This window comes from Perna viridis, chromosome 13 (genome assembly GCF_037379345.1).
Source record: "Perna viridis isolate PV_CMFRI_1.1 ecotype Kerala chromosome 13, ASM3737934v1, whole genome shotgun sequence".
Taxonomy (NCBI): Eukaryota; Metazoa; Mollusca; class Bivalvia; order Mytilida; family Mytilidae; genus Perna; species Perna viridis.
The window spans coordinates 35,781,387-35,925,565 of record NC_142457.1 but is presented as its reverse complement, the minus strand read 5'-3'; the positions used below and the strand labels follow the sequence as shown (position 1 = coordinate 35,925,565).

The 144,179-nt window shown below is 33.2% G+C and overlaps 4 protein-coding genes, 1 long non-coding RNA gene and 1 pseudogene across 6 annotated transcripts in view; 1 reads left to right on the top strand and 5 right to left on the bottom strand.

Moving 5' to 3' along the window:
- Window positions 1-36,728: 36,728 nt before the first annotated feature.
- On the bottom strand, window positions 36,729-67,911 carry LOC148600637 (uncharacterized). Of its 2 annotated transcripts, none has more exons than XM_088557896.1 (18): window positions 67,900-67,911; window positions 66,607-66,722; window positions 66,282-66,387; window positions 65,764-65,813; window positions 64,730-64,958; window positions 59,676-61,331; window positions 58,702-58,755; window positions 57,716-57,796; window positions 56,627-56,695; window positions 55,749-55,796; window positions 55,346-55,435; window positions 54,470-54,517; window positions 51,252-51,341; window positions 43,535-43,570; window positions 42,347-42,454; window positions 40,691-40,824; window positions 37,562-37,685; window positions 36,729-36,912 (listed from the first exon to the last, which is right to left on the bottom strand). In XM_088557896.1, the coding sequence occupies exons 3-17, from the start codon at window positions 66,385-66,387 to the stop codon at window positions 37,668-37,670; spliced, it is 2,817 nt and encodes a 938-aa protein (XP_088414022.1). In that variant the 5' UTR covers window positions 66,607-66,722; window positions 67,900-67,911; the 3' UTR covers window positions 36,729-36,912; window positions 37,562-37,667. The 2 variants fall into 2 exon arrangements, with proteins under 2 accessions (XP_088414022.1, XP_088414024.1); XM_088557898.1 differs by having other exon boundaries at window positions 40,772-40,824.
- LOC148600638 (uncharacterized) lies at window positions 46,063-48,825 on the bottom strand (annotated as a pseudogene).
- Window positions 67,805-105,842, bottom strand: LOC148600636 (uncharacterized). The gene is made up of 16 exons (XM_088557899.1): window positions 105,798-105,842; window positions 96,743-96,785; window positions 94,277-94,367; window positions 85,409-85,571; window positions 80,503-83,843; window positions 80,059-80,102; window positions 79,032-79,086; window positions 77,571-77,623; window positions 76,975-77,058; window positions 76,221-76,304; window positions 75,496-75,564; window positions 74,211-74,294; window positions 70,846-70,963; window positions 70,439-70,557; window positions 68,872-68,940; window positions 67,805-67,988 (listed from the first exon to the last, which is right to left on the bottom strand). The coding sequence occupies exons 5-16, from the start codon at window positions 80,561-80,563 to the stop codon at window positions 67,896-67,898; spliced, it is 933 nt and encodes a 310-aa protein (XP_088414025.1). The 5' UTR covers window positions 80,564-83,843; window positions 85,409-85,571; window positions 94,277-94,367; window positions 96,743-96,785; window positions 105,798-105,842; the 3' UTR covers window positions 67,805-67,895.
- A 15,738-nt stretch (window positions 105,843-121,580) lies between these two features.
- On the bottom strand, window positions 121,581-127,814 carry LOC148600635 (uncharacterized). Its single transcript, XM_088558250.1, has 5 exons — window positions 127,212-127,814; window positions 125,137-125,254; window positions 124,457-124,568; window positions 123,472-123,611; window positions 121,581-121,866 (listed from the first exon to the last, which is right to left on the bottom strand). Exons 1-5 carry the CDS (start codon window positions 127,417-127,419, stop codon window positions 121,581-121,583), a joined length of 864 nt encoding a protein of 287 aa, XP_088414376.1. The 5' UTR covers window positions 127,420-127,814.
- Window positions 127,815-132,396: 4,582 nt separating this feature from the next.
- LOC148600633 (uncharacterized) overlaps window positions 132,397-144,179 on the top strand; it is an 18,311-nt gene continuing 6,528 nt past the window's right edge. Inside the window, exons 1-2 of the long non-coding RNA XR_015918129.1 lie at window positions 132,397-132,945; window positions 133,989-134,156. This is a non-coding gene — a long non-coding RNA (uncharacterized LOC148600633). The remainder of the gene's footprint in view (window positions 132,946-133,988; window positions 134,157-144,179) is intronic.
- LOC148600634 (uncharacterized) lies at window positions 138,550-142,137 on the bottom strand. Its single transcript, XM_088558038.1, has 2 exons — window positions 141,894-142,137; window positions 138,550-138,997 (listed from the first exon to the last, which is right to left on the bottom strand). The coding sequence occupies exons 1-2, from the start codon at window positions 142,102-142,104 to the stop codon at window positions 138,720-138,722; spliced, it is 489 nt and encodes a 162-aa protein (XP_088414164.1). The 5' UTR covers window positions 142,105-142,137; the 3' UTR covers window positions 138,550-138,719.

Below are 144,179 nucleotides of genomic sequence, written 5' to 3'. Positions count from 1 at the left end.
CTTCGATAATTTGTGGACATTTTGCGCTGACAGTCACATGGCATTTACTGAAGACTCATATGCTGGGTTCTTTGTTATAGGTTTCCCAGATAAGCAGAACTTCGACCGTTGTGCTGAATTTAGTCGAAACAATAATGTGCGAGCAGCATTTTATGTGTTGACCTTGGAGATTTTTTAATTGGTAAGTTGTTATTGTTTTTCCAGTCAAGAAACAAGAGGATTTCTGTTTTTAGCCGTTCGGTATTTCCGTTTTTGGGTCACATATCAAAATACCGAGTACCTGCTATTTTACTGCAACAATTCGTGACTGTCATTTAATCAAAACTACAAACCATGCTTTACTCTCAAACAACTTGCATACATTTTCTTTATCTGTTCGTCAGACAGTCAAAAATATTTTCATTGGATCAATGGGACTGCTTATTTCAACTTTGGCCTAGTAACGTACTATTTTTATTTTATGTGCTTAGTTGTGTTTGTCTATTTTCCATGTCTGGTCTTTTCCCTGGATTAATTTTTTTTATTTCCAGTAGAATTTTGGTTCGCTTGATTGCTCTTTTAATGTGTTATGAGCCCGGAAACAGCGTTTTAGGCTGACATGAAATTTGTATATGCTAAAAATACTCATTTTCCCTGCCTAGCTCATGTGTACATACAAAATATTCATTGTAAATATGCATCAATGAAATAAAACATATGCTACCTACATTTCTTAAGATTTACAGGTTATTCATAATTCAGAATTTCCTACCACTGAAACTACATGGGTCCTATCCCAAAAAGATTCTACTTTATATACAATTTGCATTCAAAACCGGTCAAAATTATGCATTTGTAAGACCAAGCTCAAGCTAGCGAACAACAAGCCAGCGAACAATAAGCTAGATCATGCTAGCGAACAATAAGAAAGCGCGGGTAACTTCAATACCTAAAAACCATAAAACATAACACACCCACAACGGACTGTGCCATTCACATATATTGCTTGGATAATTTCGTAATAAAATTTTTGACTATATTATTTTTATACACATACTTCAAATGCATTTCAAACTGCTTTATTGAAATTGAGATTAAAAACTTTTAAAATAAAATTTTGAATGCCATTTCTATACTTAACATTGACTGAATCTAAAGGCGACAGAGTGTCGAATCTACTAATTACTATTTTTTAAATGTTTTATATTCCATGTAATAAGAGAATGAACAGTTTAATTCATTCGTTATTTAGCTCTTCCTAGATAGGCATTAGAAAGTAGTTTTCATACTGATATAATTTATTTTGGACACTGGGTTAGTGTCCTCATCTGTAGATCTGAGAAACTTTAATTTCATAACACAAATCAGTTTTTAAACACACGATATAAGCGTTCGTTTGAACGCATCATAAGAGTGTTCGTTTAAACGCACCAAAATAGCGTGCGTTTAAACGCACCAAAATAGCGTTCGTTTAAACGCACTATAGAAGTGCATGTCCGCTTATCGTGCGTTTGGAGAGCGTTTGGGTATTGTGCGTGTGGGAAACCTTAACGTCTCAATGAGTTTACTAAAATAAATTCCACCCCCTTTTGTCAAAACACACACACACACACACACACACACACACACACACACACACAAAATAGAAACAGTAAACAAATAGAAAAAAAATAAACGAAATAAAAACAAATAATTAATCGTCACTGTGAAATTTCACTCCTCAAAAACATTTCTATAAATAATAAATAACCAATATACATAAAAATATCGAGGGGAACGACTGTTATGCACGTCGTGTAGGAGACCCCTCTTCAAGGTGTCATAAAAAATTCATACGGCAAAGCTTTTAAAGGTCATTCAGGGTTAGTTAGACACCATACCGTTTAGTTCACAACTCAATTTCCAGGGTGTGCATATGAACCGTCCTCCCAAACGTGGAATTCAAATTTGGCAAAAAGCGTCAGATAGGGGACCCCTCTTCAAGGTGTCATAAAACATTTCCTACGGCAAAGCTTTTACAGGCCATTCTGGGTTCGTTAGTCACTATACCGGTTAGCTCACCACTCAATTTCAAGGATGTGCATATGAACCGTTCGCCCAAACATGGAATTCAAATTTGGCAAAAAAAAAAAAAACTTCATGTAGGGGACACCTCTTCAAGGTGTTCCCTACATGACGTTTTTTTTTTTTTTGCCAAATTTGAATTCCATGTTTGGAATTTTTTTATTGTTCACGCCCGAGCAATTTAGGGCTGAATTTTCGATATATTGGTTAGTTAACCATCAAATTTCTGGGGTGTTCAATATGGATCGTTCCCGCACAATCAGGATCCCCCAACACATTATTTTGTTCTTTCTTGTTACGAATTACTTTTTATAGAAATCTTTTTTCGTGGAGGAGTGAAATTAAACAATGGTTGGTCATTATTTGTTGTTATTTCATTTGTTTTTTGTTTTTGTATGTTTTTGTAAAAAAGGGATGTAATTTCTTTTTTTATCTTTATAGATCGGATTAAAAAAAAAATTAACATAATTCTGTCGGTATGTAACTGAATTGAGTTGTATAATTAAAGTTGACAGATTTATCAATGTCATATCCAGACATTTACATATCGGGCCCTAAACCAGGGTCCAAAATTAGTTAATTAATAATATTATTATGCAAACTAATATCTTATGTCTATGAAGGCATTCAGAATTTTATTTATTTTAATTACAAAAAGTTTTCAATCTCAGTTTCAATAAAGCAGTTTAAAATGCATTAAAAGTACGTGTATAAATACAATAGTGTCAAAAATTTTGTTACGAAATTATCCAATGATACATAATAATATGAAATAAAATGGCAAAGTCCGTTGTGGGTTTGTTATGTTCTATGGTGTTTAGACATTGAAGTTTTCCCGCACTTTCTTATTGTTTGCAGCCTTATTGTTCGATCGCTAGCTTGATCGGGCTTATTGGTCTCTGTTTTATTCTTCGCTCGCTTGAGCTTGGTATTTGTAAGGGGTGAAATAGGCATCACGAAAACTTGTGAAAAGATCTGTTCTTAGTGAAATGGAATATTATGTGTAAAATTAATGAAAATGCTCAATTCTCAGACTGATTTCTTCAATTTTAGGTACAGAAATAATTGGAAAACGCCTGTAACCAATGCTGGCAATAGCAGAACGGTACTATTTTTCGTAGGAAACAATAGCGAAATTAAAAATAAAAATGTTTGAAAACAATGACGGAGCTATATAAACCGACCTACCTTCATTTTGTAATTGCAAATCCATTGAATTTTTAAGCACATGATGGCTGGGATCCGTCTTCAGTTTTATCTGTTAGTAACACACGTTGCTTCTTTTTTATTAAAGTAAAATAACGTTTAAGCTACTAGTCTTTGTCAGAGTGGTTAAAGGCCGTGAGCTCTTTAATTTTGAAACGAATGTCATTTTTTAAGTTGGTCAATGAGTGCCAAGGCTACATCAGTTTTCAAAGACCCCGCTGTAGCAAAAACATCTTCTATTATACATGACAAATATGTTGTCGTACCAGCAGACAAAGCCCAAAGCAACATTGTTTTTGTCTGCAAAACGTTTTACATCCAATGTTTATTATCAGAAGTAGACATAGTGGTAAACCATAAATCTGTGCTATCCTCTTTTGGTTTCTCTACCAAGGACGATGATTGTGATTTACCGTCTATGTACTGGATTCCTAAACTCCACAAGAATCCACACAAACAACGTTTCATAGCTGGATCAATGTACCACCAAACCTCTTTCAAAACATTTAACTTCTATACTCACAACTGTCAAAGAGAGTCCTACCGCAACACTAGTTACTCCCGTAGTGGTATTAATTCAATGTGGATCCTGAAAAAATCGGAAGATCTTTTGGAGACAATCAGTTCAAGACTATTATCTGAATATGACATGATAGCATTAAAACCTATGATTTTTCAACTCTGTATACTTCTATTCCCCATACTCAGTTAAAATTCCGACATTATACATCATTGTTTTTCCAAAAAAGATGGTACACCTAGATACAAATATATAGTTCTTGGTAGAGATTCCTCATACTTCGTAAGAAATAATTCCAAATCGTCTTCCAAATATACAGAGGAACTTACTTACTGCCCTTTACGCCACTGGCATGTAGGGCAGTGTACTAGTGATTATTATCACAGGGATTGGATATGCGCCTAGTGCAGGGGGAGTCGAAGACTCTACTACTGCCGCTGACTAGCCTACTTGTAGGTGAAAAAGAAAGCCGAGTGCATACAGAGGAAGATGTTTACCAAATGATGGAATTTTTAATCGACAATATATTTGTCCAGTGTGGTGGACGTGTTTTTCAACAAACGGTCGACATTCTAATGGGAACTAATTGTGCTCCTTTACGTGCTGACCTATTTCTTCACTCTTATAAGGCTGACTTTATAGCTGATCTGATCCGAAAGAAAGAATACCGTTTGGGTAGATCATTTAACCTCAGTTTCCTCTGTATAGATGACGTATTATCTTTAAACAATCCTAATTTCGGGGACTTGGTACATCGCATCTACCCTTAAGAACTTGAGATAAAGGACACTACAGACACTGTGAACTCAGCCTCATATCTTGACCTACACGTAGAAATCGATGGTGAGGGAAAACTATTGACCAAACTTTACGACAAACATGATGACTTTTCATTCAGACTTGTCAAGTTTCCTTTCATCTGTGGCAACATCCCCTCAGCACCTGCGTATGGAGTGTTCATATCACAACTCATACGTTATGCCAGAGCTTGCCGAAACTACGCAGACTTTTTTGTATCGCGCTAGAAATCTAACAAATAGGCTTCTGGAGAATGGTTATGTTGCTACAAGATTGAAGTCGTAACTACAAAAGTTTTATGGTCGTCATCATGAACGCGTGGATCGTTATGGTGTATCCATCTGCACCATGAAAACTGATTCATTCAACGGGTCATAGTTTTCCTTTCCTCCTTTGTCTACCGCGGACTCGGCTTTTTATGAGCAACTCGTTGGGTGTTTCTAGAAAAGCATATGTCGCTTACCCTACCGGTGCGCATGGTCCATGCTCCCAGTTTTAGTAAAGTCCGATTCGCTCATTTACTTTTGTTACTTTGTATGTATGATTTTAGTTACTTTGTGTTCTTTTTGTGTATGTTTGTTTTCCATGTCCGGTCTTTATCCCTGGATAACATTCTTTTTTGATCACTGCTATAACCTTGGTTCCCCTAATAACTCTTCCATGTCTGGTCTTTGTACCTGTATTACATTCGATCTTTTTTAAACAGTTAATAAGTGTTCAATGTTTTATTAAAGCCATCATTTATACATATATATAAACATTTCAAATAGAAGAGAGCTAGTACCTACATCTAGATGTTACGTAAATTTATACTGAACTTATCTAAGACTAGAACTGGTCTTTTTACAACTAACTGTTAACTACACTCTACTACACTTTTCTAATAGAAACTCAATTTCTCAGTTTATATATATATAATTATATATAATATATAATTAACTTATTAACTGTAATGCGTATCGTATAGATATCACATGTCTTTGATTAACTACTAATAAATAAAATGTGAATTCCACCTGATTGATTCATACAAGCTTCTTCAGCTAGATTTAATAATATTTCACCAAACATTTGAACAGTTTCATCAGGTTTTTGTTTAACTTCCGAAAGTTGTTGAAAAGCGTAATGACTATCAGTAATTTCTGCAAATATTGTAGCTAATTCAGCTTTTAATGCAGGCGATGTGATATCTTCATTATTAATAAAAAAATCTTTTTAGGAAGGAGCTAACACAACCTGTACTGTTTTGAAATGCAACCAATTTAACATTTTCAAGTGGTAGGTTACACACAATTGCATGTTTCTCTTTATTTTTTATCCAGTCTTTAAATTTTGTTGGATCACCATCATACGATCGAAGGAATCAACTGAGCGACACTTTGGGCACCTTTTGAATTAGTCAACCCAGAAACATCATTTGCTAAATCATGAAATACAGTCCCAATGTTTTGGTAAGTCATTTGTAGCAAATAAAAGTCTACTAAAGCCATTAACCTAAGTACTTCCTAGATAAGCTGTTTCATGTTCCTCCGGTGATCACTTCGATTACGGTTCGAAATTTACATAATAAAAAATTTTAAAATCCTCAACACGGCACCATAAAAACTATGGTGTTGCATAACCCATAGTTTTTTAAACAGTTAATAAGTGTTCAATGTTTTATTACATCCACCATTTATACATATATACAAACATAACAAATAAAAGAGAGAGGTAGCAGCTACATCTAGATGTTAGGTTAACTTAACGGATCGTATAATTTTCAAAAGTCTTTGAATAACTACTAATAAATAAAAAGAGGTAGGAAAGATAGATAATGAATTGTTTATGCATCTATGCACTTATTATCCATTAATTCATGTTAGGTCCACAACAAAGGCTAATTAAGAATGGTCATCTGGTTTCTGGAAAATGTGCATCAAAACAAACACACAATGATTATATCGTCAACAGTTTCGTAAGGACTGTTACACTATTTAACTGAAGTGTAGGAATTTCTATAGAATTGTACCATAGTGGATCTAAATGATGTTGGGTTTATGACCCGAAACATACAGAAAGTAAAGGTGAAAAGGACAAAAAAAAATAATTTTCTGTTTCCAAACCATAGCATGAATGAAAATATTTTTGCATATGTTCCTATAGTAGTAGGGGTCAAAAAGGACCTGAAACAAGCATGTGAGAAAATTACTTGCATAATATAGTATCAGTGAATCCCTTATGAGTTGTACATGTAATACCGGTACAGGGATTTATAACACTAAGCTCTGGCTTGGATTAGTTTTTATGTTATGACGGTAATCAAGAAGGAATAGTAGAGCCACAAACAACCAAACGTTTTATTTTCAAAAGGAAAGTTTTGGTTATAGCTCTTATCTTTAATAAATTCGGAACTAATAATGGGCCAAACATTTATGTTTTATAATCTTAACGTACTGAATTTCCAAAGTTCTTAATTTCTTAAATGCAAAAATTATAAAGTTAAACTTTTCACAATCCAAAGTCAGAGCGTTTTTGCCTTATGGCTTTGCCATTTGATACAGAATTCAAGAAGTTAATCTCTAATTTTATTGCAGCTTTGTATTAATTTTATTTCATTGGCGTGATAAATGACAAATGAATTGTCTCTTTTAAAGTACGAAACAATTAGTTGGGAGGTATCCAATGATACCCCTGCCTTTACAGTACAGTTACTGTCTGTCTTCAATTCACAAAACAGTTAACAATGATACGTCTAGATTTTTTTAATTTTTTTTCTTCTTTAGGAAACATTGCTGAAATTGTGTCTTCCCCGTTTAATAAATAAACAAAAAAAGAAAAACATCTGATCATTTTTAACTGATAAAAATTCATATATCTAATTAAACTACGCAGTAAATAAAAGATTTTAAATAATCTGACAAGATAGCTCTTACTCTTACTCGTATTTATTTGTTTTCATTTTCAAGAACATTGTATTTGCGAATTTTTGTTCCAGCAAACAAGTCCTCGGAGACCATCAGCTGTCCAAATTGCAGATTATAAAACGATGCGCGATCGCTTTAAACGTTTTATTTACGTTTTATATGTGTTGTGTCCAATAGATGAACATAACCCGACAATTCGGTTGCTTCTGAATCACGGGGTTACATTCTGTATATTTTTCAATAAACAAAAAAAAAAAGATATAACAAACAAACATTTTATTTTCTATGGCATGCCGAATTTATATTCAAATAACAGTCTTTGTAATAATAATGCCAATTCTGTAATATGTGATGGCTACGCATTTTTTTGTTTTTGTTTTTTTTTTTGTTATTAAGTTGTTTAATGGGTCCATTTAATGAAATGTATAATCGTTCATTCCAATCTGTCTGTTCTTAGGAGATAATTCTCATCAAAAACTTGATAGTTTCTATTGTATTTTAGCCTCCCTTAATTTTGAATTATAAAGACCATTCTTTATAACTGTTATCTCCTAAGAACAAGGGTTATATAAAAATCCATGTTATTAATAATTGTTACTTACTATAACATTTCAAACAAAATATCAAAAATAAAAATATGTAGTCTTTCCAACCATGAATCACATTTTGCACGATTCTTATTTTGAGTACTACTTAATATTCCAATTTGTAGGTATATTATATAATTTAGTAGGCCTTAGATCTATTTTAGAATATATTAGATATCTTATAAAGTTTATGACATATCTTGTATTATAATTTTTTTTATCAAAATCCAAAATAAGAGTTGCATGCGCAATGGGAACATGTAATAAAGATTCCGTAAAGTTTCTTTTAAATTCAATACAGTGGTGCGGAAAGAAAAACGAATAAGAAACCCTCAAGCGTTCCGGAAAGGAAGGGCGGAGAGCCCTCTCACTATAGTGGGGGGTATTTTTAATTTGCTGTGTGTTCAATATCCAGTCGTTCCAGTACTCATTTGCAATGCGTTCAGAGCTTTAAGTACTTCTCTGTCTAAAAATCAAGCAAAACGTGTATAGGGTGTGGCACATTAAGAAAAAAATAACGACCAGAAATAAAGATAAGTGTTTGTCAAATTTGCCTTCTAAAGATATTGATTCAGTAATAGAGATACAATGAAATGCCGAGTTCCTATGACACGACCTGCCCTAAGAGCCAGATTGTAAATTCTACTACTTTTAAGTTTCCGATCGGCATTATAATATTGTTTTCCAATGAAAAAGCTAAAAAGTTTTTCTCCATTAGCATGGACCAGGTGCACCGGTAGGGTTAGCGTCCTCTGCTTTTCTAGAAACACCCGCTGAGTTGCTCATAAAAAGTCAAGTCCGGGGTAGACAAACGAGGAAAGGAAAACCGTGACCCGTTGAATAAATCAAAAATATGCAAGTTTTGTGTCAAAATCGCCCCGATTGTCAATATTTGAGCCCCGGTGAGCGACTTTAAACTCAAGGAACTGAGTTTCGATTGGCTGTCGATTTTTGCCCTATTCCAGTACTACAACCTTTATATAGTAGCTGATTGATACACTTCGGGTTCAGGGGAGCAAAAGTCGTTGCAAATATAAATATGCAAGTTCTTGTCTCAAATTGCTCCGACCACCAACAATTGAGCCCCGGTGAGCGAGTTCAATCTCTAAGAATCGAGTATCGTTGGTTGTCGATTGTTGCCTTAATCTAATTCTACAACTCTTAAACAGTGGCTGTTTGATACAATTTGGGTTAAGGGGGTGGGGAGTGGTTGCAAATAAAAATATGCAAGTTTTGTGTCAAAATCGCCCCGTTTGCCAACACTAGAGCCCCGGTGAGCGACTTCATTCCATTCTCTTGGAATCGAGTATCGATTGGCTGTTGATTGTTGCCCTATTTCAGTATCGCCCCAACTGCAAACAGTAAAGCCCCGGTGAGTGACTTAATAAGCTTCAATCTCCAGGAATCGAGCTTCGATTGGCTGTCGGTTGTTGCCCGGCTTTTCCAGTTCTAACACCCGTATATAGTGACTGTTTGAAACACTTCGGGTTAAGGGAGGCAAAGTCGTTGCAAATAAGAATATGCAAGTTTTGTGTCAAAATTGCCCCGACCACCAACATCTGAGCACCGGTGAGCGAGTTCAGTCTTTAACAATCGAGTATCGCACTTGTTGCTTAAGGTTAGATAGCACCAAGTCAGAAATTAGCTTGCCAGACAACCTTTAGAACTGCTGGAGTACTAAAAGTAGATCTTTCAGCACTTGATTTTTATTACATTCAAACTTCGAAAATTATTAAATTTTATGTGGACGTACTGGATTGGTAAATTATCATCTAAAATCAGATTTGCATAGGGCATCTATTCCTCCTTCTGACTAAATTCCACCAGATAAAGAGGCTTTTTGCCCTGAAGAAGTTATTGGATACCTGAAGAATGATAAACCGTTACACCAAAGTAATCATCTGATTTTCACTCGTCGCAACTTCGGCCGAGTCCGTACCCTCCTCATACCTCGTCTGTATTACGTCAGCTGCCATTGGAACTACTTTCGGAAATCTTCTATGTAGATGTATTTAATGTTCATTTTAAGATGGATGCGCCCATAATATGGATTTGAAACACAGGCACTTGGGGACAATTTGTGGTTTCTCGGTATTTTTCCTCGAAACCCGCGTATTTTATAGTGTTCCCTCATATTTGGCCATTATATGCATATCTGACCTGTTTTTAGCTTGTTTTACCATCTCTGACATTTCCTTCTATCTCTAATATAAATGAAAATTTTAATTATCTATGTATCAGGAAAAAGAGGATAGCTACTACACCCCCTCTGCTCTTAAAGTTTCTTGTAGAGAATCGGTAGCTGACAAACTTGTAAATTCTATAGAAAAGATGAGAAAATTAGACATAAATGGTAATCTAGTTGCACCTGTGAAATCAGGAGATTCACTTTTGATAAAGTATCGAGTATCAGTTAAAAAAGTCGAGTTTCGAGTTGAAAAGGTCGAGTATCGAGTCAAAAATGTCGAGTATCGAGTCAAAAAAGTCGAGTATCGAGTTAAAAAAGTCAAGTATCTATAGAAATCTATAGAAAAAGATGAGAAAAATAGGCATAAATGGTAATCTAGTTGCACCTGTGAAATCAAGAGATTCACTTTTGATAAAGTATCGAGTATCAGTTAAAAAAGTCGAGTATCGAGTTGAAAAGGTCGAGTATCGAGTTAATAAAGTCGAGTATCGAGTTGAAAATGTCGAGTATCGAGTCAAAAAAAGTCGAGTATCGAGTTAAAAAATGTCGAGTATCGAGTAAAAAAAGTCGAGTATCGAGTAAAAAAAGTCGAGTATCGAGTTAAAAAAACACAATTACAGAAATGATATAATTATGGTAAACAAACACGAAACATCAAGATAAAAAGTAATATGAAAAGACACTCCCTTGTATTTTTTTTATATTTAAACATCTGAGAAATGTCCCGTGCCAAGAGGGTATGTACGTCTGGTTCTAGTTTCAGTTTTCCTTCCGGAATTTTAGATGTAGAACGTATTGAAATCCGAAGGCCGGTCTGCATTTTATTGTTCACTTCCGGGAAATGAAAACGCTGTATCACTATGCAAAAATTTCTATTTCTATGCTTTTTTTAACATTTTTATTCAGTAGAACTAGATATTTGTCATTTTCTATCAGTATTTTTTTCACAAAAATATATTTTGCTTTTAACGTTGAACTCAAAGCTGCGTTAATGACGAATCTCTATGCATTTGAATGGGAGATGAGGACCCATTCTCATGAAATCATGTGACGAAACTTACATACCCTAGAGCATAACAGTAAAAATAGCCTTGTATAAAGTAGACATGTACGCACATAAAACGTGACGGTGTTCAACTTTGTTGTCGGAGGAAGACGAAAAATGGTTCCAAACGACATCGTATCAACAGTAAAGTGTTTCCTAAATCAAGTCAGTTCTGTCCAAACAGAAAAAAATATTCAGAAAATCCAAGACGAAATTAGAAAATTTGCGGAGTTACAAATTGTTTTACAATGTATATGGGTAATAAATACTTTGATCGTGGTATTTTTCACAAATAGGAAAAATCTAGTCATGCAAGAAAAAGCACGGTGTAATAGGAAGTAAAGTATAGCACCATAATGATATAATCGATCTCCTTTATATGTTTGAGTCTCATGAATTCGTCTATGTTTTCGAATATTTAAGGTTACTTTGCCTTGGGTTCAATTTTCCTAGAAAACAAAAAATTCAAATTATTTGATAACTCCTAAAATATACACTTGACCATAAGTTAAGGACCACTCAATTTTTCTCAAAGAAATTGCTTGAATTTTTTTATAAGATAAAATTGTCAATATCTATCCTTTCTGTGAAAATATTGTACAAAGTATCATTTCATCAGAAAATGCAGCATTCAGGATTCTGAAAAAAAGTCTAGAATTTAAAAATTGGTGACCGTGTGAAAAATTATTCGAAAAAGCCGGGGGTTGTGATTTTTTAAAATTCTGGAAAGATTATAAAAAATGTAATTAAAATTGGCAAGTCTTTAAGTCTAAAGCTCTTATCACGTGTTTGGTGCCAAAACTTATTGCACAGATACATTTGATGGCAGACTTTTTTGATAGTTTTCCTTCTTTATTTTTCCACAAAGTCTTATTGTAAAGCTAATAAGAAATATCCAAATGAATAAAAGCTCCTTAAAAGTCGTATTCACGCTTGACTGTTCAAACCTAGAATATCTTTTATCAAGGCTTATTGCTGATTGGAGAAACATTGAAAAGAAAAACATAGTCGCTTAAGAGTCATACAAGTATTGTTTAAACTCCTGTTTTAAAATGACATATATATATATATATATATATATTCTATTTCATCAAAACAGTTGGGTCTCTGTAACCCTGAATGAAAAATAAAACAAAAATCACGTTATAACACTAAGACCACATTTAATCCCTCACTTAACTGACCTGAAGTTGATCTGAAAAATATGAATAGATTATGAAGAAATATACCAAAGATCTTTATCCAATTGATATTCAAGTTAGATGAAGTTGTTTTTAACAGATTTATTTTGACCGCTTGGAGGAAAAAGGAAAAGGGAGTGTCTTGCGTTTAGGACTCGGCCGTACAGACCCTGAAAAGAAAAGAAAAGAAAAGAAAAGAAAAAGAGAGATATACCTAAAAACAACGCTTTAAACATTTTAAGTTTATTACCATGGACGTTTTTACTGTTTATGTAACGTTTTGAAAATTACTTTTGTCACGTGAATTACCTGTAAGTTGGTATTAATATATATGCAGTTTTTAAACCCGATACCCGACTTTTTTAACTCGATACTCGACATTTTTTACTCGATACTCGACTTTCTTGACTCGATACTCGACTTATTCAACTCGATACTCGACTCTTTTAACTCGATACCGACATTTTTAACTCGATGCTCGACTTTTATGACTCGATACTTGACTGTTTCAACTCGATACTCGACTTTTTTGACTCGATACTTTACTTTTTACAAGAAGTAACCCTCTGAAATCAGAGGAAATGTCTAAGATTAAATTGTTTTTTAATGACATGTTGTTCGTTCTTGACAATAGAAATACATGTCGTATTGAAAAGTTTGAAGATGTATTGGCTAGTCCACATGCTTTGGATAATGCAGAGTCGTTAAGTGATCATGGGTACTGTTCTGTTAGAGCGGAAAATACATGTAGTACATCACAAAAGACTATGGCTTTAGATTACTCATATACAGCAACAAAGATTGATATTGAGGATTTATCATTAACAAATCAACAGTCTGTGGAAAACTTGCTATCAGTATCTGATAAAAGGGAAATTTCAATCTCTATTGAAAAATAACTCACCCAATTGAGCAAAGTTGGACATAGTATTGTCTTTGATAATAAACAAGAAACATTATTTGAGAGAAATTGGTTTAAAGAGTTAGTAGAAGAAATGAAGACAAGATGCCCAGAATTACTTGAGATACTATTATGTGCCGTAGGTAAGTGTTAGTTACAATAACGTGACTAGGTAAGTGTGACTTCAATAATATTAAAGCAAACTTTTTTCCAACTAGACCATCCCTACCAGTGTACCTATTCAATACCACAATTTTTTCCAAATAAATACCTTTATACTAGTGTGTGTGAGCAACTGATTCCTGATTTAAATAATCTTAAATTGCTTTACATGTACGTGTAGGTGACGAAGTTGATGTGGACTCAAAGCTGTCAACAGTAGGGACCATTTATGGGATGATATTGAACTGCAGGAACAAAAAAGCATCTGCTGTTTAAAGAATTTATACAGCTCTAGCTATAAGATTCCATGCAGACAATAAGGTAATTTTATGAGTGTCCTACTTAAAAGGTAAATTATTACATCAAAAGATTGAACTATGTGTGTTTATATATAATATGAAATAAGCACTTGCTTGGAGGACTCAGTTTTTATGAGTGAAGGGTTCAACTCCCTTCAGGTGCAATTTTTGTCTCACCCACGACAAAATACTGAAGGCGAGACTCATGTTTTGCTTTTCCAGTGGTTGCGGCGTCCACACACTTAACATAAAGTTTCCTGATAAGTTCATTTAAACATGAACCCCATATCCCAAGTCAATGATATTTGGTGTTTAGATTCATTGCCATCATTGCATCACAAATTTATGCCAATTTCACATATATACCCCCGCAGTGATGGTCAATGTTAAAGCTAGATGTTAAGTTTTCTGATAAGTTTATTTCAACATGAACCCCTTATGCTAGGTCAGTGAACTTTGGTGTACAGGTTATACAAAGGATGAAAGCAACACAAAATATTATATTTAGCAAATAAACCATTATATTGACAATATCGAACAGGCCAGGCTGATCTGTGATAACAGTATATATTAAATATTATTCATTCATTATATGTTATATGCTTTATTTGAACATGTTGAAAACTCTTGTTTACACTTGTATATCAGAACTTTGAAAACTTAGATGAATCTTTAAAATTTTTCGAGTTGTAGACGCAAGAAAACTTGTCTATTATGGAGAACTTAAAAAGAATAGGTCTTGATACTGTTATTTGATATCAATGTGTTTTTGTTATACATATTTAGCTATGATTCTGATTGAGGCTCATGGTGATATTATAGTACTTGTGTGTAATCTCTTATTGCCTACTCCATTACTTCGATCATTGTACTGTACTTAATTTTTATGCTCTTTATGGGCCCTGTAATTTGGAAAAAATATTCTATTTTATTTTTTAGTATATAAAACCAATAATCCTCAAATGGCTTTTGATTCAAAGTTTTATGTATATACATGTGTGTAGTATAACATTTTTATCCAATTACTTTTTATCACTTAATTTTATCATTACTTGCCATTTAAACTGTACCTTTTGAAGCGACTGCAGAGAACTCACATCACACTTTCAGATGAATCTAAGCGTAACATCTTGGACCAGTTTGCTGAGCATTCCTCTAATAACATTGTCAAAATGATTTCTGCTGGAAAACATGGCAAATTTAATGGTGATAATCTTGATATCTATGTTACAACAAATGACATAAGAATGAACAACAAAAATAGGGATTACCATTTTTTTGCATCAGACTGGACAGCTGATCGTGCAGATTTGTCAGGACTGGGCGACAAGAAACCCCTCATTGAAGATGAACTGATATCTATGAAACTATATACCCTAAATGATGAAGAAACAAAGTTTATAAGACAGCAATCAAGTTCTTGTTGGGCAGAATTACAGCTCAGTACATGGATGGTTTTAACTGGATGGATTCTGTTATTCCAAAACACTTCCCACATCCATTGGAAGAAACCATGAAAGCAAAATCTGAAATATTTTGGTTAAAGATCATGTTAAAAAATGAAGCCTGCTATTCTGATTGTGTTCAGATCATAGATGAGTATGAGAGAGAATTATTGCAATGGTGCACAAAAGCTGGAAGAAGTATGCACTCCAGATAAGAATCATGCGAATTGTAAATTTTTGATAATTTGTTTGAAACGTTGTACAACAAATGTAACCACAGAATGTGGCTTTTCATATAATCCTTGTTCTTAGGAGATAAAGATTACATAGAATGTAGAATTCACAATTAAGGGAGATAACTCTGTATATGACACTGAAATACAATGGAAACTATTTGATTTTTGACACAAATTCCCTACGAACACATTCACACATCTGAATGAACAATTATACATTTTATCATATGGGCTAACAAAACAACTTAATAACAAGATTAAAAATGTGTAGTCATTTCTTAATTAGATTAACAAGGTGTGAAAATTTTACAAGCCAGATAATGGTGATTAGAGAAAGTTACTAGTAATCCAATTAAGGCATTTTGTGTCAATAAATTAAAATGTTTACCCTGAAAATAGTTCGTCCTGTCAAGATTTGGGATTTATCTCTAACTTAAATTCAAGTATCTATACATCAAAATGTAGCAAAATATATAAGCTTTAAGAATATGATAAATATTTTCGACAGACATTAAATGAAATTCAGATATTATATGTTTTGTATTAGATGTATAATCATTGATTCTAATATGTCTGTTCTTGGGAGATAAATTAAATCGAAACTCAATAGTTTCTATTATATTTCAGATCCCCTTAATTTTGAATGCTGGAGTACATTTTGTATAATTGTTATCCCCTAAGAACAAGGAATATATGAAAAACCACATGTTAATTTCTGCTACATATAACATTTTAAACATGAATATCAACAATAAAAATATTCACTTTCCAATCATGAATCACATTTTGCATGATTCTTATTTTGAGTACTACTTAATATTCTAATTTTTAGATATCTTGTACAATTTAGTAGATTTAAGATATATTTTAAAATATATAAGATTTTGAGATATTTTGTGTTAAAAACGTAAGTACGATATCTCATAAAATTTGTTTCAAAATCAAAAATAAGATGTGCATGCGCAATGGGAACATGTAACAAAGATTCTGCGAAAGTTTCATTAAATTCCATTTTATGGCGTAGGAGGATTTACGAATAAGAAATGCCCCTTCCATTTTCCCTATTTATGACGAAGTCGATCCATCTTTTGCTATGTGAAACGCCCAAATTGATTTGTCTGACAAAATTCTAAATCTAAAATAAGAGGTACGCAATGAGAACATGTAATAAAGATACGTAATCGTCTCACTAAATTCGATCCAGTGGTGTGGGAAGAATAACGAATAACGGAATGAAGGACTGACGGTCCTTTCACTAAAGTGTGGGGGTATATTTAATCTTAACAAAATTTGCTGTGCATTCAATATCCAGTCGTTCCATTACTAATTTTGTAATGCGTTCAGATATTTTTAAAAGTAATTCTCTGTCTAAGAATTATGCAAAACTTGTATAAGGTGTTGCACATAAAAAACAGTAATAATAATAAAAGTGTTTGTAAAGTTTGCCGTCTTAAAATATTGATTGGTCAAGTTTATTGGAAATACACGATGAAAAAATGACAGGAAAAATTTCCCGCATTTTTTCTTTATGTAAGCAGTCAAAATATCTACTCAAGAGATAGCTCAAGATTTATTAAATTAGCTATTCGGTTGTTTCCTAGATGTACATAATATATTTTAGGACTTAAAGTGCACCGTATCTTAATTGAAAGCATTCTTACATAATTAATTGTCATAATAATCCAGACGGAAATACAATTTGTTGGCTGTACGGTTTTAATTCGTTCAATTTGTTATATTTAAACGCATTTTTGCACATATGTCATACCTGTGGAACACCTTAATGTGAAGTTCCATTTAAACTATGTATGTTGCTTCTAACTACTTGTACCAATATGAGTCATTTCAGCAAAAAAGGTCTTTGAATAACACAGAATGAAATAGAAAGAAAAGAAATCCTGTAGTTGAAGTTTTTCACTTTAAAAATTGTCAATATTTTGCATATACATTATGTATATCATTGATTTCCATAACATATAATTAGCATTAATGTAAGATAATTTATGACATGTAATTGGGAGGACTCATAGCCAAGTAACATGGATACTTGCTAAAGCTATTTTTATTGAAAACGTAGCTTTATACACCGATCCATGTATAGATACATGTATCATTTGATGACTTGTACTGTGCTCCTTTCCTTTTCAGGTTTGGCTTGATATACATGTATGGTGAGATGCGTTTTCAGTCAACAAAATTTTGACTCTATGCTTGAAGAGAGTTGTTAGACATGCTAGATATATGGAGAAGAGTGTGACCAGATTTAATAAGGGGGGGGGGGTTGTAATCCCGCAAAGGTGCTTGAAACCGCCGCATTTTTACGCATGACCCAAGTCAGGAATTTCATGCCTCTCTATACATGTATTATTTCGTTTTCACTTTCAGTTTACTTTATGTTGCTGGAGTATATATACTAGCATGTGTGTACCTGTGTATAATGTTGTTTTGTGACCAGCTGCAGCCTGCCCTATGGTGTGAGGGTTTCCTTATCGTTCATTGAAGACCGATGGCTGGCCTTAAGCTGTCCACTTTTCATCCCAGTTGGGTTGTTGTCTCTTTGACGTATTTACCGTTTCCATTTTGCCTAAGTCTAAAGTACACTCTTAAAATGACAGAAATCCCAAGTCCAAAAATGGGGGAGGGTGATACCCTCGAGAAGTAAACCATGAATTAATGAAGTGAACTAATAGAAAGGCTTATGAACATTCTTTATTAAGTTGTCCGATATGAACGAATTGTGGTTGAGGACAACGCATGCAACTTCAAGTTATTAATAATTGATAGCATTACCGGAGTGGTTTCATGATATTATGTTTACCTTCAATACAGAAGGTAATGATTTGCTTAATTTGCTTGTAGTCAAGAGTTCAGCACTCATTACATGGTATTTATGGAGACTGAGTGATGATTGGTTGGTCCGGAGTAGAAGTAATGTGTCCTTAGGCTAGTGGTGTGGCATATCTTAATGCAGGCTGTTGCTTCTGCACACAAGAAAAATAAAGAACCAGACTGTCAGACTAGTACAAAGGATGATTTATACGTTTATACTTAAACTGATATATCTGCCATAGGACGTTAAACCAAAATCAATCAATATAACAATCCAGTAAAAGCTGATATCATCCAAAGACACCATTGCCAAGCGAGAGAAATTATCATGAACAGATAAATGAAATATGTCAAGTATTGCAGCTTGACCGTGAATTGAACAAGTACTGGATTGTGAACACAAAAATATTGTTACTGTTTTGACAATTTCAGTAAAACAGTGACTTTTACAACAAGAGGTCCTCAGGAGCCTGAGTCGCTCATCTAGTAAATTGTTGCCCTTGAAGGGCAATAACGGTAACAAGGAGTCATCATACAACTTTGATGATCTTATCAAACGAATCATTTCATCAATTAATTTAGTTTTATCTATCATGGTTTTCAATATACTGACAATAAATGTTAAAAAAGTATTTCAAGGGCAATAACTCTACCAAAGAGTCGTCCGACACCTTATCATAACTTCATCAATTGAATTTGTTTTCTATTATTGTTTTCTAGGTAAAGGGCTCAAAACTAAAAAAAAGTGTCATTTTTCACCTTTCGATGACAATAACTGTAACAAAGAAATGTCCAACAAATTTAAACCGTGAAGAAATTGGTAGGCCTTATCACAGGGATTATATTATCAATTGAACGTTTTTCTCCCTATCTTTTATAGTTTTAAAGAAATTGGCCGAAAAAAAAACTCTCATGTTTTCACCCATCAAGAGCAAGTCTCTTTTAAGAAGACATCAGACGATTTGACTTGATAGACTTTTGCAGGTCTTATCATTAAGATCATTTCATCAATTGAAAGTTTTTTTCTTTCTTTTCTATCATAGTGCCCTTTCAAGGGCAACAACTCTAACAAAGAGTTGTCTGACAACTTTGACCAAATTGAGACTTTTATAGGTTTAATCTTTTATTGTACAATGTATTACAATTATAGCTGACTGCCAGTATTGATAGGTACTAGAAAATTATATCAAACAAAACCATGAATAATCCAGAAACCAGATTCCTGTTAACCTTTGATAATCTATCACCTGCCTGAATAACAAAACCAAAAGGTGTTTTGTCTCGGTTTTATGCATAAAAGAAGTAAGTTCCGTTGGTATAAATATTTTATTGAAGTGTTTGATATAAATCATGTACAAGAAATCATGTTTACACTTGCTCTCTATAAGGATGTTTCAGGTAAAAACAAAAAGATGAAACAATCAAGTATTTATATCACAGTTGCACAAGTAAAAAAATGTGTATGACGACTAGTTGTACATTACGTAAATGTATCTTGCATGTCAAATATTGAGATAAAATTATGAACTAATATACATAATAAAAAATACTTTCAAATCATTCTTATTCAATTCAATTCAACAATTCATAATGGTAATTTAATTTAACTAATTTAGGATTGAAATAACAGATCAGCACAAAACATCAAATATACACAGAATTCATTCCCTCCACCTGTACATGTGTAAAATAAATATTTACAAATTTGTAATTTACTGAATCTGACCAAAATCTGAAGTCATCCAACAACTTTGACCCAAGCAGACTTAAGTAGGCCTTATTGTAAGGGACATTTCAATAATTAAAAGTTTCTTTCTAACTTTCATAGTTTTTTTTTAGATATTTGCAGAAAACTACAAAATACGTCAATTTTGCCTTTCAAGGTATAAACTCAAAGCATGGCTTAACAGATTTCATGAATTATTTTAAGTGTTCAACATGATGAGATCTACCTCATTCTGTGGTCAAATTTTTGTGTTAGTCTGCTACGCCATATTGGAGTTATTTCCCTTTTTGAAATTTTTTTGGTTATTTTATCGATATTTCTTTAAAACATTTCCTTATTGGACTATTGTGCTACTGGACACAATTGATTTAATGAAAATTGATTTGATTGTTTCTTGGGTATAAAAATTAGGAACTTTTATCCAAGAAAAATCATGGACACTTTTACAATAAAGAGCTGCGCTTTGAGCGCATGATACGCCCTTTGCCCTTTTAATTCGTCCTTATGCTTTGAATAAATTTATATGATAAACTCCTATCCACTCACCCCAAAAAAAGTAAATTAAAAATCCCCCTTTTTTAAGTATAAAAATTCATAACTAACTTCATTTGTTTGGTGGTCAACACGACTGTGTCAGAAGTAAAATAGGTAGTCCACAACAGTCATGATGGTTCTGTTCTTAGATCTTATAAGTCAAAATTTATATTACCCATAGGACTTCCATGAAAATATTTAAGGAGTCCTCTCCAAAATTAGGGTGTCAAAAAACTACTCGACTACTGTTAATGTCGATCCACGATTACATGGAAATGAAGAATCTGAAATTTATAAAAATCGGAAGTGAGTTTATGTCAATATGTATACACAATTCACCAAAGTTTCATAAAAGTAGGCGAATGTGTTTTTTAGTTATTGTCTGAAAACTTGAAAATCCCCCTTTTTTAAATATAAGAATTCATTACAGAAAAAAGAAAAATCTGAAATTATTAAAAATCGAAAGGGAGCTTGTACGTGAATAGATATGAAAAATTCAGCAAAGTTTCATATAAGTCAGTGAAAGTGTTTTTTAAGTTATTGTCCGTAGCGTTGACGATGGACAGACAGACAACGCTATACCATAATATGTCTTGTCTTAGCTGGGCGTATAAAAATGAAATGTTGCTTACCGAGACAGGTGAGCGATTCAGGTTCTTTAGAGCTTCTAGTTTTAATCTTTTAGATACATGTGTATTTAAAGATAGTACATTGTACATGCCTTGATTATTCCTTCTTAAAAAACCTTTTTTTCCTAATTCTATGGAACTTTTTTATCTTACTTTTTTACCAACTTACTTTCACCAACATTTTTTACAATCTAAGAATGCTATAGATACAAAACAAAATCTTAACACTTCCACACATGCTTTTTTCGTGGAAACCAGATAAAAAATACTTAAGCCTTTTTTTAGCCTTAAGCAAGATGGCAATATTTACCAACACTGAACTCACTTTTTAGTCTAAAGCCACCACCTAGGAGTCTTGTATTATTTTTATTACCTTACACAGTTGTTTACTTTGCTTCATCCAGCCTTCTAAGCACAAATGAGCAAGGTTAATAGCTGGTACATTTTCAAATGACATGTTCCCAAATAAAGTATATGTGTCCGTTTTCATCCTGGCTATAGATATCACCACTTGATATTGGAACAACTTTTATGATGCTTTTAAAATATATATAGAACGTCTCTGATAGTAAGTCCAGTCAGTGGCCACCTGCATTAAATACAATGCATATGGTTTATGTGCCTTTGTTTTCTTTCTTTTGGTGTTTCATTATTTTGACTCATATTGTGACTTTCTGTGTATATTAAGTAGTCAATCCCTTTGAAATTGCTAATTGATGGATAAACTATCTAAGATATATCACTATTAACATCACTGTCTTTTTGCATGTACCGGTAGTAGGCCATTTTTGCAACATTTTTGTCATGACCACTGTATTCACAACTGATGGTTATATTTTCAATTTCAGAAAATGAAGGCTGGCGATAGCTCATACTTGTTAGTGGCAACCTGCATTGCATCACACTGATGAAGTGTTGATTTACAGGATGGTCCTACTTTGAACAACTTACTGTGAGTTTCCTGTCCTGTTGTTGGTCATACATGTAAAACAAATTTCATCTGGTATTGGAGAATAACAAGCTCACCCTCAAGGAATGCCTCCTGACTCAAAACTTATCTTTAAAAGACTACTGACATCAATACCAAACTTGTTATCAACTATGTCACTAATTTCGAAAGGAAATACTTCTTTCCAACAGTCAGACAGAATTGGCATTAATTGCATAATGCAGAGTACCTTAAAAAATATCCATACCAAGTTTGGTTCTAATTGGTCCAGTAGTGTCCGAAAAGAATTTAAAAAAAAAAAAACGTTGAAAAGGGGCAATTACTCCAACATGGCCTAACAAATTAACAAGAAAATTTGACTACATCAATTCTAATCATGATAAACACTTTAACCACTGTCAAAATTTGGCTAAACCTAAATGTTTATTAGATATATGCCAAAAATTTCTGCTGACCCCTATATTCTATTTTTAGTAACAGCGGCCATGGTTTCCGACAGCTCAAAAATCCCAACATCTGTTCTATGCGGAATACTCTATGGAACATTCATGTCAACTTCAGTTCTAGTTAGTCTGGATGATAAGATTTTATATAGAAATTACATTACATATAACAAAACGCCAAAACAAGTTAATAACTCCAACAATGGTCAACAGATGTTTATGAACATTTTACCACAGACACACAAATGCGATCCCATCATACTGAACACTATAACCCAATGGCATAATGTTTGTGTAGGATACCCTATGGAACATTCATGTTAAGTTTCATCTAAATCCATTCAGTAGTTTCAGAGATGTTTGAATAATTGTTAAGGAAGACAGACTATGAGCGACAAACAACACGTGCGAAGTGATGGCAACAGCTCACATGGCCTATGGACAGGTGAACAAAAAAGTAAAATTACCAATAAAATGAAATTGTGTAAGCCTTATTACTGAGAAATCTTTTTTTTTACATTTTTAATTGTTCATGTTTATGGACATTTCCTATATTGTGTAATTTGTAACTCATAAAATCTTGAAACAATATCATTCAAACTTTTCACAGTGATTTTATACTTTAAAAAAGAAGCTCGATTCCTAAGGACACATTTGAAATAATGATAATAACATGAGAGCTGAGATAATAAAAAAATCATAAATGTACACATAAAACTAAATTTTAACAAGAAGTTGTAAATATATTATGAATATTAAAAAGTTTGCCATAAAAATATGAATACTACACTACTTGAAGCGTTCACGTTCCCATCGTTTATCGTGCATTTACACATCATTTTGCATTCGTTTAAACACTGTGCAAGAAAAAAACGCACGATAAAAGCGTTCATTTAAAGGCATGATAGAAGCGTTTTTTTTTATTTTTGTACCCTGATTATTTCCTTGGTTCAACTGTTATTTTTACATTTTTTGCTATTATTAATATATTATAATAATAATGATAATAATAATATTATTTAATTTCATTAATTTTATTTTCTATTCTTTCTTTCTGCATTATTTGTTAATATTATTTTTCCCCCTTTGTCTATCGTGCATTTAAATGCATGCTTGGAGTGTTGGTTTATCGTGGGTTTGGGTATTGTGCATTCGGCAAACCTAAACGTCTCAACGAGTGTATATGTATTTGTAAATAAAACATATAATTATAATAGTTAATCTATTTATTAACACTGTGCATTAAAAATAGTTTCATCTAAAACTCAAGAAGAAGATAATTCATTACCTATTGGAAATTCATACTTTAAATAACCTCATTGTATTTAACAGACCTTTCAAAAGAAGTTCTGGTTTCCTTAGGAATGCTTTCTTATCAAGACACTGTTTTACTTATCATAATGTGAACTTGTGTTCTTCTAAATTCAAAAACTGTTTCTGACATTTAATTGTCTCTTAAGCATTCTGACCAGTCAGTCTTTATTTTGTTTGAAAGTTACAAATAAATCACTTTGGACTAGCTTCTGCATGATTCTAATCTTTAAACACATGTAGTAAAGGATTGAAATGACTGCAATACAAAAATTATACATATAATCTAATCCAACACAATCTACCTAAAATTAAAAACAGGAGAAAAATTTTAAAATTCATCATTTACAGAACTTACTTATCAAACCACAGGAAAACAAGTTGCTCCTAATGTTGTGCTTAATTGTTGAAATGGAAGTGAACTGTTGAACAAGAGACTCCCAGGAGCCCGAATCGCTCACTTGGTCTATCATAAAATTATTTCATCAAATAAAGGCTATTTTTCATATACCATAGTTTGCAAGAAATTGGTCAAAAACTGCCATTTGTTGCCTTTCAATGGCAATAATTCTTACAAAGAGTCATCCAACAACTTCAATCCAGTAAAGATTATTGTAGGCCTTAACTTTATTAAGTTTGGTTTAATTGATTCAATGGTTTTAGAGGAGAAGAGCTTTGTAAAATTGTTAACAACAATGACTGAAGAAGATCACAGATGCAAAGTGATGGCAACAGCTCACATGGTCATAGGTCAGATGAGCTAAAAATACATACTTGAAAATGAAAGATTTAACAAATAAAAAGCTGTAATTTCTTTTCAGAAAGAATCATAACATTCTCTTGTTTCAAGTACTGGTTTCAATGTTAATGTTTGAAAATGGTTCATCCATGGATATGGTAAGTCTTATTCTTCACTCAAAAAAGCTTCACAGGGTGCAAAACTACATACAATTTAGATGATCCCTGTATAATTGGGGCAAGAATGGATACTCCATTGATACAGTTCAGAGTTCTGATACGAATATAAACTTTTCCTTGGTTGTACATTTTGGTATGGCACCTTTTGTTACAATTTTACAAATATAAATGTATGCATACACATATACTTAAATAAATGTCTGGACATAGAATTGTCTACAGATGCTGTATGTTATGGATGATGACAAAAGCATATAATTATATATAATTTTTTTCAGTCATTAAATAAAGAATGATCCCCTTGAAAGATCTCTAGGAAAATGATTTTTTTCTTTTTCACCAAGGAAATGCAGAATAAAAAAGAGGTGTTACATTTGTAACAAAATGACAATGCAAAATTATTTACATTTTGTAAAGTACATCTGTATCTCTCCCCCATCCTCAAACTTCAAAAATACTCCTATAGCAATTTCTGTTAAAATCCTTCCTTATCAAGCTTTTATAGCTACTCAGCATGTCCGAAAAATTGAAAGATACCAGTCCAAAAATGAAGAATTTACTGTGTAAGTGTTTTTTTTTGCACGTATTTAAAATTTTGCTTTTTTCTTCAAAAACTGAGAGATTTTTTTTTTTTTGCATTATATAACTTTTATGTAAAGTTCAATGAATAAGTCATTGATGAATAAGTCTGTTTTATCTTCAGAAATATTTTTTTGTATTCCAACTTTGACAGCTAATATAAAGGAAATTAAATCGCCATGAGAAAAACACTTATACAGTTTATTCATATATATATATGCAGTAAACAACCCTAAATCCTTAACTTATTACTAAGTACACCTCCAAGGCAAACTGTCTTCTTTATTGATTTCTGCATAACAAATTCATCTCATAAAAACAGTTAATCTTCCATCAAAGTCTGAAGGAAATCAGTAAAAATAAAAAGCTTGCCCAAGCACAGCATGGTTCAAATGCAGTGGTCAAACCCTGAACAGTTGGATTAAGCATGGACATATTGTTTTTTTGATACACATAATTATGTAGCCTAGGGGCATATAATTCATTATGGACATAACAAATTATTTAAACACTATCATGTTGCACAAAACTGATAATTCAATCACAAATTCTCAAAACCAGACAAAAAATAAAATTGTTTGGGGCATGGTCCTTTTTACCACTTACAACTCAAAAACTATAAAAATATCTGAAATCTGATAGAAAATGCAGGCATGGACTTTACTTAATAGAAACAGAAAGTTATTTTAGAATTTTTAAAAACATTGATCCAACCATTTACTACAGGAATAATACAATAAAAGTTCAAGATGCTGTAATAAGTAGTAACTTAGAAAAGTGTGGTGGAAAAAATTGTTACCGGCACCACAAACATGGACAAGGATGAAACAGTGTACCCCTCTCTTTAAGACAAGAGGTATAATTATTATACAATTAAAACTTATATATGCATACTTAATGCTAATATGACACAATATTAATGTGTTGTAATTACAACAAAAGTATAAATAGAAATCATGCCCTATAAATGTGTTTAAAAATTTAAATTACCAAAAACAACTCTTTACAATGTATCATGGTATGCTTTGACAAAAATCTTAAAATTTTACTGTTGGTTCATTTAAAATATAAATATAATAAATTCATTATAATCAACACTGAAAAAGTAACCGCATAAACAAACGTGTTTATATGTATTCAAGTTAAGTCCAGTAAGAATAAAGAAATTTCATAGGATCAAATATCTAAAGTATTTGTTCTATATAAAATGATTAATTCCTGTCCCTGTAACCCTGAACATTTCGGTTCTTTAAATTCCAATATTCAATAAAATTGTTCATATATGGTATGAAGCACAGAAGAAAATTTTTAAGAAATAAATACACTTTTTCAAATGCCAGACTTTGGAAGGCTAAGAAATGTAGAAATAGACAGAAAGACATCCAGATCACCAAACACTACTCATTTTAAAGCTGGGAGAATACAGGTAAAACAGCATATAGACAATAACAGTGCCCTGACTGGACATATAACTGATATACAAATGAAACTTAGAACCGAAGGAAAAATTTCAGGGCCTGCTGAACTCATATATCAAAGATTTGATAAGTCGGTGCACTATTATGGTCTTTATACTGTGATAACGTTTTATAAGAAAAGTAGTTTTCAGCTGGAAGAACAACCTTTTAAATTTGAAGTGGTGGAAATCCTGTCAACTTCGAAAACATTTTATGCTTGTAACACAACAGTGACTGTATATCACTTTTAAATATACAGCCAGTGGATTTTGACAAGTTAGTTTCCTTCTATATGCATGTTATTGTTCATTGAATTTTCATATTTAATTTGAGCATATCTAATTAACTAAAATCAATGGAATATAGAAATTATCATTGTTTTATTTTAAGCTAAGGTCACTGACCAAAACATATCCTAATAAATCACTGATATGGAATAACAAAAAGAAAAAATATACTTAACTGATTTGGATGAGAAGGAATTTAGTAGTGACTGCAGCATTCTCCCCAGGCCATTATAGCGCTGAACTTTGCACCACTATGATTTCTTAGCACTGTACTATGAGTAATTAATTTAAGTTAGAATGCAGTATGGGCACTGTGCTATAGTTTTGGAGGAAGGCCAAAAGAGCTATTCAATTAAAAAAATATGGGAAGAACTCTGACAGTGTCAGGAAATCCATATAAATTTCACTAACTTTATTCTGTATCTCTATTCCAATGATATTACTTTCTTTACAACTTGTTAAAAATGCTTTTAATTTTGTAGACTTCCACCAGTAATTTTGGACAAAACCTTCTTCTGATGTTTTTTAATGCCAATGACATCTGAAAAATAAAACATGTCTACTAAATTTTTCATGACAAATACAAATGTAATGCCATATTCACATTCCTGCAATACATCCTTGACAATGAAGTACAAAAATAAGCAATTTTTGACTGTAAGATGGGAGAAGTTAACAAAACAGGTGTTTCAGAAGTGCAATTCAGGAAACTAAATTTAATCAAAGTGTGTTAGCACTAAAGGTTTTTGATCTTTGTTAAAATAATCTCAAAGATACTGTGAAAGTACTACAGTTCGTGGGGCACCAATTTTCGTGGTTATTGTGGGCAAGCAAAATAACAAAATTTGGTTCCCAACAACTGGAGACTCTAAAGAGCCAAAATCTCTCATCTGGTAAACTGTGCCAAGTCAGCAGGTAATGATATCCTTTTCATTATCATCATTTAACTTAGAATTACAATTATACATTGTTTAAACAAAAGAAAGTAAAACAATTAGCAGGATATTGGCAGCCAATTTAACAACTGTCATCTAAAACAAAATTTCTATCACCATTCAACTTGTATTCCTTTTGAAACCAAATATCACTGAAATCTGAGCAAGTATATAAACAACAGGAGAACAGTCATAACTTCTAAAATGGCAGCCCAGAACAAAATTTTGTCATCAACATTCAACTCAAGACACCATAATTCCTAACTAAACCAAATATCATTCAAATTTCAGCAATTAAAAATAAATTATTGATATCATGTTTACCTTAAAAATAGCATTAATGTTCATGATTTTATAAAAGTGGAGAAAAAAACTATGAAAAATTGCATTTTGACTCCTACATTGTATGTTCTATTTTTAGTAATGGTGGTCATGTCAGAATACTCTGAAATGCAACCCGTTTGTAACCTGCAAGGTTTCAAAGAAATCTGTGAGGTAATTTTAGAGTAATTTCTTTTTTAAAAGGCAGGCAACAAACCATGAAAAGTGCAAAAAAAACAACACTTTTAGGGGCCATAACTCAAAGTCAACATTTTTTACTGAAATTTGCACCAAAGATAGATCTCATTGTGCTTCACATTTTTCCAATTTATAATAATCAATCTGCTATCTTTTTAAAAATACATCACACTCAGAATGAAAGTGGTTCTCTAACACTCAAGTCTGACCCAAGTGAAACTGAATGTTACACTGACGACATCCAGATTCCACCTGGCCAACACTGACTGTATGTATATTGTAAAAGTTGTAAATCCAATGAGGCATAACAGGGAATTCATTGTAAGAACAATGTATGTTCTGTTTCTGTTTCTCAGGATAAAAATTTGGTCATGTATGTATTCAATTCGTACTTTGTACATGTTCTTCATTGGTACAAATATACTGGAAGATGAGATGCATTTACTAGTGAACTGTGTTATTTATAGTGATCTAAGATATGATTTATTTAATCATGCTATTCATATTGATAACTCTTTTGTTACGAAAACTGATACAGAAAAATTCATATTTCTGATACATCAATGTGAATTTCTACATGAGTTATCTCCCTTAGTATGTAATATGATAAAACGTGGAAGGGCACTGCTGTTGGCCTCGTGCAATAGAACACTTGATCATTTTCAGTACCTTAGGACAAATATTCTGGTCTATTGCACCCAACCCATTTTATAACTGTATATTATTTTATTTTTTTTATTTATTATTATTATTAATATTATTATTATTATTGTATTTTTCAGGGATCCCAATCGATTTCGGACTAAAATGATATAACAGATGTTAAAACAATCCATTGATGAACATTCAATTAATTATAACAGCCAATGAATATTATATTGATTTTCTTGTGTTATCACATGATCTTTGTCAATAGTTCATACCACATGCTAATCGTCTCAACTGTGTTTCATGGTGCTGACAGGATTCAACATTCTTTTGGGCAATTTTACTTTATGTTGAGAAATCGTAATTCAGCAATTGGATTGACAATTTTCACAAGTCCCTGGACTCCCCTGTTGTAATTTTCAGGTAGCCCCAACAATTTCAGACTTAAATGATACCAACCAATGTTAAAACAATACCTTGACAAACCATGCTAATAGTTGTCTATTTTTAAAACTCTAATTGAAAAAATTGTATACAAAGACTCTGATGTGTGTCTGGTCATTAAAGTGAACTTAAATTAATTATTTTACGATTTTCTAGAGTTTCACACTTTATTTCTCAATTGGTAATATCACGTGCTGATCGTCTCAACTTTATTTTTTTGTGTGCAGACGGCTTGGATTCAACAATCAATAGGGGCACATTCACTTCATGTTGGGTACCTTATTGTAATGTATTTCATCGACTGGATTATTTTCACAAGCCTCCGGACTCTCCTGTTGTATGTTCAGGGATCCTCAATGAATTTTAGAGGTCAATGACATGGGAGCTCTGGTCCTCAAGAACCCTGCTGATCAACTTTAGTACCAATGACCATACTTTCAGCGGAGATCAATGAGAATAACGTTACCGTGCTGGGTGGATTTCCCAACCAGGTTGGTGATTCTCCATACACAATTAACAACCACAATTTACAGTCCCAGATGGATGGGTGTAACACTCATTTTACCCCAAGATAAAATCTGACTGACACGGAGTTTCACGAACTAACACAGATTTAAAACTTGAGTGTTAGAGACCCAAATGTCCCGGAGTGCACTGTAACTGGCAAAATTCAACAAAATCATCAAAAATGACCCTTTCAAAGGCCATAAATCCAAGAATTGTTCTGAAGCTTGCACCCGGGGTTTCATTAATTTTTCAGGCAGGAGGTACTTTAAAGAAAGTAGGAGGTACCAAATAAACTTGACTAGGGGTCTTGGGGCCACTTAAGGTCCCCAGTGGGTCCATGGGAATGCCCTAGTGGGGGCCCGGGGGACAAAGCTCCTGGATGTTTGCCTTTTTGAGATTTAAATTTTGACTTGAAAATATGGGATTAAGTCTGCAATATTTCCTTCAGTTTTGTTTAAAGTGTATGAATTTGAAATCAAGATATATGATGAATCATACATAACTGATTTAGTCTCAAAACCCTGAAATCAAGGAGCTCCCCATGATTCCCACCAGATCCATTTCTAGACTAATGCTGATAAACTTTGTTGATTGTTTATTACTATGCCATTTTATATGAAATTTTGATAAATGTCATATTTTATTCTTAGGCTTTTATTTACTTGTTACAAAATTTGAACAATAACACATGCAAATAAAAGCATACGAACAAATGAAACATTAAATGAAATTCCATAATATGTAATGGTTCTTAGTGCTGATTAAATAATTTTCGTAATAAAATTTTGTTGTTGTGTATTACTGTGACATGTAGTGAAATTGCATGTGGCTTATGGTGAAATGGTCGTTTAAAAATCATAGTCTGATAAGAAATTTGTTGCTTTTGAAAAAGAACAAGGCTGGCAGTTTTAGTCTGGTTGACTTTTAGACAGATAGAATTTTTTTAACATAACAATGTACTTATTATCTATAATTATTTATACTAGTGTTGAATCTCGAATCCAATTTTTTTATTATATTCTTGGCAGCAAAGGCCAGATGTGTTCTTTTCAAACCTTAAATCATATTATGTAAAAGTTTGATTCACGTGTTGACTTGTTGTCTGCACAAATCACAACAAATATCGGGAAAAATGACAGGTATGGGGCAATTCAAAATACGAAAGGCATTTTTTGGACATGTTTTCATAAAAACTTCACCTGCGTTTTGCTTTTATTCCAGCACAAAAAAAATTAGTGATTGCTTTGACATCGAAAGTCACCACGTTTTCTAAAAAGGGACACTGTTGGTTAAATTGTTGTAGGTTAAAGCACTTTACCGATTAGATTCCGACGCGAATCTCGACAAAGACACCCATATAAACAATAATAAATACTTGAGATCACGATTTTGGAGACAAAGCCTACAGACGGAATGATCTTAAATATCTATTTACTAGATTTTTCCTCATGAATTTTTTTTATTTAATTTATTCTACCGGTACCAGACGCTACCATAGCCGAGTGAAAGTACCGGGTAGGGGCTCTTAATGAAGCACTAGCACCAATGATGGATCTTGTCTTTATTTTGTTAATACAGTTTGAAATGTCAAGCAAGCTGCTATACTTTTCAAATAAATAACCAAAAACTGCAAAACAATATGTAAAATAAGCATAAAAAGGGCATTAACTCCAAAATTGGTAATTCAATTATCATAACATTTCAGTGAAAATAGATCTCTTTGGGACGAAGAGCCTTAATTGTCTCTGATTTCACCTATCTATTACCATTATAAAGACACTAGCAAAAACATATGGTAAGACTCCAATGTTCTATCTCTAGTAACAGGGTCTCAAGCCACTTTCGGCCTAAAAAATATAGGATTATAGGGATTTTTTTTTTCAATTTATTGGCCAAATAAAGGGATTTTTAAATAAATTTACAGGGATATATAGGGTTTTTATTGAAGGATTTGTGTTGAAAGTCTATGTTTTCAGCCTACAAATCTAGCAAATTTGGTATTTAACAAAAACTGGAATAATATGACAACATACATTGTTAACTAAAAAGACATTTAACTTTGATTAGTTTTGTGTCCAGCTCTTATATCTCTGATACAAACTGACAAATGTATATTTAACTCTCTATTCTAAGTACATGTATTATGGCCTTTTCCTCCCCTACAGCCATTTCCTTTACTCCCATTTATTATTTTTCCTAATTTATGTTAAGCCATTATAAAGTTACTCTTTATATCCCATTAAAATTAAAGAAACAAATATTCAGTATCTAATGAATACATGAAAATGTCATTAATGTTTTTGTTTCTCTCTATCTTCTTCAAATGCTGCAGTTGTTTCACTCTTTCTCTTAGTTGATTTCTCTCCCTTGCTTTTAGAACTGCTTTCCCTGTCATCCTGCTTTTTTTAACTTGATAGATGACAGTGTTCATGATGTTCATGATGTTTTGTACCATGCTTTCCTTGCGTTGGGTCATCTTTTTCCTCAAGAGAAGTGACCTTTTGTAACACTGAGCTTTCCCCCTTCTTCAATGCTTTTGTGTCTATGATATTTTTTTTTCGGCTCCTTTAAGGCTTTTTCTGATTTGCTTAAATCTGTATTCATCGTCATTTGGGTAACCTGGAGAGATGATCTATCTATGTCCTTTTCCTTCATTATCTAGTTTCATTTTTCCTTCTTTAAGGAGGGCATTGCCTGCATCTGTATCAATCATAACTTGTGTTTCTCTTTCTGACAGTTCTATAAATGTAGCTCTCTTTGTCCAATTTTTTTTGGTAGCTGCTAGTTCTTCTTCTCATTTTCTCTTTATTCTTTCTCCATTTTCCCATTCCCCTTTGCATTGGTTAATTCCAATTCTTTTGCTTATTTACCAGCTTCAAAGCCAGTTCTATTTTGTTTCTTTCTTAGTCAAGCCTTGCTTGGTACCAAGCAAGTGCAGTTTTCAAAGCTTTGATCAATTCCTTTATGAAAATATGCTTCTTGGCTGTTTATGTTGAGGATCATAGAATGCCACTGCATCCTTCACCATTGGTATGCAATTAATGGCTTGCTCTGAAAGCAAAGCCCTATTATCAGTAACCACATCAGTATTCACTGACAAACTCCTTTCAACATCCGCACTTCCATGTGGCAATACAAAAGCTGTTTTAATTACATTCTCCAATAGTCTGTACTTAGTTTTGCCATCATCACTTTTAAGTCGAATACTTCTTTCCAGTAGTGGTCAATTCCTTGCTCCTCCACTGCTACAGGCAGACTAGTATCATGCTGATAACATTTCAACTCATCAGTAACCAAAACAAGATAAATTGTTGGTTCTAGTTTGAATACATCTGACAGACTCACTGACTGTTCCAGTCTTTTTCAATGGATTGAGACAACTAGGACTCATGATAAGGGCACTACCTAGTTGCAGTCTCTTCTGTTCATGCTCAACTGATCTATGGTAAAATGCACAATTCCTACTTTTGCTTTTTCCGCTGTTTAGAACTCAACTTTACCATGTGATGTCTCACTTTATGTCCTATTACTACATCCTGATCACTTAAGCAGTTCTTTAAATTATTGGCATCAATGCTCAACAATTTCTAGCCTGTTTGCCCTCTCTTAGTTCTGGCTTAATGAAATTTCCCTTTTCTAAATCTTTAAAACAAGTCATTCTTAAAGATAAAGTTAAATTCTTCAAAAGGATTCAATGACTTAACTACTAACTTTTTAACAAATATATGCCAAATCAAAGACGATATATCTCTTTGTAAAGTCCTCCTACTAACATGAGTATATGACGATCAAAAAGCATGGCTTAAATTTTGCTGCCCCGAGTACACCAGATAGAACATCATACCTGTAAGTTACTTTCCCAGAAACAGCTTTTCAATAAATATATATATCAGTGTTTTTTTATTTTTTCGAAAAAAAATATCACAGATTTTTCGGAATATATAGGGTCTTATAGGGATTTTAATGAATTATGGAAAAGTATAGGGACATTTGAATTTATAGGAAAATATAGGAATTTACAGGGACTTGACACCCTGTTAAGTAACGGCAGCTACATTTTTTTATTAGATCACTTCAAAATGAGGATTGTTTGCAACCTACGGGTCGGGTAAGCTAACAAGAGGCTCCCAAGAGTCTGAATCACTCACCTGGTTATTTGTTTTTTTCCTTTCAAAGGCAATTACTTTAACATGGAGTTGTCCAACAATTTGAAGAAAAAAGAAGACTGTAGTCAAACTTATTATAAAGATCATTTTATCAATTGATGGTTTCTATCTATTATAGTTTTCAAATAATTTTTCACCTTTCAAGGGCAATAACTCTAACAAAGAGTTGTCCAAAATCTTTGGGTCAATGCAGACTTTTGTAGACCTCATCATAAATTTTATTTCACCTATTGATCCTTTCTTTCTATCTACTAAATTTTTCAAGATATCGGCTAAATACTGCTATAAAATAATTTTCCACGATTCAAGGGCAACAATTCTAACAAAGAGTTGTTTTAATGTAGACATTTGTAGGCCTAATAACAAAGATCTTTCATCAATTCATAGTTTCCTTCTATCTATTAAAGTTCTCAAAATATTGGCCAAAAACTGTCATTTTTCACCTTTCACAGACAATAACTAACAAAGAGTTTTCTGACACCTTTGACAGAGCACAGACTTTGGATGACTCATCAAAAAGATCATTTCAGCAGTAAAAGTTTTCTTCGTTCTATCATAGTTTTCAAGATACAGGCTAAAAACTGTAAAAAAACTTCATTTTTAGCCTTTCAAGGACAATAACTCTGAAAAGTCATCTGATAACTTTGATTCATTAAAAACTTTTGTAGGCCTTATCATAAGGATCATTTTGGCAATTGAAAGAGTTTTGCTAAACCAGACAGTTTTAGAGATAATGTGAAAAACATCTGTCCGACCCCATGTCCTATTTTAAGTAACAGCAGCCATTGTTTGACAGATCTAAAATTCCCACATGTGTTCTATGCAGAATACCCAAAGGAACAATTATACCAAGTTTGGATCATACTGGTCAAGTATTTCAGAGGAAAAGAGTTCAGAAAAATTGTTTACAACAACATCGGATGCTAAGTGACGGCAATAGCTCACATGGCCTATGGCGATTCCCATTGATGTGTATAATGAAAACCTCATAACTACAAATCCACAAACTTGTGTTATTTCCCTAATTCACAAAAATTGGCATCCATGAATTAAAGTACTTTCACAGTAACTTGATGTAAAAACAACTATAATCATAAATTTGCATTTACCATATAATTCAGAACTGCTTTTTCTTAAATGTTTAAACTCAATGTTGATCTTTAAAACTAATTTCAAAGATATGCAAACCTGTAATCCTTTAGAACAATTTATGTGGGTAATTCTCATTACAGCAATTACTTAAGATCTTTCAATGCCCAAGTTTGAATCTTCATATTATTTGTACCAATGATAGAATATTATTAAGCTGAATAACTGCTTGAAACCTATTTACTGATTTTGAAATAGATTTCAAAACAGGGTATTATTTACATTTGGAATTATTTTTGAATTTGGAAAATAAGCAAAAAAATATTTTTTTAGATGAACATTTACTAAGAGGGTTAGTCATGCCAGGATGATTAATCCCCTTAGTAGGGTTAGTCTTGCAAATTATTTTTTGAATTTTCTAAATTCCAAAATTATTCTTAATTCAAATAATACCCTGTTTCAAGAATATGAAGAATAAAATCAAAGTCACCTAAACATAATGAAGTAGTTTCCTCATGTCTAAGAACGTTTGTACCAAGTCTCTTCTATCTTCTCTCTTCAGAATGTTATATTCTTTGCTGAATGTTATTACTGCCTCCTTTTTCTGCAAAAATCCTTTGCATAAATTTTCGTAATATCCATTTTCTGGTGTAAAAGTTGTCAAGGTCACCTGCAATACAATAACAATGTATACAAGTAGTAAGTAGCATGACTTGCTCAGGTAGCTCCCCAAAGTTGGGAATCTCTGGTTCATTTTATCCAAAAATTAAAATGCATAAATGGCATAGAATATGAAAAAAAAGTTTGAGCTATATTGTGAAAATGATACCACAATTGCTACAACTGAACATTTACCTTGGTAACAAAATGGCTGTTAGCTAGGTTACACATTTGTTTACGTAGTAGCAACTATGTATGAATGAAAAAAGTAGTTGTGGTCACATGAGCAGTGGGCATAGATTAAAGTGATACTATGACATTGGCATTTCAAAGCCTTATGAATAAACAGTCAATATGTTTAACTTGCACTAATAGGATGATCGAAGTATACAAAAGAAGGTCCTATGAAAAGAGAGATGAACAAACAGATAAACAAATGGATAAACAGACAGATAGACAATTACATCAACTGTATTAGGTCATCAACTGATAATTTCTATTGATGCTTTGACTTAAGACAATTACATCAACTGTATTAGGTCATCAACTGATAATTTCTATTGATGCTTTGACTTACATTTGTTCCTTGTACAAGAAACCCATAGATTCCATTGTTTCCAAAAGCAGAAGATGATAAAGTACAAAGGAATTGACCTCCATGCTGACCTTTCAATGATGATCGAATGTGTTGGGCATAGTATGCTTTCTTTGTATTCTCAAATTTCTAACAACATCCATGTCTTCATCTTCCTTGTAACGCTTCACCTATTAATGCAAGTGATGTTGAATCAGTGGTCAATGTTAATTGATCAAGGAACTCAAGATAAACACTAAATCAACAAGTATATGTTTGCAAACATGCTATCTAGATTGCATTAATTGTAACTTCATAACTGACACAATTTAGGGTTATTAATTGAAGTAAAACATTAATTCAAAATTTTTTACAAATAAAGTCCCATGACTCGAAAATAAAAAAAAAATAAAAAAACAAATACATGTATATAATTCAAAAAGGCAGCTAGCTCACACCGAATAACAAAAAAAAAAACAACAAATCACTAATATTTCATAAAAATTAAAAGCAACGTTTTAGCTAGACACCAGTATACTGTAATATGTTCCATCTCATAAGACAAGGGGATAAAAATCATATAAAGCATCACTAACTGCATGTTTCTTTTATTGAAGTTGTATGACAAAGACAAAAGAGACATGACAATGAGTACAGTGAAATATAGTTACAATGTATTGGCATATGACCACCAAGTTTTTTGTGATTCATCTAACCAAAAGATTTATTTCTTGACCTGAAAAAGTGGTTAAATATGTATATATTTTTTTCATTTTTAATTTTAAAGTTATGACAAATGTGCTTCATTTCTGCTGCATAACACAAATGAAATATTAATACCTCAATGATAGCACATATCTTGTCCTCATCTGTATCTGTGGTATGGATTACCAATCCATCTGGTATAGCAACAATGTCAGTGTCATTGATCTTTAATGTGTATTTTTCAACATTGGACCCACTCCTGAAAATAAAATTTGGCAAGTAATAGAAACATATTTTTTAGAATACCCTACAACATAGTTAGCATGATGGGGCAGCTAATACATGAACAACTAGAAATACTGTGAGCAAACTGTGAAATGTTCATGAAAATAGGATTAAAATAAATCAATTATATGCAGTACCATGATCATTCAGCCCCAACTTCACAAAGTCAGTGTGTAAAGTGAAAGTGTAAATTTGGGATTTGTTTCTTATAATTTCAATCCAAATACATAGAACAAGAGGCTCAAAGGAGTCTGAATCGCTCACCTGGTAATTTTTCACCATTCAAGGGCAATTACTCTTACAAGTTGTCTGACAACTTTTATCCCTAGAGACTTTTTTAGGCCTTACAATAAGGATCATTTCAGTGAAAGAATTTGGCTAAACCTAACAGTTTTGGAGATAATTTATGCGAAAAACTACTGTCTGACCCCTATGTTCTATTTTTAGTAATGGTAGCCATGTTTTATCCCCACTTCAGCTCTATGCAGGATACCTCAAGGAACATTCATACCAAGTTTGGTTTCAATTGGACAAGTACTGTCTGAGGAGAAGATTAGATTTCTGGAAGAAATAACATTAAAAATGGCAAAAGACATTAAAGAGGGCAACAACGCCAACATGGCTTAACAGATTAAAACAAAAATTTAACTACAGATAGATCTCATCATGCTGAACACTATTAGCCTATGTTAGAATTATTATGTGATATATATAATATGTGACACTATACCAAACACTGGATACACAAACACTGGATACAAACACTATACCAAACAAACACAGTATACAGACACTATACCAAACACTGGATACAAACACTATACCAAACAAACACAGTATACAGACACTATACAAAACACTGAATACAAATACTATACCAAACACTGGATACAAACACTATACCAAACAAACACAGTATACAGACACTATACCAAACACTGGATACAAAAACTATACCAAACAAACACAGTATACAGACACTATACCAAACACTGGATACAGACACTATACACAAACACTGGGTACAAACACTATACCAAACACTGGATACAGACACTATACCAAACACTGGATACAAAAACACTGGATACAAACACTATACCAAACAAACACAGTATACAGACACTATACCAAACACTGGGTACAAACACTATACCAAACACTGGATACACAAACACTGGATACAAACACTATACCAAACAAACACAGTATACAGACACTATACCAAACACTGGATACAAACACTATACCAAACAAACACAGTATACAGACACTATACAAAACACTGGATACAAACACTATATCAAACACTGGATACAAACACTATACCAAACAAACACAGTATACAGACACTATACCAAACACTGGATACAAACACTATACCAAACACTGGATACAAAAACTATACCAAACAAACACAGTATATAGACACTATACCAAACACTGGATACAGACACTATACACAAACACTGGGTACAAACACTATACCAAACACTGGATACAGACACTATACCAAACACTGGATACAAACACTATACCAAACACTGGATACAGACACTATACCAAACACTGGATACAGACACCATACCAAACAAACACAGTATACAGACACTATACCAAACAAACACAGTATACAGACACTATACCAAACACTGGATACAAACACTATACCAAACACTGGATACAGACACTATACCAAAGACTGGATACAAACACTATACCAAACACTGGATACAGACACCATACCAAACAAACACAGTATACAGACACTATACCAAACAAACACAGTATACAGACACTATACCAAACAATGGATACAGACACTATACCAAACACTGGATACAAACACTATACCAAACAAACACTGGATACAAACACTATACCAAACACTGGGTACAAACACTATACCAAACACTGGATACAGACACTATACCAAACACTGGATACAAACACTATACCAAACACTGGATACAGACACTATACCAAACACTGGATACAGACACCATACCAAACAAACACAGTATACAGACACTATACCAAACAAACACAGTATACAGACACTATACCAAACACTGGATACAAACACTATACCAAACACTGGATACAGACACTATACCAAAGACTGGATACAAACACTATACCAAACACTGGATACAGACACCATACCAAACAAACACAGTATACAGACACTATACCAAACAAACACAGTATACAGACACTATACCAAACAATGGATACAGACACTATACCAAACACAGGATACAGACACTATACCAAACAAACACAGTATACAGACACTATACCAAACACTGGATACAGACACCATACCAAACAAATACAGTATACAGACACTATACCAAACACTGGATACAAACACTATACCAAACAAACACTGGATACAAACACTATACCAAACACAGTATACAGACACTATACCAAACACTGGATACAGACACTATACCAAACACTGGATACAAACACTATACCAAACACTGGATACAGACACTATACCTAACACTGGATACAAACACCATACCAAACAAACACAGTATGCAGACACTATACAAAACACTGGATACAAACACTATACCAAACACTGGATACAAACACTATACCAAACAAACACAGTATACAGACACTATACCAAACACTGGATACAGACACCATACCAAATAAACACAGTATACAAACACTATACCAAACACTGGATATAGACAATGTACCAAAAACGATCACTGGACACAGATTTGGTAAAGAAAAGAAACATTCAAGGGATATTTACAACAAAGCTTGATTTATAAAAAATATGAATCCATCAATAAACCAAAGAATAAACACAGAATATAAGTAAAATAATAAACCAACGGAATCACTGGGGAATACACAACTTGATGCAACAAAATACAGAAAGACAGACACCACTGATGTGTCAGGTTTAAGTTAGTCATGAAATCAACTGCAATATTTCTGCTTTCTCACTTGAAATAATCGTCTTGTCTTGTTTCTTTCATTCATTACTTTTGTTTTTATCAAATTCAGCTTTATTTGAGCATCACATACTTCTGTCAATACATCTGGATAGGCAGCAACAAACTTTAATAAATCTTTTTTACCTGAAACATATAAATGAATAATTACAATTATTGTACATCTCATTAAAATATGCTTATTTCCTTGGATTATCTGCTTTACATGTGATGTTTAAATGTTTCATAAGCTGATAAATCACATCTTTGAGTTATTTATTTATGCAAAGCCCACAATTAAGTGAACTACTTCTTTATCACTGTGTATTATCTATTATTTATGTAAATCTAAAATAAAATCAAATTAAAAAATAAAGAATGTAATTATAAGAATTTATTATATAGATAGCATTGTTTTATCCAATGTTCCCAGTGTAATAAATTTTGATAATTCACACTGTGAAATAAATTTGGTAATTTCACTCTTGAACTTTCTCCCCCCAAAATGTCACAACTTTTATATCAATCCATCAATCACAAAATTTAAAATTCATGTTGAAAATATCAATAAAATATGAAGACAATCTATATAATAAAAGGATAAGAAAATCTATATAATAAAAGGAAAAGAAAATCTATATAATAAATAAGATAATTATTTGGTTATCATGAATAACTAAAATATGATCACTCGTGCCAAGAACTCATGCATGGAACAAGTTCTGCAAGTTTGAGTATGGAACCTTTGGACCCTAATATGGACCAATTTGTTATACACAATTTAATATATCTTTAACCATCTTGAAACTTGCTTGTTAAAAAATTCTTCGTAAGTAATCAGGATTTGAAAAACAACAAAAATTGGTCAAAGAAAATTGATTAATGAAATTTTGTATCCTGACCATACCTACTAAACTTTATTCTCATGGGGACCAATTGTGCACTCTATGATGGAAGAGGATTTCACATGAAAAGATGCTTCAGTAGTGTATTTCAAACTTTAAAGTGCAAGGGTTCAAAAGTTTGCTTTTGAAAACCTTCAGAACTCAAGTTCATTAGTCGATAACTTGTTTTCGTCTGATTTTCTTTGATGCTTTCATCATGCCGACTTCGGAACATTCTCAAACTTCAATCAGTACTTTGGTAAGAACGAAACTTCTTAATTAGTGATGACTTAAATTTTAACTGTAATTAACTTAAATCACACTGATAAATGATAGGGTACCACTTTTTTGCACATTTTATTTATGCCCAAGCTGACAAAATGGCTGATGAGTTCGAATTAGTGAGGGTTATTCTTTAGGATTTATTATCGAACGGACTGACTAGTCAGTTCGAGTGTTTGAGAAATTGAAATCTGAGAAATTCAAGGTTATTTATATTGATTATATACGGGAACATTTTGGTACTTTGAATTGTATTAAAGAAATCCCAGGTGTTCGAGCCATCTAAGTTTGAATGAGTGAAGTTCAACTGTGTGTGTGAAAATATGCATAACCATAAATTGTGTCCCTACAACATACTAGGTTCACTTGATCTTCAGTTAAGTAGTTTGAGACACTCGTAACAATACAATAAAGGGTGGACATACAGACATGTAAACACATTACACCCTCCCAAAATATTATGTGAATTACATGGCAATGTGTTCCAATAAAAGAAAACATACCAGGCAAACGACCCTTTGAATCCAAAGATGATGTATCTTGTATATAATCTTTAAAGTATATTTTCACAATGCCTGCATCTGCCTCGCTCCACTGTACATATCGTCTTTCTATAAATGAAAAATTATATAAAAAAAGTTTAAAATACATACTTCTGAGTGCTTATTGAAATTCTTAAATTAGCATGAGTATCTACAAACAATGTTTAGACAGACAGCAGATATATAGCAAACAATGATGAGATTTATGGGATTGCTTACCGCTTGCTGGCTGTTTTCTTTATAATTTTTTTGCATGTTGAAAATAATAGGATAATCAATTGGAAAGAGTCAATAACCAAGATATTATCACGAGTGCAGAGGAATGCCTGGATTTAATAAGTGTGCCGAACTTGTTCCATGCACGAGTTAAATCCTCTAAAGGTCTTGGCACAAGTGATCATATTTTTGGTTATTCACTATAACTAATTGATTATTTTATTTATTATATAGATTTTCTTAATAATTTATCAATATTTTCAACATGCACTTTAAATTCTGTGATTGGCGACTGATATAAAAGTTGTGACATTTTGTCCAAGATTGAAATTATGGAATTTACTTCACAGTATGAATTATTAAAATTTATCACTCTTATAATCTATAAAAAAGAGACATTCTTCTATTCATCTAACAAAAGCAATATACAAAATGTACCAAATATCTGAGCAAACCCTCCAATAGAAGCTCAGAAACATGTTACAAAAATTTCCATTTTGCAAAACCTTAAAAACTGCTAAATTGATTGGTAAACAGGAAATTGATGAGTGAGCAGTCTAAAAAAGAGAGGCAAAATACAAGTAATCATGCAAAAGCAAACATTCAAATTTCTATCCTATAGAACCAGAAATATCTGCTACAGAAAAGTGTAACATACGGATGTATGAACGGACAAGGAGATTGCAATAAAGCCCCCAGTGAGTTGGGATATAATCATAATAACTATGAATCTTACAGATGCAGACCTGTTTATGCTACTTCATGACAAAGCATAGTTTTAACTGTATTTTCAGAAAAAAGAGTCATAAAATCTTTCAATCTGTGTCATTATGGAGAAATTCACAATGCATAGAGCATAATTTACAGCCAAACCTGTAAAAACTGCACTGAAATCTTAAGAGTAAACAAGTCTGCAAGAACAGCATACATTACCTTTCTTTGCACCAAAAATTTCTTTATGCATTATGTCTGAAATTAACAAGTTTTGAAAATTACAATACCTATCAAAATGTGTGCCTTAATAACAGATAATACACAGTCACTAGTTTTTACCCATATCCAAAAAGCAAACCAATATGAACTTTGACAGCTGGTAAGTCTTTTTTCATATATTATCTCTGTACAAGGATAAGCAAAATCAATTACCAAACATTCATTTTCTCTTTTTGTGTTTCATAACATTTAGCAAATACAATTCAGGAAAACCGTCCTAAATTTTAGGTTACACACCACCAATTCATACAATGAGTATTTGAAATGTACACAAAAATACTCCTACACATAAATTACCCCCTGTTCCTCATAGAGCTGTGAAAAAGTTCTCATGTTATTTCAAAAATTTGAACTGTTTCTCAAAGGAAAACATTTCTGCACATTTTATAAGGGCATTTTTCTTCTTGCAATGTAAATCCTAATCTCCATTATGACTTTTAAATAATATCCCTATCTTGTGAAAAAACCTTGGATTTCTCATGCTATTTATAGACCCTTCACTTCTGGTGACCAGTGCTGCATTCCAAGTCTGATGTATAGTCCTCTGTAGGTTTAAAATCAGGCATAGTCCATGGAAGCCACTGAATATTGTAAAATTAGCATAGAAGCCTAAGGGAAGTAGAATTAGTGGTGTCTAGCCTAAACAAAGTAAGCAGACAATAACTTTGATGGAACCATAGAGTTGCATGTGTGGACACTCCTTTTAAGCTTGATACAAATGTTTAACATTGACAGATCCATTTTTGGTCCCTTATTCCTGAACATTAAGTCATAACCCCACAAATTAATACCATCCTTCTGGTATGGCACCTTATGCTACAATTTCATAAAGATCTTTATACTATTGCTCTGCAAAAGTCAAGGAATAATGAAAACAGCATGATGTCATTATGTTAAAGGGGAAGACCACCTTTGTATTAAGTTTGGCTCTTATGATAAATCATACCCACGTAAACAATAAAAAACCTTTAATGCAAAATGTGCTTTTATAAAATGCTCAAGGCTATTCAAAGTTCGAATTTTTTTAATATATGTAAATAGCTACTTGGAGAGCTTTTCTTTCTGAAGGACAATCATAAGCAGACTTTACTGATTATAACCGATAGATTCCGATTGGCTCATGACATCACAAAGTTGGTTTGGTACTGATACAAGTACTGCAAATGATACGTAAAACAAAGAATATACCGTAACTATTTCTACGATCCTGTTTATCTAATCTGCCTAATTTTAAATCGTGATTAATTAGTTAAGAAAAGGAAATAAATTTGTTTCAATTTAATTTTCATGAACATTTAATAGACTAGTTTTGATATTTAAGACTTTCACAATAACATGGTCTACTCCTTCTAACTATTTGTTTTGTGATCATTTAATGATTCATGGATATCAGACTCTGGAAAAAAAAAAAAAACAGAAAAAGACTGTGAGCAATGCTCCCTAACAAGATACTCCTCCAATTGATAACATGCACCTTTGATCTCTATATTGATTTTGATAAAAAAAAAAAAAAACTCAAACAGGAAGTAAACAATGGGAACATTAAATAAAGATTCAATAAAAAATTCATTCAATTCCATTCAATTGTGTAGGAGGAGTGATGAATAAGAGATGGGTCTCCCCTTGTCCTCATATTCATAAATGAATACGTCCATGTTTTGCTGTGTAAAACCTTCAAATTGATTTGAATCAAAATCTAAAATAGATTGTGCAAAATAGGAGTATGTCAAAAATATTCTGTAAAAGATTTATTCAATTTCATTCAGTGGTGTAGGAGGAGTAACAGATAAAAGATGCCCCCAAGTAATGGTAGGAAGAAAGGACATACACCCCTTTCCCTAAACATCCCCCACTTTGCAAGTGGGATATAGAAAAGGATTTTTATCAAGAAGCATAGAGAACTGGATATGGTTATAACTAACAACTTTGTAAATGTTGAAGCAATTCTTATCAAACATTAGACATGCAAAATTATGAATGGTCAACCACTAAAAAAATTGAAAACAGTAAAATGGGAAATTTATCAAAGGGGTTGGTTCACTAAGTACCAAATTTGGCCCAAGCTCAGTTTTTGACAAAAGCTTTACAGATGGATAGGTATTGATGAAATTTATATATATAAACTATTAAAATGTCTGAATATCAATTCTGCATTTCCATGGAAACTGACTGAATCTATCATAGGAAAGTCACATTTTTATCATAAAAATGCCATATTTGGCCATTTTATTCATCTTTGGTATTGAATTTCCTTATAACTTTGTATGAGACTTTGTAGTAGAAAGGTATATAATGGAAAATGAACAAAAATTACAACAAAAAATAATGTTTATTTAATGTTTCCATGGAAACCAATCAATTTTTGACAACATCACCATTTCTTACTTCTTAACCAGTGCAATGATGACTCATCTATTTTAATATGTTGTCCTTAAAGTACTTCATTATTAATTACTTTCAGAGAAGCTTTATAGTAGTGAAAATTTTCTAAAATTTACTACACCAGCTACACGACATCCAGCACGACATGTGCAGTACCATGACTGCACATCATTTACAGAAAACCTTATCCACACTAAATATTTTTTGGCAGAAATATGTCTACTTTGAATTTTGATTCTGATCAAGTTTTGTTCTTCTTTATGAATAAATATGGAAGACTCCCTATCCATATACTCCTGAGTGTAGAAAGGAAAGAGTTTAAGCTGGTATACCCCAAGGGTTAAACTTTGAAATTGTTCTTTTCTTCATGAAAAATGTGATGTCACTCTCCTCAATTGCAACCCAATTGGCTGACCTTCTTTCCAAATGATTTGTCTTCACATATTCCTTTAAGGTATTGACCTACAACATAAGATTGTCATAAATAACCTGAATACTGGTAAACAAAATTGTGGGAGGGGAATTGTGACCATTGCTGGTCATACTGTTACTTGACAGTCAGAAACGCTTGTTACATAAATGAGGCTCCAATTTTCAACAAAAAAAGTGAATACTTGTATTATGTGTCCACTTATCCATTCAAAATATAATGTAACTTGATATAAAGTCAGTAAATCCACAAACATTATCAAAATATTACCTCAGAAGCTCTTTGGAACATGTCTTGAGCTAGTTCTTCATCCTGCTCTGTATTCGATGGACTGCTCAGTGGTGGAAATTACTTATTGGAAATTACACAAACAATTTTGACATAGTCTCCAATAAATGGAACTTGGCTGGTTGGAAGAACACAATCAAGGTATTTGAACTTCTTAATCCTGGCATTGGCTGATTCAACTACCCATCTGATCTGAAATATAAAATGACAGCATAATGTTTATTGATACCAAGTTGTTATAATTACATGATTTTGAGCAACTGACCTCTGTGCTAATTATTGCAATTACAAAAAATAATTTTTTAAATTTTTTTTTAAATATCATTTTACAAGTCGAATCAATTCCATTTTATGTGATACTATCATAAGATTATTACATTCATTTCTGTCCTGTTAATAATAAATTGTATGTCTAATCAATATCATACATGTACTTTGGTAAACACAAAGTAAACATTACTGTATACTAAACTGTCAGTAAAGTCCTGTGAAATTTTATATATTCAACAAAGCTCATGCAATAACTATAATGATTGTCTTATGATAGTCTTAATTTTTTTGTTATGTAGTATACTTTTAATAATCAATGAAAGCAGATTATGACAGGTTATAAAATTGTAAATAGTACCACAAACAATTTTAAGAATAAGACAAAATTACCTTAGTAACCATTCTGCTTGTATTGGCATCATTGTCTGACATTTGCTTTTCTCCTTTTTTCATAAATGCTGGCATTTCTGTCTGGATACCTAAATCTTCTAACAATGACAAAGAGTCCCTAAACCCACGATCTACTACAAAAATATCGTCTTCCTTTATAAATTCTTTAATGTCATTGATATTTCTTTGCAGCATATGAGTCAAGATCAAAGCATCATTGTTTTTTGCTAGGTATGGACCAAGTATTGCAACAAAGTGTCCAGTTGTTGTTACTACAACCATTGGTTTCACAAGTGGTCTTGACTTATGGAGACTGAAAGATCGTCTCTGGAATGAAAAGTTATTGCTCATTTGGATATATATGTATGTCCCATCTCAAACAAGAATGAATTTTTTCCCATCTGCACACAGTAAAGACTTGGCTAATGGGTGTGTGTGATTTTTAATAATATCCTATCTTGTAAAACTGTCAAATCCTAAATACAGGGATACAAAAGATTGCATGAATGCATGCCTGACTGTGTGATCAGCACCTTGAATGCTAGATACACTTATTATAAATAAAGTTGATAAGAGCTTATTTGAAAGGGCACATTACAATTTCATCAAAAATATTCCAACAGATGTCTTTGGAGTTCTGGATGAAGTATTTTTAACATGTATGATGATATGTGAACAAAGATCATCAAATTGTTCCTGTGACAGACCTGTAACGTTTGTACAGTCTTCTTTAACAGTACTGTCAAAATTGATCCTATTGTTGGACTTCAGACATGACCCTCTTAAGTGTTCTAACAGTTTGACGATGGATGTTCTGTTTGTTGAGGAATTGGCTTGTGTGTTGATGTTTGTAAATGATTCAGAGGTAAGCATTTTGTGGCTATCTAAATGCGGGCCACAACATATTGCTCCAGCTGGTATTAGTATGTTACTATCAATAAAAGCTTTGAATCAAGTATCTTGTGAGAGAACATACATCTTTGACCCTTGCCTTTTACATACAAAACATCTTGCATGACTCTTTGATGTGCTTGGTATATTCAATAAAACAGAGGGTGGACTTGAAATGGAGCTTAAAATTCTTGGCTTTTTCGATGGCACATAATCAGGATCAGTCATCTGGTTGAACTGTAGTTTCTCTGACTAATTCTAGTATGTTGTTTTCAGACTTGTAATACTTGTGTAAACATTTATCGCAAAGCTTGTCATCCTATGAAATTTCTGTTATAAAAGAACTTTCTCTTTAGATACTTCTTTACAGCAGGGTTGATATTCTTTCTGTTTTTAGGTTTTGTTCTGGCATTACACAAAATGCAGTTGTAGTGCTTCACCATGATGCTGAAAAAAAAATAAAGATTTAAGAAAACATACTGATATATTCCACATACTATTTAATTGTTAGCTTTTACAATAAAACAATAAAATGGTTCAAAACCTTAAACTGAACTTACTTTAATGTATGTACATTTGATGACAGTATTCTAATTTTCATTTATGACATGTCATAATTATATTTATAACAATTTGTAGATATCTTATATAATTTAGTAGATACCTTTTATTTTTTCATAAGTAACAATATTTTATATACTTTATGAGATATCTTATCATTTTTTTTAAAAAGAGATATCTTATTAAATATATAAGATATATTAAACTTTACAACAATTGTGACGACTTTTCATTCAGAATTGTCAACTTTCCTTTCACCTGTGGCAACATCCCTTCAGCACCTGCATATGGAGTATTCATAACACAACTTGCACGTTATGCTAGAGGTTGCCTAAATTCAAAACTTTATGTCTTGCGCTAGACTTACTTCTGAAACAGGGTTATGTTGCTACGAGATTGAAGTCATCACTACAGAAGTTTTATGGTCGTCATCATAAACTTGTGGATCGCTACGATGTATCCATCGGCACCATGAAAACTGATTTGTTCAATGTGTCATAGTTTTCCTTTCCTCGTTTGTCTACCCCGGACTTGACTTTTTATGAGCAACTCGGCGGGTGTTTCTAGAAAAGCAGAGGACGCTTACCCTACCGGTGCACCTGGTCCATGCTCCCAGTTTTTAGTGGAGTCCAAGTTGCTCATTTACTTTTGTTACTTTGTATGTATGATTTTAGTTACTTTATGTTCTTTGTTGTGTATGTCTGTTTTCCATGTCTGGTCTTTGTCCCTGGATTACATTCTTTTGATTACCGCTATAACCTTGGTTCCCTTGATTACTCTCTTATACATGTATATTTTCTAAGATATATAATAAAATGTATAATATATGCTAACTCCTTATTAAGATATCTAATAAAGTTTATAAGATATCCTATATATTCTATAAGATTTCTTATAAAAAATGGGAAGTGTTGGCTAAATAATATACAAATATATCTACAAATTTGAATAAATATAAATAAGGCATGCCACTTTAAATTTCAAAGAAAAAATAATGCTGATCTATATTTGTTGATGTACCCTTACTCCATTGAAAAATGCCTTCAAACACTTTTTTTTAAATGTAAAAAACACTTCAGAGTATAATGCTGCAGTAAAAAAATGGCTTAATTTTTTATTTTCCATTTAGTGCTGTCACAATTGATACTTTTGACAAATTTAAAGGGCTTGTCATCATAATGAAAATAAGAATGTGTCAACTGCACTTCACATTTAAATAAAAAATTGTAGCTACATGGACCATTAATTTTCCAAAAGATGTTATTTCAGAAAAAAAATTGGGCCCGTATTATTGGAAGAAATCATTTGGCCCACATGAAAATTCAATTTGCATAAGGAGAAGTTTGCATGGAAATGTTAAAATATTGAAATCAACCCGGGAAGATAATTCGAGATCCGACAGTAAAATATGTTTTTTCTCACTCTTGAATTTTGCTGCCACTGCCAACAACTTGAAGTCATATATCTTAAAGTACATTTATTATTCTTTGTATATGAATTAAAACATACTAAATGCATAGTAAATTTGGCCAGTTTCAATGTTAGACTTTACAATCGATATGGTCGTCTGCTGCCGCTTCCAAACATATTTCACCTATTCGGTTTACTACTTCATAAAAAGAATAAGGGTAACTGATGTTTATGAACAGATGGCATACTTACATTTCTAATGATGATTACATATTATATTTCTGTACATGATCTGTAAGCAGTTTTGATGAAATCATAAACATCAACATTGTAAAGTTCGTAATCTGGCACGATGATGTCTCTTCGGTTTCCATGGCAAAGTAAACAACAAAAACACGGTCGGAACGGAATGTTCCGATTTGCATAAACAAAACACGCTTCTCAAAGTTAAACAACATAAAAATTTCAATAGAGCACATTTCTCGAACTATTAGATATTGAAGGTGGACGTAGATATATAAGAGACGATTTTATCATAAAGATACAAAGATGTTTGACAGCTGCATTGATACTACATTTTTCGTTTGAAGTAGGTAAATCGGGGAAAAAACTTACCAAACGATCATACCATCGATAAGACATGGCTACTTTTTTCACTGAAGTGACAGAGAACTTTTTCTACAATATCATTTTGTTGAAAGACGACATTCAAAGTTTGTTATGAGCAACAAATATTACTGCTGGGTGAATTTTGAATTTTCAAGAAATAGTTGGGCTGAATATCTTGAAAAGTGAACAAACCCCTTTCAAAGAAAACTCACAAATCAATAAAAAGACAATCCACTGTAGTTTTGTGGAAATTGGTTTAAGTGTATTTGACATTCTGTGTAAAGTGTGAACAAAAAATATACAGACAGACAAACAGCATTGTTCCTTTACATGAGAAGAACACAACAAAATAAAAATCTTATTAAAACAATGTCCCACTTTCTTAAAGATGCAATTGTTATTAGACTTTAAACAGTGATGACTTACCTTTCACTTCTTTCATCAACTCATCACTTTCAGCTCCTGTTTCATCACTCTCTGAATCATCACTACTTTCACTAAAACTTTCTTTAGGATCTTCAAAACAAAAATAAAGAAAATTATTACTGGCTTTTTGCTGTTTGACCTGTAAAGGAACAAATTACCACTTATACATGTGATTATGCATATTACTATTTTCCTCTTAGAAAAATTTTCATGACTATGCCCTCAGCACAGAAAACTCACATACTTCCTGACTTATGTAAACATTTCTGGAAACTCTTAATACAAAATTATCATCAAAATATTACCGGTATAACATCGAAACATGAACTTACAATTATTTATACTACTTTTCTATGCTCCCAGTTTTTAGTGGAGTCTGAGTTGCTCATTTTCTTTTGTTACTTTGTATGTATGATTTTAGTTACATTATGTTCTTCATTGTGTATGTCTGTTTTCCATGTCTGGTCTTTGTCCCTGGATTACATTCTTTTGATTACCGCTATAACCTTGGTTCCCTTGATTACTCTTTGCCAGTTGAAATCCTGACATTATTGTTGTTACTCTAAGAAAGATAGAACTCCTAGATGGAAAAACATAGTGCTTGGTAGAGATCCATCATACATATACTTTTAAAAAAATGAATTCCAAACTATCTTCTATATACACCAAATAAGGTGTCAAAATGCTGGATTTTGTTTGTGTCAACATCATACTTGTACAGAGTGGTGAAAATGTTTTTCAACAGACATTTAGCATTCAAATGGAAACATATTGTGCTCAGCTACTCAGTGACTTATTCCTTCACTCTGAAGCTGACTTAAGAGCTCATCTGATCAAAAAGTAGGACATTGTTTAGCAAGTTATTTTGACTCAGTTTCCACTATACAGATGATGTTTTGTCTCTAAACAATCTAGATTTGGGGGTTTTATATTTCACATATCTACCACAAATAACTTGAATTAATGATATTTTGGAATCAAGACTCATATCTTGACCAACCCTTAGAGACTGATGGAATAGGAACACTCATGATTAAAATATAAAACAAAGCTTATGGGACTTCTTGTTTCTTATTTTATGCAGATCTTTTCAAAACCATGTGGGCTTTTGTACGGTTTTAGGCTTCTTACAGTTAGGCTTCTGGAATAGAGCTATGTTGCTAGAAGATTAAAGTCATCACTACAGAAGTTTTGAAGTTTTATGATGTATCCATTTGCATCGGGTGAGGAATGAATTGAATACCCTGCCATAATAAGTTTTCTTTTGTCTACCCTAGACATGAAATTTTATGATCAACTCAAGAGGGTAAACGAGCAGAGGGCACTTACCCAATCAGTGCACCTGATTCTTGTTCCCAGTCTTTATTGGAGTCAGGTTGCTCATCACTTTTGTTTTTTATGTGCTTGTTATTCTAGTTTTTTTTCTAGTTATGTTCTTTTATGTGTAGGTTTATTTAAATTGTCTAGTCATTTCCCTGGATTATGCTCTTTTTTATTACCATTTAATTCCTTGTTCCCTTAATTTCTGTTTGTCATAAATAATTTAGGTCTTTGCTTTTACATCAGACTAATTTGTTTTATGTGTTGAAGATGAAGTATATCTTTTAACTCTTTATACATTTAAGTTATACAAAAACTGTAAAATGTTATTTGTAACAAGCTTTCTGGTTGGTTGACCCTCATCAGACAAATCAAGTCATTTCTCATTACCTATTTTGGTACTCTTATATCACTTATGCCACTTGGTCTGCAGTATATATAATTTAAAATGAATCAAAACTTGGGTAAGGAATCAATATTAAATGGAGTATCCTACATAGGTGTTAACTCTCCTGTTTCTGACTGGAGCCTCCCGATATTTCATAACAAATTTTGGAATTTCCCATTTCCCATGTGTGAATCCTAGCAGGAGCTTAGAAACTCAATAATGAACGAAAAGTTTTTTTTCAAATCAAAGTGCTGTTAGCACTGGAGGTTTTTGGTTCTAGTGAGAATTTTCAAAGATAACATGATGTAAATTAAAAATCGTAATCATACATTTGTGTTTCCCACATTATCTAAAACTATTTTCCTATCTTGTAGAATGCACATGACAATCTTTACTACTGATTTCTGAGGTATAAAATGTATTCAATAGTTAAGCAATGTTCAACTTCACAAATTTATAAAATTTCGTTCCATTTACCTTTTTCAAAACTTTTTTTAATTTTTAATCTGTCCGGAAGATAATTTGTGTTTACATTCAATAATTATTTTAACTGAGTATTTTTCCTTAACTGTATTTATACTCAAATAAAACCCATTTCAGCTGAAGAAAATAATTTCTTAATGAACAAAAGATTTTCCAAAACTAAACACTTTTTACAATTTTAATTTTCCCACTAATTTTACTTGGATAAATCCACTCCTCTCAACTTTTTGTCAATTAATAATAAAATATTAATGATAGGATAAACATTTTGACTGATACATATACAATGTATGTAAGTGTGTTAAAAGAAACATGCTTAATTCATCAAATGTTTCTTGACACATTACAGCAAGAATAAAATTCACTAATTGAGTTTTATTCCTAATCATCTTTCAAAGCGAAATAGGAGTCCCTCAAATCTTCAGTTGATTTTAATCTTATTTTGCAGAAATAATAGAATTGAGCTGAACAGTTGCCAGAAACATATTATACGGTTATAAGGAGTTATTGAATGATATAAAAAGAATTATATAAGGAATACACTTTTGTGTAGAATTCTAAGATAGTAGGAAAGTTCCAGGCATTGCCCGATGAGATAAGCTATTTTGATCCTATAGAATCAAAAACTGCCAAAAAAAAAAGAATTCCAATCTGATGTTGTAATGTTTGAAAATAATTTGTTACAAATTCTAGTATACAATGTAGCTTTGTTACAGAAAAGTTGGTATGCTATGAAAATCACAATCATTTTATCAAATCATAGATCTGTAATTAAATACTAGTCTATAATCAAATTTCATGCTTTCTGTAATTTTTAAGAGAAAGATCTGCTTATTTGATTTTCCAAATGTATAGAGATAGGGTCTGCTAGAAATTAAATTATAAGAAGAGGTGTATGAGGTACAAACTGTAACAAAGCAGGCCATTTTGTGTTACCTTTTAAAACAACAGAAAAATTCCTTAAATCTAATTTGCTAAGGGTCATAATTCTCTATTAGAATCTAATCACTAAAAATCAAATACATACATTTTCGTTTTTTACCAACTCTACTTCTTCTGGCCGTTGAAGTAACCCCTAAAGATAAAATAAAAACAATATCACACTGATTTTACTTTATTATAAACTCTACAACTGACATTACAAGTTCATCCTTCAATTATAACTGACCATGCGGAACTATGAATTAAAATTGATTAAACTTATCACTACCATTACTTTGAGTAGTATGTTATGCTAATTAAAAATTTTTCTTAAGTAGTTGTATCAAGAACTTTACAAGAACAGTAAATGCTCAACAAAGAAATCTTCAACAGCTAAGAGTAAGATATTAAGTTCTTCCTGATTGATTTGTGATATGACAGTATCCTGATGTTTGTCACAATAAAATGTTTATAAGAACTTCTCCGGTGAGTAATAGTGCATGTAATGTTTATATTTATGTGAGAGATATCCCACCATTTAATCACTATATTCTGCCATGCCTCAAAGAGGGAACAGCAAAAATTAAAGACAAAAGGTAGAATCCTTAACATGAGCAGAACATCACCACAAAATAAAACTCTTATGACAGTGAATACACTGCAGGGAATAGAGTTAGTCTTCCTCTGATTAAACAACAATCACCTGATGAACGTCCTTAGGTAGTTAAATGTAAAACTGAGATTTAAACATTCTATCAAACAATAATTAAAGGAATGATACAGAGTTTAAATGATGCTAATTGTGGCAATAATTAACCAAGATATTTCATCAGATAATGGTTCTTCAACCAAAAGAAGACCAACTCCATCCTGAGTTAACTGTATTCCCCCCTGTAAGACAATGTCCCCGTCTACAAAATGACACAATATATCAATATTTTACATTTAAGCAAGGTTTGAGCTCAAGAAAGTAATGACTTACCTTTCACTTTTTTCATAAATTCATCACTTTCAGCCCCCGTTTCATCACTCATTAAATCATCACCACTTTCACAAGCACTTTCTTTTGGATCTTCAAAACCAAAAAAAAAAAAAGAAAAACATTGCAACAAACTTTTGCCATTTCATCTGTAGAGGAACAAACATGATATCTGTGAGTGATGGCTCAATCACTTGTGCTATCCCAGCTTTCAATCATGATATGAAGAAAATGTAGAAAGTCCTCAATATACAGGAAGTTGTCATCTAATTTTTCAAAAAATGGATTCAAAAGTATGGAATGTTTTTGGACCACAGTATATCAAACCCATATATTCTATAAAAACTTTTTTTAGATTTCGCTATCATAGCTCCTTTTGGGAGCAAATTAACAATCAAATACATACATTTTTGTCTTCTTTCAACTTTTTGTCTACTGGCCTTTGAAGGTAAGCCTAAAATTAAAAATAAATGAATCATCAAAACAGAAGTTGAGGAACAAATTGAGGAATTAGTTTATAAATTCTAGGCAAACCCCATGATCCGTTTGACTATGGTGTTTAAAGGGATATCATCAAATGTTCAAATAATAATGATGTTTATCCCTATGCTTAAACACAATAAATACAAACAAATAATTAGAGACCCTGGACTAAGGGGTTACCTGCTGTTGACCTCGTTAAATGCAAAATTACCTTGTTTAATTGGCAAAGGATTAATAAATGTTCCAAGTCCTTAAAGATGTTGTTTGAGATGTGTTTAGACAGATTACATATGACAAGATACTGCATCTTCCGACCGGATCGATAGATCAGATGATTATATAAGCAGTGTCCAGATAACTATATCAAGGAAATATAAGAGTGATTGTAAGAACTAGCTAGGGGAAGTTGGAATGTTGATTAGATCAGACATTTTAACCTGTTCTGCTAACTGATTCATACACACAGATCATCATGCACTTAAAATGAATAGGTCTAGGTTCATGTATGTCTGTCTGGTCTTTGTCCCTAGATTGCATTCTTTTGATTACCACTAGAACCTTGGTACCCTTGATTACTCTTTCAGAATGTTTTTGGTAGTTAGTGACACAAACAAATTGAATTAACTCCTGTTACAAGCATCACTTAATAACTATTTCTGTAAGAAAATATGCTTGGAACTAAACCTGTTTCCCAATAAACATTTTATCTTTAAACTGCTTTTCTTTATATCAAGCAACTAAAACTTTAATCTTTTTTGTACACAAACAAACATATGTTTTGATTCTTTAGCTAAATAATACCTGATTCTGTACCACTTCTGATGGAGCCATCCCCACTAGACTCTTGCCCAAAATAATTGGTTTGGAAAACTGAAAAATATAATCAATAATTCTGAATTGTGTGGCTGCATTTGAAATCTCCAGTACAGAATCTTAATAAGCAAGCTGTTGATAGTCAAATGGTTGTAAATGAAACTCAGGTGTGACTCTATATACATTATACAAGACTGTGAAAAGAATTATTTCTATCTAATTTGTACTTGCATTTTTATTTTAAACACAGACTGCACATGAACAGAAAAACAACTTATATCACCAGTAACAAAATCATAGTTTAATATGATGTCCTTAAAAGGCTTTGAGACTGTGGTTGATTTTCAGTTGCTTTATGAGCAGCATGCAACTTATTGGCCATGGCTTGTGTGTGTAAATTACTGCCCATCTTAAATCATGTTTTTCATTCATTTTAGAAGCATGAATGAACATCAAATTCATATTTAATAAAAATATTAGAAAAAGTATGTAATTTACTGTAAAAAGCACTTACGCACGTACACATTACATTTAGCACTTGTCACGTGCGCCATCATGTATGAAAACAAACAATAACAATCGTCAATGAATGAAAAGTTGTACCTGTCCATGTGTAAACGCTATGACCTTAATATATTGCAAACAACTATTGCCATATCTAACCTCATCCTACTTAATGCCCATTTCCTTCATAATAAATAATACAAAGCACTAAGCTAGTGACCGTTTCAACTGATATGGCATAAAGTGTACATACAAATATGGACAAATATGGCAGGTCTAAAGTTCCCGTAAAAGTCATGAAAATGTAATAAAAAAATAACCGTAATTGTTATTATTAGATTCAAAATAAATCATTTCCGAAATTTGTTACATAATTTTACAACTTATTCAACTTGTATATTCACTGATCCTACAAAAAACAAAACAAAAACAAAAAAACACTTTCACCATGATTATTTGTAGCACAAAAAAAGTCAAAACAACCATTAATTAGGCAAATAATTATTAAGAAATGATTAAGTGGTTAATGATGTGATTAATACTATTTCTACCCAAATGCTTTTAAGTACAAACCATTCCAATCTATATCATCATTGTCAACATCAAGATTACCAACATCACCACTTTGAGTACTCCCCGAGTTCTCATTTTGAGCTGTAACAAATAAAAGCAAGGAGACAATGTTTAGAACTAGGACAAAAAATTCAAATTAGACTAATGAAACTTCATCTAGTACACAAATTAACTAAAAGGATACACACAGAAAGTGTGAGTGATTGCATTAAAAAATAAAGTTGCACGTGTTGTTATGCAATGTATGTATGTACAAATGTATATACCTTCACTTGTACAGGAAGTTGATAATGGACAGAAACCAAAATTGCTTATGTTTGCCATATCTATCTAAAGCCTCACATTTAAAATTGCTCCACCCAGTGGGAGTGGGATTCAAACATTTTGTAATAAAAATTTTTTATTATCCATCATTTCATATAATGAAAAATTGCAGAACCACAGAACAGTTTTGAGATATTCAACTTTTGCTCATTATGAAACCTATAACTATCTCATGTGGACAGACATTGCATTAGTAATATTTAATGAGTAATAAACCTTAATCTCTCTCAATATTGATCAATGGATCAATGTTATATTTGGTATGTGGCTTTAGATAGTGGAGGGTTATATTGTAAGCAATGTTGGATGATTTCCATTACTGAACATAAAAAGCAAAAGTTGAATATTGCAAAACATTTCTCTAAAATTTCATTAAAATCCCTTGAGCAGTTTGGGAGAGATGGGCTGACAAGAAATAGGGACAAGCAGTCTGACATACTGGATAGGGAAGTTCCTAAAATTCCCGCAAAAAAAAAAAAAAAAAAAAAAAAACCTTTGTTGCAAATGGTATAAAAAAGGAAGTCTCCCCGTAAAATCAGTTAAGGGCTAAGAGGCTCAGTGATGACCACATATACTTCAATATTTCCATCTGTACAGAATGCAATTATAGATGAAAGAATTTTTGTTCATAAAGCTATTGCTAACATATGTGTACTTCTTACCTGGCCAATCATCTTTTACTAATGCCTTTTCTCTTTGCATAGCTGAATCCAAGCCTGAATTTTTTTTTTTTTTTTCAAATTATTCAAAAATTTCATTAGTTTTCTTCTTGTCATTACGTTTTCTCCAAAACTGATATACCAGAAGTACAAAAAAACAATAGATCAGAGAAACTTCTGAAACATTACTTACTATCTACAGTGGTTTCTTGTTTTGTTGTCTACAAAGAGTTTAAATATTAACATTTTGATTTCTATAAAATTTATCATTTTTTAGCATAACAAAGCAAAACTGACCATTTTGTATAACCCACATTTTTTGTAACTTGGTATCTTAGCTGTGCCCCTAACTATGAACTTCTTTAATGGTATCGCAACACCCTAAACACATGTATGTAAATAACAAATGGTGCTATTGACTGATAATGCTAAAAAATGTTGATTTCATATTAGAAATACAATTCCTTGATATTTAATTTTCAAAGGGTGTTAAATGTTATGTTATTAAAAAGTTGGCTTATCTCCCATTGGATGAGTCTACCAACAGAAATTGTATTCTTTATGTGTATCAATATAGTATTATAGCAAATGTTCCCAAAATATTTCATCACAATCCCTTTGATTAGTGCTATCAAGGCTTTCATATGTAAAAACCTTTAGTTGTATTATCTCCCTTTGAAGACACAAAGTCCTATGTTTCCTTCATGCACATCTACATTAAATTACAGGAAGAGTTGCCTTTACAAAAAATGTTGACTGGGTGATTCCTATATACCATAAAAATCTGTGTGAATTGGGTATAATAATTAACTGATGAAAAATCTAGTTTTTTTTTTTTTTTTTTTTTTTTTTTTGGGGGGGGGGGGGGGGCGGTGTGCATGAAATATCTATCCACAGATAACATTAGCAAGAACAGGATAATGCTTCAAAAATGTTAAAAGTAGTTTTAGAACAGAATTTGAGGACAGGGTACTTACCCTGATCAATATTACGCAGAAATCTGCCAACTTTTGTAATTTCTTCTATCCCTAAAGGACATTGATAAACATGTTTATTGATTTCTTCAGAATGTCCCATATGTCTGTAAAAAGCTTCTTTTTCAGTGTCTGGATGATCTAACCTTGCATAAACAGTTGACATCCAGTGACTCATTTGTGTTGCATTAATTTTTTTTGATAATCCTGCCTGATCACACCCCTGGCTCACACAGTTCCAACCAGAAGCATGAAAACGTGAATTTTTTATATGTGGAAATAGGTAAATATTATCAGGTGATATACCAGCTGCCTGCCTGATCACTGGATCAGCCAGTTTCTCTAGAGCTTTCCATGTGTCTTTAGGAAACAGAATAGGCACAGTCTGGTTCACACATTTACCAGACTGATATGTCAGTTTGTGACTTTTTAAAAGGTCTTGCTCTTCTGGGTTTGTGACGCAATTTTTCTGGTTTTCATTTATCCAAACATCATTTCTGGCATTTTCCCACTCTTTATATGTAAGTCTACATGGTTCACCTCCTCTTCTAGCATTATAAAGTGTCAATCTACTAACAACAAGATTTCGTAACAGGATATATTCACTTTTCTCAAGAAATTCATAATGGTCATCAATACTCTTCATTTTCTGCACTGTGTAAGTCTGGAGTTTCTTCACATCTTGCTCATCTGGTAAATTTTTTGGACACCGTAATTCCTGTTGCCTATTTTTCTTTATATTGTATTCAGCACTATGAAACATTACTGCCTTAAAATTTGAAAACAAACTGTTGAAATCATCAACATCATTAACCAGCTCTTTTTTTTTCTCCCAAATAAACTTTCCCCGTAAATGCTGCGTAACATTTTTAATTAGATGCCCAACATTTCTTTTTGTACCTGATTTGATTCCACCATCTTCTTTTTGGGCTATTTCATTAACTGCATCCATAAATATTTGGAAATTATCTGCTTTGAACATATCTAATGATGTTGTTACATTTATGTTATTTTTTGCAGCTTCCTCTTTAAAATGAAAGAAAAGTTTTGCTAACATTCTCATTGCAGCCATAATTGTCTTGCGGTTTTGGTCGGACTTATCTATATTTGCCTGAACAATTCTGAAAAGATGGTAACCAAACTCTTTGATATATGTGTCACTCCTACAAAAATTTCCAATTTCATCTTTCCAAAAATCCTTCAAAATATTCTTTTGAAATGCCTCACTAAAAGTTATGTTATCACTCAGAATTTCCAACTGAATACCTGCTGGAGTATGTGTGTTTCCTTCTGCTGCACTGCAAATACTGACATGTTTTCTGAAATGTTTTCTGACAAAATATCCCTTACATAGTGAACACACTTCTCTGGCATCCCCTTGATTAATTTCTCCTGCTTCAGCTGATTTTTTTCTTGACTTCCTTTCTTTCATTAAACTAGAAGGATCAAAGTTTTCTTCCTTCAGTTTATCTAAATTATATGCATGACAACCCTTCCTTCTCAAAAGATTGAATGCTTGATTCCTATCTTTAGCAGGTAGTTTCATGGCTGCCATCACCTCATCTTCATCCTTATGTACACTTTGAATATGCCTGGTTAACCGTGCAAACATCTTGCCTCCACAAAAGGGACATGGTCTTTTGGGGTCTTTTTCACCACCTACAATCACAGTAAACCTCAATTAATTAATGATCACCTTCTAAATTATTTATACTCAGAAAATTTTGTTAAGAAAACAGGCCAAAAGAATTAAAACTTAAATCATTACAGTATAATAGGTTATAACAAATATGCTTTTAGCACACTTCCATGTCTGGTATTTGTCCCGGCATTACATTCATTTGATTTCCGCTAGAATCTTGGTTCCTTTGATTACTCTTTCAGATACAGCAAAGCATGTTTTGTTTCTTTAATGCAAGGTTGATATTTTTCTAACTGCAATAAACCCTAATCAAAATAATACATGTAGACATATTAGTTATTCATGGGCAAGCAATTAGGCCTCTTGGGAGCAATTGTTTTTGAAGTAATGAAGTGTGAAATAAAAAAATTCTTTCCAACAAACCTCCTCATTTTAAACTATAGTTTTAAACTAGATAAGTTTCCCTTGAATGTGCTGTGTACATAATTGAAATATTTAATACATTGTTTGTTATGTGTCACCTTTTGGATTATAAGCTTTCCTATTTACCCCTTACAACGAATTGGTTATATTATATCATGTTATCAGACACAAGCTTTTCTATACAAAACAACAAACTTGTCCAGAGAAATTTGTTCTAGATGAAATGTACTGTCAATTGCTAATGATACACATATTTTCTATATAGGGACATACAAAATAAAATATTTTGCAAAGCACAGCTAGAAATGCCTGCAAAGATTGAAACCTGAATATAGCTCTCAACTTTTGACTGTTATTTAGTATTTGACACAAAATATACAATAAAATGCTTCACAGGGTGCAGCATGATACAACCACAGAGGTCAAACCCTAAACAGTTGGGTTAAGTTTGGACACACCATCTCATGAAGATTTGAATTTCGTTATGATTTAATATTTTGACACGGGATAAGAATTTAACTGGAATCACAAGTGGTCACTTTTTGGCCCCTTGTTCCCTAACGGTTCCAGTCAAAACCTTCAAAATCAATCCCAGCCTTCATTTGGGGTTATGGAACCTTATTTTATGACATCAGAGCAATTCAATCCCTTTTACTCAAGTTATCATTCAGAAATCAGTATTTGTTTCTGGCCCTTTTTCTTAATTTGCTCATATCATTTCCCCAAAAATCAATCCCAGTCTTTCCTTTTGAGGTTGGTCACATCGTAGTAAAATTTGTATGAGATCCTTTCACTTTTACTCAAGTTATTGTCAAGACACAAGGAAATGCTAGTTTCAGGCCCTTTTCATCCCTAATTTAAAAAGATTCATGTGCTAACCCAAGGAGCTAAATATAGAAGGATTTGTATCTTGCATGGAAGATTTCATTATACTAGCCACAGCTACTTGCCGCCTATACAGTCAAAATTAGGTCATATAAAACATTGATATCACAAATGCAGGTGAAGCTACAGCTATAAACATCCTTATATACACCCTCAGACTATTTCTATCAATTTGAAAGAAATTTTATGATGATTGTTTGGGTTTTGAAGGAGTTAGAGCTTTAATTTAGGAGGGAATGACTTTCTGGAGGGCGTGACTCCAACCGCCAATTTTTTTATATCAACAGTTGGTCAAATAAAAATGTTGATTTCATGCAAGAACGGGAGGCTACAGCTACAAAATTTCTTATATACACGATCAGACCATTTCTGATCAATTAGAAATAAATTTTATGATGATAGATCAGATTTTGAAGAAGAAGGAGTTTAAATTTTAAATGAATAGGATAACAGCCCTCGAAGGCGGGGCTACGCAGTCAGGAGTCAAAACAAAGGCTTGTATAAATGTTGATATCACAAATACAGGGAAAGCTACAACTATAAAACTCCTTGTATACACCCTCATACATACTATTTCTGATAAATTTTTAACAAATGTTATGACGACTGATCGGGTCTGGAAAAAGGAGTTTGAATTTTTGATGAGGAGGGAAGTACACCTGCGAAGGTGGGACCAGGTTGAAAATTTGATAAGAGATTAAGGTCTCGAATATCGAGGAATTAATCAGAACAAAACAATAAAAAAGTCTGGAGGCAACTTGAGGTGGGATATTTTTTTTTAAAACCATTTAGGTCAGAATACCTAAATTTATCATGATGAAATGTTGAAGCAAAGAAAATTGTCCGCCATTAAACAGGGCACTATCAGAATCAACAAAATGTGTCATGGGTAATCTTGCTGTATATCGCCCCACGCAACATATTTATTATTGTACCATGTAAAATTGTGTGAGATTCCAATCCCTGATATATAGAAATCATTGATTAACCACTAAAATCAATTCCAGTTTACCTTTGTTGGTATGGCACTCTGTGATACAGTTTCAAAGTGATCATTTCATCAACAGTCAAATAATTGTTTGGAAAGCAAGAAATTGCATGTTCTTGGCCCCCTTTTTGGCGTCTCTTTTATTTACAATGGACATGTTTTAACAACCAAAATTTATTTAGTCTCATCATATAGGTATAGAATATTGTGAAATAATATCATAGACATTTCTATGCTTTTACTTGAATTATAGAAGTAAATTCAACAAAATGCTAGTTTTTGCCCATTTTTTGTCCCTAAATTCTAAATTTATGCTTGGCACCATAACCCCCCAAAATCAATGCAAATCTTCCTTTTGTGGTTTGTAATGTTGATATAAAACTTTATTGGGATCACTGACTTGGACTTTTTTGGCCCTTATGCTTATGGTTGGGGCTGTAACCTCCACAATTATTTCCAACCATTATTTTGTGGTTTAAAACCCTGTTATAAATTTTTATTAAGTGTCATTGATGTTGCTGCAAGAGTTTTCAAGTTATATTCTGAAATCAGAAAATCACTCCATCTTTGAACAATTTTAGTCCCATAACTCAAAAACAATACATTAGAAATTTATCAAAATCATAAGGGAGCTCACATCAATAGATAGAAACTATTCACCAAAGTTCATAAAAAAATTGATGGCATTTTTGAGATATTGTGCAAAGTGCAAACAACAAAAAGACTGATACCATAATACTACAACACATCCCATCTATAGAGACTGTGTGTAAAAAACTACGAAGATAAAGATATTTTGCATAAACAATTTAGATTTCAAAAGCACTACAGTTGTCACCAGACAAAATTTACCAGTAGAAGTATTAGATATTAGGGACAGGTCTCCTGCATCATATTCATAAATGGCAACGACAATCAAAATTGATTTTGCACAAATTCCAAATAAGAGCTACTCAAGACTGGAATATGTAATAAATATTTAGTAGTGAATGAGGAGTGATGGATCAGTTAGTTACCTATGTGACCACATATTAATAAACCATAATGTCTATGTGAGAGATAATTAAATGAAGTAATCATCATTCTTGTGTTCCATCTGAAATAACTTAAGTAACTTACTTTTTGTTGAAGCGACAGTATTTAGTTCTGCTGTTTGGTTTTCTGGACATAAATCATTCAGTTCTGCAGTTTGGTTTTCTGGACATAAATCATTCAGTTCTGCAGTTTGGTTTTCTGGACATACATTATTCAGTTCTGCTGTTTGGTTTTCTGGAAATACATCATTTGATTCTGCTGTTACGCCTTCACAAAATAAGTCCATTTGTTCAATTGTCTGGTGCATATTTTTCTAAAAGATAAGATGATACGTAATAACCCAGTATGTAAGAAGACAAAGGCAAGCAATGTATCTAATTAAAGAACCTTAGTGAGCACGCTCACATACCCCACACGTCCTAATGTTGGATACTCAAGCAAATTTGTTTGTAAGAGAAATATATGTAGAAGGACCCCAATAAAAAAAGGAATAAGAGCTTTTTTTCAGGCTTTAGACCTTTCTCTTCTAACTAAATTCTGTTACACATTCTTTTTTTAAAACCCACAAAACATGAAGTACGCAAAGACATCATCAAAACCCCAAATCATCCCAAGCCTACCTTTTACTGTATGGCACTTTGTGATAGAAATTGTTAAGATACTGAAAATGCTTGTTTCTGGTCAAATTTTACCCCATTTCCTACATAGTTCAAGCAAAACCTCTGCTTTCTTTTTTTTAATATAGCACCTTGTAGTACAATGTCAGAGATCCATATACTTGTACTGAAGTTACTGCCTGGACACCAAAATGAGAATGGCAAAGTTTCATGGTTTATCTTTGTTAAGGCAGTCAGCCATATTCAAAAACAGAAAACAATGCTGTGAATATCTTAGATACATGTACATATCTAACAGTTATCTCTAGTTTTCAAATTATATTTTTCTATTTTTTCATGACAAGTGACTTTTTAAAATCAGACCATGTCAATATACAATCCTATGTAATAAGAAAATTTATGATGTCAAATCATGGAAATTCAATGGCTAAGTCTACATGAAACAGGAATTTAATATAATTTTTCTTTAAATGTAAGAAAAATGACAGATGATGCACTCACCATAGTGATTTGTCCTTGCCTTGATAATATTTGTTGAAGTTTTGTCAAACCTGAATTATAACAAATATATGATATGAAACTACAAAAGAGTGAAATCAAAACAGACAGAAACAAAAAGACAGATAAATTGATTCCATTGTACTGTGATTTTATTTAAGTTTGTCTTTACATGTATCAATTTTTGTGGTTAGAGAAAATAAAACATTTCATTGGGTACTTGACTTTGTAGTTCACAGGTCAATAAAATAGATAAATAGAGGATTGATTACTCTGTGTTTCTGCCAAATAATGACCAAAGAAAAACAAACATTTTTAGTTGAAGAGTTTGAAGGTAATTATTTTTGCTGATACCCACCTCACAACACTACTAATTGAGATGAAGTTATTTCAATTACTCAAGGAAGGAATATATAATGGATACAAAGCACTAGCATAAGCTTACTTGGACCAAACTTTGTTCCAGTGAGGCGTTAATGTGTTAACTTTGACTCAAGAAAATAAAAAATATTAATAAATACCCTCAACATTAAGGATAACTGAACCTATGTGCAGTCTGAACATTATGATATCATCCTCTGTCATAACAAAAGCAATATCTTGATCAGCCAAGATAGTTTCTGCCATCTGAAGCATAAAGATCATCTTTACAAACATTTGTTCATGCAATATCTATAGAGACAGTTATCATTACAGAGTATTCTAAAATGAAACTTTGACATATTATAAATTGCAATATCTACTCAGTAAAATGGCATCTATGATAGATAACAAATTTCCAAAACTGAAAGCATTTTTCTAACTAGAGTAACATTGGCAAAATAAGTTTGAAGAGTAGATACATACCTTTAGAACATAAACGCCACATGATATGCTATCCCTCTGTTTCGAATGGTCTAGAATTCTAACATTCCAAATGCCTTCACCATCTAACAGAAAATCTGATCTCTCTTATAAAAGAGCTGAATTAGAAAAGATTGAAAATCAATGATAAAACAATAATGATTAATGACAAAAACTCAAAATGCTCTGTTGAACCCCATCATGTTATATCTGTATAATTTTGGAGGAATCTGTTCAAGCATTCAATCCTGAACACAGATTGTACAACTTTTATGCTGTTTATTTAAAAAAAGTGTTGTTTGGGCTAGCTGCAGCATGCCCTGTAAGTGGATGATTTCCACTTTGTTCATTGTAGAGGTATAGATGGCCTTGAGCTGACATTTATCATACTGGTGGTGTTGTTGTCTCTTTGACATATTCACCATATCCATTCTTGTTAAATAATATGATGAAGGTGAAACCTTGTAACGCTCCTGAAGAAACATTGATTAAAAACAACTTCCATAATTTTCCATAAATGATATGTCTATTGGCCAAAATGTCCAGTATTCATAAGGAATTATTGGTTGTCATGGTCCAAAATATCTTTGGGTTGCATTGTCCGGCACTGGTAAACATTATAATTCTTATAATTTGCAAAATGCCTTAAAAGATTTTTTTTACATTCAATTTAGTTTTGCTTTACTGTTTTGTTTTGTATCGTTTAATAATATTTTTATTATGTTTTTTAGTACGATTTGATTCATTTTATCGAATTGTTTCCTTTCCATTCTTTCTTTTATCAATCATTTTCGTTTCACAATTTTCATGATCCGAGAATTATTGGTAATATTGATAACATAATTTTCATAAACAACTGGGCGCCGTACTGCAGACTGTATGGCCAACCCTATCCTGGAAAAGCTATGATTTGATTTGTATTTAATTATCAAAACTAGTAAATATTTTCCAAGACTGGATTGGCTCTCAATCGAACATATACAAGCATACACAAACGAAGCTGCCATTATGCTGTTTTTCAGCTCCTAAAAATGCAGGTACAAACTGGATATTGATGCTTTTTCTTGCCAGAAGTATACAGATTCAAGTTGATAATACAACCATAAATGGTCCCTCCTGGAGCGTATTAATATAACTTTTAAAATTGTGATTTGTTTTTGTTTTGTTTTTTTTTTTTTTTCAGAATAATTTAAGTCTGGGCTATTTTTTTTCAAGAAAAAACAATAAATCAATAGTACAATTCTTATATCAATGTTGATATGTATATGGTTATTAATCACATTAATGCATACTTACAACCAATTCTCCATTAAGGAATGCAATTCCAGGTATGATGCTCCCAATGGATCATAATAAAAAATAATCCTCTGTTCTGGACAAATTACCTGTACAAAATGAAAAAAATAGGATAATCTAGATGACATCCTCACATGCATTTCAGGTTAAGAACATTTTATTAATCTAACTAGTGCTAAGTACTAGTACGACACAATGAGACACTTTGCTCAGGAACATTTCATGGGGAGGCATGTCAACCCAATTAAACATATTATTCTCACTAATTAAATACAATTTATTTTGATCAAAACAAAATGCAAAGAACAACTACTTAAATCAGTGTAGTGAGTATATCTGAACAGAATGATAGACAGATAGCACTGTCAAAGACAATATACATAATGCACCCTTAGTAACTTTGCTGTAAGGGCCCTAATTACTGCATAACATCAATACGAGTAAACCAAATGAAACAAGATGTTGCATGCTATATCGTGCTTTAAATACCCCTACTCACAGTATTTTATGTGAAGGGAGCAAGGGTAGGCTTTACTACTATTGTTTGTATTTTTAAAGATGGAAGCAGGTCCATCAAAACCAGACTCATTGACATGCCTGTGATGAACATTGGAACAAGGCAAAATCTATTTTATGCCATACCAAGCATCACCTATGTGAATACATGTATAATTCATTTGGTTGATTCATTTGTATATATCATGTATTTATAGTTTTGAAAAAAAATATTCAAAATCATCTGTTTTACTTTTAACATAACATTATAACATAACAAATTATGTTGATAATGTCATCACACAAAATCTCCCGCAATTTTATGCTGCATTGCATTCTCTCTCATAAAAGCTGCGAAATCTATTAAGTAATATGAACAGTGCAATTGAGAGAATGACAGACTAACAAGGTGATTGCAATATAGGTTATGACACAAATGCTTCATAGTCATACAATAAATATTTAATTTCTACATACCAATAAAATCCAGTGATTCTGACCATCATTGACCGCACCAATAATGTAGTTATATTCATCAAAATTTATCTAATAAAAATAAATATAACATTTTCAGTATTTAAGTGAATTGGTTGTTGCAATGGCAGAAACTTCATGATCAATTGAGTTGTACTAGTCTAAACCTTTTATATGCTAGCATATAAAAGAAAAGAGACAACAACAGAAAAGTATTGTCACTTAGTCCGTGTTTTGTTATAACATATCAACAATATTGCATGTTAACAGAAAGCATTGACTCTTTAAAACATACATTAAAACATAAATAAGGCCTTAGGTTGATCCCACAACATCCATTCTGGACGAAACAAATAAAAACACTAACTCCATAAGTCCACAAACAGGAAGAAAAGGAAAACTTTTCAGCAAGATAAAGAAATGCTTAGTTCCCACATAAAAACCATCGTAGGGGAGAAATTGCATTATAAAAAGCATAGGTAGGATCTTCACCAAAAAAAGAGATTTGCAAGCTACTGCTCACAAGTATACCCCCCTTTCCCCCTTCCCCAAGATGTATTCTTCCCAAAGTAGGTAAACAGGAAGTACAAGACCTGAATCTGAAAGCGATGTGTATGACCTTTAGCCGAGGCTGCATATAATGTACCAAATATCAAGTGGCTATGATCAGTTGTTACCAAGAAAAATGTTACAAAATTTTTTCATTTGATCATTTATGTTCAAAGACTAAGTCAGTAAACATAAAGTAGTTGCCCTACAAGACTAAAATTGGTAAGTGCAGTATAGGACCACTAGCTGAAGCTGAAAATTAGGTTACAGAATGACTGAATGAGCTAAAACAGTATACCCCTCTCTTCTTCATAGTGGGGGTATAATTATATTCAAAAGTCTTTCTTTTTGTAACATTTTTGCAAAATGACTAGAATTATCTTTAAAACTGACATTTTAAATTTTCAAACCTTAAACAACCAATTATCTACCAGCTATTACAGTCATTATTGTTTATCAATATTGTTTTATCAGCATTTGCTGCCAATTTGTGTAAGTAAGCATCAATTATCTGAAAACAATTATCAACACATATAAAATTTAAATAACCTTTAAAAACATATGAGACTTTCCTAACCTCAACAACATAAATGATAAAAAGCTTAGCTATCACCACAGACAGTTGTGGACACAATATATATTAACTTGATACAGCTCTCAATTTTGGTTGTGATTAAAAGTTTAGCATTTAATAATTCTGACCAGAATGAAACCAGTCAAGAACAACTCTTCAATTCATCAAAACCTCAAGGGTCTTCATACCAAAAACAACTCTTAACACAACTAGCCCAATAGTTTTACAGATGTCATGGAAGTTTTAGGTTTAATGAGAGACTATGATTTACCTCACAAAATTGTACTGTCACCACAGAGCATCGAAACCTAGACAACTCATTGACAGGTGAGTAACAACCAAAACTAAATACTCAATTTTTTTAGATAGATTTTCATTCATAACTAAGCCTGATTTCAAAGAATATTTGCATTTCCTAAAATAGGTCTTTTCATAAGAAAGAATTACCTCATCTGGTAAGAATTCTCTCAGGGAATGCAAACTGTTTAAAGTTAAAGTGCTGTTGTCAACTTTGTTAAGCACCTCATTCTGCTCCACACTTGGCCACTTCCAAACTTCCAAAATACCTGAAGAAAAAGTTACATTTGTAAAAAAGTCAAATATTGGTTAATATTTTTTTATTGTGTAAGTGGGTACATCATATATTGCAAAAATTCTCTTAAATGTCCAATTAAACATTTCATATGTATAAAATGTGCAATGAAATGAACCCCAATGCTTTGATTCTCTGAAAATAATATGTTATCTGACATGACCAAAGATGAAAATGGTTATTTACATTTTTATGCTAATATTAAGTTTAACCTAAATAGGTGATGTGATTTCTATCTAAGATCAGAGAACCTTATACTCACATGCATGTACTATTTCCTCAAATGTCACTTTATGCAGTGCTGTACAACTAAATACTTTTTCAGAATGAGACTCCATTGTCTCTTTAAAAGACTTAGTTAAATCATCTTGATCACTAGCCTAAACAATAAAAAAAATACAAATTATGAAACATTTACAATAATTTGCAATGATATGTACAATATTGACTGCAATCAATTGATACACTGAAAAAAATATTCCTATTTCCAGGACATTGCCTAGGTTAAGACTTTTTGCAAAAACTGTATTTCACAGGTGCAACATTATGCAGATTATGTACATAATCATTGACTTTTCTTAACCTAAGTTTTCTTTATTGAAACATATTATGCCTTTCAATTGTTTACTCGTGAGTATTTTAAAACAATAAGAAAATGAAGAGTTCACAGAGTGCAGCAAATTTGTACTCTGTACACTTGGGGCAAATGTGGACACAGTATTAGTTTTTGACACACTTACGCATAGGGACTTAAATTTCAATATGGACAAAATAACTGGTTCTGATGCAAAATTTGAAATTCAATTGAACTAAAGATGAACATAATGGCTGCTTATCAAAAACCTTTGCCTATAATACAGTAACGAAATTAGTACAACAGATGTTATTCTGATAGAAATGGTCAGGCAGGGATTTTCATCAGGAAAATTGTGTTTGCCTTAACTCAAAACCCGTATAAAATATCTGAAATATGATTGACATATGCAGGCAGGAATTTGTATAAGGATTTCAAATAAAAAACAAGAAATCTGTGTGCGATGGCTCACTATTGATACCCCCACTTTCAATCACGATACAAAGAAAATAAACAAAGTCCTCAGTAAATAGGAAGTTGTGGTCAAATTTTTCTGGAAATAGATTCTACCATACGACATACCTACAGAAAGAATGTGTTACAAGCCTTATGGTCTATACGAAGGCCAAAACAAGTTTAGTTCAAATGTTCCATAACTCCTGTTAAATTGGCTGCATAATATGAATGTAAATGGCAACAACAAATGGTGACCATCCAAACTATCCAACACAATTCAAGTAAATTTGCCAAACAGTTTCATTGGACTTGTGTCAACAAGTTTGACTGGAAAGATGCATGGTCAAATGGAAACCTCTCCAGACATAGGAACAATGTGTTAAAATTTCTAAACGATAGAATAAGTTTTACTCAAAATATTGTATATAAATGAAAAATTAATAATATACAGGCATTTTCATTGGAAATGGCAGTTTAAACCAGGTTTAATAGCAAGCTTAATCATATGCTTTTATTATGATTATTTAGTTGAAATAAATAAGGGCAGCAAAAAGTCTTCATTCATACAAATCTTACGTTATTAGCATCAATCTTAATTATATTCAAATTTGTAGGATATAACCAAGATTCAACAAATATTTACAGGTGAGACAGGGTCTATTGAATATTTTTTCTGCTTGACACTAATTTATTCAGATTTTTTATACTTACAGTGCCTGTATGGGATAAACTTGCAATTTTATGGGGTATTGGGCAATGGGGTATGGGGAATGGGGAATGGGTAATAGGGCACTGGGGCAATGGGGGATGGGGCAATGGGGAATGGGGCAATTGGGAATGTGGCATTTGGAACGGGGTAAATGCATAGGACAATGGGAATGGGGAGAGGGAATAATTTTGGTTAGTCAATCAAACTAATTGTTCTGCCTTTTACCGCTAGCAACGTACCTATCATAATTCTATGACAGCAATTTAAATAGTTTTTAAACAAGATTGTTTCAGAGTAATTTTTAATTATTACAGGTGTCACAGCTCATTATTCATTGACATTTTTTTAAAATATTAACAGGAAGTGCATTTGTACAAATTTAATTTCTGGTCATCATAGATTGAAAATGTTCGCACTCACACAATATCTAAACGTAAATCATTTTTGAAAATTCATATTGAAATAATTTTGTGTTGGAGACACTCATATGATTTTAATATTTAAAAAATACAATGAAATGTTGATTCCTTTTCAATTGGCAGATAAATGTTATAAGAATAATAATATTGCCATTTTTAATATTTTATACAAGAATTTTACACCATTATTGAAATTAAACTGTTCGCATCCTTACAATGTGCAGAAATATGTCATTTTTGGGTAATTCAAATGAAATCAATATGTCCCAGCCAAACATATGATGCCTATTTTGACAATTTTAACGTTTTAAACAATAATATAAGACCATAACGGTAATTTCAAGTGTTCACACTCATTTAATTTGCAAAAAATCTCATTTTCAACAATTTGGTCTGAAATATATGTATCACAGCCATCAACATAATAATGACATAGACAATTTTAACATTGTTTACAATAATTTTAGACTAATAGGTATATTAAAAGTGTTATCACACATACACTCTGCAAAAATATGTCATTTTGAAGATTTTTGACTGAAATATGAGTGTTGCATCCACCAAAGGGATACTAATATTGCCAGTTTTAATATTTTTAACAATAATTAGGGACCATTATTGAAATTAAAATAGTTCACACCCTTACAATCTGCAGAAATATGTCATTTTTGAGAAATTGGATTGAAATAAATGTATCAAAGCAACACATATAATGCTGATTTTGACAATTTTAACATTTTAAACAATGATATAAGACTATTAAGGATATTTCAAGTGTATGCAATCATTTAATTTGCAAAAATATTTCATTTTCAAGAATTTGGTTTGAAATATGTAACTTATAACAACAATCAACATAAACTTTATCTGGACAATTTTAACATTTCTAAGAATAATTTTAAGAATAAAGTTCATTCACAATTTTTACATATATCTATAATTATAAAAATATAGCATGATTATTTCTCATGCAGCTCGGAGTGGCGATGATACATGTAAACAATGTAAATATTGCATGATTTCAGTAATTCTCAAACTTGACGTTGAGATTCTAAAATCAATATTGATTGCACAAAACTTTCTGCATCCTAATGCATTATATGTGTTTGATAAAACGTTTACTTAATTTTTTTTTTTTTCGAAATGGGGAAAGGCATTGGACAACGAGAAATAAGTCGATGCAATAGGGGATGGAGCAATGGTGAATGTGGCTATAGTGAATAGGGTATAGGGCAATGGGGGATGGGGTATGGGGCAATGGGGAATATGGGATTGGGCAATGCGGAATGGGGGATGAGCCAAGTGGGAAGTTTATCCCATACATGGACTGTAATTTGTCATTCAGCTCATAATTTCAAGTAAACTGTGTGGATTTACAAACCATCAAAAAACAAAAACATTCAACTAGAGGTGATACCTGCAGGCCATTTTTGAGTAAACTATTAAGAACAGTTTTGTATTAAACTCACAAATCCACATTGGGCAGCTGACAATGGCTCTGACTCACACTGTGGCTCTAGTTCTAGCAATGGATCAGGGAAAACTTCATACTGCTGAAATAAGTTTAAGTTGCATGAAACCAATTTCATGAGCAATTCTTTTTTTTACAAAAAGTATTCCATCTCTATACAAAGTAAGCATCTGACTTAAGAACAAGGCTCCAGTAGCCACTGTCAGTTATAATTCAGATTTCAGCAGATGAAAAAATGTTAGTGCTGGTCTTTTATATGCTAGTGTTTAAACTTTCCCATTTCTAAATATAGCTGAGATTAAGAAATCTTGGAAAAACCGAGACTTGCAAGTGTGAAAGAGTTTAAAGCACATTTCTTATGGTTGAAAATTAATTTATTCAGTTTGATAATAATTCGATATTCAGCTCTCAATTTTAGTCAACTGTGTGTATTTACAAACCAACAAGAAAATGAATAACTTCCCAGGAATAGTTCTGCTTAAATAAACAATAAAATGCTTTACAGGGCACTGATGTTAAAGTCAAATCCTTTCGTGGAATGGCACCTTGTAGTAAAATTAATTTGAGATCCATTCACTTTTACTCAAGAAATTGTCCAGCTGTATTGAAACTGCTTGTTTCTGGCCTTTTTTGGCTCCTAATTCTAAAATAGTTAAAGTCTTTTAAAATCTCCAAAATCAATCCAAGTATTCCTTTGGTGGTAAAGCACATTGTAATTTAGTTTCAAAGGGAACACTTCATTAATAGTCAAGTTGCATTGCCTGAATATCAGGAAAATACATGTTTCCGCCCCCCTATTTGGGACCTTGTTTCTAAAATTTTCAAATCTTAACTCCGAAATTAAATCCCAGTCTGACTATTGTTATGTAGATTATTATTGTGGAACACTAACAAAGATATTCCTGTTCTTTAAGTGGAGTTATATATTTGAGTTCCATAAAATGCTTGTTTTTTGTCCCTTTCTGGTATCTTATTCTAAAACGTTTGGATTCATAAGCCACAAAGTCAATATGAAACCTTCCTTTTGCAGATTGGAACTTTTTACTTTTCTTAAATTTAATAAAGATTAAAAGACCACTGTTAAAGTTAAATATTCTTCTAAAAACAAAGTGTCAGTAAAATATGAAGAGAACCATGACAATGATAGCATAAAACAATTATACAACCACACATTTTTTGCAGTTGTATAAAAACCATTTGTTAAACCAGAGGTGATATCTGCATGCCATGTTTGAGCATTTTGCCAAAAACAACAGGTTTAGTATTCAGAATATTAAACTCACAGATACACATTGGTCAGGAGACGGTGGTTTCCCTCCACACTGTGGCTCTGTTTCTACCATATCTCCTCGCTGAAATAAGTTTTTGTTACATGAATCCAATAAGCATAAGCTATTATTAGATAAAATAAGATATTCTTCCTTTATAAAATTAGCAATTGTCTTGAGAACCCTAATTAACTGCAGTGAGTTCTCCACCTACACAGTTTGTAATGGTGAACAGATGTTTCAAATTTCTTTACACTACATACCGATAATTCTTCTTAAAGACTTAAGCATTCAAAAATACTGTCAACAACAGTATACCATTCTGACTATAATTGTACTTCTACAGATAATAACATATTTTGATGTCTTTACATTAGTATCACATGTCGCTTTACTCATAGTTGTAGTACAGAATTTAGTACTGAGTAGTAATCAATATTTTGCATCCATTTTCAGATCAATAAAAATCACTTTAATTTATTATCAATTTTACTGTTCCAAGATGTTAGTGTTTAAATAACTTTCCTATTTACAAAATATAGCTGAGATTAAGAAAGCAAGGAAAAACAGACTTACCATGGCACTGACAATGACAACTGTAGCATCATACAATTATACAACCACAATCCTTTGCAGTAGTATAAAAAAACATTTATTAAACGAAATATCTGATATCTATATGCCAAATTTTAACATTTTGTTGAGAAAAATAAGTTATGTATTCAGACTTTTAAACTCACAGATCCACATTGGTCTGTACATAGTTGTTCTGTCCCACACTGTGGCTCTGTTTCTTCCAATGAGTTAAGATTTACTTCTCCTTGCTGAAATAAGTTTTATTTGCATTAATCTAATTACCATGAGCTACATTTTTTTATAAAAAGTATTATATCGCTGTAAAAATTATCTTGAGATCCCTTATTAACTGCAGTGAGACATTATTTATCTTTCTCCACTTAATATGTTTGTAATGGTGAATAGATATACTTGAAATTGCTTTAATCTCCATTCTTCTAAAAACATGATGTTTCCTTTGTGACTTAAGATGTTTTGATGTCATAACATAAGTATCAAATGTCACAATGCAATGCAGAATTCAAAACAGAGCAGTATACCATATTTTGCATCCAATTTCGATTCATAAAAAAATTATACCAATTTATGATAAATTTTATTTAAATGCCATTCCAATTTCCAGGATATGCATGTAGCTTTGATTCAGAAATCAGGTAAAAACTGAGACTAACAGATTTGACAGAGATTATAGCACATTTCTTGTGGTTGGCACTCAATTTATTCAGTTTTTTTCTTCTAATATAAAATTCAGTTCTCAATTTATTTAAGTTAACTATGTACATGTATATCAATAAATAATCCAGAAAAAGAAAACTCTCTTCAAATGAAACATTCATTCAATCAAAGGTCATCAATGGCAATTTTTGACTATTTTAACAAAATAGTCAAAAGGTTTTGTATTCAGGATAATAAACTCACAGATACAGTTTGGTCAGCAGAAAGTGGTTCTGATTCTCGTTGTAGTTCTGGTTCTACCGATAGATCAGGGACTACATCTTCTTGCTTAAATAAGATTTAATTGCATGTATATGGATCTGCAAAGAAGTGTTCTCAGTAATGTAAATGGTGTGATTCCAATTTCATTACAAAGCTAGGTACCAGTAGGCTACCAAATAATAGTTCTGCCTTACATTATAACCACTGAACACATGTGTGATCTTTTGGATACTGTCTATAAAGCTTTAACAGTTTTCTATGATGATGACCACCAACCAGTGTGTTTTTGTGTATTGTATTTTATTTATCTTATTTATTTGTTTTCTTGTGTTTTTTATTTTCATTATTAATGTATAAGCTTTATTTTTTAATACTCAGACTATTGATCAGGAAATCGGTTGAAATGACAGCTCTTAAGTGTGCAAGCTCAAAAGCATGCCCTCAACTTAAAAGACAAATTAAACCACTTGCGATAAATAAACTGATACATTAAAACAATACACTCTCCGCAGCTCTGTTGCTTTTGGTATAACTAGCAGGTCATTATGATATATGTCTATATAAATTTTATCACTTACCATTTCAGGTGGCCTGAAAGTACCTGACACTCCACCAATGATCATCTTTTTCTCTAAAAAATGTCAATTGTTATGTACTAGCTATTAGTCTTAAACCTTCATTTCTAAACAGTAAATGAGCTACACTACTCACTCAAAACCTTCCTTTTGTGATATGGAATCGTGTGATACAATTTCATAGAGATCCACATGTTTACAAGTGCCATTGCCCGGAAACAAACATTTCACTTTGTGTGGTCATCTATACACTAAAATTTTATTATACTAAATTTTATGACATACTTGTTTTTGGTTCCTTTTTAGCACTTGCAAAACAACAGACCATTACACTTGAAATTAAAACTTTTTATAATCAATATAAAATTATTAGTATTCAACTTATTGAACCGTCCAAGTGTTTGCGAATAACAACAACAGAGATGCAGACTTTAAGTAGCACTCCAGCTAAGGATCACGCAAAATGTGATTCATGGGTAAAAAGCCTACATATTTTTATTTTTGATATATTGTTTGAAATGTCATAGTAAACAGAAATAAACATGCGGTTTTACATATAACCCATGCTCTTAGGAGATAAAAATTGTATAGAATGCACTGTAGATTTCAAATTAAGAAAGATAACTCTGTAAATGACACTCAACAGAATCTACTGTATTTTCAATGTCAATTATCTCCTAAGAGCAGGCACATTTGAATGAATAATTACAGATTTCATAGTATAGACCCATAAAACAACTTAATTACAAAAATAAAAATATGTACCCTTTTTTGGTTGTATCACATTTTTCAGATTTTGCATGATTCTTACAAGGACAGCAACTTAAAACAGGAAACATTTTCAAAGTGGACAACAATGCCAATATACCATTAAAAGACCACTAATACATGTATTAGGTTTCAGCAGAGTACCTCTTTTACCAAACACAAAATGTGCACATATTTATGTCAGTGACACCTAGAAGTTTTAGCTATTAATTATTTCAAGTTATATCATTACATTTGGAATCTTTCAAATAACAATTGTTAGTCCAATCCTTAAAAAATGGTTACAAAGAAATTTATTACAATCAGAAGAGTATGCATTTAGTCTCATGACAATTGCTAGAAGTGTTTTAGTATTATACAAGAAAACAGAAATCACCATATAGTCACAAAACTTGAAGAAATAAAATCCATAACTTACAATTATTAGGGAGGAAATTGACTGAATTATTTTTTAATGTCATGTTAATGATAGATGGTCTAAAATCTACTGGTACAAATGAATCAGAGTTAAACTGGTTATCCCAAGATATTTTCTCAAATTTCTAAGATCCTTAGTTTAACTACTCCCATTTATTTCCTGTATGATATGATATATGATTTTCATATAAAACAAGATCATTTGTATATGTTCAGCCATACAAATACATCAAGTAAGCAAACTTTCACAGATATGACTATTAGATTTTGTTAACTAACCTTTAAGCTTTTCAATACATAACTTTTTAAGTATAACACTGCAGCTTTTCACCATCTGAAAAAGATTAACAAAATAACCTGGTAATTACACAAAAATTTGCAATGGTGACAGATGGACGTACAGAAAAACAGACAGAAAGGACCATGTGATCACCATATACCATCCATTTTTAAGCAAGGGTGGTATAAAAAAAGACAAATTTAGCCTTCATTTCGTAAACACAACTAAACTTGAAAACAATCTGCCTATTACATCAGGCTGCCTAATACCTGCCAGCCATACATCCCCAAACTGACTTTTTCGATCAGGTATTGAGATCTATTTAATGTTCTTTCTACCTATCAAGGGTCATGATATACAGCAGAGTGGTTTAAAAGAAGATGTGATGACTAACTTTGTGATCTTGAGGCCTATTAGTAAGATTAAACGAGACAAAATCAATACGCAATATGTCTCCCAACCATAATGTTGGGGGAAACAAAAAGGATAGCAAAATCTCAGGACACCCACACGTAAGATTTAATTGTTCTCTAATAAGGCTCTGCTCTGTTAGTGAACTGTTATATCATACCCAATGGTGTCTGAGATTTCTAAACTTGCATGAAAAAAAGCTGGTGTTTGATTTTTTCCTAACTTGAATTGAGTTATTTTCCAATTAAACGTTTTGAATTGAAATGACCTACATTGAACAGCAGATCATGACAAATCAGTCTGGCCAACGCTATGTAACAACCTGGTGTAAAATATGGTTCACTTACTGAATAAAGTAATCAACAACTGTTTATACTTGATTAAATTAAAATATTGTGGAAATTTCAAACATTCAATGGTAAAATAAGATTTCCCTTTATTTCAATGTTCCATTTTTTCATGATAAAGTACACATATATAGACCCTAAGAAAATCTCACACAGCTAAAAACAGGAACTGTCTTGTCTTTTTGGTAAGAAATAATGCCTTTAAAGCCTAAAAACCTTAATTTCGTACCTGGTGCAGATGAGACAGTAATGTACAACTCATACTTACTCTAATTTTAGATTTTAAGGTGTCTTCTTTTAATGAACAACTCTCTGCAAAAAATGTATACACAATATATTAAAGGTATTTGAAGAGAGTTTCAATACAGAAACACTAACGCTATTATCATGCTTACCATAGAGAAGCCAAACTATCATTTTATCAAAAAAATGTTGTCTTGAAATTTTGTTTTGATGAAACAATAAGTTAACTACAGGCCATATCACCACCAGGAAAAAATACGTAATCAACAACATCATATGGCTTTATAATTTGATCAATTAAAATAAAAAGTAAATTATTTAAAAAAAACTTTATCAGTAAGGTCCTTACTTGTATTATTCGTTAAAAAAATTCAAACAAAAGCAATAAGAAAAATATAAACAATGAGTGTAAGTCTTCCTCACTCCACTATTTTTTTTTATTTTGAATATTTTTATACTATAACCTTACCTTGCAATATTGTCTGAATTCTGTCATCTCCCTTTTTCATCAAATCCTCCTCCTTTATCATAAAATATTATAGTATACATAAGTATTCATAACTTAGTGAATAAAAGTGTTTTGAGTAGTGCAGTTTATTACTAACATATATAGATCAGAAAGCAGAATTAAGAAATGAGGTAATATCCATTCCAACAATGCAAAACAGCTGAAGTCACCCATGGGTCTTAAAAATAAAACTGAAAATCCCCACACCATGAGGCAGTCCTTAGAAGAAACCTCTAGTTGGAGAAAGGGCTATTGTTAGTTGTTACTCAATTTATATAATAAATTATAAACTACAACATAACTTATGACAATAATATTACAGATGATTCATATGATAATCATGTATTGTAGATCATAAGAACTTAGTGAGTGGTTCTTTACTAAGTTTAGACTGTGTAGATATCCATGTCAGAGCTACTATTGGGTAGGTGTAATTGTCCATTACTAAAACTTTGTGAAACCATTTTAATTTGATGGCCAATGTTATCTACTTTTGCTATTCCTTTAGTACTAAAAAGAGGTTGTTATAAAAGAAAGTATAGAAAATTCTAAGTTCCACATTTTTACCTTCATCTCAAAATAGACAATCGAGGAATGTTAAAAAAAAATCTATTAACATGAAAACTTTGTTTATATCGTCAACTATCCTGTTATGGGTAAGAGCATTTCTGATCCTCAGCATAAGGAGGTTACATTAGTGTTGTAAGAGATTACAGGGTATGTAAGTCTCGTCATGTGACTCCATGGTTTCATGAGAATGTGTCTATAGCTACCAATGAAATGCATAGAGATTTGTCATTTACATTGCGTTGAGTTTAGTATTAAAATCAAAAAATCTTTTCACGCAACAATACCAATAATGAATGACAAATACATACTTCTTAATGATAAAAGTGTTAAGACAAGAATGCTACGTGTAGCCATATGTCCCCCGCCGCTGTAGAAAGTTGAATTACAAATGTTTGACACTTGTATAAATAGCAGATTCAAAACTTATGTGCTTTCATAAGTCCATGTGGTGATACAAGCAGGGATTCCAAAACAACAACAATGACAACAAAATTATTTGACTTATCCAAGAACAACTGGGTCCCATCCATATAAAAGCAACTTGGAAGCAAGAGATGATATACTTACCTTCAGCTACTATGTGAAAGATATAACCTTCTACTGGCATCTCTTCATACAACAAAAAATAATGCACAAAAAAAGAATGTGAAAAATGAACAAAGTCCCATAACTCCCATAAAAATTGTCAAATCAAAATAGCGGTTAAGTATGGTAAACTACATATGGTGACAAACAATCCTACAAAATTTGGTCAAATTCTGTTCAGCCGTTTCTGAGAAGTTGCGTCCACAAGCTTCAGACGCACGGATGCACAAATAGAAGATTTTGCATTAAAATACAGCATTTTGAGATCTCGGTAGGAAAAAATAAAATAGAGATTGGTCTTCGGATTTCAATATGTTCTATATAGGAAATTCTGGTATGGAAAACAAAACTGAAACAAGACTTACAAATCTTATTACCTCTTTAAAGATTTGCTTTTAAGGCATAAGCAACTCACACAGTGATTATGTTGTTATCACTCCAATAATTCTACAGTCGTTACCATGACCTAATGTTATTATTATGGAGTATCGGCAGTCCGATTCACAAAAAGTCAGAAGTGCAACATAAGTCCCAAGTTATGATGTCATAACTTATGACTATTTTTTTTTTTTTTTTGGTGAAATTGACCACAGCATTTCCAGAATGACAAACATATTTCATTTTTAGGATTTCTTTCTCTTTACAGGGAATGATTATTGACATGCAGCATAACAGAGGTCTTGCAAGAAGCATTATCTGCTTACACTCCACAAACACCCGAGTTCCTCCTGTCTGTGGTGGAGTGTGCTGCTTGTTTCTATGTTTATTAGCTTTATGTCTGTTTGTTTTTCCATGTATCAGTTCATGTAAAATATTTTTTTGCCAATGAGTTTTTACTCTTTGATATCCCCCTTTGTAATGGCACTTAAAGATACTTTATGTTCTTTGTTGAGTATGTCTGTTTTCCATGTCTGGTCTTTGTCCCTGGATTACATTCTTTTGATTACTGCTATAAACTTGGTTCCCTTGATTACTCTTAAACATTCTTGCTTTTATTTGAAATACTTTATTTTATTTTTTGGCCAGTAGATGTAAACAAGCTGTAACACCCTATGTACTGCTAAGTAGTCACATGAGTAAAACACTCAATTCTGATCTGTTCAGAGCGGGTTTGGTGCCTGACCAGAAATGCACCTGTGGCTGGCATATTGAGGATAGTATCCATTTCTTTCAAGAATGTCCTGTAGATTATCCATAGCCAATCTTCCAGATACTGGTGAAGATCTATGATTTTCATAACTATGATTTTATCTGGTAGCACAATACTTGATAACACCAGCAATGCTGACAACTTTAAAACAATACAACATTTTATTCAGCAATCAGGTAGATTCTGTTTAGAATTATCTAAATATCTTTGGAATTTTTCTAATTTTTCATTATTTATTAATGTTTTACACCCAATTATGATTTTTCCCCCTTTCTGATTTGGACCTACTGTTGTAAAAGGTTAAATTATCAATTTCTGTACACTACACTTGTCATTATTTGTTCAACAATTTATTGTGTGTTATATTCCATGTATTGAGAAGACCACGTGAGTTTGAATAACTCAGGTCAAATCCAAATGTGTTTGTTTGCAAATAAAATATGTTTAAACTAAAAACTTTAAACTAAACTCCTGCTAAGAATAACCCAACTTGTCGAATTCTGTCCAACCTTGAAAAAGGCAACATGTTAAAAGTCATCATGCAAAAGCAATACACTGTGTATACCATATATCTAAGCATTCCTTCCAATTTAGACAGTGAAAACTGTTACAATTTTTTTCCATTATGCATCACCTAAAAAATGATATTTACAAAATTAACATTAACTAAGAAAAATTAGATCTTCTGTTTTCAACAGGTGCCTCTTGCATAAAAACTTCCTAGAGCATGATACGTAATAAAATAACATATTTTAACATACTAAGTCAACTTACAATTTTCATTTTCTTCCCTTTTAACTTCTGTCTCCAAGGTAGGTTTCGGCTCGCATCACCATAATCATACCTAATTTCTTCCCCTTAACAAATGTCTCTCTTTGAATACAAAACTAGATGGGGCCTTCCATCTACCACAATTTTCTTCATAACAGCATTTTGACCTCTACCAATGCTATCATTGACAAACCTTCCCATTTGTTTTGAGAAGGTTGCATCTATGCTAAATGAAGAATGATAAGCATATTTAACAATAAACAGTTTAATGCACATGATAAAAACTGAAAAATACTATTCAGTATGAACACTAAAACATGGTCTTCTCATGGACTTTTTCCAGACTTCTTTGACTGAGACCGATTAACAGTTTTACAAAGAAAATTTATCTTTTTTTTGACAAGACATTAAAGATGGATTCTAAAATGATATGAGGAAAGAATATACCCTATTTAAACATAGAAAATGTGTAAGACTCGGAACCGCGATGGGACGCGGAGGTATGATGGTCATGCTGAAGTGCAATGGTAGTACGCCGAAGTGCGTTTATGATCACGCTGAACTGCGATGGTTAGACATGATTTTTGACTGCCAATAGCAACATGGAAATGTGTTGGCCACTACGTTCATACTTCAAACTACTGAGGAAATTTGAAAAACAAAATTAATAATTTTACTTCATTTTTTTCCTACACCAAGTGGAAATTTGAAAAAAAAACTGGTAGTCTCATTTAGAAGGACAAGTACTCTTTAACATGAACATATTTTGACTAGCTTAGCTCTAGAACGTTTGTGGATAGCTTGAATGCTTCTGTATTAGCGTATGAACTACATGTACTACATAAAACACATATGATCGATAGTACCTGTAGAATTTGCAAATACAAATGTAATGTAGTATTAGACAGCACTTTTTTCTCTGTGTATCATCCTATTCACTGTGGCTAAGGTTATCAAAGAATAATTGATTCTACAGAGGTCTAGATTGGATGGATTAAGGGACTGTACATAATATGAATAGAAACGTGCTAGTCTGGTCCACCAGAACTTAAGTTGTGTCTCTGACATTTTAATACTCTCTTTGAACTCGTATATTGCAGTTTTTATTTCACCTGTCAACTATATAATTCGCTCCACGATTCATGGTGAAAGCATGTCTTACTGTTTCTAAAGGTAAAAATCCATGATATCAAATTTATAAAAAAGAAAATTTTTTTTTCACATTTTTAACGATAACAAAGTTGTCCCGAGTAAATCTTTTAATTATATCTATTACAGTTTGCATGATGCATAACATACGACTTTCAGTATACGCTATCTTTGGTAAACCGTAGCAACAGTTTATGTTTTTTTAATTACCTTCAGTATCGCTTATGCACTTAAAATTCATGGCGAAGTTGAATTGGGTATGCAAACGCACTTCCACGCATTTGCGTTAGACATCCAACATACTTCAGCATTGACCATTGCAGATCAGCGCAACCAACGCACTTTGGCGTCCTCATCGTACTTCCGAATCTTACAAATATATCAGATATTAATCCTTGGAATGACAATTTCTGTTAATTGCATTATTTTTCAGACAAATAGGATATGCAATTAGCATCCAGTGTATATTGTATATTAACTCAAAATCAATGTTTAGCTTCATTCCCTTTAATGCTGACCTTTTCAAATTAAATATTCTGTTAAGTTCACAATGCCTAACTCATGTTATTGAAAATGCATAAAATTACTAAAGTTGCTGTAGTCAACATGCTAAAAACATGAATTTGAAATGCTTGCACATACCTATAATTTTTTCCTCCAGACCTGAAGAAGAAAACATAGCAACCCAATCTCTTGCTATGTTTTTCCAATCTCTGACCTCCCTCTTTATGGGAAATAAGATCCCCGTCATATTCCAACAAAAACTCCCCTTTCTTGAAAAACCTTTCTGCAAACACACCTTTTCCTGTTACAATAAACATAAACAGTAGTAAATAGATAACAGTTAAATGTACATTGTACCTGCTTTTTAGTTTAAGTGTGTTTCATTTTGCAATGATGGAGGTGAAATTTTGTAGACTAATTCAAACCATGTTCTGAAAACATTTTTTCTGAGTAACTTGCCATCGGATTTGTTTTTTACAATAAATATGTTACCACCATAAATTATGATTAAGTCCATATGCACAAGTCAAGGAGACGGAATCTCCTATCTGAAAAAATTATCCAATGGGATGACCTCATAGTAGCCATCTACCCTTTATTCATCATTTAATTTCTGCCCATGCAAGAAGACACATGTGCTAAATTTTGTTGTGAATAATATATAATAATTTAGTAATATTAGAATTTATTTTTATTGAGGAATTTTCCTTTATATTTTTATTACTGGCAATGATGTTTTTTTGGATTGGTCATTACCTTACGATAGTCAGGTGGTTACTCCAAATGTGTCTAGTGAACCAACTGACGTGGGTTAACTTCAGGGACTAACACTACTATTCCACAGACCCTGTTGTAGGATACGGTAACTCTAACAGTATCTAGGCCAGTAGACACCACGGGTTCAGTTTCCTGTTCCCCTGGTGTTTCTTTGGGTCTAAATTTACCAGGTTCTAGGCCTCCAGTACCTTACTGTGGTGTTACTTTGCCTTCCTCAGCTAATAACCCTATGTATTGGTCAAGACATCCCTGGCCTCAGGCTTACCCTTACCCAGGTTTTCCTGGTCAGGCTTTTCCAGGTTTCTGGCCTTATGGTAACAACTTTGGACCTATTGGTCCTCAAACTTTCACTCCTAGTTTGTCAACCCCTGCTCCTTCTGTAGCAGTGCCTTCTAGTAGTGTTACTATACCTACAACTGCAGGTACCTCTTCTGTTAGGCATCAGACTAATCAGGTTATTAACTCTTCTCCCTAATTCGATGGGTTTAAGAACATTTTAGATGACTTTCGTCAATCCATAACTTCTGAGTTTGTTGTTTTCTCCAATCGCCTCGCAGCTTTGGAGAAAAAAGCTAACCAACCAACACCAACTCCTCTATGACTCCACTTCCTACAGTTCACAACTCTGAAAGTGAACACGAGGATAGTGATGTAACATTTCTCAGTGGCCCCAGGTAGTCAGGAAGGTAATTTTTCCTCTGGTGAAGAAGATGAAACTAGAGACCAGGTTCCTCTGAATGTTTCTGTTGGTAATCCTGCTCCTTTTGTTATTGGTCGGTCTCATTCCAATTCCAACAAGACTGCTGAAAGTGAGGATACTCCTTCTTCTTTGAAGGATCTCAGAGATTCTGTCTACTCCATTATAAGAGATGTCAATAAGGTGCCTTTTCAGTCGCCTCCTAAACCTAAGAGACTCACTTCAACTTTTGAGCTTCTTGTGGTATATCTAACGACCTACCTAAGTCTCATACTAGTTTTCCAGAATCTATTCATATGTCCACTTCTCTTCAGATTATCAATGAAGGTATCATAGCAAATGACTTTCATTTTTCCAAGGTAAGAGATTTTGGTAAAACTTCCTTTATTGATCATTTCCGATCAAGGGAATATGATATTTTCAATTCACTTTGGGTAAGTTGGTTCATTCTTGTGATAAAGTCTTTTCTTCTTCTATTAACTTTGCCTATGGACGGACTGTGTCTTTCTCAGTCTGTCTGGTCTAAAACTGAAAATCTTCTGAGAAATGCTTCTCATGTTCTAGGTACAGTAGAACATTATTTGTCTGCTGTAGCCCCCTTACAGAAAGAGTTACTCTTCCTCTGAAGTAAAACCATTTTTATTCCAGGTTGATAAAGCTCTAGGCTCTTCTCAGCTTTTACTTATAGGATCTTTGGCTAACTTTACTTTATCCAAAAGGTTTGAGATCCTGGATAATGCTAAAGTTTCAGACAGCCTGAAAGATTCTTTGATCAAATTTCCATTGAATGACATACTTTTTGGTTTGCCTCTTGAGGAGATTCGGAAGCAACACAGTCATGCTCCATCACCAATAAATGTTAAGGTTTCACTCTCTGGAAATAATTCTAAGAAAGGTGGTTCTTCTTCTGGTGGTTCTTCCTATCCTTCCACAGAAAAGAGAGGAAGGTTTTCACTGAGGGCGTTTCACTGAAGGTGGATAAAAAGTAGTTCAAGGATCACTTACTAACTGCCAACCAGGTAATTTTAAAGGCGGTAAGAGGTCAAATCCTTCTACCTAGGAAGATACCCTCTCGTACATTACAGACAAAACCCAATCCAGAGGGTTATTTTTACGAAAATCCCCTTTCTCAAATCCCAGTAGGGGGGGGGGGTTTAACAAAAATGGAAAGATATTACCTGTTAGATATTGTCAGTAATTTGGGGGAAGGGGTTAACTCTAACATTCAAGGAACTACCACCTCTTTCACCAGTTCCTATTCCACTGTCCAACACCATTCATCTGCAAAAAAACATCTCTTTTATCAACAGAGATAGATTGTCTTTTGACAAAGAAGGCAATAGAGGAAGTTCCTGTTTCATAAACAGACCCAGGTTCCTCTTCTCAGATTTTCCTTGTTCCAAAGAAAACAGGAGGAATGAGACCATGGTCATCACCTGTCCATTCTCAACCTTTATCTGATTGTTCCCCATTTCAAGATGGAGATAATTCGGTCTATCAGAGCTTCAATACTTCAAGGTATGTGGACTACTTCCCAGGATTTGACAGACCCTTATTTCCATATTCCAATATGTCCTTCTTACAGGAAATTTCTTCGTTTTGTTTGGAACAACAAGGTTTACCACTTCAGAGTTTGGCCTCTCTACTGCACCTTTTGTTTTCACCAAGGTTGTGCAAGTTGCCGTAGCTCATCTTTACTCTCAGGCCATTCAGATTCATTCTTATCTAAACGATTCTCTTCTCAGAACTGGAAATATCAAATTCAAATAATTCCTCAGGAATTGTTTCTACATCTTTCATGGTGGACCGTTCAGGAGAATACTTTGAAAGGTGAACTTCTGTCTTTCCAATTCCGAATCAGACTCTGTTCACAGATGCCTCCAACCTCTATCTAGAGGTATCTGGAAGGATGTTCAGTATCAGGGGTCTGGAACCCCAACTTACTGAAAGAACACATCAATTTTCTAGAGATGAAAGCAGTTCTTCAGGAAATATCTAAATTTCAACCTATTCTGCAAAAAAGTCTCTTGTTCTTGCATCCAACAATATGACAGTTGTTGCTTACGTAAAAATCCAGGGGGAACTCAATGTTTCAAGCTATTTCTTCTTGCAAAAGAAATTATCCTTCTTCGCAATCAACTTCAGCTTCAGCTAGTAGCTCGTCATGTTCCAGGGAAACTCGATGTCTTAGCAGACTCTCTATCGAGAACTCTAGCCCCAGTGAATACAGAATGGGAACTTCTCAAATCAGTGTTTCAAGCAATAACTCTTCATTGGAGGTCTCCTGTATCCAGATCTTTTCGCGTCACTTCTCTCTAGAATAGTTTCAAGGAGAGAAGCTTTTCTGAGCGAGCAGCCAGACATTTCTCTCAAGCAGTCAGGGACTCTACCAACACTGTCTACCATGCTAAGTGGACAATCTTCAGTAGCTGGTGTAGTGAGAAAGAAACTGATCCTCTCAAAATTACTATTACTGTTCAGCAGTTAGCTGAATTTCTTATCTATCTTTTTGAAGATAAAAACTTGTCTCCTTCAACAATTAAAGGTTATCGTTCTGCTATTTCCAGAACTATCCACTTGCCTGGTGGTCCTGATTTTGGTAGTAATGAGTACATTTCTCTTTTGGTTAAGAATTTTACTCTTGAAAATCCTAGACAAAAGGTTTTAATTTCTTTCTGGAATTTAAGTTTGGTTTTATCATCTTTTAAAACCATTCCTTTTGAACCAGCTGGAGAAGTAGATATCAAGTTTTTGTAATACAAATGTTGTTTTCTACTGACAATAGCTTCAGGTAGAAGAAGCAGTGAAATACATGCTCTTTCTATTTCTGATTCATGCCTAAAGTTCAACAGAGTTCAATTTTTAGTCACTCTTTTAACTGACCCAGCTATTTTAGCCAAAAATCAGATTCCTAGTAGAGGTTCACAACCAATAGTTACACCTTCATTGCCTATTGATTCTACTTGTAAACTGCTTTGTCCCATCAGAATTTACTTATTTATTTAAAAGAACCCACAGTATTAGAGCTAAAGCTAATATATGTACTAGGATATTTATTCCCTTTAAGAAAGATATTAAGGATTTATCAGCAAAAACGATATCTACCTGGATTTGTAAGACCATTCAATTAGCCTATAATTCTTCTAATACAGAATCTCTTTTTTGGCTGAACATTAAAGCCAATGATGTTAGAGCTATTTCTACATTTTGGGCACTGTTTAATAATATTCCTTTAGTGGAAGTTTTATCAACAGGTTTCTTGAAAACTGAAAATTCCTTCATTCCTCACTACCTAAGATCATTATATCCTAAAGCCAAGGGTTTATATTCATTGAGACCTTTGATAACTGCTCAAAGAGTTGTTTTACCTCCTGCATCTTCTGGTTCATGGGATTCAGCTTTACATTAGATTCTGTGTTTTTTATTAATTTTAAAATTTGATCAGAATTTATGATGGTAACATATTTTTAGATAGAGGTCTGCCTGCTTGACTTGCACAGATGGACTTACTCAGAATTTATCATGGCAAGTATTTATTTTATTAAGTCCCATTTTACTTTAAAAATGTTAAATTTTCTTTTCTATTGAAATTTTTTTTTATCAGGGCAAAGTTTTTGCTCTGCACATCTATCCCAGATTTTACATGTATGTATTACAGGGCAAATTAGAATCCAGTAGGTAGAATCCTCCCGGTGGAAATCAAAATTCCTATTTCTCCTAGTAAAAATAGGAATTCTGCTTTACACTGATTTAAATCCAGTACAAATCAGAATTCCAATTTCTTCTAGAACAAATTAATTGTTCTAGGAAGATTTCAGATGAATTGTACTAGAAATTTAAGTCAGGATTCTGGATTGTCCTGGAATTTTACATGTAAACTATAAAGTTTGTTTGAACACTGAATTCAAACTACATTTAATCACAAGAATATAATAAGCTTTCCAGCCACTGGTTTCTTTAGTGGTTTTGTAGTAGAGCATGTCGAACAGATTTCAATAAATAAGCCAATAAGTGGATAACATATTCCACCATAACTTGTTTTAATGTTTAGTTCCTACATGACTCTGAACATTTAATCCCTAGTTACTACAGGACAGTCTGTATTACCACACATTAACATATCCTTTTCACTTATGGTTGTTTTCTTAGAGTTGTTTATTGCCCAGTGCTTGAATTTTGCTCCTTTATTCATTTTGAGTCCCTTTTCAGCATCAAGACACTTTAAGATCAATGCATATTAAACTCCTGACAAGACAAACTTCTTCCTGTCATATTTTTGTATCAAATCATCCTCATATTCAAAGAATTAAAAGACAGATCATGGGGAATAACAAATTTGAGATCAATAAAATATCTTTACTACTTTTTTTTAAATAAAAGATGCTAAAACATTTATCATTATATAACATCAACACACTTTCAGTTTTTTCTTATTTACATGTATTATAACTTTTTATCGAATGTTCACTCATTTAAGTCAGGACAATCTGGAAATCCAAATCCTCCTAGGGCAAATCAGGATATCTCAATTTGACCTAGTAGAAATTGGAATTCTGATTTGTACTGGACTTAAACCCATGCAAATCAGAATCCAATTTCTACTAGGACAAATTGGAATTCCGATTTGCCCTAGGAGGATTCTGGATTGTCATTGATTCCAGTTTACTCTGTAACACACATTAATATTTGAAGATTTAGCTCTGTCCAACTGAAACCAATCCTTAATCAAATAAATTTGATGCACTGGATAACCCACTAAGGTTAAACATTTAACAGTTGGGGCAAATGTGAACACAATATTTAATCTTGCTACATATCTGAATTTGGATTGTGATTTATAGGTAAATGTTTAATACAGGATATGGTGTCAACACTTGCAATATGACTAGTAATATGACGTCCTATTTTTTAGCCAACTTTGGTTCCCATCAGTTGGGCTGTTTTTGAGAAGTGCATAGACAAAAGTATATGGGAAAGAAGAATGATTAAAGTTAGAACAAAAACAATATGTTCTCTAGCTACTACATTTGGGAAACATAACAACTGAAAGAAGCTTGGAGCCAGAAATAAACTATTTAAACACAGTCCTATGCAAATAAGTGTACTTTTGAGCTTAAGTACTAGTCTGATAACTTCATCAAAGCTTCATAAAGCTTTGAGGTAACAATTTCGAGTCATTTTATGAAATGGTTCACAACAATATACAGTAACAGTAACAAACTCTTTAATTCTTGAATTCATGATTTATAAAAGGGAAAAATCTATCAAATTACACCAAATTTTACCTGTTTTGACATTCAACATACATGGATTTTTTTTAACACTTCTCAAAAATCTCATTTTCAGTACTTTTTTTGTACATTCTGCCTATATGTAAAGTAGCCCAAGTCATTAAAAGAACCCCAAAATTATCAGTTAAGACTTTAATTAATAGAAAATATCAAAAGCCATTTTTTTACCTAAGCAAAATCATCCAGTGCTTTTGACATTGAACAATGTATTACATATTGTCTGAACCTGTGTGACAGTTATATATCTGTCAGTACACAAACAAGTATCATCCATCTATTTGTTAAGCATTTATACACTACATTATTGGTTACAAATGTCTTAAAGTATTCTACTAATGAAAGCATATACTGCTGGAAAAGTGAAAAATGGCTAAGTTTAAGACACTAAAAATGAAGAAAAATAGATGTGTCACCATGACACCAATACCCCAACCTGCAGTACATTCAGTTCTCCATAAAAAATTAACAAAGCAGAACAGAACTCAACCTCTGTGTGTTATTCATCAATATAAACCTGCATACAAAATATCTGATCAATATTTCAGGGCATTTAGAAAAATAAATTTGTGGAAAACATTTTCTAAGTTCAAGAGGCACCATAAATAAAATCATTGAACTAGAACAATATTTAAACATGATCAGTAACTCATCAACATACACCTGTTTATAAAAATTCACTTCAAAGTCTCACTGCGTTTAGATAAAAAGTCCAGAAAACTGGTCATACAGTTATTTTTCTAATTTAAAGGAATACAACTCGGAACTGTAAATCATCAATATACACCTGTATACAAACATCACTTCATTGTCTAAAGGTGCTTAAAAACAAATTCTGGAAAACTGGTCAAACAGTAATTTTTCAGATTTAAAGGGCACAACTCCTTCAAATATCAACAAACCGGAAAAAAACACAACCTGATCTGCAACATACCAATATACACCTATTTACAAAAAATGACTTCAATATGACAATGGTTTTAGAAAATAAATCTGGAAAGCTGCTTGTTACAGAATGGCGGAATGATTGAATGATGGGCAGATGGACAAGGGTATAACTACATGGAGTGGTTGGTGGCATAAAAATGTTTAAGTTTCTTTTTAATAACATGTGCCAACATTCCAAAAAGTTTGACTGATAGAAGGGTGAACTCACAGATAGTAGGAATGATGGACATAGCCAAGTCGCTACTAGACATGCTTTTACTCCTGATGATATTAGAAATAATGTGAATAATCCCCCTTGCTTCAAATGCAGTTAAATGTACAACTCCTCAGTTAAATTATCTCCATTTGGAGCCTTCAGACAGAAACTGGATTCCTTCTTGCACATCTACATATGATGTCCAACCTTGCTATAAAATTTCATCAAAATCACTTGAGCAGTTTAGGCGGAGTTGTGCTAACGAGGCTTTAACATCCAAAATCTTTAATTTGGATTATCATCCATTGGAGTTCTCCAACAGTAATTATATTCCTTCATGCACATCTAGATATGATACCCAACCTTCCTATAAAACTGCACCTAAATCCCTTGTGCAATTTGGGAGTTGTGTTTTTGAGGTTTAATATATAAAACCCTTAATTTGGATTATCTCCCTTTTGAGTTGCCTGACAGTACTTATATTCCATCATATACATCCACACCTGTTTCCCCACCTATTTATAAAGTTTCATCAAAATACCATGAGGGGTTTAGAAGGAGTTACAAGAACTTATAATGGATATCTTTGGAAGTATGGACAGACAGACAGATGGGGTGATTCCTATATAACATAAAACAATGTACTGCATGACAGATTATTGCAGTGGGTGTAACATTTTGAGATTTTGTGGCAAAAAGTAAATAAAAAATGTTTGTGCTTTAAGTACTTTAGCCAAGGTTAAATATATGGCAGAATTTATTATGGCATTTTTTAGACACTCAGCTAAAATACACCAAAAGAAGTGAGTTGCGAAAAATTATCTACTATAGGGTAAGCCATTTTTAATGGGGTAGGGGGAAATATATAGCCTTTAACTCTAATACATGTACCTCATCTCACATGATACCATACAGATATTATTCTTCAAAAAGAAAGAGAATAAATTGCTGATCATGTGACCAAAATGAATAACAATTCAAAGAGTGGTTTCGCATGAGAAGATTCTCTAGAAAAGGTCATACCATACAAAGATTGACCAAAAGTGAAGTCATAAACTCATTTAGAACTTTCTATAGGCGAGTCCAAAATATTTACTTACCAATTATATCATCTATCTGTTTAACGACTAATCCATCACGGTCTTTTTTCATTCTAATAAAATGTTCTGCTTCCTTTTCAGGAAACAGCTCCTGTAACAGAAAAATATAAACTTGTTAAGAAATAGGTTTAGATGGGTGCTAAGGCCTAAAAAAAAATTTGTGTTTCCGATAACCCGACCAACCTTAGTTTGTGACCCCTGACCCCATCTTTTTAATGGCGTCGCCAAAAAAAAAATCTGGAATTTCGGCGTTTTCCTTCACCAATTTGCATTTTATTGTATTTAAATTGCTCTCCCATGTGGAGACCCATTATCACCATAAAAACACTATGGCGAAGGCCAGTGTGAGTTCATTATTTGCAATCAAACTTGCGAAATGTCAGCACTTGGACACTAACAACCTACTGAAATGTTTGGACAGATGTTCTCTGTTCTTCGGAAATAACAGCTTCAATGTCTATATTGTCACTAAATGTTCTGACACCAATAGTCTCCAGACCGTACTTTTGTTTAATACTTTCTATTTTTCCTATATGTTTAACTAAATTTTACCCAAGAGTAAGGTAGCTCAAATTCCCGTTACCGTGGACTACTAGGGGACTGCTATTTTTTATCTCTGCAGTGCCTAACTAGAAATACTTTTAGCAAGCCTACAAAGAGAATACCCCCGTTTCAAATGGACTTAAATGAACTTTTGTTGGATTATCTTCTTTTGGCATCATTCAACACTAACTATATTCCTTCATGCACATCTAGATACGATACCCAAGCTTCCTATAATATTGCTACAAAATCCCTTGAGCAGTACAAGAGTTTCACTTATCATGTAAAACCCTTAATTTAGATTATCTCCCTTTGGAATCCTCTTGACATTAATTCTATTTCTTTATGCACATCTACATATGTCATCGAACCTTCCTATAAAACTTGATCAAAATCCCTTGAGACTGTCTATAATTATTTTGACAGCCAAAATGTCTGGTTGGGAATTTGACTAACACCTTACACTCCAACAGAATATACTGACTGTCTAAATAATCATAGATGGTCACCTGGGAGCTTTTTACTTGTAATTGATATAATTAATAGCCCAATTACAAAAAAATAATTTTCCTCATTCATTCAAGTTTGAAATTTACTTTTTAAAAAATTAATGTAAGATGACACTGTATAACAGTAACACCTCTTTTACTCATAATTCCTGTTGTTTATTGTGTAATACCTATCAATTAGATCACTCGTTAAACCCCACTTTCAATCACGATACAATAAAAAAAATTTTAAAAACCTTGGTGCATAGGAAGTGGTCATTTTTTTCAAAAAAATATCCTACAATATGGCATACCCACAAAAAGAATGCATTAAACTTCTAGCCCCTTTATGATGAGTAAAAGTGCAATAAAAAATTCAACTTCCAAAATTTAAAGTAAAACAAATTAACAAAGTCATCAGTGAACAGGAAGTTGTGGTATTTTTCTGAAAAAAGGATACTGCAATATAGCATTCTAATAGAAAGTTGCTGAGAAAACTGTGAAAAAAAACTTGTTAGGGATAGAAACACAGACAAGGGTAAAACAGTATTCCACTCTCGCCTTAGGAGTGGGGGTATAAAATACAGACAGGAATCCTGGATAGTGAAAAAAAAAAAAAAACAAAACCTATAGGATTTTGTCTCAACTTATGCACCACTTTTTATTTATGGGCACATTGTCACAAAGTATCTAAAATATGTATAGGTATATAAACACTTAAACATGTTCAAAACTACAGTGTGGATTACAAATTACCCAAGTACTTACAAAAGTTCCATAGGTAAAGTTTCATGACATATATTTGTCAAGATGCACATCTTCATTATGTATGTATATATAACACTGCAAAATTAAATAATATTGGCTTAATAAGTTTTTAGTTATAAAGTAAGCAAAGTGTGTTCATAAATTCCTCTGTTCAATATGCTAAAAATGTGAGCCTGAAAAAATAATCAAATTGTTCATTATAGGAGATGCACACATTAAATTTGTATTGACCTATGGCAAACAGGAATTAAAAGAAAAAACTGATTCAATAAAAGTTCACCTTTAAGAATACCAAAAATATGAAAGTCAAAATCCTGACAATATGCACATCTTCAACCCATGTAAAAGCTTTGACAAACATTAAAATCAAAATGTTTCTGGAATATTAAATATGAAAACTGTAAACTGTGTTCTAATGAGACAGGCACAGTGAAAATTCTTTCACATGTCAAGTTTTGGGACATAATCTAATATCAATTTTCTAACAATTGGTAGTGTAGAACCTTTTAATACAATTTCATAGGGATCAGTAGTTGAATAATCATCTTTCTTTAACTATTGTACAAAAAATTAGTTAAATTCATAACAACAAAAGTAACACTTGGTGGATTGCATAAAAAAAGACCTGTTTACTAATCATTAGGAATTGTAAATTAAGTTAACTCACAGTTTTATTATTTACTTTGTTTAATCTTGCACTTCTCCTTTCCCTGAAATCAAAATGAAAAATTACAATGTAGTATATGTATGCTCAAGATATCAATATGTTCATTAAAAAAAAATCACCAATAGGCTTGTTTGTTATTATGTTGAAATTAAATACGGTAACTTTTGTTGATATTGACAGCATGTGATATGATAGCTGCAGATATTGTGTAAACTGTTGAAATATCAGCGAACAAATACTGAAGAATGAAAAATAAAAGTTTAAACAGAAATATCCAAATAAATGGCCGAAACATACAAGAATAATCAAGGGAACCAAGAGTAAGTAGAAATCAAAAGAATGTAATCCAGGGACAAAGACCAGATATGGAAAACAGACATACACAACAAAGATTATAACACAACCAAAATAATACATACTAAGCAACAAAAGTAATTTAGCAACTTGGACTCCACTAAAAACTGGGAGCATGGACTAAGTGCACCAGTAAGGTTAGCATCCTCCGCTTGTCCAGAAACACCCTCCAAGTTGCTCATAAAAAGTCAAGTCCAGGGTAGGCGAAAGAGGAAGGAAAACTATGACACCTTAAACAAATCAGTTTTTGCAGTGCATATGGATACACTGTAATGATCACAAGTTTTTGATGACAAACATAAAACTTCAGTAGTGATAAAATTCCATCTTGCAGCAATAAAACCTTGCTTCAGATGTCAAGTGTGATAAAAGTCTGCATAGTTATGGCACTCTAGCATAACGTACATTCCATACACAGGTGCTGAAGGGATGTTGCCACAGGTGAAAGTATAGCTGACTATATGGAATGAAAAGTCATTGTGTTTGTCGTATAGTTTTGTCTCTTAAGTGCAGGTCAAGATATGAGGCTGACTTCACAGTATCATTTATCTCAAGTTCTTTGGTGTAAATATGATGTAAAAAATTTCTAAAACTAGAATTGTTGAACAATAATATGTCATCTGTATAGGGAAAACTGAGATCAAAGGATCTAGCTAAACGATGTTCCTTCTTTTGGATCAGATCAGCCTCATAAGAGTGAAGGAATATGTCTGCAAGTAGAGTAGCACTATTTGTTATCCAAAACAGGACATAAGCGTTCCATTTTCTTTCTTTCCTATTTTTAATAGCTGATTCATGACAAACTGCCTTTTGTTGCACTCAATAGATAGGTCACTACAAACAATTTTGTGTCAATTTGTGTCCAATGAAGTTATACAGAGACACTCTAAGCAAATCCAGGAGATGGACGTGTTTTTCAACAAACGGTTGGCATTCCGATGGGAACAAATTGTACTCCTTTACTTGCTGGCCTATTCCTCCACTCTTATGAGCTGATCTGATCCAAAAGAAAGAATATTGTTTGGCCAGATCCTATAATCAGGTCATAGTTTTCCGTTCCTTGTGTGTCTACCCTGGACTTGAATTTTTATGAACAACTCGGCAGGTGTTTCTATAAAAAACAGAGGATGCATATCCTACCCGTGCACCTGGTCCCTGCTAACAGTTTTCAGTGGAGTCCGAGTTGCTCATTTGCATTTGTTACTTAGATGTATGATTTAAGTTACTTTATGATCTTTGTAGTGTATGTCTCTTTTCCATGTCTAGTCTTTGTCCCTAGATTACATTCTTTTGATTTCCACTAACTCTTGGTTCCCTTGATTACTCTTTTAAATTCCTACATTATGGAGATCCAGGAAAATGATAGATAGGCTTTTATATTTTATCATAAAAATCTGTAGCTATGGTAACATAATGAAAAAAAAACAATTTTCATGAAAAATTTTAAGTGCCTTCTGTAATTTACCTGTCAAAAGTCTTCTCCAAAATATCAGGCACATTAAAACAGTCAGGAAAAGAATTGGTATTGTTGTAAAAAAAAAAAAAACAAAAATCTAAGGGCATCTAATGGGAATTAAAACATACCAGGCCACATTGGTATAATTTACATACATATATGATTTAAAAAGACATAGCTCAAAAAGCGCATTTTAGATTTAACTGACAATTGAACTCAACCTGTATTTTATAGTGCTTAAGAAATGTGCAAATTGTCGAAGCTGGACAGATTAAAGCTTTTATTTTACACCTCTTTATTTCCTTGAGTATTGCACATATTTACATATGAATGCTTTACTACCCACACTCGAAACCATCAAGTTTCACCTAATTGTTTTACTAAATTAGACTGTGTCAAGTTTGAGTACAAAACAGTGTAAAAAAATGGTAAAGTTGGAAATATACAGAAAAAAAAGTATTAATTAGCTTCCTAAAAAGCTATGGAGTGCTTCACTATGTCATATATAGTTGGTACAGCAGTGTCATTTGAAAATCTTTCTTTATTTGACGGGAATGTTTTCATATCCACCAAGTGATCTCATAACTGGGTTTTAAGAAGGCAATTTCTTTTGACAATTATAAGTGCAAACTTCTTCTAAAAGATTATATGAAACCACATACACAAGTTCAACAATTCTATTTAGAAAACAAATACTGTTGTTGCTGAAAGAATTGGCATTTCAAACACTTGTTACAGGGGTATATATAGGTCCATGTCATTCAACCAAAACAAGTAAAATCTGAATATATCTATTCATAGACTGTTAGTCACACAATTTAAGAATTAATCTAGCAGTAAAAACTATTTTTAACATGAATGCATTGCAAGCATGACATGATAATTTATCAAACTGAATAGTTTTCTGAGCTACCTGACTAATGTTATTATAGTACATGTATATAAATATTGAAGTTGTTTGCTGAAGCATATTTAATCTATCAAGTTTCACATTTTTGTAACTATGTTCACAGGGGGTATAATTACTGTAATTATGTTGGAGCTAATAAAAGTATTTGTACAAGCATTAGTATTTGTAATCATAAAAATTTGGGAAAAACAAAGAATATTTTCTCCAGGATTTTGGTAATCATGACATGTATAAAAAAACTAAATAGTGTACATGTTATCTGTTTAGATGTATATATTTATTTCTTGTATATACCATGATGTAAAATAAATATAAGGTATCTAGAGCAAAACAAAAAATATTCACATTTTCTATTTTCTGTACATACATGTAAACTTGATCATCCAACATTCTTAAATCTTTATAAGTCTTCTTCCACTTCACTAGTTAACATTCGCATTGGATTTGCTTAATTATATAAAACTACACTTTATTATGCAGCTGATCAGTGACGTAAAATCATCAACTCTAACTTCATACAAGATCATATGAGATCAAAATGTACCGCTTAAATATCATACAGGCATTCTACGTGTGATTTTTGCTTGTATGAGAATGGGAAGATTACAGTAAAAGACGAAATGATCAGTTAACACTAAATTTAATGTAATATTACTTAGACACAGGCTCTCCTTACAATTGACATTAAAGGTCATAAACATTATCAGGGCCCCAATATCAATATACAGTCATTGCTAGTTTTTTAATATGGTTCCTTATCTGGTTCCCTGGTCAAAATCATGTCACCTAAAGATCGCTAAAAATTTGAGAGAAACTTGTGGAACAAAAACATTACTCGCATTTCCTGGTAACCGGTTGCTTTGATTGAGAAAGTTTTCAGTCATCACGGTTACAAAAGAGTAATCTTATGAAAGGAAGCAAGATTCTAGCGAAAGTCTCCCAATTTTAGAGCACATCGCATTTGTGTCTTTTCAGATGTTGAAAGCAAGTCAAAATCTGTGACATAGAATATTTGAGGATTAGCCAGTTTGAAAACTTCAGTCTTTGATTTATATTTTCTAATATCTAGAATCAACAAAACTTTCTATATAACTGGTTAACAAATCAAATTGCTAAATAGTAGCATTTATGTACAGAATATTGTTGGAGAAAGGAACAATTGTGCAGCTTGCTTAGTATTAATCTAGTGAACCATACTTTCAGAGCCCTATGAAGAATAAATGTCTAGAACTATGGTTCAAGGCATACTGACTCTTAAAGTAACCAACCAAATCATGTTCTTACATATACATGTACATGTACATGTACAATGTATTTGTGACTTCAAGCTCCCACATTTTCATGTTACTTAATATAAGTTGGCTTTCTACAAATTTAGAAACTCTTTTCTTTACATGCATCATGAACATTAATTTAGACAACTATATGCATTTGTACCAGTAAATCTGTATGTATGCTGTTACATATACATGTACATTTAGTTCTTAACAAGTATGCACATGTACAATGTACATAAACACATTGATCTGATCACAATTTTGTGATGTAAATTGACAGATGATCTGTTAGAAATAAACCAAACATAAAAAAAGTATAAACTGATGTTTAAATATGTTGCATTATGTAAATATGTGTAAAATTGACAAAGGAAACAATGAAATCTGCAAAATATATTGACTGCTTTGTGGTCACATGATGCGAACCCTGACCAATCGGTTTCTGATCAGTAATAGATGACAGATTGCAATTTTTGTTGCACAGACCAGTTCAGTAACTGTAAGTGAATCTGGAAAGTTATGCTTGACATCCAAATCACAATATCCAATATACATTTATATATGCATATGGCAATGGCATAGCTTGGGACTATATACATACTGATGAAGTTATTTTAAATGTAAACTGCCTCAGCTATGAAATAGTCAAGAGAACACTAAACAATGCAAGGAATTTGGTGAAAGTTCATGGATAAACAAGCAGTTTGTCTCTGCCTTGATGTAACACTGAAATAAACCACAGGCAAAACTATAATTAACAATATACATGTAGTACCAGGGTCAAGTCATTGATTGATTGATTATTGGGGTTTAACGCCCAAGCAACAATATTTCAGCTATAATCAGGCAATGAACATGAAATAGATGATAAAATGAACATGAAATGATGATGATCAAATGAAAAAAATGGATGGGACACAAGGATAACAGGGTCGACAAATTTTGATTGCCACTAGAAAAGGGTAGGGGTAAGTAGGGTCAGGCAATAGGTTCCTATTCCTATCGAATACCACAGCAGGGTTCTTTAACCTGCGAGGAACATGGCGTCTTTCCCAACACGGTGCACCACTATGGTTTGCGGTCAGGTTTTTCGTATCATAGCCTGACAACCTTAACATGTAACACGTCAGGGGTACCCCATTACATCACATGGGGCCACAACCCAGTTGCTCTATGGGCAGAGTGCCTAGCCCCTGGCTAGGTTTCTGAGCATAATTTAGTCACCTTTTAAGACAAGCTTAGAGCTGCTGCAGGCCTTTTCTTTTGACACCCGGACCTGCACAGGGCTCAAGTTATCATTAGATAGTTGTATTATGCAAATAAATTTCTTTTGTTATATTTTCAGAGAATTGGTTCAGAAAATAGCAAAAATATTAATCTAATCATATTAATTAATTGGACAGATATAATGCTTCTCGAGAAATAAAATATTTCCAGGGCACAGCTTAATATGACCACAGAGGTCAAAATATGAACAATTTGGGTATGGACACACCATTCAAACTTGACACAGCTTTGAAAATTGTGTTTCAATTTCAAAAATCAATTCCTTTTAGGACTCAAGTTAGAAAAAATACTGATTTCTTGCCTCTAATTGCACCCATTATTCTTACTAGGCTCAAGTCACAATACATAAAATGAATCCTAGTCTATGGCACCTTATTGGAAAATTTATATGAGATTTCTAGTTTCAGGCCCCTAAGGCCAAAGAAAAATCGGTCTTGCTTTTCCCTCTTCCAACTGGGTATCTTTCAACCTGCCAGGTTGTTTTTTTTTTTTTTTTTTTAATTAAAAAATCACCAGGTCATTTTTTCCACAGTGTTTCTGTAATTTTTTTTTAATTTCTGGTCACCAATCTTGGTCACCAAAGAGCTTCCATTATATATGTTTCTTAATGTGAAGCATTTTTCGCACCTTGAATGATGAACTTACAGAAACTTTACCACATCCGTAATAGCCGCAGGCTTTGCCAATGACAACATTCTAGCAATCAATCTACATAAATGCTCCCACAAAAGCGAAGTATGACTTATGCAAAACTTTACACAACAAGAGGCTCCCAGGAGCCTGAATCCTCACCTTGTTGAATTCTGCCTTTCAAAGGCAATACATTAAACAAGAAGTTGTCCAACAATTTTGACTCAAGAAGTCTTTGGTAGGACTTATCACAAGATCTTTTCAACAATTGAAAGAGTCTTTTAACCTATCATAGTTTTCAAGATATTGACTGAAAACTATTAATAAATAGGTCATTTTTCCCCTTTTAAGGGCAATAACTCTTACAAGGAGTCTGAAGACTTTTGTAGTCCTAAACTCCTAATAATATGGATCATTTTAATTACTGATAGAATTTGGATAAACCTAACAGTTTAGGAGATATATGTGAAAAACTACTGTCTGACCCTATGTTCTATTTTTAGTAACGGCAGCCATGTTTTTAGATGAAAACCATGATGACAGCGCCATACCAATATACAACTACAATTTATTTGCAGTTGTATAAAAAGGAAGAATGGTCAACAGCATCCACACTCAAAGTGAATGTAAAAAGACTTTGTGTGAATAGCTGTATCAAAATAAACCATGCTTATTCCATACACAAAAAAATCCTGACAGGAAATTCTGCAAGTAAATATTGGTTCATAAATTCCACAGTCATTTAGTTCCTGGATCAAGCCCCCCACCCACTACCCCCACCTCCCCCACCACAAAAAAAAAGTATTTTAATTTCCCGGAACTCAATGTGCTAATTTCCAGAATGTTTTCCCATTAAGTCAATGTAAAATATTTTTAAAATACAAAATTATTTCCTAAACTATACATACATCTGTACCCTATTTTTTCTCTTAGTTTTCTTTTGTTTGGGCCTTGTGCCTTGTTGGCAAAATATCCAAGTCCTATAAACATAAAGAAAGAATACATCTGTTGGGCTTATAATGCTGGATAACTTACTTTTGTTTCATGGGATTGGAATCACTTCCCCATTCTTGGAATACTACCAAATGGGAAAAAAATTGGTCATGCTACATTATGTACATGTACCTAAATTCACTCTTAAAATTTTACTATACCTACAGACAAGATAATTTTTAGGATTACCTATCAATCAAAAAGTCCATTGGGCTACCTAGCTAAAACAAAGTTATTTTCAACCCCTGTTGCTGTCATACTAACTCAATATTTCAGGTTTTTTCTATCAAAAATTAGAAGTTGATGTTTTGCCTGTTAAAAACTGTAATCTGAGATCATTCTGGCATATGTTCTAAATGTTATTTCAAAACTAGTACCTAATATTTTATGAAAAAATCAAAACAAAAAACAAAAAAAAACAGCTTCAAAAAGTATAATGGAGTGGTACAATTCAAGTGAAGGAAGGCCACAAAAATGCATGAAGTATTTTGAATCGAAAAAAAATCTATACAGCTCTTAGTGGCTTTGCCCCTAAACCCCACTACTCACTCAAAAGGTCTAAAGACCCTTGACAGCTCTTGTACCCCCTGGCCTGAAATCCTGGATCCGCAACCTAACAAACTGGTAGACCTGAGAACAGAAGCAGTGAAACACTTGTCAGTGGCGAATCCAGAGTTTTAGGTAAGGGGGCCCAAAAAAAAATTTCTTGACAAGATCATCATTGAGTATCATGAAGTGAGTGTTTTTCATGATTTAAAGGGAAAGACCACCATTACATTAAATTAGGCTTTTATGGTAAATTATACCCACGTAAACAAAAATAAATAACCTTTAATGCAAAATGCATTTTTATAAAATGTTCAAGGCTATGCAAAGTTCGAAATCTATGAATTACATGTGGATAGCCATCTTGCAGAACTTTCCTATCAGAAGAAAGATCATAGGCAGACTTTATTGATTTTATACTGATAGCTTCCAATTGGCTCATGACGTCACTAAGTTGGTTTGGAACTGATACAAGTACTGCATGCAAATGATATGTAAACAAAGAATATTTCTACAATCCTGTTAATCTAATCACCAAAATATGTTGTCTTGTCAAGCTTACCAGTGCATGAATGATAAACGAGAAATACTCTAAAAGTGATTTGACTGGCAACACAAACATTCTTTGGAAGTAGCCACTAGATTTTCCTCAGACATTCTAGTCTTCTATTCATAATACCGTAGTTCGTCAATGTTGTCTGACATTTGATAACATTGTGTGCCTCAATCTCTTCTTCTGTTTATTTTTGGTTAAAATTATAGGGGAAAAGTCATAAAATTTAGGATTTCTTCAGACATCATAATATATTACCTATTTATTTTAACTTTACAAATCGACTTTGTGATGTCACAGCTCAACCGATCATGGTGGTGCCAATAGGCGCAGAAAATTCAAATTCCCTAATTATAAATCATGATTAATTAGTTAATAAAAGGAAACTAATTTAATTTTCATGAACATTTAACAGATTCGTTTCAATATTTATGACTTGCACAATAACATAAGTTTTCAACAATTTGTTTTCTAAGCCCACCTCCCCCACCTCCTGGATCCACCACTGTACAAGTTCTATCAATGACAGGGTTTTACTATCCACATTCTCCCCTAGTATGGCAAGCCGTTGTGGAATTTATTCCCCATTCAATGATATCTATAAATTATTTCTTGATATCAATAATTCATTTATTGATATTAATAAATGAATTATTGATATTAAGGATTAATTATTGACAAATCAATAAATAGATAAATCAATTTGTTTATGTGTGTAAACTCTTTCATTGACTGAAATAGATCTAAGTGCTTGCGGGTATGCCCGAGAACCAAGCCCAAGCACAGGGACTTGTTCCCAGTCAATTATCAAATTGCAACCCACCATCAAACAGCAACACGGAATGATATTTGATAGTGGCGTTGCCTTTGATAGTAAACCCCCATTATTGACCGCGAGCAAGTCCCTGTGGCTCAAGAGCAAGAAATTAATTTTGTATCGCCTGGTTGCACGTGTGTGTGTACAAAATAAAAAGTATCTTAGTTCAAGAATGTGTTTTGAGTCAGTAAGTTGTATTATAGATAGTATCAAAGGCATGCAAAATACATACTTTTAAGAGGAAAATTCGTTCCTAGCTATCTACTGCATTGTTGCCAACATCAAGCTACTTATTTACTAGTCCGGGTACGACTAGCACCAATCTCATGCAGTATGTAATCATCGGTACCGCATGTACAACTTTCAAAATAAACAAATCTTGATCGCACTTCAAACATCGCGTTTTGAATAGTATAACATGATATGCTTCAAGCCTTCAGAGAATACAAAGTTCCAAATGAAACAGTCTTAAATCTTAGGTGTTGTCGTTACATGACGTTTTAAGTCTACTTTCTGAGCAACACGAAAAGCGGTGCGTTTGAACAGAGACCTATTCGAACATCGCATCGCTACTCGGTATTTTTAATATTTTATCAATTGACCAATAATCTAACAATTTAGGATTAAGTTTGTATATGTTTATATAAAGTCAGAGACGTTGTATATTATCGTGACTGTCTCTGGTAAAAAAGAATCGCTCAGTTTACTTTCTCGTATCGCGAGTGAAATGTAATACGGGGAAAAACGAGAAGTCATTGGAAACCACGTACATCATACATTAAATAATGAATAATAACTATTTTTTTGCCGATCTGTTCAAAATACAACGATCATCTCAAATTTTTAACTGAAGCAGAGACATAATTGTCGTATCAGTTATACAATATACACATTTTACTATATGTTTTCAAATCACTACAGCATGATCATGAAGCGCCAGTCTATATACAAGCGCTTCATAAAAAAAATCATATGTTACAATCCTAAGAATAATACTAAGAAATACTCTCTTAGTTGGTACATTGACAGCATTATTTTGAAAGGATTCAACAATCCTTATACATATTTTTATACAAGGATTGTTGGCAGACAAGTTAATTGATCCAGCTTCTCAGTGTTTCAAAGCCAGCAAGAACTCTACGATCAGTAAAGCCAGTAGTTAAAGCGAAAACATACGGAGAAAGACTATTTGATCGAGAGGCCGCCGTTGTATGGAATGACTTCCCATTTTAGACGTTCGAAGTGTTGAATCACTGTCTGCGTTGAAGAATAATCTTAATACACTTTTAATCAGACAAGCATCCAGAATTGTTAATTCATATGTGATACTTGCCTTTTTCAGACTTTTATTTGTTTATATGCTTTTAGACTTCTTTTGCGTTGTCGTTGATTCTTTATTTATCATTTCTTGCATATGTTTTCTTTTATTTGATTAATGGGTTTTACATATGTAACTAGAATTTTTTTAGTTATATTATTTTTATTACAATACATCGTGTACCAAGTTACATCCCTAGGTTATTCCTACGAGGAGGAATGACCCGGCCAGCAAAAGCTGTAATTTTATATAGCCTAGCTGGCCGAGTGGTCTAGGGCGCTGGACTTTGTGCAGGCTGTGTTGTCATAAGATGTCAGAGCGGTACGATTTCGAGTCCCGCGAAGAGAACGACCAAAATCGCAATTTTGACAGTTCTAACGTCGTTGGGATTTTCCAGACCCTTATATATATACATACCATGTTATCACTGAGAATATGCAGACACAATAAATAAGACAAGTTAAATATTTGAATGAGTAGAGACGGATCCAGATTCGAAGCTTTAGGGGAGTGGCCTTCAAGAGGGTATGCCTCCTTTCTCTCGCCTGATGACAAACATTTTATAAAATGAAAATGCTGAATAAATTGATTATTCGAGTGATTTAGTGCATTTTGTCAATCTAAAGTGATGTCATAGACCAAATCTAAAGAAACTACGATCCGGATACCAAACTTGAGATCTAACAGAAGATGTTGCCGTTCAGATCTACTCTTCATTACTTTTAGAAACACCGAATATACCAGATACACCCATGGACAGTACTTAATAACAAAATATAAGAAGGGTGCCGCTTGGCCTACTTTTTTACAGTTGGGACAAGTCAGTATGGACAAAACATTTAAATTTGAAACAGCTCTTCGTGGATTTGAAGAAGTGATAGAATGCTTGGAAAATTGACCGAAACTTTTTTTAAAAAGTGGTAGTATAGAATAAGAAATACAATATTAATACAAAGTTTATGAAAATTCTAATTCTGACACTTTTTTGAAACGTTAGATCTTTAGAGGTGCGTGTAAGGACCTCGTGGTATGGACCAACAGTGGTACAAATCTATAAAGATCTATAATATAGTTTTACTTAAAGTTAAAACTTGAGATACTATTTTAGAGACTAAACTTTTTGCTGAGAGTGGTCGCCGTATTGACACCTAATTTTGACAGAAAAACTGAATTTTTTTTTAATCAGTCGACTTTCAGAGACACCGAAAATACAAAATCTCAATATGTATATATATATATATATATATATATATATATATATATATATATATATATATATATATATATATTATGTATTAAGTAGCTGTCTTTCTAAGAATCATGCAAAATCTGAACAATGTGATACACCCCAAAAAAGGCTACATATTTTTATGTTGCAATTAAGTTGTTTTATGGGTCTATATTATGAAATGTACAATTATCCATTCCAATCTGTCTGGTCTTAGGAGATAATCAACATTGAAAATCCAATAGATTCTATTGTATTTGAGTGTCATTTACAGAGTTATCTCCTTTACTTTCGAATTCTACAGTGCATTCTACACAATTTTTATCTTCTATGACCACGGGTTATATGAGAAAAACAAATGTTAATTTCTGTTTACTAAAGCATGTAGGCTTTCCAACTATGTAAGTCATTTTGCATGATTCTTAGCTGGAGTGCTACTTAAGTAATTATGGTGAGGTTAGTATTTATGTAAGAATGTTGGTCGGTAAGGCATATATCTATGTAAGAATCTTTGTTGAAGAGGAAAAAATACAAGAAAATGGACGGATATGGTTAAACTCTACAAGTTCATAACCAGAAAACCTAAGTCCCAAAATGGTACACACCACCAGAACGATAACAATTCTTCAAAGTCAAATTAAAAAGTAATATAACGTTGAAAAAGTAAAAACCTACCTGCTTTTGCTTTTTTGTGGCATCGATATTAATAAAATGCAGTATCATATTTGCACACTTAACCGCGATGTTTGAGCGCCTTCGTAGACAAGCTCAGGAACAACGTCTGACATTCGAATTTCGCACTAAACGGCTCAGCAAGCCCTCTCGGAAAATCCTACAATTTGTAAAGTCGGAAAACATTAAATGATTTTAAGCGACATTATTCGATTTTCTTCCTGTCTGCAGTAAAGTTACAGAAGAAACGAACGTGCTTTATGGAGGTAGGCCTAGGGTAAGGGACATAACACATGAAATCACTGACATGTTTGTATCATATTCAATTTCACCAAAGCCTGTGAAGTTTCATTTGAAACAGAATGAAATCAGTACAAGTTACTTTGATGCTTACAATGCTGAATACAGACGTTCCAAGGTTCCTAGGTCTACCTCCTTAAAGGGGGATTAGAGCATTAAAATGGAAAACAATTCATGTTAATGTGCAAGTGAACGTCATTGTTTATAATCTTGCCATTTGCACCAAAACCTTGTTTTTCCTGGACATTTTATTATATATGTTCACTAAATCATGTTCTACACGTTTTTGAGTAATCAAGGGAACCAAGGTTATAGCGGTAATCAAAAGAATGTAATCCAGGGACAAAGACCAGACATGGAATAGAGACATACACAACAAAGAACATAAAGTAACTAAAATCATACATACAAAGTAAAAAGCAAATGAGCAACTCATACCACATCTCCTATTTATACCAAGATGTTGCGAAAATTATATGTCTGTCACAGTAACAAATACTTTAAACATAATTTCAAATACATTTTGGGTTTTATACAGCTTCATAAAAATATAAGGACTTGCATATCCAACAGATGTAAGTGTTCTGGATATGAAAAACGGCAGTCTTATTTATTGAAACAAGACCAACGTAACTCCATGCAATCACAACAAATATGATGATTCAAAATCAATCATGGTTGAAGTCAGACTAGTTGATACCATAAAAAGGCTATACATTTTGATGGTTGTTATTAGGTTTGTTTGTAAATTTGTCCTTATGACATTTTTCATTCCAATCTGTCTGGTCTTTTTCATCCAAAATCCACTACTTTCTATGGCATTTTAGTGTCATTTATAGAGGTATCTACCTGAATCTTGAAATTCAATGATACATTTTATATAATTTATATCTCCTAAGACCGAGATGGATATGTAAAACAGCATATTAATATTGTCAGTTACTCAAATAAATCATACTCATTTTTGTAACGTTTAAAAACGCGTCGTAACTATGTACCCTTTGTAATGTCACGTAATTACATGTATGAGCTAGTATACATTACGTTTTTGAGTTGAATACACAATTTCAGAGAGCTACATATACGTCTTTGTTACTCCTGTTTTACACAGTTTAAAACAGTTAATATATCCGCGACATTGGTGCCGTGACCAAACGGCTGACGAAAATGACGAAAAAGAAATCCATACGAGTAGGACATTGAGGACAAGTCACAAAGTTGATACAGAAAATTCATGAGGAGTTGTAGAATCCAAAGGAGCAACAGGGAGAAATTGAAATTTGTGTGAGACTTTAAAGAAGGAAAGAAACATTCTTTCCAAATTAGATAGTGAGGAAACTAAGAATGATTCTATAGAGACGGGGATAAAAGAAGCAGACAGGTATGATCTTGACATGGACCGTATTCTTATTGAAGTCAAAAACACATTTAGTCACAATAACAACAGTAAACCAAACATACACAAATATACATGTACCAAGTCAACAGAATCATAATCCCAGTAGAGAATTATTACATGTATTAGCTGAGTATACATTACGTTTTGGAGTTTTAGAGAGCGACATATACGTCTTTGTTATTCTACTTTTACGAAGTTTAAAACAGGCGAAAAAAAGAAAACAAAATTTGTCACGTGAAACTAACTACCTTGTTTTTCCATGGACTCCTTCTTAGTATTATACTAGTTTTTTCTTGAATTTAATAAACATTTTGAAAATCTTTTATCGAGTCGGTATTATGATTCATAATTAAGTGTAACTGTTCGTAAGAATCAGGCAAAATTGGAAAAATCAGAAACATGCATATCAAAACCCCACCGATCTGACAATGTAATACCACTCAAGGATGCTTTCTCTAATTGAAAAGACCATTATTTGATCTCTGCATCATTGGATTTGCTCAGAAATTTTTCAATGGAATCTTAGAAAGATGAAGTTTTTGACAGATGTATCTGCATTTGCCTTTGATATAGTCATTTTCAGTACATTTCAATAGTCCGACATGATATGGAAAATCTTGTCTGTTTTCCCTGATTCTGATGCTGCAATTAGTCAAATTACACTAACAAAATTATGTTTTTTTTGTCATACCATGTTTCACATACTGCCTGATTCTTACAGGGACTGACACTTAAACTTTGCATTTAAGGGTTCCTAGGGTTGGCTTACCTTTTGTTAGAATACGTTGTTATGTTTTTTTATACCATGTTTCACCTACTGCCCGATTCTTACAGGGACTGACACTTAAACTTTGCATTTAAGGGTTCCAAGGGTTGGCTTACCTTTCGTCAGAATGCGTTGTTATGTTTTTTTTTCATACCATGTTTCACCTACTGCCTGATTCTTACAGGGATTGACACTTAAACTTTGCATTTAAGGATTCCTAGTGTTGGCATACCTTTTGTTAGAATACGTTGTAAATTATATGCAAACGACGGGAAAACATGAGCAAAAAATATATAAATTAGTAATATAGCGAACTTTTATAAACATGATAAATAGCATCTGATGCTTTAATTCTGTTCTGTTTTAATGACTTTAGTGGTGGGTATTGTAAGTTGTTGGGGCATGTGGCCAAAATACCATGCATACAAAAATGGATAGCACCAAAAAAATGTAAATGCAATCAAAACCTGAATTCAATTTTAGTATCAAAACGATATTTTGACGAAGAAATATTAATGAAAACTTCATTACTAATTTGCAATCAAATTCAATTTCTTTCATATTTGGAGATGGGTATTAAATTCGTTATCCTTGATAAGATTAAATAAATTCCCACAGGTATTTGTATTTGTAATTCATTGTAGAATTTAATCTTATTTTTGGAAGTGCAAATTTGTCGTTGGGCTTCATATGACTGATATCGTTTGGCTTCATATGAATTATGCATTTGCTGTTATCGCTTTGCAACCTTATGTAATTGAAAATATTTAACTATTATAGGACGTTGTGTTGAATTCCAGATCCTTATCTCATTAAGTTTTCTTTTTTTTTAATAGTTCTTCTGGCCAATAATTGATATTTTACAAAATACATGTACTTGTAAACGTCATGTTTTATGACAATTTGGGATGAGGGTAAGGAATGATAATTAAGGGGCATTGTAAGAATGGATACAAGGGGGATTAGGAATAAGGAAGGGAATTGTATGAGGGGATGCGGGGATTAGAAACGAGGAGAGGCATTGCATGAGGGGACGGGGGATTAGGAATAAGGATGAGCATTGTATGAAGGAAGTGGGGATTAGGAATGAGGATGAGCATTGTATGAGGGAAGTGGGGATTAGGAATGAGGAGAGGCATTGTATGAGGGGACTGGGGATTAGGAATGAGGAGAGGCATTGTATGATGGAAGTGTGGATTAGGAATGAGGAGGGGGCATTTTGTAAGGGGATGCATGGACGATTAGGAAGGAAGGGAGGCATTGTATGAGGGGAGTAGAGATTATAGGAATGAGGAGGGGCATTGTGTCAGGGGAGTTCGGATAAGGAATGAGAAGGGGCATTGTATCAGAGGAGTGGGGATTATAGGAATGAGGAGGGGCATTGTGTCAGGGGAGTTCGGATTATGTTTTAGGACATTGTATTAGGGGAGTAGGATAAGGAATAAGGAGGGGCATTGTATATGGGCAGTCGGGATTTGGGATAAGGAGGGCATTGTATGAGGGGAGTGGAGATTAGGAATGAGGAGGGGCATTGAATGAGGGGATGCATTGGTGATTAGAAATGAGGATGGGCATTGTATAAGGGGATGGAGATTTTGAATGTTGAAAATGGTCAAATCAGTTTTAAAAATCACAAAAACAAAAACACCCTCTTCCAAAAAAAATAAAAAATAAAAAAACAAAAAACAAACAAACAAAAAACAAACAAAAAACAAACAAACAATAGTTTAAAAATTTGCAAAATGTCAATATGTAACAAAGAACATTGAATGATAGGAAGCAGTATACTTAAAAAACTTGGTATGTGAAAGATATGGAACAGTCTATGGAGAGGAAAGAAAATTTGTAATGTTTTTTTGGAAAGTAAGGGAATTGTGGATAAATGTTATATTTGAATATTTGAAATGTTGAAATGTAGTTTGGAAGGAAACCGGACATTTCGGTCCACGGACAACTCGGCCCAGGACCACTCGGACCGTGTCTCTGGATCAGGATTTCGAATATAAGTGGCCGAGTGGGGTCATCGTTGCTCGTGATAGGATTGTTTTTATATAATTAAATGAAAAGAATACTTAAATAAATACATTTTAATGATGTCATAATGAAACAGTTGCATTTAATCAAAAACCAACATTTCACTTTGAGAAAGGATGCATTTATGATATAAAATAGATGAACATTATTTAAAGAAAAAAAAAATTCATGTGTCTACCACTGCCTAGGTTTTGCTTGGACACCCTCTTAAGGAGGTAGGCCTAAGGTAAGGGACATAACTCTTGAAAACAGTGATATGTATCATATTCAATTTCACCAAAGCGTTTAAAGCTTTCCGTTGAAAAAGAGTCCAAGTTACTTTGATGCTTACATGAGATTGATGGTGAATACAAACCCTCCAGTGATTTGAAAGAGTGGTGTCCCTTACCTCAGGTCTACCACCTTTACATGTACATTTACTTTTTGAACACGTATTTTACTTTTTTGTTTATTTCGATTTATTTTTTTCAGAAAAATGGAAATAAATAATATAGACGTATGTCTATCGTTTTGCAAATTTCTATCTTTAATTTTAAAATTCAATAAAAGACGTTAAATTTCATATTACGTACATAAATAGTTCAAATAACATTTTATTAAAACAATGCAACTCTTTTTACAGTAACATCACTCTTAAACCTTTCTGAACTGTAAAACGTGTTTGGTTTAGAGAGGTAGTCAGTTTAGAAGGCGTTCGGTTTAGAGAGGTGGTCGGTTTACCAAGGTAAAAAAACCATTCGAATTGAAAAAATGCACTGGTTTAGATAGGTTGTCAGTAAAATCAGGTTTTACTTGACTGTCTGTGACATTTTATATATTTTATACATTTTAAAATATATATACAGTGAAAGATGTCTTAACTGATAGTCTTTTGAATTGGATCAGTTTAAACAGATGTTCGAAGTTCAAAATACATTCAAGTTGATGTAAATGTCCTTAAAAAGTGTCTAGTTCAAATATGTCTCAGGTTATTCAGGGTACGCTATACACAGGTTTTGGGAATATTCAAGGTACGGTATAGACAAGTTTTTCAACGTACCACTGCTTTTAAGAATTAAAATCAGTATGTATTAATACCAAAATAAAGCATTTATTTATAGAGAAATAATCATAAAGTTAATATAATGTCAATTTCATATGCACAATTATTGGATAAAACAAGATTTGCGACATGATACTGTAGTATCATGCGTTCAAATACATTGCATGTTATTTGAAAGCATTACACGTTCGACAAGATTACTCGCTACTTGTAGAATAATATGATATAATCATATCTAATTAGGTAGTGGGAACGAATATGATTATGATTCAATTATAATGAAATAAAATCTGCTTAAAAAACTTTATTTCCGGGATATAACAGATTCTTCCTTTATTAAACTTATAAAACTTGATTAAAAATGGTAAGGATTGCACTATAAAGAAATTGTAATTGTATATGAATTAATAAAAAAAATTATGCGAATTCGGCACGAATCGGAAAAAGCACCTGGTCAGCCTCGCGTTTTACACCATTTGTAAGCCTCATCCGTATATTGTTCTTTTTTTATATTTCAAGTCAATATATTTATTTTCCTATTATACAAAGTTATTTTCTTTATTTAAAGAGGATAACCCATATAAGAACAACTCTAACTTCCACTGGGGCCCTCTATGACACAAGTAAAATCTTAACAAATACACAACATAAATACAATAATGATATATACATTGAGTAGCCAGTTTTCTAAATACATAACTCATTAAAATTTTGCGACATTATAAAAAATGAAACAAAGAAAAGATTTAGAAAGAGCAGTAATCAAAAGAATGTATTCCAGGGACAAAGACCAGACAGGGAAAACAGACATACACAACAAAGAACATAAAATAACTAAAATTATACATACAAAGCAACAAAGGAGTTGACCATTAATTTTTCAAAGGGACTTGGTTTTCTTTTTGATTGTTTGTTTTTTGCGTGGAAAAATGTGTACTTTTCTAACGCATGTACATGTAAGTGTAATTGTATTATTTTCTTCTTCTTTTATTCACATAATTTATTTTTTAACCCAAATTATCTTTTCTCCAAAGTCAGGATCAAAATAAATAGTGCGTCCCTAAGCAAAGTTTTATATCATCATGCCAATGACCTTTCCTGGAAACAAATGGTTTAATCTGGGACTAAGAAGCTGTTTTGTTGATCCTAGCTTTAATTTGATCCAGGGGTATGGGAGGAGCTGATGTTTTACGACGACGACGACGACGACAACGACAAACGCAAAGTGAAGACTTTAAAAATTGATATAGTCCGTTGAGGAAAAACAAAACAAACTCCATTAAAATACACTTGCAATAAACAATCTGACTGCTCCGGGTATGCGTTGCGTCAATGACATATTTTTGCAGTGATCGATTAATTCAAGATTAACAGTCTCTACCTGCAACCCTGGTGCTATAAGCTGGTTATCCTGAGGCTTCGCCCAAGTTTTTACTTCATGATCAGTGGGCAGAAACAGAGTAACCTTGATTAGTATGTTATCAAGAATTCCGCTTAGGTGCACGCTAGAATTAAGGAGCCTTCTTGGTGTGGTTTAAGGGTCCAGATTTGGACCTTGTCATTGGATGCAGGTGTTTTAACACATAAAAATGGGGGAACGTTTAACCCCGGACTTCAGGTGCAGGTATTTTTATTACACATAAAAAAATTCTTAAATTGCTCAAAACAATTGGTAGGAGTTTACCAGTCATGCCAGTTTACACATAAAAAAGGGTCCGGGCAGCGGGCGCAGATGCTCATACCTGTAGATATGGGAACGTTTATTTCGACATGTTCTACGCCTTTCCATGTCTGGACAGATTTGCACTTCAGTAAAATGGTGAATGTGGTTTAATTAAGCAAAATAATGAACGTACAATACAGGTGTAAGGCATGTACATATGATCCTAACAGTACGTCAATTGAGCATGCGCGAAGGCGTATTATAAATCACGGACCAATGACGGTGTCCGAATTGGTATATTTCCCCAAAAAAATCGCGTTTTCCTTAGAACGAAGATTGTTTCAAAGACAAATTTAGAAAGAACACCTGGGTCGGATCCAGGATTTGAGTTTGGTGGGGGCGGGGGGTGGGGGTGGGGGTGGGTGCGTTAATTGGATAAAATGCCGTGCAAAGCAAGACAAACAATATTATGGAGTGAAACTTGTGGTATTTTTTTTCTTACAGATTTAAGAGCGGGCGTGCGCCCCGCATACCAGTCCTTGAATCTGTGCCTGGGTAAACACTTTATTTATATCCTGTATCACAAATATATTGGACCTTGTATTGTTTCAGTGGAGTTGCGGCTCAAAGAAATCGGTTTCTTCCTTTAGTATTAGAGGTACCATCTACATGTATATCCTTAGTATGACAATGCAAAGTAGAGGTACTATCTATATCCTTGATATGACAATGTGAAGTAGAGGTACTATCTACATGTATATCCTTAGAATGATAATGTGAAGTAGAAGTACTATCTATATCCTTGATATGACAATGTGAAGTAGAGGTACTATCTACATGTATATCCTTAGAATGATAATGTGAAGTAGAAGTACTATCTATATCCTTGGCATGACAATGTGAAGTAGAGGTACTATCTACATGTATATCCTTAGCATGACAATGTGATAAAGCCCTACTCATTAGTCTCCGCACCCTCCTCCTCCTGTGGCGCAGCTATGACTTCCATGATCATCAAATTCGTCTCCATGCCATGTTGAATTCCACCCATCTGGTCCTCGTTTCATACGAGTTCCTGACGTCCATGTACTCCGTCGAGTCGATTTATTGTTTTGTATGCCTTTCTTTCCACAACACCAATAACCTAACATACAAAGCATGCCGAGAGCAACAACTCCTATAATCACGAAGATAATTATTTCCATCATTTAAAAATTCACTTTTTACTGATAAGAGGATATTTTCTATTTCAAAGCCACATACTCCGTCCCTTCAGAGTTTTACAAATTAATACGTAAAAACCAAAAACAGCTTGGTAGATATGAATTCGGTCGAGCATAAACTAGGTAAATTTTTCACATCGAGTTCACATCCACGAAAGCACAGGAAAGGTTGAACCATGCCATTTAATATCAGGAAGATGTCTTTTTTGATAGCCTACAAATACATATGTACATTAAGAGTAATCAAGGGAACCAAGGTTATAGCGGTAATCAAAAGTATGTAATCCAAGGACAAAGACCAGACATGGAAAACAGACATACACAACAAAGAACATAAAGTAACTAGAATCATACATACAAAGTAACAAAAGCAAATGAGCAACTCGGACTCCACTAAAAACTGGGAGCATGGACCAGGTGCACCGGTAGGGTAAGCGTCCTCTGCTTTTCTAGAAACACCCGCCGAGTTGCTCATAAAAAATCAATTTCGGGGTAGACAAACTAGGAAAGGAAAACTATGACCCGTTGAATAAAACCTGTCTAAACCAATCTCTATTTAACTTTATTGGGCCGTTTTAGACAGGTGTTTGGTATACCAAGGTTACAAGGTTAATATAAGGGGACTTTAAAAATGCCTGATTTAGACAGGTTTTGCGATTACTGATCGGGATTCTCTTTAGACAGGTATCCACACTGAGAGTTCTGTCTGGTAAAGTCATCACGGCTAAGCAAGATTATATCCATTCTAGAGAGGTCTGTCTAGTAAAGTCACCACGGCTTAGAAAGATTATATCCATCCTAGAGAGGTCTGCCTAGTTAAGTCACCAAGGCTTAGCAAGATTATATCCATCCTAGAGAGGTCTGTCTAGTAAAGTCACCACGGCTTTGCAAGATTATATCTACATGTATTCTAGAGAGGTCTGTCTAGGAAAGCCACCACGGCTTAGCAAGATTATATCCATTTTAGAGAGGTCTGTCTAGTAAAGTCACCACGGCTTTGCAAGATTGTATCTACATGTATTCTAGAGAGGTTTGTCCAGTAAAGTCACCACGGCTTATCAAGATTATATCTATTCTAGTGAGGTCTGTCTACAGTTAAATTCGAACATCAGACACTGTTCAGAGCTTAACTTCAAATTCATAAAAAAAAAATGATACAGTGAGTGCGACCGGAAGTGGCAAATTGTACCAACGAAAAAGTATTTTGATGAAATTTTAAAGATCGTGAAATGATTAGCACCATCAAAACATACAGTGAAATCTGTCTAAACCGACCCCCTTTTTTACAGTAATAAAAATGCTTTGCTCAGACAGGTTTCGTATTATTATTCCTTTTAAACAGGTTTCACTGTAGTTAAATACCGAAATACCAATGAAAAAAATAACAGCAACAACAACACAGAACTAACTACCGTACACATATATTATCGACAATTTGTAATAAATTACTCCTTCAGTGAGCCTCTCAAATTCTTGTGGTAAGACATCACATACATGTATAAATGTATAAAATTATATCATTGAAAATTGCTTTACACAATCACAAAATACAAAAAGAAACTAGATGAATACAAAGCAATGTGTTACAACATATGATGCCAAGAAGTAAAGGACAAGGTCATAATTGGTATAATTGTGTTTACCTTTTTGTATTAATTGCACGTGCGCAATACATTATGCTTCCGAATTATTTTGTTCTACTGCAAGCCGTATCTTCCGGAAGTAAATGCTATATATGTTCATCAACTATACATTGCAGTGACATGACAGACAAAATAAAAGCAATTTTGTACGGTGACTAACTACAGAATTATAAGAGAACCAATTCAAACGTATTGATGGTTTTTATCGTAGAAATTAAATCCGTATACATAGTGTTTTCCGAAGCAAAAGTACAAGTATACAGTAGTGTTGAATTTACGAATCATGCAAAATATCAACCTAAGTTAGGTCACCAAATAACTTTTTATTTCATTCCTCCCAAAGCCTACTGGAACGGTATTATTTGATAAATGGTATTTCTTCACTACCGGTATGTTTGTGTGTATCGTGTACTTATTCTGTCCTATATTAGATCAAACTTAAACTAAATGTAATTAATATATTACAAAACGTTACATCAACATATTTCACGCCTATACTTGATGTTGGCCATTCAGAAGATACTCCCTACTTGCGGAGCTCGGGATGCAGCCATATTTTATCCTGTTTTTGCAGAGTTACCTCCCGTAAGAGCAGGTATAATTTCGAAGTCTCTCTAATCGACTCGGGTGCAGAAAAAGAGGTAACTCGAATGAAATTGGAATCCCCAGCAGACAAACACAACGGTGCTTCTAAAATTTACAGGGTGTTTCATTTTGTTGGTAGGTTACATAAGGATGATTTTCATTTGTATCCCGGGCGAAGAAAATTTATGGTAGGGTCAGTAGAACGAGAAATTCCCTTTTAATTTGACTTTCGAGTATCGTTCAATCCAAAAAACGTTTCTTGTCTCGCATCGATCGGCCTACGTCCCTAACATAAAATCCTTGGTCCGACCCTGTTCTCGGTCTAAATACGCCATAACTTAAGTACATACATGTACATGTAAAGCTATAATAGTCCTTTCTATATGTTAAGCCCCGTTCATCATCATCATTTCACGTTGTTCATTTAATCATCCATTTCATGTTCGTCGCCTGAATATAGCTGAAATATTGCTGCTCTGGCGTTAAACCCCAATAATGAATCAATCAATCCATATTTTAAAGAAAAACATATTGATTTCCGCTAGAATCTTGGTTCCCAACCAAAGAAAGAAAGATAAATCTAAACAATAAATAAACCAGATCCCGTCAAAGCTAAACATCACGTGAAATTCTTTCATAACAAGTGAAAACTGACTCAACCGAACCCATTTTGGACTTTAAAAATTTGTTCGATTTAGACAGGTGTTCGGTTTACATAGGCTCAAAATACATTTAAATTGGTACGAAAGTTTAAAAAACTGTCTCGTTTAGACAGGTTTTCGGAAAATTAATTAAAAAATCTATATCAACACTGTGCAATGATTTCATAATAATATTTAAATACTTTTAGAATTACAGATTAAACAACGTAGGTTCTATCCACAGTGATTAAGTGATTCAGCTTTTTCCTGAATTCTCAGTTATAGGAGATGCACATCTTTGATATGAACATAATAATTCTACAGTGTCTAAGTCTGAATTATATTGGTATTTAACTGATTACACAACGTAGGTACCCCCTGAACATGAAAGACGGACAGACGGACGGTGTCGAGTGGCTACTAGACCTACTTTCAACTTTGATGACACGCGTAAATACTGTCCACATTACTGTCCACATTTTAAGTAGCATTTTAGCTACAAGTCATGGAAAATGTGATACATGGTTGAAAGGCCGACATATTTTTATTTTTTATCTTTTGTTTAAAACGTATGAGTATATATAATATATCATGTGAATTTTCATAGAATCCATGTTCAAAAGAGATATAAATTATATAGTTTGAACTGTTAAATTCAAATATAAGGGTAATAACTCTGTAAATGACACTAAAATACAAGAGAAACTGTTGGATTTTCAATGTGGATTATCTCGTTAGAGAAGACAGATTGGAAAGAATAATTATAAATTTCATCATAAAGCAACTCAATGACAAAAATAAAAATGTGCAGCCTTTTTGGGGGTGTATCACATTTTACATAATTTGCATGATTCTTACAAAGACTACTACTTAAAAAAGATCCTTAAGAGGTTAAAATAGGAACCTAAATAGTCCTTGATATTAGTTCTCAGTGGACCACAATTGTTTTGGGACCTGTCGCATTTTGAAAATAGTTGTATTTAAGTACGTCTCCATCTAAGAATCGGACAAAATGTGTATAAGTTGTGGCATATGAAGAAAAAACCTATTGCATTTTCCACGTATTTATATCTAATAACCTTAAGAAACTACTGTCAAAGTTGTCCATTTCTTGCCGAAACTTTGTACAAAATTAACACAGGGTGGGGGTGGGGCTTATTCCATCCCCGGACCTTCCTTGGATTCACACTGCAAGGCCCGTATCCATTCAAAATATCCAAATAAAGAATTTTCTTATATTGTCCTAGACTTAAAATTCAAGTATGTATTTGTGTAAAATACTTTTTAATGTGTATCATCTAAGTCAATCTAATAAAGAGACTATTTTCATTTAACTGAGGTCAGCTGAATTTCAAGCCCTGCTTTATCACTTCCTAAAATCCCTCTCACTTAGCCATCTTTTGATGACATCATAACTACACATGACTCTTCTAAAGGGACGCTAACGGTGTTTACACAAATCTCTTGTAATATGTATAAGGACACTTCCCTGAAGACGGCATTAAAAATCCCCACCACCCCCTCCCCCTCCGTCATCATTTCCTCCTCCCCCATCACAACCCCCACTATCGTAATGTGAAACTGCATGGAACCCCGTTGTATTCGATCTCACAGCTGTCGACCCAACACCTTGTCCACTTGATCTGGTCTTCTGTTCCACTTTAAGTCCGCAACACAAGCAGCCGCAGCAACAAATACCAATTAATGCAACAACTCCCCCAATAAGTCCGTAAACAACTTTCATCAGTATAGGATCTTCCTTACATTGGGCCGTCTTGAACACTCTCCTGAAAACAGGTATATTTTGGAAGAGTTAGGTTATGAGATGTTTGACATTATTGTGTACATACTACTGGCGTCTGGTCTTATCAAGGGGTTAGATCTAGTGTAAGGGACAAAACTCTTACAAATCATTGGGATGTTTGTATTCAGCATTTTACATCAATCTCATGTAAGCATCAAAGTAACTTGGACCGATTTAACTATGCTTCAAATGAAAGCTTGTATGGCTTTGGTGAAATTAAATTCGAAACAAACATATAATTAATTTCAAGGGTTATGCCCCTTACCCTACTTATATCTCCTTAAGTACAGTTCGGAAGAGATTGAGTGTTGATGTATGACAACAAGTCACATATGACCGACAATTTGACTGATTAAGGACTGGTCGATAACCGATGACCGATCTGGGCCTTGTTCTGTTAAGACAAATTACATGTGATCGACTCAATTTAATTTCAGAATTTTCATTGGAATAACTCTGAAATTGTCCGAACATTCCGCTTCAATTTCTGCAATGAATACACTCAATAAATATGTATCCGATGTTGCATACATGTATTAATGTTGAGTGCAAAATCGATCGTTGACTGACATTGGACACTGATATTCCCTGTGAATTGAAGCATTTATCTATCGCCGTTCCATGCACTATCACTGTCCTTCGGGCAGTCAATTAATCGTGATAATGCTCTCTAAATAGACAACTACTTTTTTTGTACTATGTATATAAACTTGTTCCTTTTATACATGTATTTAAAACAGAGGATAAATGTATCTTCAAGTGTCGGTATTTTGAATTTTCACTTTCAATTCCAGAAAATACGTTTGTACACATTTAGATATTTTCCACGTGAAATTCATGTTAATCGAGCTTCACATAAAATTTACGTAAACTTCACATGAACGTCACGTGAACTTCACGTGAAATTCACTTAACATGAATTGCATGCGAACAATTCACGTGAATTTCGCGTGAAGACTCAATTCACCCGAATTTCAAGTGAACTCTGTCACAAAGTTTATTTGCTCAGACCGGGTGAAAATTATGTGAAATTCGTGCGAAAATAACGTGAAATAATTTTGCCTGTGAAGCATAGGGGAAAATATAGTCCAGATGGCCTCTTTCACATCAAATAATGGAAGAAAAATTTATCTTCCTGCCTTAAAACGTTAATTTATAGTGTATATAAAAGAACTGGACGAGTATTTCCGATTGGTTTACATACAATGTAAATGTATCAACAAAAAATCAAGAAACATAAAAAAAATGACAATTCAGAAACATCGATTCCGAAGACTTGACCAATACGTCAAAACAGGAAGTCAAATCGAAATAGTAAACAATGTATAGGTGACATGTACAGGTTAGTGAAACCTGTCTAATCCAAACCTTTAGTAATCCGAAAGCCTTTCTAAACCTGACAGATTTTAATGCCCTTTTGTATTAATTAAAATGTATTTCGAACCTTTGTAAACTGAACACCTGTCTCAACCAAACACTTGTCTAAACCGAACACATGTCTAAACCAAACACCTGTCTAGGCCGCACCAATATTAGTAACAAAATGGGGTTTCGTTAAGGCAGGTTACAGTGTATTTTATTGACTTACTTGTACTCTCTGATCATATATTTAAGACCTTCGCCAAACTGGTTTTCTGTTAGATATTTATCTCGGGTTTCTTCGTAAATTATTTGTATACATTCTGCAGTCAATATTTTGTTTGCTACTTTACCAGGCGAAGAATAAACCTGTAGATTAAACAGCTCTAATTATAAACTATGTCCATGTATAGTGCTGTTATTACACACTGAACAAAAAATCTAGTTTCCTATGTTGTTTTGTATCGTTTATGGAGGTAGACCTAGGGTAAGGGGCATAACTCTTAAACGTCATTGAAGCGTTTTTATTCAGAATTTTACATCAATCTTATGTAAGCATCTAATTAACTTGGATTCATTTTATTCTGCTTCAAACGAAAGCTTATATCACATATCGCTGATTTCATGAGTTATGTCCCTTACCCAAGGTCTATCTTCTTAAACCTATTATTTACTCACTTCTGACTTAACTTTAAAAAAAAATTTAAAAAATTACAAAAATAAGGATGTTGGGGTTCTTTGTTTCAACCCCCAGATCCCTCTCCGGAATAACCTCAAATTGACAAATATATCTCATATCTATTCATCTTAAGCAGCTTTAAGTCTTATTTTCTTTTGCAGTGTAATCGGAGAAATTTCATCAGGATAGAGGTAACTGCCCCTGATTTAGCTCCAATCATTCTAGCCTAACTTCTATATTTCAGTTCTCATGTTACAAATAGTTTTAAAAATAACATTGTGAGTTGTCAGCAAAATTTTCCTCACTGTCTAATTCTTATAGAAATTGGCATACGTCTTCGGAATTAATTAACGAATAACTGACGACGATGTAGTAAGCGGAAAATAGATCTACAGGGTAACAATTGCGAATAGAATCTTTATTTACTCGACATATATCTATTATGAACATTCTATTTCTTTGGTTAAAAGTATTATACTTTTGCATTAATAGCCTAAAATTGATAGAAATACATATTCTCTAATCGCCCTCTTACCTGCCTATCCTCTTTCGAAAAGAAAATGACAACATCAGCATGACATGACCCTGTAAAATCCCACTTGTTTCTTAGGGCGTCTGCAAATTGTTTGGCGTTTAACTTTTCATTTCTAAAATGATATTAAACGTGGAAAAGAGTTATTCGGAAATTCTAACGAAATGCTCGTTGTAAGGTCGAATTTCATTGGGTAACGTCAGAGTATCGATTCAACGGTTTGCCGCTCAAGATATTTCATTGCCGATCGACGTTTTAAAGTGCAAAGTTCACAGATTCATCCGACAATTACAATTAAATGGAGATACACGTACAAATAAGATGCTCTGATGTATGTATTCAATCGGAATTACATGCCTTCGGCTATTTCCGCTACACACTAAAATGACCTTGGGTGCACAAAAAAAGAAGAAAGTGTTCTTAATTGTACGGCGTTGTAGTGATTTCTGCTAATAAAAGTTGTTATACATCCACCAAGTGGGGCTGAATATCAGTATTAAGTATCTCAAAGGGTTTTGGTGCAAAGAGTGGAGTTAAAAAAATCAACAAGTTCAACTATAATTCTAGAATCAGATTGGATTAAAGTTTTGAAGATTTGCAAAATAACAAAAAATGTTCCAAGTATGAGAGTTAATTGTTCGTTTTTTTAGATTTTAACCCACGTTTGCATAATTTATACTCACCCAGACACGATTTTCATTTTATTGATTACAGCGAGTGCTATAACATAGTCATCCAGTGTGTCGTCACAAAGAGGTTTGTGAGCCGGTACATTCAACAACATTTCATCTATCTCACCAGCTGTAAAATAAAGAAGAAAAGACTAAACTGAGTAAAGTGTTCAAAGTGCCTCCAATTTGCACCAGTATATTTTGTAACGTTGGTTCCCATGGCAACGGAGGTCCAGATTTACGGTGAAAGTAACAATGATGTGAAATACGTTTGTATGTCCTTCTTGCCTTCCTTTCGGTTGATGGAGAGGGGCATCACTTATTCATCACTCCTCCTACACCGCTGAATGAATGTAATGAAATTTTCACAGAATCTTTATTAATACATATGAACATTGTGTACCTAATATTTTAGATTTTGATGCGAATCAATTTGGGGTTTTCACATAGCAAAATATAGACTTTGTCATTTGTAAATTTTGGGACATGAGGACCAATCTCTTATCCGTTACCTCTTCTACACCACTGGATGGAATTTAATGAACTTTCTCAGAATCTTTGTCATATATTCCCATGTGCACCTCCAATTTTAGATTTTGATCCGAATCAATTTGGGGGTTTCACATAGCAAAACATGGACTTAGTTATTTATATATATGAGAACATGGGGGATTAATCTCTTATCCGTTACTCCTTTAACATTGCTGAATGGAATTCATTGAAACTGTCACAGAATCTTTATTACACATTATTGATTTTGATCTAAATCATTTGGAGGTCAATAGATGCATGTTATGATCAAATGAGGAGTTTAAGGTATCAGTTTAGTGAAAGGGTAATCAAGGGAAACAAGATTCTAGCGGAAATCAGTTCCCAGTTTTAGTGGAGTCCGAGTTGCTCATTTGCTTTTGTTGCTCTGTGTGTATGGTTTTGGTTGCTTTGTGTTCTTTGTTATGTGTGTCTGTTTTCCTTGTCTGGTCTTGTCCCTGGATAATATTCTTTTGATTTCCGCTAGAATCTTGGTTCTCTTAATGACTTACTCTGACATCCCCATTCCCTCATTCCCCATCACCCTATATATCGAGGAATTGAAATTTTATCCAATACAGTTACTGTACTCCAAGAAATCAACTCTTATATGAGTAAAACACAGTCAACAACCGAGCATCGCATTTATACACTTTGCTTCCGTTTGTTAAGGCTTTGAAAAAGGGACGATGGCTGAAAGGGACGATGATCGAAAGGGCAAATTCGTGAAGAAGAAATTCTCCTTCCTGCATAAGATTATTTATTTTTTTTTTGTGTACATGTAATATAAATGACTGATTGGAATTTTTCAATAAGGTTTCTTGACCGGTCATGAACTGTGTACGCAATTGATATTAGTTAATATGCTATAAGAGTAATCAAGGAACAAAGGTTATAGCGGTAATCAAAAGAATGTAATCCAGGGACAGAGACCAGACCTGGAAAACAGACACACACAACAAAGAACATAAAGTTACTAAAATCAAAACATACAAAGTAACAAAAGTAAATGAGCAACTCGGACTCCACTAAAAACTGGGAGCATGGACCAGGTGCACCGGTATAGTAAGCGTCCTCTGCTTTTCTAGAAACACCCGCCGAGTTGCTCATAAAAAGTCAAGTCCGGGGTAGACAAACGAGGAAAGGTAAACTATGATCCCGTTGAATAAATCAGTTTTCATGGTGCAGATGGATACATCATAACGATCCACGAGTTCCTGATGACGACCATAAAACTTCTGTAGTGATGACTTCAATCTTGTAACAACATAACGCTGTTCCAGAAGCCTATTTGTTAGACTTCTAGCGCGATACAAATAGGCATTGTGAACAGATAATGTAAATAAAACTCCAGAATAACAATAACAGATTGTCGCTTAATTAACGTCATATCTAAAATTTCGCTGGCGGATTCGGGGGGGGGGGAGTAATCTCCCCTTTGTTGCAAAATTTGGACGAAAAGCAAATAAATAGTAGCCCCATTTTACCTGGGTTCCCTTTGAACAACCTTTTTCTTCAAAAGGGAATTGTATGTGCTTTACAAAAACTTTCAACTTTACCTGCCTGACCGTTCAGTATTTCACACGGGTCACATATAAAGGTATCCTTACAGCTGCGCCCGCATAATCCACTTTCTCTTTTAGGGTTCGGGAAAGAGTAACGGTCCCATTCCTCCCTGCACACGGGATCCGGACAGTCTTGTCCAGTGGTAAAAATAACCGACGTTAGGGCTACAGTAAAAACTTTAGTAATAAATGCAAAATCCATCAATTCGGTAATTAAAACAAGATTCCATATTACATATTTATTTAATCGTATGCCAACGCACTCGTTTAACACCCAATGGCAATGTTCGTCACCCGACCCGGTGGTTTTCCCAAAGATGGCGGATTTTACACAAAAATGAAAACATAAATTACCTCTAGGTGCACATATACCACACAGCGAAGTACTCCAAAGAATGCGTGAAGGTTAAATGAAGTTCATATCATTTTATAGTTGGTTGTTTGGGTTGGAAAGATTTTTAGATGTGTGGTGCATTTGATCTGCGAACAGTAATTAAGTGTTTTACAGTCTACACTTTACTACACCAAGTTATTGTACACTGAGTTCAAATATACCGTGCAAAATAAATAGCTACGCATTTGTGTTTGGCATATACACACTGTATACAACCCATTACGCGCATGCTTTCTGGTACACTGTTTAATGTATGAAGACTTCAATCGCTGCCATTTTCATTTGACAAAATGGAATGGTCTCCCATTCGACGAGGGAGGTTGGGGATGGATCCGCCCCGTTTGATTTTTTTCTTTTTGTGGTGGGTAACTACTTGCGGTCTTTTTGCTCACTGTTATTTAAGGAGGTACAATGTAGACTTAGGGTAAGGGAAATAACTCTTGAAATCGGTGATATGTTTGTATTATATTCAATTTCACCAAAGCCTAATAAGCTTTCTTTTGAAACAGAATGAAATCAGAGTTACTTTGATGCTTAGATGTGGTTGATGTGAAATGTTGAACACAAACGTTCCTAATCATATTCGATTTCACCAAAGCCCATCGCTCTTTCATTTGAAACAGAATGAAATCAATCAAGTTATGTTGATGCTTACATGAGATTGATGTAAATTGCTGAATACAAACGTTATAAAGATTTGTAAGAATTTTGTCCCTTACCCTAGCTCCTTAAGTGTGAGTGACAGTGAATAAACATTTGTTTCAATCTAAGAGGTCAATTCATGTAAAAGAATTTTTTATATAATCATCACTATACTAAAACAATTGCGAGTTGAAAGTCCGTTTTACAGTGTCCTGTTGGCCTCGAACATCTCTAGTTCTGTATTAGAAGTGCAATAAGTATATTATAATGCAAGGGCGGATCCAGACACTTTGGAAATATGGGTAACAGTCGGGTATTCCTAAAAAAAGGGGGGTTCTAGGACATTATTAACCAACTTTTGTCAAGTTAACATATGTAAAGGACAATTTTGAAACTTAAACAAGGAAATGGAATAAGGGTGGGGGTCTGACAAAAAAAAGGGCAGGGTGGGGGTAAGGTGAGAGATAGTCATTTCATGTATACATGTAGACTTATTCAAACCTTTCAGTTCGTCTGATAAAATGATGAACACAAGCAAAATTATCTATGTTTTCATGAAAGACTTTCGTCAAAAAGAAGTTCAATTCTTACGTTAAAACCGTCTAACCGTGCCGGCATGGAATTTCTATGTTCATTATACAAATTGTCTTCCATAATATAGTGGATAGAATGTTCGAATGGATGTCCACAACTACAAGATGGGGTTGGCACTACATTTATATGAAATAAAGTATTTAGCGAACTGTGCATGTTTCTAAGCCTATTATGTATAGTATTATCTTTCCTTTCGCCAAAATTGAAACTCAGGGTTTTTTTTATCGAAGTTCTTTTATGATTCTTTTGAAAATTCTTATGTTTCTTGCATTTCGTGTCTCTAAATTTAGCTGATTCCAGTCTTCTACTGTTGAATAGAAAAATGGCCTGTCGGTACTAGTTAATCTGAAGTGGGGGTATAGTGTAATCCGCACTGTTGCGTAAATTATACGACGAAATCTTGTTATTAAGTGGGGGCATAAGATCGCTGAAGTATTGTGGACACAGATGGTGATGAATATAGTAAAACATGTTAAGACGTTTGAATCGTCTTTTATCTTCCAATAACTCCTAATCCGTTTCATAGTAAATAGATTCCCTGCTGGCAAAAATATGTTATTCTATAACAATAAACCTTTATTCAAGTTGCATTTTTTAAAACTATTACTAACATCAAGACCACAACCGGAAGTATATTATTTGACAGGACGAATGAAAACTAGATAAATTCGAGCTGAATATTTTCTACTCAAAACCAAATGTAGTTTTTTTAAGAACGGATATTGTTTTGCTAGCAGATTGCATCATATTGTCAAAAGGAGGGTGCCAACCCATTGTAACCCCCTCCGGATCCGCTACTGTACTGCTTGTGTGAAGGAAATCAAGGCAATAAGGATTCGAACCGCAATGAGAAGAACATTGTACAAGATAACGACTAGGTTGAGAAAATAGATTGATTGATTGTTGGGGTTTAACGTCAGTGCGGCAATATTTCAGCTATATTCAGACAATGAACATGAAATGGATGATAAAATGGACATGAATGATGATGAAAGGAAAAAAAGGAAGGGATGGGACACAAGGATAATAGGATCGACAAATTTAGAATGCTATTAGAAAAAGGGAGGGATGGGTAAGGTCGGGCACTTTAGCCTCCTGTGGCGGAGCGCAAAGGTTCCTACTCATATCGAATACCATAGCAGGGTTCTTTAACGTGCAAGGAACGTGGCATCTTCTGAGCACTATTTAGTCGCCTTTTACGACAAGCTTAGCGCTGCTGAAGGCCTATTCTTTTAACATCCGGACCTGGACGGGGCTAGAGAAAATAGATATACACAACAGACAACATGAAAGAACCAAAATAACTCGTATGAAGAAACAAAAGCAAATCAACAACTAAAATCTTGGAGCATTGACCAGGTGCGACGGTAGGGTACATTAGCGTCATCTGGTTTTGAAGAACATCCGCCGACCACGTCCGGGTTAGACACAAGAGAAACGAAATATAATTTTTGTGTAGTCACAAGATCACCATCCCTCCTACAAATGTAAAAATGCTCCTAAAGGTTAAACAATTCCATTTCATTCTTTAAGTTAGGCCAAAGAGAGATAACAGTTAATTTCATGAACGCTCTCAAAAAATTATTGAAAAAGTGAAAATAACATACGTCACTTACAATAATATTCATATGAAAGAACTTATGTAGCTGTCTTTGTAAGAATCATGCAAAACCTGAAAAATGTGATACACCCAAAAAAAGGCTACATATTTTTAATTTTGTAATTAAGTTGTTTAATAAGTCTTTACAATGAAATGTGTAACTATTCATTCAAATCTGCTTTCTCTTAGGAGATAATCAACATTGAAAATCCAATAGATTCTGTTGTGTTTGAGTATCATTTACAGAGTTTTCTCCCTTAATTTAGAATTCTACAGTGCATCCTATATAATTTTTATCTCATAAGGACACGGGTTATATGAAAAACTGAGTATTAATTTATGTTTACTGTGGCAATTTTAAACAAAATATCAAAAGTGAAAATATGCAGGCCTCTTACCCATAAATCACATTTTGCATAGTTCTAAGCTGGAATGCTACTAAACACATTCATGTCTTCTTAAACTCAGGTAAAACGACGAAATAATTCCGCCATTTTGTTAGCATGAGGCCACCATTTGTGCATACATGCACAATATTTGATCTTTCATGGGCTTTTCTTAAATCGGTGCTCATGAAATCTTTCAGATGCAATGATGGTGCTTATTGAGGGATTTCAAACTGGCTTGACTATCCTTTCGGTCTCGCATAGACGGAAAGCAGGCAGGTGTTGCCAGGTTAAAACATAATATAGGGCTTGTAAATCTCGTCACGTGACCTACTGTATGAATACACGAGTTAAAGCATACCTGTTAGTATCAATGAGTGGGTACGTTGGAGATCTGTTAACATCAGAGAGTGGGTACGTGGGAGATCTCCTGTTAACATCAAAGAGTGGGTACACTCTTTGAGACCTTCACGTTTCCATTTTAGCGATCGTGCATTGTTTATCGTGCGTTTACACATCGTTTTGCGTTCGTTTAAACGCACGATAAACGCACAATAGAGGCGTTCGTTTAAATGCACGATAGGAGCTTAGTTTAGACGCACGTTGGGAGCGTACGTTTAAACGCACGATAGAAGCGCTCGTTTATTTTAGTACTTTGATTTTTTCCCTTGATTTAACTTTATTTCTCTGTTTTTTTTTTGCTATTATTAATTTTTATAATTTTATTAATGTTAATTTCTATTTTATTTTGTCTTCATTATATGTCAATATTATTATTTTTTGTCGTTTGTTTATAATGCGTTTAAACGCACGATAGGAGCTTTCGTTTATCGTGCGTTTAAACACACGCTAGGAGCGTTCGTTTATCTTGCGTTTGGTGAGCGTTTAGCGTGCGTTTGGGTATCGTGCGTGCGGGAAACCTAAACGTCTCAAGGAGTGTACGTGGGAGAGATCTCAGATTTCAAGTATATTATGTTCGAGATTTTGCGTAACGAACTAAGACTTAAAAAATCAATAAATATGTTTTTAAAACATGTGAAAAACGCATCAATAATTTTCAAAAGGGTTTTTATGAAACTTTAAGGAAAATGACTAACACTAGTAAATCTTCAAATGGTCTTTTGCAGTTTGATCTTTTGTTTTTGTTTTTGCGGTTTATATTGCGTTTGAGTCTCTGAAAGCGGGAGACGCATGCCTTGTGGAAGGCGCGACTCAAATGAGGGTAGATTATAATAGGGTATGGAAAAGGCCGATTTCTCTCATTAAATCTCTCATTTTACCAGAAATTGGAGGGGGCGGGGTAGTACATGTAATTTGAAAACAATATGTGAATTTTTTTGAACCCCTTCATGTTTATAGTGAAACATAGACCATGAACTAAGCGCCCACAGTGTCAAACAGTTTGTATTATTTTTCTAAGCATGATTCATTATTTTTCTGAGCATGATTAATTATTTTTCAATTTTGCCTGATTCTTACAGATTCCAGTATTTAAGTTTACAAACACCAGGTAGGTACATGTACATGTAGGGACAAATCCAGGATTATTGATAGGAGATTACATGTAATTTGGTCTAACATGTACTAGTTTCCCAATCGTTTATATACTTCTTCTTGTTGAGTACAAAACCACCACCTGGTGTATCCTCGTACTGGTTGGTGACTATATACAAAAGTGATCGGTGCTGGAAGGACCCAAGGTGCAAGTTAAAATCCATATTTTACAGTGCGGCTAAAAACGAGGATGTGTTGTTTATCTCAGGCTGGTGGATTGCAACTCACTCTTGAACGATTCCAAGGAGTTGCAGGCTATCACTACATGTACATTAGGACAATACATCGGAAAAAGCTACACCCATTTTAATCGGAAGTGCACATGCGTGCTTTGTGAAATATGTCTCACCCTGGACACTTCACTTATAAATATAGCGGATTGATTGTTTTAGGATTTTGTTGAGTTAGCGGAGTTAATTTCACTGTCATACAATTTGCCAAAATGCATTCTTTTGAAAGTAAACACAGTAAATCTAAATACGCTGTTTCCGACGACAAGTTCGCATTTCCAGTATGTTATAAATCCTAAGTTATTTAGCGGTGATACATTGTTTAAAGGTAAGTGATTGGGTCTGTGGAAAATTTCAATTTCTAAACTGTCTTTGATAGAAATATGTCATCTATTTCTTTTATTTCAAAAGTCAAATGTATTCAATACATCAAGAAAACAGCCTAAAACTCATTTAAATTTATTCTGAAGCATCTAATACAAAGATAGTTTTGACTGCCATTTTCCCATAGTGTATTTCAACCACATTTGACATGTCAATATCTTGAAAAAGAAAAATTTACAAATACTTTAATGGTTATTTCACTGAGGTTATGATCATGAGATACACATAGTTAGATAATGCAATAAAGCCTATGCGTTTTTTCTTCATGTGCCGCACCTTATATACATTTTGCTTAATTCTTAGAGAAGTACTTAACAACCCTTTTAAGCACCATTCTTTGTAAGAGTAATCAAGGGACCCAAGGTTATAGCGGTAATCAAAAGAATGTAATCCAGGGACAAAGACCAGACATGGAAAACAGACATACAGAACAAAGAACATAAAGTAACAAAAATCATACATACAAAGTAACAAAAGCAAATGAGCAACTCGGACTCCACTAAAAACTGAGAGAACATGGACCAGGTGCACCGGTATGGTAAGCGTCCTCTGTTTTTCTAGAAACACCCGCCGAGTTGCTCATAAAAAATCAAGTCTGGGGTAGGCAAACGAGGAAACGAATTAGGCAATGAGTGGCACTTTACTCTTTTTTGTCTCAAATATATTCAATTCATGCAACTAAAAAGGTATTTAAATTTATCCTATAGATTTTTTTGACTACTTAAATAGGAAAAAGCATGGGAGGATTTTCACGCCTACTTTCCATAGTGTATTTCAACTAAAGTTGACCTATCAATATCTTAGAAAGTTAAACACTTTGGTGGAGGTTTCTGGGGGGGTTGAGTTATAAATACTTTGATAATACAAAAAAAAAGGAAGAAAAATAAAGTTAACAAAAATGCGTTTTTTCTTCATTTGTCACACCTTATACACATTATGCCTGACTCTTAGACATAGAAGGACTTAAATCTTTGTTATTCTTAACAGCTCACTGACTATACGTACCCCAGTAAAAACTCTGACAGATCGAGGAATTAAAAAGGGGAACAATGAGGTGACAGACGAGGACCAAGAAATTTATTAATTAGAGGAGGCTTCTAGTTTATTTGTACCCCTCTAAGTAAATTACTCAGTGTACAATCATGTATGAATCAGGTAAAGCTGCTTATCTTTTATCTGATAGTGCATTATGCATTTTCAATTCGACTTGATATCCTTGCCTAGAATAATAATAACGATTTTCTCTCAATATCTGCGGAAATTATATATTTTTTATATTTCACAGATTCAAAAGCTTTTAACAGAGCTTTCTGTCCCCGAATCGTCCATTTGCTGAGTTTTTCGTTTAATGTATTATTGTATATATATATACAACATCTCAGAATATGACGACTCTATTCGCTACACTGCTCCATCGGATCAAATTGATACAGGGAAGATAACGTAAACTTATAGAAGGGTCTGAAAAATTACAGATGAACTGTCCCGTACTACCATACATCGTGTACTAAGTTACTGCCCTAGATTAATCCTACGAGGTGGAATGACCCGGCCTGCGAAAGCTATATTTTTATATAGCCTAGCTGGCCGAGTGGTCTAGGGAGCTGGACTTAATGCAGGCGGTGTTGCCATAGATGTCACAGCGGTACGAGTTCGAGTCCCGCGGAGGAAACGACCAAAAATTTGCTTCGCAAATTTGACAATTCTAACATCGTTGCGAATTTTTCAGACCCTTCTATATATATATATATATATATATATAATATACACACTTTCGTTGCAATTTCATGAGCAGGCTAGTATGTACATGTATATCCACGAGGTAGGTGCAATACTTTCAGTTAATCATTAGGGGAAATGCCCCTCCCCCCCATCATTTTGGTACTTAAATAGTTTAAATATCCTTGACTTCGCTTACGAGTCTCGAGCAGACGGTAAAAGTCCTGTAAAGAACGCGCTTTGTAAAAACAAACGTGTCCGTATTCCTATCCCAGCAAAATACAAAACCAATGCCTTTCGAATGAATTACTATTTTGTTTAACTAGATACATGTAAGTGTCTGTCTTAAACATCCGATTAAATATTAACTGCAATATATATATGTGATTATTTCGGTTCATAATATGGCTCTCATCATCATGAACTCGTGGATCGTTAACGATGTATCCATCTGGACCATGAAAACTGATTTATTCAACGTGTCATAGTTTTCCTTTCCTTTTCTGTCTACCTGGACTTGATTTATATGAGCAACTCGGCGGAATTTTCTACAAAAACAGAGGACGTTTACCCTACCGGTGCACCTGGCCCATGCTCCCAGTTTTTAGTGTATTCCGAGTTGCTCATTTACTTTTGTTTCTTTGTACGTATTATTTTGGTTATTTCATGTACTTTGTTGTGTTTGTCTGTTTTCTTTTGTCCCTGGAATGTATTCTTTTAATTTCCGCTAGAATCGTAGTTCTCTTGATTACTCAGGGACTGCCTATTTGTATAAATTAATTTTCTCTGCAGAGGAGGTTTCCTCTGTAATGTTCAATTTATTCACAGAAGATAACAGTTACCCTTTAGTTAGGAGTAACTTATCTTTTTATCTGTTCATCTTGTGTTTAGGTCAAGACTACCGTACATCAGGTAATTTGGTAAAACCAGGTTTTATTTTTGAAAAGTAATAAGCAAATGAGCTAGGTTTCGCTAAAAAATAAATTTTAATTTTTCATGTATATTACTGTAAGTCTACAGTTCTTCTAAAACGTTTTTACTTTACTTCAACGCAACAGAAAACAATCTTTTTCATTTCCGTTTGATCATCATAGTGGTTAACTTTAGTGAATATTTTTGTCCCTTCCAAGTACTCCAATTGACACCATTGGCATATGAAGAATGATTTCCTCTTAGATACAGTCCGTTTAAGTTACTGGCGTGACATGCACCATACCACCACCCACCTTTGTAGATTTTAGCCCGATTTATCGTTATCCTTGTCTTTTGTTGTAAATTTACTTCCATTTGGATGAGTTTTCATAGAATCTTCCGAATTACAAATATAAGGTGAAAATGATTTTTATATGAATTATATATAATTGTCTTTTGGATGATTCTGTCATCTGGATATCAATTGTAAGGTTATCGATTTTAAACTATTAGCTGCATACGTGTACTAAATATAAATTCACGTATCGTAAAACTGTAACAAACGAAAGCCAGCTGTGAATAATAGAACATTAAATATTAAACACAGATCCTCTTCGCAGACCTAATAAAACCCGCATTACTCCGCTCTTTTATGTGCTTGCTCCCTGTACACGTGTTCTATGACTTACTGATATTGCATAAAAGATTCGTAAAAAATCAATATTTTGCCATGCAGTATACTCATCAACTTTAAATAGAATAAATAGTACTAGGGATAGAACAAACTCTCCTGTGAATTCATTCAGGTTTTATACATAGGATATACGTCACTTTTTTCTTTGTACAGTACTTGAATCGGGTAAACTTACCATTCTTTTGTATATGAGGGATGGGTAGATGTGGAATAGAGATGGGTGGAATAGGGATTGGTAGATATGGAATAGGGATGGGTAGATTTGAAATAGGGATGGGTAGATGTGGAATAGTGATGAGTAGATGTGAAACAGGGATGGGTAGATAGATGTGGAATAGGAATGGGCAGATGTGGAATAGAGATGGGTGGAATAGGGATGGGTGGAAAAGGGATGGGTAGATGTGGAATAGGGATGGGTGGAAAAGGGATGGGTAGATGTGGAATAGGGATGGGTGGAAAAGGGATGGGTAGATGTGGAATAGGGATGGGTAGATGTGAAACAGGGATGGGTAGATAGATTTGGAATAGGGATGGATAGATTTGAAATAGGGATGGGTAGATGTGAAATAGGGATGGGTAGATGTGAAGTAGAAACCACGTAAAAATTAATTCGAAATAAGAGATTGAATGTTGGAAAATTGAAAAATATATGAAATTCTAATCGATAATTAAATAATTGAAACAATAAATAGGTAATAAGGATTGTATTTATTGGGATGGGTATATGTAATTAAGATTGTATTTATTGGGAAGGGTATATATAATTAGGAGTGTATCTATTGGGATGGGTATATGTAATTAGGATTGTATTTATTGGGGATATTATAAAGAATGGGGTGGTATAAAGGGTATATGAGAAGCCTATTACGAGTTTATGTTTGGTCTTCAAACATTATGTTGAATCAACTTGGAAAGATTGTTTGATTTGATATCAGTGTTTGGATTTAAGTTTGTATAATTTAGTAAACAGCTTCCTGCAGGACATATCTTGCTGCTCATTGATTGACGAAGCCAGAAAGTAAGAGGATGATTTATGCTTAATATATAGTGCTTACTTAAGTTTCATTGACTTTAACGTAAATCTTTGTACCTGTACATACATTTATTCATAGATCTAGCATTCTGTGGTAGATTTTAAGCATGCAGTGTGATTTGTTCGCTAATTTTTCACATGTGAAATTGAATTGAGAATTCGATGCGACTAAACATCTAGAAGCAGTCTGAAATACGTCTTGTATTAGGTGTTAAACTTAAGGTCCAGTGATCTAGTATGTTAAAGGAAAGAGGAAAGGTCAGACATAAACACCTTTACAAACATAGCCCTAATTCATATCCTAATCATTATTATTGATAATGGACTTACCAGCATCGCCGCTGCATCTGCCCATACCCAGATATAATTATAATATCCAATACGTTCTGTGAGCTACAGGCTAAAAACCTTTAATTCCACTTTCCATAGGCTTCTATGCTAATTTCACAATATTCAATGGCTTCTCTGGATTTACCTTAACTTTAACCTGCAGAGGACTATATATCAGCATGATTCTACATATGTCAGCTCACAATCCTCAGAATGGCATGTGGGGTTAGCAGACTTGCAGTGCAGTACTGGTCACCGGAAGTGAAGGGTCTATAAATAGCATGGGAAATCTCAGTGTTTTCACAAGATAGGGGTATACTTAAAAATCATTATGGAGATTAGGCTTCACATTACAAGAAGCAAAATGCACCTATAAAATGTACAGAAATGTTTTTCCTTTCAGAAACCGTTTAAATTTTTTAAATAAGATGAGAACTTTTTTCACAGCACTATGAGGAACAGGGGTAATTTCTGCGTAGGACTATTTTTGCGTACGTTCCAAATGCTCATTGGTTGAATTGGTGGTCTGTAACCTACAGTAAACTTACCATCACCGCAGTTGTATCTGCTCACAACAGATTATATCAACTACTTTCTGTGAGCTGCAGTGCACTTACCAGCATCCCCGCTGTATCTGCTCGCAAACAGATTATATCAAAAAATTTCTGTGAGCTGCAGTGTATTTACCAGCATCTCGGCTGTATCTTCTCACACCAAGATAAAATAAAATACTTTTTTGTGAGCTGCAGTGTACTTACCAGCATCTCGGCTGTATCTGCTCACACCAGATTATATCAACTACTTCCTGTGAGCTGCAGTTCACTTACCAGCATCCCGGCTGTATCTGCTCACACCCAGATTATATTCAATATTTTCTGTGAGCTGCAGTGTACTTACCTGCATCGCTGCTGTATCTGTTTACCTCCAGATTATATCAAATAATTTTTGATGATGATATCCAATACTTTTTGTGAGCTGCAGTGTACTTACCAGCATCCCCGCTGTATCTGCTCACACCCAGATTATATGATTATATCCAATACTCTCTGTGATCTGCAGTGTACTTACCTGCATCCCCGCTGTATCCGCTTTTATCCAGTTTATAACCACTACTCTCTGGTCCAACCGTAAATGCGTACTTACCAGCATCCCTGCTGTATCCGGTTATATCCAGTTTATAACCACTACTCTCTGGTCCTACCGTAAACGTTCCATATTTTGCGTATTTTCTATCAAGTTCGAAGTCTTCTAAATCAATCCTTAACATGTACGTTCCTTCTGACGTTATTTGGTGGATGTTGTCGTTTCCTGGAAGAAACAGATTATATTATAATGATGCCAGAAGGACAACTGCTTAAATTAGAAAATTTTGTTGTTTTTGCTAACATGTTACTATGTCTACAGTGAGTAAAATGCATATTTTCAAATATGATAAAATAGGTAATCAAACCTGCATCAAGTAAATAAGAAGTTGTTTCTTAGATGATGACATTATTTTCTTGTCAATACTATGACCGAAAAAAAAAATCAGCATTGACAAAATAACTTAATTTTGTAAACTTAATGCAAAAATTACCAGAAGTCGTTATGTTTTCTCATTTGCTGAGGTCTCACAATTAAATCTTTCAAAACTTCGTGATTAGTTTTCAGTTGTGTCAAAAACGTAGATATATACAGTATCATGTGTTTTGTTGTGAAGTTGTTAATTTTCATCGGTGTATAATACATGTGTATTATGTGTACTTCGTTACAACTGTAATACATTATCTATTTACTTCAATGTACCACAGCTTTTTAGTTGAACGAAGCTTAAGGAGGTAGATCTAGACCTAAGAACACGGGTAATATGAAAAACTGAATGTTAATTTCTTTGGGAATAAGTTTCTCTTTTTTTCGCGTCTTCAGATTTAATGGTCTTTGTTTTTCGAGTTTTCAGATTTAATGGATACAAACCATATGTCAACTATTTGAGCTTAACATTGACAAGATTTTATTATGGCGATTCGCCAACCCTAGCAAATTTAGCGAAAATTTGAACCTCGCAAAAATTTCTAGTTATACAGTAATTTGTCAACCTACGGTCCATCTGCTTTCATCAGTATCCATGCCACAAAATACTTCAAAACCGGAAGACTCAGGATATATTGTGTACACACCAATCCGATGTCTTTTGTCTAGTTCACTACAGTCCGCCGGTCATGGTGTTGAAAAAAAGTTAAACTCATGAAATCAGTGATATGTTTGTATCACATTCAATTTAACCACAGCCTCTCAAGCTTTCATTTGAAGCAGAATAAAATGAATCCAAGTTAATTAGATGCTTACATAAGATAGATGTTAAATGCTAAATACAAACGTTCCAATAATTCTTAAGAGTTGTGTCCTTTATCCTAGGTCTACCTCCTTATATTGATTCTATAAGCCTCGTATTAATTTTATATATCGAAATCATTTAGTGTCTTACTGATTGTATACAGCGAGATAGGCCTATTTTTGAGTTAGAGAATTTGGGCTTTTCGTCAATATGACAGACATCCAAACAACTAAGTTTTTGTTCTTTTGATTGAGTACCTTAAAAATAGGACATTTGCATGATCTACCTTTATGACAGCTAGATATTTTCGATGTAACAACATGGACGAAGTAATATAAACTAATAGTATAGAGACATAATAATGCGATTGGTTGTGAGATAGTGCATCATTTCTACATAATATATGGAGCCTGATTAGATAAAAACTTGTGATGTTTCATTTGTTCTTCTCCCGACACCATACATAGGTGGCGTTATCGAATACCGATCACATGAATTTCCACCATAACAGATCTAAATTGTAAAACGGCCAATATTCAATAAGAATTATAACGAAACAGGTTTTATGATTCATTAAGTTAAATGATTTAAAAACGTAATCAAAGGTTATAGCCAATATCCCTTTATATAATTGTAATATGGTGTGTGGTTGAAAAGGATAAACTAAAATAGGTTAAAATAAAAAGCAGGATGCAACTGGTACAAAGGTCTTTTGAAAATTGTAAAAGTGTAATTAACTTATAACGGTATTATTTCTTTAAGGTCATCCGTGCTTTATTCTGAACAATGTTGCTACAAGATTGAAATCATCACTACTTACGGCTTATGGTCGTCATCATGAACTCGTGAATCGTTACGGTGTATCCATCTGCACCATGAAAAACTAATTTGCTCGAAGTGTCATAGTTTTTCTTTCCTCTTCCGGACTTGACTTTTTACGAGCAATTCGGCGGGTGTGGTTAAAACAGCAGAGGATGCTTACCCTACCGGTGCATCTGGTCCAAGCTTCCAGTCTTTAGTGGAGTCCGAGCTGCTCATTTGCTTTTGTTACTTTGTATGTATGATTTTAGTAACTATGTTCTTTGTTGTGTACGTCTGTTTTCCATGTCTAGTCTGTCTCTGGATTACATTATTTTAATTACCGCTGTAACCTTGGTTCCTTTGATTACTATTGCACTACCTGAGAGTGCAATAACATAGGATCAAGCTGAGTCATTTGTTCAATTGACAGTTTTGTGCATGTTCGTAAAAATAAATTTCACTTGCAATCATTGAGTTATAAATGCAAAATCTTTCTTTTTGATTTTAAAGCAGCCCTATCAATTTTTTTCCTGCAAGAGTGCCTAGATTATAGGAAGGTGATGAAAGCATTTTGCTACAAATAGCAGAAAAGTTGACAATACGGAATAAGAAGTCATCACGTTTGTCGTGTAGATATCGACATGAGTTTCCTTTCCGAACTTTTGATTGTGAAGTAACAATGGTATAAATATTTGTATAGGAATGTTGTATTGATGCTTTTTCAGTTGTCGTCAGGAAACTAGGCATGGTATATGACATCTTCGTTGGTGTATTGTTATCTAATTTCTTCGGAAGGCTGTGATCAAATTTGAAATGAAAAGACAGGAAGATGTTTTTTGGTACAAAAGATTAAATTTAAAAAGGTTGAAAAAAGTAAACAAGATTCAAGTTATACAAAAACAGTATCTATCAAAAAAAGAAAGAAGATATCCAGATGAGGCTAGAATAAAAAAAAAATAAATAAAAAATCCCTTTTTATTTCTACAATTTTTGCATCTATCAGTTTAATACTATTGGTCAGTTGACTTTGAGTAAAACTGAAAAATAAGACAAACATAAGACGTGATTTCAACTTTAAATTCTACAAACCTAGCATTGATGTCTGAATTTCCGACTTCATTTTTTCAACATGTTCAGTCAAAGAAACAGCGACCTGTTCTTTCACGTTCTGGTCTATATAATCCTTGATAACAGTCTTCATATCAGTCATATCAATATTAGCCGTCAGCGATGCCGCCATTTTATCCAAAAGTGGCAACGAAAGGTTACTAATATTTACCGTAGCATAAACTGTTACCATTGTTCTTAAAAATACAGCAAAGGAAAATATAGTCATCTTTTTCCAGAACGTTTGTTGAGTTGATAAAATGCAATTATGCGTTTTTATTTGTGATAAAATCTCTTGTGGTAATAGGTGTTTTATATGATACATATAATTTGTAAGACGATCTAACAATTATGATAACTGGTCAAATGCTGATACATACACGCTGAAAATATAGACTCAGGTCGCCAGCGATGGATATGCACAATATATGAGTAAATTGCCGCTTATGAAATAAAGTGAAAACAAAGATGAGATAACCTAAATTAACTTTATAATTGTGCATTTATATCGAAAGATGACATAAGTATTTGAAAAAAAATTAAGCATATTTTTCTTTAAATTTATCTATAAAAGTAAATAAAATGTTGTCATATTCGCTCAGCCAATCAATCGTCACTGGTGACCCGGGGTTATATTTGAGAAAAATTGGGGGAACAAATTTTATATTGCTTATGTATTTATATCGTTAATGTATTCAATTTCAAACATTCCAACACATGCGTAAGCTAAGGAAAATATGCATATATTTTGTGGTACAAAATAACTAAAGACTAAGATATTTTTATGCCACTAAATGAATGATTATCGCCAATTGGCTATGATAGGTACCTTTGTTTCTTTTCTGGAGCACCTGAGGTCACGGACGTTTTTTTTATAGGGGAGGGGTGAAATATTGCTAATGCAATTTAGTTTTTATGTGACGTTTTGGTTTTTTTTTTCATCTTCAGTTTTTATATCAAATCTATTTTTTTTTCAGATAGTTATATAGTGTAATTAGATTTGTCCTTCTTTTCAGTTTTCACGTTTACATGCCATGTTTTTAAATTCTGACGTATTTGAATTTTCTGACCGCTGACGCTTCAGTTTTTTTGTTTTGTTTTTTGTTTTGTTTTGTTTTTTTGTTTTTTTTGCCAATACTTCGCATGTGCATTTTGTCACTTTATTCAGAATAGTTTGTCGAGAAACTGATTAAATTGTCCTTTTAATTCGCGACAAAAACACTTGTAGTTTTTCCTCTGATCATATGTAAGCTCATTGTTAAATACATCAAAATCGTGTCAATTTGTTTAGTGCAGATACTCTTAAGAAGCCGGAAAGACAAATTGTAATAATGAGACACCTTCGAATTTAATTTATGCGATTTGTTTGACGATAAGAAACTCAACAATTGTGTTAATTGGTGATATGCATATCCAGTTTACGTGAAGAGATTTACATGTGTATACTGATCCAGCTCACGTGACGAGACTTACATGTATATACTTATCCGACTCACGTGACGAGACTTACTTGTGTATACTTATCCAGCTCACGTGAAGAGATTTACATGTGTATACATATATGGAAAGCCACAACATTGTAGTGCTCATATGTAATCACTTTAAAAATTATATAACAACAGTGTTTCAAACTTTCTTTCATTCTTAATTCTGTACTATTACGCAAAAGGTTTCCAAATTGGCCTCATTTCCTTAAGGTTCTTATTGGTGTCTAGTATGGCTTTTAAAAATCAGACAAAAGCTGATTCATGCATGTAATACAACCCAAAGAATCCAGTTTGTTTTCTATTTAGAAACAGTTACAGACCATAAAATTGTGATACAATTTTAAAGATTGTATATGGAATTAGCTCATTGTCAGAGTTATCGTTCTTGGTTCGGTTGACATTAATAGGAAATGACCACGTGGTTTTCACATAAATATTGATCTGAATACAGAAAGAATATTGTTACATAAAATGTAGCATCTAAAGACTTCAAAACTATAGTTTATTAGGGGAATTTTACAACAACAAAAACATGGACATCCGTTTACCTATCCTATCTCACCCCTTTCAGCCATCGCCCATTTTCAAAGCCTCAACCATGAATCGCCTCTACCACAGACAGTGTCCTAATTCTACAGGGACTGTTCCTTGTATTTCAATTTCAAAGCGTAATCAAGGGAACCAAGGTTATAGCGGTTATCAAAAGAATGTAATCCAGGGACAAAGACCAGACATGGAAAACAGACATACACAACAAAGAACATAAAGTAACTAAAATCAT

Bases quoted from the DNA above. Each gene is read 5' to 3' on its own strand.
- LOC148600637 (XM_088557896.1), bottom strand. From the start codon at position 66,387: ATGGCAGAAACTATCTTGGCTGATCAAGATATTGCTTTTGTTATGACA. The intron at 64,959-65,763 runs GTGAGTGCATCA...CTTATCTTTTAG, and splicing joins GGCAAGGACAAATCACTATG to AAAAATATGCACCAGACAAT. The intron at 40,825-42,346 runs GTATGTTTTCTT...TATATGTTTCAG, and splicing joins TTCAAAGGGTCGTTTGCCTG to GTAAAAAAGATTTATTAAAG.
- LOC148600636 (XM_088557899.1), bottom strand. From the start codon at position 80,563: ATGATAAAGGAGGAGGATTTGATGAAAAAGGGAGATGACAGAATTCAG. The intron at 77,624-79,031 runs GTTAGTTAACAA...GACATTTTTTAG, and splicing joins ATGTATTGAAAAGCTTAAAG to AGAAAAAGATGATCATTGGT. The intron at 67,989-68,871 runs GTATGTAGAAAT...CATTTTGTACAG, and splicing joins AGAATCACTGGATTTTATTG to GTAATTTGTCCAGAACAGAG.
- LOC148600635 (XM_088558250.1), bottom strand. From the start codon at position 127,419: ATGGATTTTGCATTTATTACTAAAGTTTTTACTGTAGCCCTAACGTCG. The intron at 125,255-127,211 runs GTAAAGTTGAAA...TTTATTTTACAG, and splicing joins AATACTGAACGGTCAGGCAG to CTGGTGAGATAGATGAAATG. The intron at 121,867-123,471 runs GTAAGTCAATAA...ACCTGTTTTCAG, and splicing joins TATATGATCAGAGAGTACAA to GAGAGTGTTCAAGACGGCCC.
- LOC148600634 (XM_088558038.1), bottom strand. From the start codon at position 142,104: ATGGTAACAGTTTATGCTACGGTAAATATTAGTAACCTTTCGTTGCCA. The intron at 138,998-141,893 runs GTTTGTAGAATT...TGTTTCTTCCAG, and splicing joins AATTCAGACATCAATGCTAG to GAAACGACAACATCCACCAA.